The sequence below is a fragment of the Molossus molossus genome, unplaced genomic scaffold (assembly GCF_014108415.1).
Source record: "Molossus molossus isolate mMolMol1 unplaced genomic scaffold, mMolMol1.p scaffold_m16_p_20, whole genome shotgun sequence".
NCBI lineage: Eukaryota > Metazoa > Chordata > Mammalia > Chiroptera > Molossidae > Molossus > Molossus molossus.
Genome location: NW_023425356.1, coordinates 44,956,403 through 45,100,581, shown reverse-complemented (window position 1 = coordinate 45,100,581; position 144,179 = coordinate 44,956,403). Strand labels below are relative to the sequence as shown.

The following is a 144,179-nucleotide window of genomic DNA, read 5'->3' as shown; positions in this document are numbered from 1 at the left end:
CTAGCTGATTGCTCCCTGAGTTAGGAGGCTCAGCCAAAGGCCAGTGTTTTCGTTAGGCCGTATTGTTTGCCCTCTGTGACACATGTATACTTGTTTCTTTCAGTTACTGAAATATTTGAAGTAGTTTTTGCATACCTTTAGGAGTCTTGGAGACCCTTCACCCCCAATTGAGAACAATTGTTGTAGAGCTTATTGTCGAGTAGGTTGTGTAAAGCTGTTCCCAGTAAAGATGATGCTCATTGGCCTCCTCCTAGCATATATTTTCCTCTTGATTCTCTAAATTAGAGCACTGTATCTTTTTACTTACGATTATTGGTTATAGTATTAATGGATACATCCACCTTCTGTACTAATGCCCGCCTGTTGCACTCCAGACATTCCCCACTAGATTTTGGGGGATTCAAAGAGTAAACACGATGTAGTCCCTGTCTTTGAGGAGCTTATGTAGTGTAAGAGGGAGATAGTATTGCTCTCTTGAGTATAGGAGTAAGGTGATAGTCACAAGGTACACTGGGAGCGAGGAGGAATGTGAGATGACAGATGTGGTCAAGGCAACCTTAGCAGAGGACACGGGTCAGGCAACCTGGTGATTACAGAATAGGCTGTGGAATCCGGTAGTTCTGGTTTGAATCCCTGTTCTGCTCTTGGGGGAATCATATGATTTGGGGCAAGTTAAATCACTTCCCTAAACTATATCTTTCTTATCTGTAAAATGAGGATAATACCTACCTTCTAAGTTTGTAAACATTTAATAAACAAATGGAAAAGACTCAGCAGCACAGTGCCTGGTAGATGCATAATAGCTGCTCACTAAGTCAAAGCTGCTGTTGTGTTGTTACTACTGCTGTTCCAGCTGCTGCGGCTGTGACTCTTACTTTGAAGAGTGAGAAGGGTTAGCTAGATAAAGAAAGGGCAGAGAATGGGCTTTCTAGAGACCGGAAAGAGTATAATAGAAGACATGGTGGCCAAAGGCATTGTTTGAGGAATTAAATAATAGTACCCAATTTAAAGATTATATTGAGATTAAAATACATCGTACATGTAAAGCACATAAGCACTCAAAAGTAGAGTCTCTGTTTTTATTCCACTTTATCCCCTGTATAATTCCTCCCTTTTTGAAACATTTTGGTTGTTTTTGCATCTTTCAATCTATTGTTTTCGAAATTCCCTTATTTTTTTTCCTACTTCTTGATGCTTTACTTTGAGGGCATCTCTCAGAGTTTAGTTGTCTGTTCTCCCTTCTCTGATCTTTGCTCTTGGAGAACTAGGTGCTTTCTGGCTTCCTCTGTCACTGTCACACAAAGGACTTTCATATTGATCAGTTGCCCTGCCCCCTTTCCTAGGTTCCTCTTAATTGGATCTTATTGGTCTCCTAAAATTTCTACCTGACACATTCATGTGCTCTTCCCTACTTGTTTCATTTAGTCAGTGTCAGACAAAATTGAAAGGGAGCCGATCTACATTTGTCAGATTTTTACTTGGTGAAGCAGTGATATTTGAGAAAACAGTCAAGCTCACCATGTGTTACATTTCATACAGAAAAGGACATTTTAACCTAAAAGTTTAGAAAGATTATAATCTTAGAATTTAAAAAATATTATAGCAAGTTCTTCAGTATTTTTCTTTTTGCTTCAGATTAATGAGAACTTGATACGTAGTAAAACACTGCTTTGAAGTAAACCTTGTTCTGTCTTGACATTGATCTGTCCAAAATTTGACTTTGATCATATTTTTCAGTGCTTAAAATGGCTCATCACTGCCTAAGTGAAAAAAAGAAGAAAAGATCCTAATTTCTTAGGCTTTTACAGTTTGATTCTAGCTCTCTTTTCTAGTCTTCCCCCTCATCACATTTCTCTCTTATCAACTTAAAGAAAGTTGTAATAGTGGTGTTTGTAGTTTGGACTGGACTCGGGTTGAGAGCTGGCCCTGTCATTAGCTGTGTGGTCTCTAGGTGGCTGTAAGGGCCCCTGAGGGCTGCATGGGGCTGTCCTCCAGGCCTCCGTGTGGCTGCTCAGTAGCTCAGCACTTAAAGCTGCTTGGAGGTGTTCTATTGAAAACAATTTCACTGACTGTCAACATCCGAAAAGGCCATTCTGTGACCACAATGGATCAAGACAAAAACCAGTCCATGCCATCATCATGTCTGAACACAAACAAAACATGATTATTGTTCCAGTCACAAAATTTCCGGCATTCTCCTCCCCAGACTAACATCAGTGATGGTTTCTGCTTTATAAGTTCCAACTTTACCCTCCCTCTGGGGAGCCTTCCTGTAGAGATTTGTTGAGAAGCCCAGTCATAGCGTCGTCTCGGCTTTCTGACAGTACCCCAAGCCACAGTGAACCTCTGCTCTTCTGAACTCTCCCTCAAAATCTCGTAGCCAAGTCCCAAATCCTAAATAAGTCACTTCTAATACTCCCTTACTGAGTCACCCCACGGTTTCCCATGGTGTGTGTTCCTAATAAAGCCGACGTGTACAGCTGCAGGTGTGTTCCTGGTGTGGGGGTGGAGGTCATTGACAGTAACTACTTTGAGCCTTGTTTTTTTCACGTCTCTTTTGCAGATCTGTTGTGAAGATTAGATGGGACAACAGGAAGCACCCAGCAGAGTCCTTGCATTTAGTAGATACTCAACCAAAGCTTGTTTCTTGTTATAGTAAAGTAGTCCAATCAGTTGTGGTCCCTTGAATAGGGCTCCTGAGGACCTTGTTTTAACTCTTTATTACTCAAGACTCAGTCCAGATACCGTCTGTTCTGTGAAACCTTTACATCTTTTCACGCTCTCTTCTGTCTCTGACCTTCAGATATGAATTGTTTTTACCGTTACTTGACCATTAATCGTATCCTGCCTTGTGGTACCTTTGCACTTACCTTTTGTTATTGAATTCTTAATTTTTCATATACTTGTGTCTTGTTTGTTAATTAAATTGCTTTTTATGAATGAGGGCTGTATTTAAATAAGGGCCTTTGAAACCAATCAGTTCCTTGCAGCGGTTCTCAACCTGTGGGTTGTAACCCCTTTGGGGATCGAACGACCCTTTCACAGGGGTTGCCTAAGACATTACAGTAGCAAAATTACAGTTATGAAGTAGCAACAAAAGTAATTTCATGGTTGGGGGTCACCACAACATGAGGAACTGTATGAAAGGGTCACGGCATCAGGAAGGTTGAGAACCACTGCTTTATGGGGACTAATTTCTTCACATTTGTAATAGTATCTTGTACTCAGAAAATGCTTACGCATGATCAAAATGAAACAGAAGGATCAGAATGTACCATCATTTTTTACCTCTAAATATGGTGATATTGTGAAATTTGCCTAAGCCAGATGCTTAGTTCACAACTTTTTGCATCTTCTTTCCTAGATAACACGATGGTGGGTGAAGAGACTTCTCTCAGGAAACGGCTGTCAAAGTCCAGTGATGATCCTGAAGAGTCCCACGACCAGGGCAACCCTGCAAAGCAGTCCCAAGAGACCCCTAGTAATGGTGAGGCTTTTAATTCCTTTTTTTTAGGTGAATGAATGACATAGAGAACAAATTCAGTGTTCTAGAATAGGGATTGCCATCTCTTTAGCTCTCTTTATTATAAATGAATATGCCATTAGGTACTATAAAGATGCTGAAGGGAAAAATATATCGATACAGAGAATATAAAGTAACACCAATTGAATTGTCATCATAACCACCTTAAATACTACTGGTGACATGGCACATCTCATAGAGCTGAACTTTAGTGATATAAGTGGTGTTTGCAAGGTATACTTTAATGTAGGGTTTATATTACATAGAGTTTCCTGTAATGAATACATTAGAAAATAAGCTCTTCTTAATTAATTCAGTGAACATTTTTTGGGTATCTACTATATTTTAGACACCATTCATTCAGTTATTCCTTCAACCACCTATCCTACCAATAATTATTGGTGCTCTGTTAGGTGCTGAGGCTTATGGCAGTGATCAATACAGATGTGTTTGTCCTCATGGAGCTCTGAGTTAAGTGAATGAGAAACACTCCCTCTGCAATTAACATAATTAGATTATTATGAATAAGTGCTACTAATTACTCTCCTAATAGATGTAATGAGCATGAGAGTAATAACCGGATAACCAACTAGTTCAGTACGAGGCTATAAATCTTGGGAGAGATAGAGAGATTGGGAATTTTTATTGTTATACCCAAGTCTGTTTAACACAGGAATACAAGATGAGTATGACATAGTGTTTGTTGTTAAGGTCAAGGTTTATGCTTAAGATTGATAGACTTGTAAACACGTTCCAACTGATGTCATCTATTGCATCAGACTATTTTTACAATGACATTTGTATAGGTTTCATTTGAAAGGATTTGAAAGTTTGAGACTTGTTTGGTTAACAAATAGGGGTGGAACTTTGAGACAAGTAGTCTGGCATCCTGGACTTTTTTTTTTTTTTTAATTCTCACTCGAGGATATTTTTTCATTATTATTATTATTTTTTTTTGATAGAATAGAAGGGAGAAAGGGAGGGGGGAAGAGGAGAGAGAGACAGAGAGAAACATTAGTGTGAGAGCGACACATTGATTGGTTGCCTCCCGCATGACCCTGACCAGGACCCGGGTCAGGACCAGGGATTGAACTGCCACCAAGGTATATGCCCTTGACCAGAATCGAACCTACAACTCTGTGTTTGGTCCATGGGCCAACACTCTAAACTCTGAGCCAAACTGGCCAGGGTCTAATGTCCCAATTTTTAAAAAACGTTTAAATTACTCTAATTTCTATAAATTTTAGTACTGCTTATTGTTTTAGTTCATTAAGTTTTAATCATTCTAGGTTTTAGATATTAAAATTTGAATTTTTTAGCTTAAATCTTTCTTGGTTTAATATTAAGTAATACTAATCTGAAAATAGAATGTGTTTCTCTAGTTACTTAAATATTTGTCCACTTTGGGGAATAAACGGATGGGTAAAATGTGGCCTTTGAATTTTAAGGGCTTAAAGGACACCAATCCATGCGAATTAGTATGGCCCACCAACCTGGACCAGGGCCACCAACCAGGACCAGGGCCACCACATCACCTGGTGGCTTATTAGAAATGCCTCACCTCACATTTATTGAATAAAATTGTGTTTTAATAGCATTCCCAGGTGATTTATATGCAGGTTAAAGTTGGAGACACACATCGTAGTGGCAGTTTTTAAATGGGGTGTTTATTAGTCAGGGTCTTTCAGAGGAACAGAACCAATAGGATATATGTAGCTGCACGGAAGGATTTGTCATGAAGGATTGACTCAGATGGAGGCTGAGAAGTCCCATAGTCTTCCGTCTGCAACCTGGAGGCCCAGGGGAACCAGTGGTTAGTTCTAGTCTGAACCTTAATCTGAAGTCTTGAGAAGCAGGGCTGATGGTCGAAACCCCAGTCTGAAGGCCCGAGAAACCAGAGTACCATTGTCCCAGGGCAGTTCAAGCAAGAGAGCCTACGTGTGTCCTTTCTTTACCTTTCATTCTGTTCAGGCCCTCCGGCATTGGAGAGGGTGATTGTCACTCAGTCTTCTGATTCTGCTGCTTATCTCCTTGTCTGGAAACTCCCTCACAGACACTTGCAGAAATAATGTCTTAGGCTCTCTGGGCTTCCCTTAGCCCTGTTAAATCAACATGTAAAGTTAACCATCAGCCAGTGTGTGTAAGAATCACTGTAGAATGAAAAGAAACCATTCAGCACACAAAAGCATCTTCTTGGACCCCATTATAGATCTACTGAATTAGATAGAATCTCTGGGGGAGGGTCCAGGAATGTTAAGTTTGGAGAAGCTTGCTGGATAATGCTGATTGACATTGCTGGTTGTGAGCCACCGGTATCAAGAACTCTAACTCAACTAGAACTACTTTGTGATACAGCACTTTGACATAACCCCGAGGACTTTTCTTCATTAAACTCAATGTGTGTAATTCTTGAATTCTAGTAACCTATGGGTAGGGTGACTTTATGTCCTAGTTTGCTCAGGTTAGTTTTTTTGTGTGTCCAATGTAATTCTTTTTTGTTGTTGTTAATCCTCACCTGAGGATATTTTTCCATTAATTTTTTTAGATAGAGTAGAAAGGAAGCAGGCGGGGGGGGGGGACATCTATGTGAGAGAGACACATCAATTGGTTGCCTCCTACACGAACCCAGTAGGGGCTGGGAATTGAACCTGCAACCCAGGTATGTGCCCTTGACCAGGAATCAAACCTGAAATCCTTTATGGGCTGATGCTCTAACAGCTGAGCCAAACCGTCCAGGGACCAGTGTAATTCTTTGTAGTGTCTCCTTGTGTTCTTGGAAGTGCCTCAGTCCTCAGTTTGTTAGGTAAATTATATAGTTACCCAACCTTTGGGTTATTGAATTAATAGTGACCATTATAGTGATTTTACAGTATTTAGATCACATTTTGACAAAAGTATGCTTAGTGTATCCAATGCCTATTTGGTGAAACTATGGTTAACTAGCTTTCTCATGTTTTGTTTTATCTGTTTGAAATAATACCAGTTCTGAAGATAACTTTTTATCTAAATTGAAAATGTTATTATTACCTGATTTAAAAAGTAATATGTGGTAATAAAAAAAAGCTTTTATTGTGCTATGATGTATATGCAGGAAAGCTTTCAATTAATTCAAAATATACAAAAAAAGAAATAAAGGAAAGCAGAAATGATTCAAAATTCTGTCATTGAGTATATGTCCTTCCAGAGATATTTATTTTCTATAAATAAGTAATGTTTTACATAAAGAGAATATTTTACATGATGTTCAGTAGCTGGGGTCTTCAATACATTGTAGACATCATCCCATGGTCAAGTAATAGATGAATGGTTCTCAAGTATTGTATTTTATACATGGTTTATATACAATTTACTTGTACCTCTGATGAATATTGAAGTTTTGTTTTGTTTTTCCCCACTAAAAACAAATGCTAATGAATATTTTAATATATTTGTCAGATGCTTGAAAAGGAATTGTGGAGTTAAAGGATGTTATTTTAAGATATTTATTTTGATACATAGAACTGGATTGCAACATTTACCTTATAAATTTATCCTATGTGTTTTTGTTACTGTGTCTGTTTAAATTTCTTTTTCCTTTTTTATTCATTGCCTTGTTTACATTTTTAAAATCTTCTTTCTTACTATCTAACTCTTCATGACAGTGTACCTGTCATTTCTACTCTCTTTTTTCTCTTTTTGTGTGTGTGTGTTTATTGATTTTTCTGGAGAGAGGAAGGGAGAGGGAAAGAGATAGAAACATCGATGAGAGAGAAACATCGATTGGCTGCCTCCTGCATGTCCGACCACTGGGAATCGAGACCGAAATCCGGGCATGTGCCCTGACGGGGAATCGAAATGGAGACCTCTTGGTGCATGGGTTGATGCTGAACCACTGGGTCATACCAGCCAGGCATCTGCTCTCTCTTTCTGATTTACATCTCTTGTAATATGCCATGGATTGGGTTTGTTCTAGAAGTAAATGCAAATGAGGACCCTGCTTAACTTGATAGGAAAAGCTACTATGTAGAATCTTATCTAGACCCAATATTCTGCCATTTACCAGTTCTGTCTTTATCCTAAATGGAAATACGATTTGAGTAAGGATTGGTCTAAGTTCTTTTTCTCCTCGTTTTCTTTTCTCCTCTTGGTCCTCTCTTTTTCTCTTCCCTTTCCCCCATTTGGCCTTTCTCTTCTTTCTTTTTTCCATCTATTTCTTCTAATTTTTTTATTGGTATAATTTACAAACCATAAAATTCACCATTTAAAGGTGCACAATTCACTGGTTGTCAGTATGTTTACAACATTTTACAGTCACGTTGGGAAAATTTCACGAGGCGGAACCTCCTGGAGGACAGTGCCTACAGACCAGAGGAAGAGGCTGGCAACTCCAGAATTAAAGTAGGGGAAGCAGGACAGAGCAGGGTGCTGGACACCAGCAAGAAGGCGGATCTCCATTTGCTGTGTGGAAAGGGGCTGGGATCTTGATATACAGAGCCTCTAGGAATGCAGGTGGCTGTGGCCAAGTGGAAAGAGCTGTGTGTTCCAAGGCAGTCACCATTTAATGGACCTGCTTTGTAAGAACATTCCTTTCGGGTGATACAGGCTCACGCCTCTGGGCGAAATGGCGGTCACTGAGGGCAGCCTGCTTCTTAAGATGGCCGTGTTCACGCCAAGCAACAGAAACTGTGCCTAACAAATGGTCATCATTGTTCAATTACAGAACATTTTTATCATCTCCAAAAGGAACTCCGTGCCCTTTAACAGTCACTCTCCATGCTCCCCTTCTGTCTATTTCCTGTCACTTTGGATGTGCCTATTCTGGGCATTTTATATAATGGAAATCATAGAACATGGTCTTTTGTGTCTGGCTTCTTTCACATAGCATAATGTTTTCCATGTTTTAGCCTGTATCAGTTACTTCATTCTCTCTCTCTCTCTCTCTTTTTTTTATGGCCAAACAATATTCCATTTTATCGATATACTTATATTTTGTTTACTTATTAATTATCATTTAGTTGTTTGGGTTGCTTACAGTTTTTAGCTATTTGGAATAATGCTGCTGTGAGCAGTATTGTGTGTCACTTCTCTTGGGTAATATACCTGGAAATAGAGTTGTTGAATCATGGTAAATTTGTGTTTAGCTTTTTGAGGAATTACCAAACTTTTCCAAAGTCGCCACACCATTTTATATTTTCACCAGCAAGGTGTGAGTGTATATTTTCTAATTTCTTCGCATCCTCACCAGTGCTTGTTATTATCTGTCTTTTGATGATGGCCACCCCAGTAGATATGACGTGTTATTTCATTGTGGTTTTGGATTTCATTTACCTGATGTCTGTTGGTGTTGAGTGTCTCTTTATGTGCTTATTGGCCATTTGTATATCTTTGGAGAAATGTATTTTAAGTCCTTTGTCCATTTAAAAATTGTTTTTAATATTTAGTTGTAAGAACTCACCTAACGGAATTTACCATCTTAACCATATTAAGTATACAGTTCAGTAGTGTTGAGTAGATTCACATCGTTGTACAATAGATCTCCAGAACTTTTTCATTTTGCTAAACTGAAACTATGTTCATAAACAACTCATTTCCCCCTGATAACCAACTCCATTTTCTATGATTTTGACTACTTTAGATACCTTATCTAAGTGAATCATATTACCTTAGCATCATGTCTTTAAGGTTTATCTGTATTGTAGCATGTGACAAGATTTCCTTCTTGCTTAAGGCTGAATAATATGCCATTTCATGCATATGTCATATTTTCTTTACTCGTTCGTTCATTGATAGACTTTTGAGTTGCTTCCACTTTTTGGCTATTGTGAATAATGCTGCTGCTATTAACATCGGTATACAAATATCTCTTTGAGACTCTGCTTTCTTTTCTTTTGGATAAATACCCAGAAGGAAGATTGCTGGATTGTGTGGTAATTCTAGTTTTAATTTTTTGAGGAATTGGCATACTCTTTTCCATAGTGGCGGCACCATTTTACAACCCCACCAATGGGGCATAAGGGTTGCAATTTCACCACATCCTTACCAATGCTTGTTATTATTATTAGTATTTTTAAATAGCCATCCTAATGGGTTTGGGGTGATACCTCATTGTGGTTTTGATTTGCCTTTCTCTAATGATTAGTGACATTGAGCACCTTTTCATATATCTGTTGACCATTTATATATCTTCTTTGGAGAAATGTCTGTTCATGTCCTTTGGCCATTTATTTTTTTTAATCCTCACCTGAGGATATTTTTTCCATTGACTTTAGAGAGAGTGGAAGGGAGGGAGAGAGAAAAAGAGAGAGAGAGAAAGGAACATTGATTTGAGAGAGACACATCGATTGGTTGCCTCACACATGCCCCAACCAGGGTAGGAATCGAACCTGCTACCTACTTCATTGTGTAGGTCGGTGCTCTAACCACTGATCCACACTGGCCAGGGCTCCTTTGGCCATTTTTTAGTTGAGTTTATTGTTTTTTGTTGTTGAATTGTAGGAGTTCTTGAGTTGGAGCTGTATCCTGGAAATTAACATTATCAGATATATGATTTACAAATATTATCCCCATTGTATAGGTTGCTTTTTCACTCTGTTGATTGTGTCCTTTGATACATAGACTTTTTTAGGTTTGAAATGATCCCGTTTGTCTATTTTTGCATTTGTTGCCTGCACTTTTGGTGTCATATCCAGGAAACCATTTCCAAGCCAGTGTTACAGCAGTCACAAGAAACTAATACACCATCCTAACAATAGTAAATCTATCAATCCATGAACATGGGATATCTTTTGGTTTATTTAGGTCTTCTTTAATATTTTTCAATAATGTTTTATAGTTTTCAAAATGTAAGTTTTGTACTTTTTTGTTGAATTCATTCCTAAGTATTTTGTTTCTTTTGAGGCTATTGTACATGGAATTGTTTTCTTAATGTCATTTTCTCATTGTTTGTTGCTACTATATAGGAACTCATCTGGTTTTTGTGTTGATACTGCATCCTGCAATCTTGCCAAACCTTTTTATTTTTAAATACTCATCTGAGGATATGTTTCCATTGATTTCAGAGAGAGAGTGAGAGAGAAACATTGATCTGTTGCCTCTGGTATGTGCCCTGATGGGATCAAACCTGAAACCTTTTGTTGTATGGGATGATGCTCCAACCAACTGAGCTACCTGGCCAGGGCTGAACCTGTCTTTTAAGTTTAATAGTTTTTGTGTGGGTTTTGTAGTATTTTCTACATAATGATCATGCTACCTGCAAATAAGAGTTATTTGTGGGTTTTATTTAGATGTCCTTTATCAGATTGAGGAAGTTCCTTACCTTTCTCCTAATTTTCAGATTATGCTTATCCTTGGCTACTTTTTATTTTGCTGTTTTGTTCATTTGTTAGCTAATTAATTATATTATAATAATAACAACCACTAACAGGTTTATCACATGCCAGACACTGTTCTAATGTTTCACAAGTGTTAACTCAGTTAACATACTATAGTTCTATTCAAGTTCATTGTTGAGATATAGACATAAATATTTAAACATAAAGAACAACACACCTTTTGCAACAAATTTTGAAAATCCCTTGGCAAAAATATGAAAAAAACGAACATCATTGTTATTTTGTGATCTTGCCCCTTCACCTTGCATCTAATCATAAAACTAGCCAGTTCGTATAGAGCTTTTATCAACTGAATAAGTTGAGGGTACATTTTTCCCCCCTCTTAGAATCAAAGCAAAGCATGTTTGTTTTAGAAAAAGCAGATATGCAGAAGTTTAAGTGTTTGTGATTTTTTTTTCCTTGAATACATTCCTAGAAATTATTTCTAGGTCAAAGGGAATGTATATTTATAAGCTTATTTGGGTAGAGAATGCCAGACTGTCCTATGGAAACATTGCGCTCCCAGTGGTAGTATGGAAGTGCCTGTTACTTCACCTTCTTTCAGTTGTGAATGACGTGGCCTTTTGAGTACTAACCATATGGCATTCTGAGAGAAGAAGAATTCCACTGACTTGAAAAATGCTTTTTGCAATGAGAGGTAACATGATTACCAGTGGAAATAAAGTTATTGAATATTAATTAGTACTTTTTCTAGCTTTTAAGGTCAAAAGAATATCTTAGTTCATTACAGGAAGGTTAGTTAAAAGAAATGGAAGAGATTAGCTGATACTTTCTTTGACAGCTTTTTAAAACATTTAAAAAAAAATTATGCTAAAAAAATCAGCTTGAGCCCTGGCCGGTTTGGCTCAGTGGTTGGAGCATCGGCCTGCGGTACAGAGAGACCCGGGTTCGGTTCCCGCTAAGGGCGCGTACCTTGGTTGCAGTTTGTCCCCTGCCCTGGTTGGTCATGCGGGTGGCAGCTACTCAATGTGTTCCTTTCACGTCGATCTTTCTCTCTCTCCCCTTCCCATTCTGTCTGAACAAAAAAAAATGGAAAAATGTCCTCGGGTGAGGATTAAAAAATAAATAAATAAATAAAAATAAAAATATCAGCTCGAAAAAGTTTCAGATTCTAAGAGGGCCAACAAAATATTGTCAATGATTTTTTTTTCTTTTTCTGGGGTGTAATGTATTTGAGACAAATTTGTGTTTTAGGAGAATTGCTACAAAAAAAATTTGAGTACAATTTTGCGCAGGTATAGTGGATACATTCAGTTTTAAATAATGGGACATGGCCCTACCTGGTTTGGCTTAGCAGTTAGCATGTCAGACCGAGGACCAGAGGGTTGTAGGTTCGTTTTCTGTAAGGGCATGTACCTGGGTTGCAGGCCCTGGTCAGGGTATGAGTGGAAGGCAACCAATTGATGTGTCTCTCTCACGTTGATGTTTCTCTCTCTCCCTCTCTCACGTTCCCCACTCTCTAAAGCAATGGAAAAAATATCCTTGGGTGAGGATTAACATAAGTAAGTAAGTAAGTAAATAAATAAATAAATGGACAGGCATAACTTGACTATTTTGAAAGAAAAGGAGGTCTGTAATATGTTTTCCTTAAATGACATATTCTTCCTGGTTTTATCTCTATATGATGCCAAGACCTGGGGTAGAAATATTATCATAAATTATGACAATGTTCTAATGGGGAAAATATTATACAGTCCAATTTATGACAGTTTTGGGTTTTTTTAATCCTCCCTGAGGACATTTTTCCATATTTTGTTCAGACAGAGTGGGAGGGAGAGAGAGAGAGAGAAACTCGACGTGAAAGGGACACATCGAGTGGTTGCCTCCCGCACGACCAACCAGGGCCGGGGACAAACTGCAACCGAGGTACGTGCCCTTAGCGGGAACTGAACCCGGGTCTCTCTGGACCGCAGGCCGACGCTCCAACTGCTGAGCCAAACCGGCCAGGGCTGATAGTTTTTAAAGGTATAGTTGCAAGAAATATATATGGATAAATGTTTGAGGAAAGAGCTTGTATTTTTTAATTTTTTCATTTTCTGTTAAGAATATTCTAGGCCCTGGCCAGGTTGCTCACTTGGTTAGAGTATTGTTCCAATATGCCAAGGTTGTGGGTTTGATCTCTGGTCAGGGCACATACAAGAAGCAACCACTGAATGCACCAATAAGTGGAACAACAAATTGATGTTTCTCCCCCCCTCCACCGCCCTCTCTCTCACCCTCCCTAAAATCAATAAATAAAAATTTTATTTATTATTTATTTATTTATTTATTTTTTTATCCTCACCCGAGGATATTTTTCCTTTTTTTTTTTTTGTACAGATAGAGTGGGAGGGAGAGAGAGGAAGGGGGAGAGAGAGAGAGAGAAACATCGATGTGAAGGGACACATCGAGTGGCTGCCACCCACACGACCGACCAAGGCCGGGGACAAACTGCAACCGAAGTACGCGCCCTTAGCGGGAACCAAACCCGGGTCTCTCCGGACCGCAGGCCGACGCTCTAACTGCTGAGCCAAACTGGCCAGGGCAATAAATAAAAATTTTAAAAAAGAACATTCTGGAATCTAGTTTTTAATACTCTTATCAAAAGTTAAATCTTGGAATTCTAGGCTCTTAGAATAAGAATTGGTCTTAGCTTTCATTTAATTATGCACTTACGCGCAGCACATGCATCTGAGATTAAAGTCTGGTTACTGCCTTTCAGCTAACCAGTTGATCTGCTGTGTTAAGCAGTTTAAAGATGCTAAAACAAAAAACAGCCCTAACTCCTATTATAAATAGGAGTTAAGTAAATTATAGTAACTAAATGAAATAGGAGACCAACAGAGTGAGGGGTACCTTGCTTTAGAATGGAAGAAGTGTCTTCCAGAAGTAGAATTTGAGTTTGGCCTTTAAAGAAGAGAGGACTTTCAGGCCAGAGGGAGGTATGAATTTGCAAAGGCATGGAGTTTAAGATCAATAGATCATGTGTATGGTGTTTTGTTTGCTTTTAGAAAGGATTGCTAGGTGGGGAGTAGTACAGATAGATTTGTGTCTTCATGATAGGAAGACAAAATTGGAAAGGAAGTCAGAAGACTGGGCTTGAAGTTTTACCTGTGTATGTAGTCATCAACCGACTGCCTACCTACGCGGATGACTTGTACCCTGTCAGTGCTTAGATTTCCTCTTGCAAAACAGAGGGGAGCAAATGTGAACACTGTTTACATTATATAGCACTAGGTTCATGAGGTATTATTTTATCTTCTCATTGATGGTGCTGGCAGCTTTTCTGTCCCAAATCCTTAGGTAGCTTTACAGTTCTCTGCTATATAATAAGTCAACTAAGAATTATAATCTACATGAAATCTTTTTTTTTTTTTTTTTTTTTATCCTCACCCGAGGATATTTTTCCATTTTTTGCATAGATAGAGTGGGAGGGAGAGAGAGGAAGGGAGAGAGAGAGAGAAACATCGACGTGAAGGGACACATCGAGTGGCTGCCACCCGCACGACCAACCAGGGCCGGGGACAAACTGCAACCGAAGTACGTGCCCTTAGCGGGAACTGAACCCGGGTCTCTCCGGACCACAGCCCGACGCTCTAACCGCTGAGCCAAACCAGCCAGGGCTACATGAAATCTTTTAATATTTATACCAGAAATTCTCTCTTTTGATTTAAAAATAGGATCATATGATGTTGTAAAAGTTTAATGGTAATAAAGCTATTGCATATACATGGGTGGGCAAAAGTAGGTTTACAGTTATTCATATGGAAACAGACCTGTAGGTTATGATTCTTACAATAGCGTTATTAACTCTGGCGTACTCACAGTTGTAAACCTACTTTTGCCCACCCCTGTGGCAACCAACACAGTTGATACAGGTGTGTGATAAAAGAAAAATAAACCAAAATTAACTCTGCTTGAGTAATAACAGTCCTGGAGTTATTTTGATTGCAGAATAGAAATCTGTTTATAGCTTTAAAAAAGTTATAGACCAATGGTGATTGTATTTCCATTTATTGCTTTTGTAGATTACCCCTTTAAAATCTCAATATATTATCCTCATGCTAAATAATGGCTATTTCCTCTTCTACTAGACCGTGTTCAAGAAATGCAAGATACTTTGGTTTCATTAAAAAAACAAATTGCTGGGCCCTGGCCGGTTTGGCTCAGCAGTTAGAGCGTCGGCCTGTGGTCCAGAGAGACCCGGGTTCGGTTCCGGCTAAGGGCACGTACCTCGGTTGCAGTTTGTCCCCGGCCCGGCGGGTGGCAGCCACTCGATGTGTTCCTTTCACATTGATGTTTCTCTCTCTCTGTTCCCCTCTCTCCCTCCCACTCTACCTGAACAAAAAATGGAAAAATGTCCCCGGGTGAGGATTAAAAAAAACAACAAATTGCTGGGGGAAGAGAGCGGGGAGGAGGTTGCCAGTGGTAGGGTTGGGACTTGAAGAAGATGGAAAAATTTGGAACTATGTTTGTGAGGAGTGTTACAGAAATTCACCAAGAGGCAAAGACACAGATTTAATTTTTTTAAAATGTATTTTTATTTATGTTTAGATAGAGGCAGGGAAAGGGAGAAAGATAGAAACATCCGTGTGAGAGAGAACCATGGATCATCTGCCTCCTGCATGACCCCTACTGGGGATCAAGCCCACAACCTGGGCATGTGCCCTGACCGGCACCTCTCAGTCAATGGGCTGATGCTCAACCATTGAGCCACACTGGCCAGATCAAAGATTGAATTTTTTATTGCAGGCCTGGTTAAGATGGCCCATTTTCTTAATTATTTCCCTAGTACCTAGCATTTAGCAGTTGGAGGAAGCAGATAGGCAAGGTCTGGGGTTGGGATGTGGCATGGTCGGTCCGTTGTAGACTAGTAAGAAGCTAGGAAAATTCCAGGACAAGCCGAATAGGGAAACTAAGACAGTTTAACAGCAGCTTACAGGCACCTACTAAATCCTGTCTTTCCTAAACCAAGGACACTTGAGTAAATGATTTGCACTTCTCCTCCCCAACCAGAGGGTAGATAACAGAAAACCAGTTAGTGGCATTTGCCAGCCACACCCAAGGACAGACAAATTAGGAGAATAAATCTCATTTTGGTACATCAGCATAAAGCTGATGAATATTCTGTTGATCTTCCCCTAAGACCTCCTCTAAACATCCTGAAAACAAAGGACCCAGCTCTCCTTCCCAGGAGCACACCTGCACCTCCCCCACCCCTTCTCTTCCCTGACAGACATGCATCTCCTAAACTCTAAGGGACCTTATGAGGCTTGCAACCAGGGCAGCAACCCCCCTCAACCTGTCCTCGGACCCCCTTTTCTCTGATTTCCCAGTGAGCCAAAGCAGCCCATACTAGGCTGTCTTGGACGCTCTCCCTCCAGGGAGTGCCGTTCCCTTCCCCCACAGGCAGCTATCTCCTAAACTCCAAGGGGCTCCACGAGACTTGCAACCAGGGGAGCAGTGGGCAGCAGCAGCTTTATTCAGCCAGATGAACAGTAAATTCAGCCAGGACTTGGCAAACACAGCTGTGCGCATTCGTTTATGCTTGTAGCGCGTTTGGGCCTTATGGACCACAAAGCCTGACATACTTACTATCTGGCCCATTACAGAAAAAGGTGGTTGACCCCTGATTTAGAACTAAACTATGCAGTATAGTAGTCACTAAGAACTATATTGCTCAATATGATCTAGTTGATTACTTGAAATGTGGCTAGTCTGCATTGAGATAACATTGTAATTGTAAAATATCACATCGTCAAAGATTCTTTTGCATCGGTTCCTTTTTATTTTTATTTTTTTTATTATTATTATTTTTTTTAATCCTCACCCATGGATATTTTTCCATTTTTTGTACAGATAGAATGGGAGGGAGAGAGAGGAAGGGAGAGAGAGTGAGAAACATCGACGTGAAGGGACACATCGAGTGGCTGCCACCCACACGACCAACCAGGGCCGGATACAAACTGCAACCGAAGTACGTGCCCTTAGCGGGAACCGAACCCGGGTCTCTCCAGACCGCAGGCCAACGCTCTAATCGCTGAGCCAAACTGGCCAGGGCTCCTTTTATTTTTAATGTGGCTCCTAAAAAATTTAAATGATATATGTGGTTCACATTGTATTTCCATTGGAGAGCGCTGATCTAGAAAGTACTGGTAACTTAGAAAATAAACAGATAAAAGCTGTCTTTAACCAAAAGCCAATTAAATCGTGTTGTAAAGCAAAGAGAGCTTGGTACTAGGAAGAAGTATTTGACTGGGTCCAGGGTCAAATCCCAGAAAACCCAAGTTCTTATAAGTCTTCATGCCATTTCCTCTGCCTGAAATAATCTAACTCCTGTTCATAATTTTTCTGTATCATTTGAGACTCAGCTCAAATATTGACTTCCTCTGCAAAAGCTCCCTCCACCCCTGTGCTCCCACAGTTCTGTGTATTATAATTATCTTTGCGTATTTCTCCTGAGATCCTAAAGGAAGGGTTTGAAATACATGCCTAGCGCCCTGTGCATATTGGGTCCTCAGTGGTTTTTATTTAATGAATGAGTGTATAATTGAATGAATAATTGAGTTACCAATTTAATGAACTTGTTTATTTGCCTTTTCCTCCTGGATAACATTGGCTGTAGATTTGACATGGTAATATGAGTGTAGGACCATTCCAGGAAGCAGATTTGGTGAAAAGCCATGCCAGAGCAGCCCAAGTGGAAAGGGGCACGTGCAGCGTGGGCCCACTTGCTCTCATTTCACTTTTATTAACGGTATCACTCTAATAACACAGGGCAATAAATGGTCGCTTTTATTTGCCAAAAATATATGTGGTACAGTATATAATCCTTTTTTAAGGTGGTAAAGCACGTAATTTCATCAAAACTGGTTAAAATAAGAGTTTTGAGCCCTGGCCAGTTTGGCTCAGCGGTTAGAGTGTCGGCCTGCGGTCCGGAGAGACCCGGGTTCGGTTCCCGCTAAGGGCACGTACCTCGGTTGCAGTTTGTCCCCGGCCCTGGTTGGTCGTGCGGGTCGCAGCCACTCGATGTGTCCCTTCACGTCGATGTTTCTCTCTCTCTCTCCCTTCCTCTCTCTCCCTCCCACTCTATCTGTACAACAAATGGAAAAGTATCCTCGGGTGAGGATAAAAAAAAAAAAAAAAAGAGTTTTGATACTTCAGGGAGTAAAATTTAAATATTCCAGTTAAATGTAGTAGACTTGAGAAATGTTAGGTGTTGTTCATGAAGTTAAATGTTGCAAGCCTGATTTCTTGCAGATCACAGGATTAGGAAGAAACAAAATCTAGAGTAGCTTTCCTTAAGGATTTATCCTTGGGTCTACTAATTGGATATTAGTCTCAGTAAGTAAATGATTAGTTATTTGTTAGTTAGATTAATGTTTACAGTTATATCAGTAGGCCCAGGCAGATACTTCAGAATTTACATGACCATCAGTCCTGGCTTATCACTGTTTCAGGGTCAGTGTTTTAGACATTTAGAAGCCTTGAGTTGAGTTATATGGTTGGGTGTTTGTATGTAGTTCTTTAAATCTTAATGTTTTTAGGGCATTACTTTGGCTTTTATGACATTTAATTTTTAAATTTTGGGGTAGCAAGAAAGTAAAAAAGATTTTAAATAGTCTATGAAGTTAATTTTAAAGTGAAAGGAAATTAATTTTTTTTAAATGTATTTTTCTTCCACTTAACATAGCTTTCATGTCATTTTGAGTCAGGCCTTCAGAGACCCTGGTCTTAAGTGTGAACAAAAACTCTCCCTGTTGCCCTGGCCGGTTTAGCTCAGTGGTTTGAGCGTTGGCCTGCAGACCAGAGAGGCCTGGGTTTGGTTCCCGCTAGGGGCATGTACCTCGGTCACAGTTTGTCGCCGGCCCCATGGGGTCGTGTGGGTGGCGGCCAGTTGATGTGTCTCTCTCACATCGATGTTTCTCTCTCTTCTTCCCTCTCTCCTTCCTGCTCTATCTGAAGATAAATGTAAAAATGTCCTCAGGTGAGGATTAAAAAAACTCTCTCTCTTTCCCAGTCCCTGATTCATCAAAGCCAGTTATTTATGGAAAGACGGATTCCGTTAGGATAAGCTGCACAGTTAGTGGGAATGAATCTTTTACAGAGTCTCCTTCCCCACCCCGCTTCACGTGTTTGAGGACTCATCCTGTTCTCTGTGGTATTCATTTATCTGGGCAGGAGGTCTGCACCCATCTGATGTCTGATACTTATCGGTTACCCCAGTATAATAGGTAACTTGACTTTTCAGTTGAAAGGGTAAAATAAGGAAATTTACTGTCAGATTCCTTTTCTGGAAGAAGATACTGTAGTATTTGAAGATATGCTTTGAAAAATATATAAAAATGAAAGAGGTACCGTTTCAGGTTACTTAGTCTGCATTAAACTGACATGAGTTCCAATAAAACTCTGTAAACACTCAAAGACAGCTCTAAGTTGAGCAAGAAGTTGAAATAACTAAGACTATTTTAGCAAGCAAAATGAGCAGTGTAAGCAATTTAATGGGCACCAAGTTTAATAGGGTAGGCGTTAACTTTTGCATTAACACTTAATTTTTCAATTATATTAAAAATGTTGCTTAAACTAGGAATGTTTTGCCAAAGAAGAATTTAATAAATACCTCAAAAGCTAAAATCTAGCGAGGTTATTATTTGTGAAGACAAACTTATTTATGGATAAAGGCAAACTACATTCAGAATGAATACTACCCAATTTTATTAAAAGGGCAGGTATTAATTAAAACAGCTACTTGAATTATACTAGTACCATGATTCAGTATAAAAATAAGAAACTGTCTATGAATATGCAAGTAATAAATCACAATATACAGTGTATATGGGAGTCATACAGAGCAAATCCTCATAAAAACAAACATCTTAATAGCTTTAAAATCCATTTTTTAAATCATGAAAAATTCTCAAGTCAGATTAATAATTGATTAATTTATTAATACCTCAGTTAGTCAACTTAAATATTAGGAAGCTACACTACTAAAACTTTATACACGGAATGGAATCTTTAGAACAAGAGAATTATAATGAAATGAAATTTAGAATGTTTTCATCATCCCCCCCCAAAAAAATACCTGAACCCATTAGCAATCATTCCCCATTCCCCCTACTTTTACCCTCCTGCCCCATTCCCTAGACAACCACCAACCTTCTGCATGTCTCTATAGAGTTGTCTTTTCTTAATGTTTCATGTAAATGGAATCATACAATACAGGGTGGGGCAAAAGTAGGTTTGCACATTGTTCTTATGGAAAATAAGACACGAATTAAGAAATGATAATACAAGAATAAATTCTTTGTTTTGCGAACTCACAATTGTAAACCTACTCTTCCCCACCCTGCCTGTAGTCTCTTGTGGCCGACTTCTTTAACTTAGCATACTGCTTTCAAGTTTCATCCATGTATAGTGCTTCTCTCCTGTTATTACTGGATAATTTGCATTATATAGACAGACCACATTCTATTCATCTATCAACTGATGGATATTTGAGTTGTTTTCACTCTGTTATTACTTCTAATGCTGCTGTAAGCATTCATGCACAAGCTTCTGTGTGGGCACGTTTTTATTTCTCTTGTGTAAATGCCCAATAGTGGAATTTTTGAGTCATATGGTAGTTCTATTTTTGAGAACTTCCAGACTGTTTTTCAAAGCATTGCATCATTTAATCTTCCTACCAGCAATGTAGGAGTGTTTTAATTCCTCTATGTCTGGACAGTACTTGTCCCACCCCTTAAAAATTTTTATTTTTACCAAGCGGGTAACATTCTTAATAACGTTGTTGTTACAAGTATTTATGAATGCTTCTCTAATTGCATTACAGGGAAGCTATCACATCCAACTCCCTGAAATAACAGTCTTCTCTGACTTTACTCCAGCTCTATTAAGATATAATTGACACATCCTAGTGCGTAGAAGGTGATATTTCATTGTGGGTTTGATTTGTATTTTCCTGATGATCAGTAATGTTGAGCATCTTTTCATGAGGTATTGTCCATTTGTATATCTTTCTTGGAAAAATGTCGGTCCAGATACTTTGCCTATATTTAAATTGGATTATTTATCTTTATTGTTGAGTTGTAAGAGTTCTTTATATATTGTGGATATACTTTCCTGATCAGACTTGCAAATATTCCCCCCATTCTGTGGCTTCTCTTTTTATTTTCTTCATGGTGTCCTTCCTTTGCAGCAAAAAATGTTTTGTGTTTTCTTTTTGTAAATTTTGAAGTCCAGTTTATCTATTTTTTAATGTTGCTTGTGTATTTTATTAGTCACAGTTGCAGGATCCATTCAGAGAATCTAATTTCCCATGCTATCAGAATTGTATCTTATTGCATCATATGATTAATATAGTTGTAGTTACTGTGTGCACATATAGTAGTTTTGTTTATTCTACTTAGCATTTTTATTTTTTATCCTCACCCGAGGACATTTTTTTTCCATTTTTTGTTCAGATAGAGTGGGAGGGAGAGAGAGAGAGAGAGAAACATCAACGTGAAAGGGACACATCGAGTGGTCGCCACCGACACGACCCAACCAGGACAGGGGACAAACTGCAACCAAGGTACGTGCCCTTAGTGGGAACCGAACCCGGGTCTCTCTCGACCACAGGCTGACACTCTAACCGCAGAGCCAAACAGACCAGGGCTACTTAGCATTTTTATGTATAAATTTCTTTCTATTTCTATCACCCATGCTTCGTTTTCAAGAGCTGTCATGTTTTATGGTAGTACTGTAGTTTACAGTAGTTATCCTTTTTTGCTTGCTTGTTTTTCAACTTCATGATTTAAATAGTGCTGGTATCTATCAACTTAAAAGTTACATTATTTTCTCCTTAGGCCGTGTTGACATAAAAGAGTTGATAACAAAGAAGAAACAACTGGCAGCAGAGGCAGAGGTAAGTAACTCCCTCTTCCAGAAACAAAAATGTACAGTGTTGGGGTAATGAGTTTTTTTCAGTGGATTTTAAAAAAATATATTTTTATTGATTTTTAGAGAGAGAGGAAGGCACAGAGAGAGAGAGAGAGAAACATCAAAGAGAGACATACATTGATCAGCTAGCTGCCTCCTGCACACCCCCCAATGGGGATTGAGCCTGCAACCCAGGCTGTGCTTTGACTGGGAATCGAACCAGCGACCTCTTGGTCCATGGGTCAGTGCTCAGCCACTGAGCCACACCAGCCGGGCTGTTCAGTAGATTTTTAATGCTAAATTGCTTACAGAATTATTTACCTTTCTTATCATTTGACATTGTCTTGCTGTGGAACAGGAACATAAGGTCTGCCACCTTGTCATCCTACCTAAGAACCAGGTTTCCCTTTTCTCTTCTAGCCCATCTATCACTGTCATTTTTCTGACTTTTACCAGCAAAACTCGGTTTCAGTGAACCATATTACAATTGAATTTCTATATGATGGTCTGTGTAAGTACTTTGTGAAAGTAGCAAGGTGCACAGAAATCACAGGCTTCCAGTAAAAGTTCAGCCTGAATCCAGAAGCAGATTCCCTGTTACGGATTTAGAAGAAATGTCAGCTCAAAAACAGCCATGTGGAGCCATTTCAAGCCAGGCGAATGGTTCTGCAAGTCAGATTGAGCAGTGCCCTCAGGAAATTCTGGAGGAGAAAGAATAGTTTTTAAACATTTATAATCTAATACTGTGTGTGCTTGAATGTAAGTTGAGTTCAGATACAAGGCAGCCTCCCTTTTTTCTGAGAAGATTACTTCTGGAATTTATTGGCCAACATGAATATCTAAATATCCGGTGTTGTAGATAAAATGCCCTGTTTTATTTATTAATTTAGTTACATGTGCTTCCATGCGCATCTGCATTGATTTAGAATAACAGATTTAGATATTTTTATTTTTAGGCATCATATTTATATGGGGCTCTTGGACTCAATTCTAACATGGGGGCATGGGTTCCCTCCACACCCACAAGCAGTTCTCAGATGCCAGTAAGAGTGTCCCAGGAATTTAACCAAATTTGATACTGTCTACCTGGAGATAAAAATCAGATTCCACAGGCAAAGGCTCAGTCCCACATGTCTACCCTCCCTTTCAGGTGCTGGAAGCCAGTCCAGGTTACTTGTGCTTCTGAGATTGGAGGTTCCAGTGACACCCCCCCCCCCCCCCCCCCGCCACTCAGAATGCCAGTTGCAAGCTCGGGTTGTCACCTATACTTCTGACCCACTGGCTATAAATCAGAGGTTCCTTGGGTCTGATTAATTAGCCAGAATGGCTCACAGAACTCAGGAGAACCTGTTTAATCTACTAGATTACTGATTTATTACAAAGCATAAGAATCAATAGCCAGATGAAGGTCCTGAACAAAGGAGTATCTGTCCTTAGGGAGGTTGGGGCCTGGCAGGTGGCAGTACCCCAACATGTAGGGCTAACAGGTTGGCCTCTTGAGTTTTTATGGGACAGAAAGTTTTAAACCTCTAATCACATGGTTGGTTCTCCTGGCAACCCAGTTGTCACTCATCTTTATTGTACAATTTCACCCTAATCTCTAGGGTGAGAATATTGGACTAGCTGTCTCCAAGGTCCTCTTCAGAAATAACATTCTGTGTCATAATTGTGTAGCTAACATATATATATATATATATATATATATCTATATATCTATATAGATATATATATATATATTTTTTATCCTCATCCGAGGACATTTTTCCATGTTTTTTTCAGATAGACTGAGAGGAAGAGAGAGAGAGAGAGAGAGAGAGAAACTGACGTGAAAGGGACACATCGAGTGGCTGCCACCCGCATGACCCAACCAGGGCTGGGGGCAAACTGCATCCGAGGTATATGCCCTTAGCGGGAACCGAACCTGGGTCTCTCTAGACCGTAGGCCGATGCTCTAACCGCTGAGCCAAACCAGCCAGGGCTTGTGTAGCTAACTTAAACTTCAGCTTCTAATTCACTATTTCCTGTTGAGAAGGGAGTAGGTAGTCTATAGATCTTATTGGGCAGCTCTTTCAGCTCCACAGAACTAGAGTTGTTAGAGAAAATACAGTGTGCCTAGTTAAGTTTGAATTTCAGATAAACAACAAATAGTTTTTTAGTCATCATGCAATATTCGAGACAGACTAAAAAGGTTATTCGTGTTTTACCAAATTTAACTGGGTGTTTCTATATTTGTATTTGCTAAATTTGACAACCTACAAAGAACTCTGAAAATTGAGATATATACATAGTGGAGCTCATAGTAAGGAAGGCAGGGAGGAAGATTGTCAAGTGCCCAGCTCTTTTGTCTGAAGGGAAGAGGAATGAGAGAGGTTATCACATTAGTGGGTTGCAATTGGTGGGTTGAACTGACTGAGTGTCTTAAGATCACTTCTAGGTCTAAATAGTTTCATAAAACAATTTTTAAGTACTTACTTTTTTAAAAATCTGGTGCTAGTTGGTTCATAAAACATTGTGTAACCCTGAGTCATGACCTTGTGAAATCCTTAGAATTGTGTTGTAACAAGATTAAAGACCTTGGAACAGTCCAAGGGAGATTCAAATGATTAAGTCCCAACCAACTTATGTTAATGATAAATTAGCTTTGTTTTAACATTATGTTACTTCAGTTTTTTTCCTTTGGTTGCAAATAACAGAAACTTGCTTTGGCTTAGTTAAGCATTTTTGATATTTTATATTAATGTATCTCTTAGAATCCTGGGAGAAGTTGGACAGTCTTTGGAAGGGAAAACATTTTAATAGCAGGAATTCAGATATTTCTGAATTTTTCAGTTAATGAGGTTTTTCACTCACTCTTTCTAAGCTCAGAGTTTCAGATTTAAGAGAGAGGGAGAGTTGGATTTTGGCAAGAAGGGCAGGACCCATGCAGTATAGCCCTGGCCTGGCCTGGGTGCCTGTCCTCACCTTGAGGACAGTTTCCAGAGAAAAGTGAATATGTTGAGAAGAGAAAAGGAAGCATCTTTACTATCAATAGTTGTAGAATTTTTATTAATGTACACAATTTTATAGAGGAAATGTTAGGTATAAAGTGAAAATTAAACATGAAAAATGACTTACTACTTCTGTTTCTTAAAAACTACATATTTGTTGCAACATATTTCATTTGCTGCTTTTTTTTTTGGTTAATTCTCACCAGAGGATAAAAGGGAGGGAGGGAGAGAGACATCCATGTGAGAGAGACACATTGATTGGTTGCTTCCCGAATGATCCCGACCAGGGGACCTAATTGCAACCAAGGTACTATCCTTGACTGAAATTGAACCCGTGACTCTTTGGTCTGCGGGCCGACCCTCTGACCCCAGAGCCAAACCAGCCAGGGCTAAATAGCTACTTTTTCATTAGTAACAGCACTAAATGATAGAATGGGCGTAAACTGCAGTTTTTATTGTGCATTGCTTTGTTTCTGTCATCAGAGGTCAGCTCTGACGGAGTGGGGAGTGGGTGGAGCCACAGATATCTATAGAGTGGTGACTGTGTTAAATACTGTGCTGTGCATTTTTGCAGGGTTTTTTGTTTCTGTTTTGGGCTTTTTAAAAAAGTTCACACAACTGATTAGCAAGTTAGATGTTATTCATCTCAATTTTGCGCAAAAAAGTGAAATAGCTTGCCTGAGGCCACATGCAACTGGTGGAGGAACCTGAGTCTGCCTGGCTGAAAGCTCATATTTTTTTTACTACGTTATTATTAGCACTAAAGGCATCTTTTGCCTTAGTATTGTACTAGCTCAAGTATGGATTTATGTGCTACTCACATAAATTTTACTGCAGGAAAAAAAGACATGAATTAATATTAAAATAGGATCCTTTGTAGCTCAGCATACCCAGGCAGTGTTCTGCACTGTCTGAGGAATCAGCGGTTGGAGCAGAGGTTGGAGGCAGAGGTGCGGGAGGGAGATTGTGAAAGAAAGTAGGCAGGAGACTTAATGCCCTTTACCACCGTGTACTAGCCCTCACGCTGTTGAAATGTCTGTGATTCTTATTATTATCATGATGATTTTTTGCTTGCTTATTTGGTCCTCCTATCACTCTGAACTGTTCTTTGTGGCATTCGGTGCACCATTAACAATTCATGTCTTTCCTCATTGATAGCTCCTTAAGAGCAGGCTGTGTGTATCTTGTTCACCACCGGAGGTGCTGAATAATAGAAGTGCCCGTTGTTATCCAAATCTTTGTGGTCCATGAGATCACATAACGAGCTGGGATAACAAGGGATACCCTTATTTATAGGATGACTGTGAGAGAAGAAAAGGTAGGGTTCTAGGGTGTGAAGGGAAAGAAAAGGAACAGGAGGAAGGAGAAAAAAGGGGACAGTTGACAAGAAGGATGAGGGTAAGGAGATTGCTGTAGGTTTTCTTACTATATGACTGGAAGTTTCAAGTGCTTCAGAACATATGGCAAAGGCTCCTCTGTGGGCCACAAGTACATTAGGCACAGGACCTTGTGCCGTAGGAGTTGACTGCTGTATTCAACTTGAGTTGGGTGGATTAGGACCGGGTTTTAGCAGCTTTTACTGACATTCATAGACTTTATTTATTTATTCATTCATTCATTCATTCATTCATTCATTCATTCATTCCTGCTTCTGGTCTACTTAACCCAATACTTAAATTGGAAAGGAGACTAGTTTCAGAGTGCAAGGAATCCTTGCTGAAAGAAGTAGCTTGCCTTTCTTTGCCACATAACAAGATTCCAGGCTTCTTTTTTACTTTTTATCAATATCAGTGAGCTGATTGATATGAGTAAGAGGTAAAGTGTTAAGACCTTACGTGGTTTAGATCCCCTCCTGCCAACCCCCCATCTTTCCTGACCTCACTTCTTATTATGCTTTTGCTTTAGATATGAAATCCTGCTTCTTGCTATTTATGGAAGCATGCCAATGGTATTCCTGCTTTAGGGATTTTTGCATTCATGTGCTTTTCTTCCTAGTACTTAAAAAAAATAGTTTATTGATTTTTAGAGAGAGAGAAACATCAGTGTGAGAGCATAACATCCATCGGCTGCCTCCTGCGTGCCCCCTACCAGGGATTGAGCCTGCAACACTGGCATGTGCTCTGACCAGATACACACTGATTTTTTTCATATCTTCTCAAATGTCATCTAATATTTAGGCTTTTCCTGATGTCTCCATGAAAAATAACACCCTCCACCACATCCCTCTGCTTTATTTCTTTGCATATCACTCTCTGGCATACTTTCTGCCCTGTAAATTCCATAAGCAAAGGGACTAGATTTTGTTTACTGTTGTATCTCCAGTGCCCAGAACAGTACCCAGTACCCAGCAATTAGTGGAATGAATGAATTCTTCCCCTTTTAGTGTATTTCTATGTGGGACAACATTTTTTTTTTTTTTTAATCCTCACCCGAGGATATTTTTCCATTTTTTTTTGTACAGATAGAGTGGGAGGGAGAGAGAGGAAGGAGAGAGAGAGAGAAACATCAACGTGAAGGGACACATCGAGTGGCTGCCACCCGCACGACCAACCAGGGCCGGGGACAAACTGCAACCGAAGTACGTGCCCTTAGCGGGAACCGAACCCGGGTCTCTCCGGACCGCAGGCCGACGCTCTAACCGCTGAGCCAAACCGGCCAGGGCTATGTGGGACAACATTTTTGTAGCTGAAACAAAAAACCCTTTATTTGTTAATCAGTCCAATTCTACAGATTAAATGAGAAAAGAACCTTTTTTTTTTGCCATGTCATTTGGCGGGGGTTGGGAGGAGTTGTTTTGTTTTTTGTTAGGGAAACAAAATTGAAAAATTTCAAAATGAAGATGCACATGTAATTGAAAAGGAGTAAGCAAAGTGAACAAAAATAAAGTACTATTAGGAACCTTAATATGAAAAAATAATTTTATAAAAACTATTTTTTCTACTAGGGAACATACTTCTGTATTTTGTCCTTAAAACCGGCCTACATCATTCACATTTCCTGTTTGGCTTATATTTTCTCATCTGTCTGCTTTTTATCACTTAAAATTAAGTTCTATTACTTCTTCAAGGTTTCAGCTCAACTCCCAGCTTAAAAAGACATTTTCAATCATCTCATCCTGGTTTCTTTGTTTGCTACACTAGTATATGTTCTTTGAGTCTTCATTGATGGTTATATTGCTCTGGTCACACTCTTCTCTGTGTTGTTTATCTGTGGATGTCTTGTGTCTTCCATCTCCATCAGCTAGCTTGTGCAAGGTGGGACCTCAGTGTATTCTTACTGCTCAGGCTTCCAAAGGCATTCGGAACACCTGCATAGCTAGTTCCATTAGGTACATTGATATTTTGTTACTTTACTTTTAAAGGACGTGGTCAGATTCTTATTTTAGGTTTAGCCTAAATAATTTAGTTAAAGGAAGAACTTTTTTTTTCTCACTGAAGAATTAGTAACACTTTGTTTTCTCTTATATAGATGAGTCTTACCAATTTAAAAATTTTGACATTTGTCACTTGAGCATCCACGATAGGTGGCCTATTATAATGTGAAGAAATCTTTTCTTGCTTTATACTTTTCAAAAACTGGATGTTAAAAATAGTCTGGGACCAAAATATATAACAATTTTATGTTATGAAAATATGTGTTAAGGTTAGACAAATATATAGCTATGGAGTTAGAAATAAATATTATATAAATATTGGTAATGTGCAGAAATGACATGATCTAAAATATGAACAGTGGGTACTTGGGTGAAGGGGTTGCTTGAGAAGAAAGGGGACTTAAAATTATATAATACTGATTTTTATTTTTTGTTATAAGACATAAATTATCCTGTTATTTTTTTAGTAGCCATTTCTGAAACCTACAGGTCAGCTATAAAAATCATTTTTCTATTTTTACTTCTGTGAACTCACTTAAAATGGATTTCTTTGATCCAGCTCTGTTGAAGAGAACCCTTTAGAGAAATATTAATAACCTGTAAGCATGTGTTCTAATGTTTTTCTTTACTTGTCTTAAAATTCTAGGAATTGAAGCCATATTTTATGAAGGAAGTTGGCACTCACTTCGACGATTTTGTGACCAATCTCATTGAAAGATCGGTATCGTTGGACAGTGGTGGGAGTGCTCTCACGTCCTTTTCTGTTCTTGGAGGAGAGAAGAACCACAGAGCTAAGTAAGTATGAGTATTAGTTTCTTTTAATCAGACATCTAGTCTAGTACAGCTCAGCGGTCAGAATGTGGACTGCAGTAAAAACGCCTGGATTCACACCCTGGCACCAGTTTCCATTAGCTGTGTGTCCCTCTGGGCGTATTGTGTAGCCACTGGAAGGGTGGGTTTCTTCATTTTAATATGTGGATTATAACGCATATGCATACTTCATTTAAGACTGTGCTGACCCTTGAGTGCTTTTCATTTAAACCAAACACCGTATGAGGTAGGTACTATAACTGTCTGCCTAGTACAGAGTAGGAAATTGAAGCACAGAGCAGTTAAATGTTGCCCAGTATCACACAGCGGGGATTTGAACCCAGAGCCCATGCTCTTCACCATTATACTGCCTCTCTGTTGTACTCGCTACAATACTTATTATAAAGTACAGTGCATTGGTATCTCTTTGTGATAATTTGTCATTCTGTGCTTTCCTTGCTTTTATGCCTCTGTGGTCTCTGTCAGTCCCTCCTGTTCTGGAGGACACTTTTATTTTTTTATTTTTTTATCCTCACCCAAGGACATTTTCCCATTTTTTGTACAGATAGAGTGGGAGGGAGAGAGAGGAAGAGAGAGAGAGAGAGAGAGAGAAACATCGATGTGAAAGGGACACATCGAGTGGCTGCCACCCACCCACACGACCATCCAGGGCCGGGGACCAACTGCAACCGGGGTACATGCCCTTAGCGGGAACCGAACCCGGGTCTCTCCGGACCGCAGGCCGACGCTCTAACCGCTGAGCCAAACCAGCCAGGGCTGGAGGACATTTTTAACCAGGAATATCAGTGGAAGTGCTGACAGTACTGCAGAAAGCCCTAAAGAAGATGATCATGATACATCTTAACAGATTCTAGTAACTGGATTTGAGTAACCTTTAAGATCAGGAGGCTGTCAGGAATTGTCGGAAGTCCTTTGACATTAAGGAGGGTATCATACATATCATTTTCAAGAATAAACCGGTAATAGTATATGAATTGGAGTAAGTGTGGCTGGGGGCCTATGACCTTAGGGATGGATGTTCAGGAGAAGGAAGAGTGGTTGTCTGTGTGATGTCAGGAACTAATGCTGCCTTTGTTAGTTGTGCCTGACACCTCTTCCTCCCTAACCAGATAGGCTTGTACCTGCCTCGTAGCATCACTCAGGAGTAAATGAGACAACACGCATTCAGTCCTAATCACAGTACCCTGGATCCCTGTGAGAAGGCGGTTAATTAATTTTACCTGCTGTAGTTGGTAATAGTCTTCCTCTTATTCTTAGGTATAAATTTTTTATAATGCTTGAAGTACTTATATTTTGTTTTAATTTTTGCTCTTCCTAGAGATCTGAGAGCACCTCCAGAACATGGAAAGATTTTTGTTGTAAGGCGATCTCTCTTAGAGTGAGTATTTTTAGTGCTTTTGTTTATTATTAGTTTGAATTTAAAAAAAAAAAAAAACCCAACATATTCTGATTGTTGAAATCGCTGCTTAATCTATGAATGTTTAATGAATTTATTCTGTATTCATATAAATCATGTGTTTTGATGATGCTTTTTGTACATTTGCTGTCTCTTGCTTCTTGCTTATCTCCCGACTTTGTGTCTGGTTTTCAGAGGAGGTGCTAGAAATCAGAATGGCTCTCTGTCCTTTGATAAATTCCCTGAAGTTGTGCAGCAGAGAACTGGTTACCCAAAGAGCTAGAACAAACTTTTCTGCTTTGGTAAACCACTTCAAGAGAGTTTTGGTGTTGCTGCCTTTTTGATATATAATGTTTTAATCTCTTCTTTGGCTGGCCAGCTTAATAATGTGATACTGTTCTCAGATTTACTTATTTTAAAAACCTGATTATGTGGATTTTATGGGGGAAAAAACACACATCAGGCAAATGTAAATTAATTGTGATGACATCATTTGGGAACTGAAAATTAAAGGTGCCCTTTGAGTATGTATTTATTTTTCTTTTGTAATGTTCTCTGAGTAGATCATTCATTCATTCATTCGAATACTGCTGTAATTTAATCTGCATTAGTATAGGTCATCTGAAATAGTTGGGCTGATGAATCTTGTGATTATTGTGTTTTTCTTTTAAAAATGCATAATATGCTTATCAAAATTTACTTTCTGTGAGCCAAATTGGTCTGTATTACTTAATTTTGATGAGAAGGCCAAAGTTTTCTGAGCATCTGATATAGATTGTCACTCCAGTGTCATGCCACACTGTTGTTTGAAGAGATTTATCTTTTAAAATCTGATTCTGGGGGAAATGCAGGCTTTCCACATAAAAGGGAAAATAAAACATAATTTGAACATTATGATTAAGATTTTAATGATAGTATTCTACTATATGAAAAATAAAAAATATACTTTAAAAACTTCTTAAATCAAGGAAATAAAACACATATTTTATGGCTTAGGTGGGTTTTTAAAATTTTTTTATTTTTAGATCCTTCCCCGAGGATATTTTTTTATTTATCTTCAGATAGAGTGGGAGGGAGGGAGGGGGAGAGAGAGAAACATCAATGTGAGAGAGGTATGTTGATTGGCTGCCTCCTGCTGCATGACCTCAACGAGGGCCAAGGATCAAACGATGTGCGTGCCCTTGACTGGGAATTGAACTGGGACCTCTCAGTCCATGGGACGATGCTCAATCCACTGAGCCACACCGGCTGGGCAGCGTACATCTTCCCATAAAGAAAGCTGAAACACTTGTTTTAATCAAATATAAAAAGTTCGGCCCTGGCCGGTTTGGCTCAGTGGTTAGAGCATCGGCCTGCGGTCCGGAGAGACCCGGGTTCGGTTCCCGCTAAGGGCATGTACCTCGGTTGCAGTTTGTCCCCGGCCCTGGTTGGTCGTGTGGGTGGCAGCCACTCGATGTGTCCCTTTCACATCGATGTTTCTCTCTCTCTCTCTCTCCCTCCTGCTCTATCTGAACAAAGAATGAAAAAGTGTCCTCGGGTGAGGATAAAAAAATATATATATATATAAAAAGTCCGCATTTAGAAAAAGTCATCCAGAAAGTAACTGCTGTGTTTTAAAAGTAGCCCAGTCTTAATTAAATAAAAAGATCAAAGAGGATAGAAAATAAAAACATTTGTAAATGGTTAAGTTTATAAACTTACAGGGTAGTATTTGGTTATCAACATTATAGAATTACAATCTTAACATCTTAGGAATAGATAGTACTTGATATGTATATATTAAGAGTAGGGAGTGGAATGCAATAATAGGATTAAAGTTTTTAGCATTTGAAATAGTTTCTGTGTTCCCTGTTTTCATTGAATGGCTTTTTGTGTACCTTAGTTAGAAAACAGTCGTTTCTGGTAAGTTTACAAGAATGTACACCATTTGTTAGCAACATTTGATATCCACGCTCTTTTCTAGGAAGCAGGATCATTTTATAGGAAAGAGCCTTGTCCTAAGCTCTTCCATTACGTTTTACCTTGGTCATGTCATTTACTGTCTCTACTTCAAGTTTAATGTTTTGTGATTACTGTTTGAGATGTTTTTGGAGGGTGGATTGTGAATCTTCTAGACTACTTTAAAGTCTTTGTGGTGTTTTAAAATCAAACACTTTATAGATTAATCATTTTGTTTGTTTGAACTACATTTACAGTGAGCTGTTCGAGGTGGACCACATTAGAACAATATATCACATGTTTATTGCTCTCCTCATTCTCTTTATCCTCAGCACGCTTGTGGTAGATTACATTGACGAAGGAAGGTAAGCCCAGAAAAAGGATGGTTGGTTAGTTGGCTCATGGGTGTAGAGAGTTTTCACTATATTTAAATTTTGCTTCAGAAAAGTCCAAAGTAGCTGATTTGAGGTTGAGATTTCTCTCAATAAGTACAACTAAGAAGAAGATTAGAAATTTCATTACTTTTATTTTTTTAAATGGTCTATTTGAATAGACTGTAATTGGTAGTTTCTAGGTAATTTCCTAAATGGGAGAATTTTGTGTATATGATTTATCCATTTTTCTACTATGGTATACATTTCAGATTGGTACTAAAAATAAGTAGCTTATTGGAATTTAACATTTGAAAAATGTGATATTTCTTTATTTTTATTTTTATTTATTTTTATTTTTTTTTATCCTCATCCGAGGACATTTTTCCAATTTTTGTACAGATAGAGTGGAAGGGAGAGAGAGAGAGAAACATCGACGTGAAAGGGACACATCGAGTGGCTGCCACCCGCATGACCAACCAGGGCCGGGGACAAACTGCAACCGAAGTACACGCCCTTAGCGGGAACTGAACCTGGGTCTCTCTGGACCGCAGGCCGACGCTCTAACCGCTGAGCCAAACCGGCCAGGGCTGATATTTCTTTTTAATATAAAAATCAAATTGTAACTTTAAAAATGACAGTGTAGTGCGCTGGCCAGTGTGGCGCAGTGGATAGAGCGTCAGCCTGTGCTCACTAAAGGGTTGCTCACGGGCCTAATCCCCGGCCTTGGTCAGGGCACAGTGTGAGAGGCAGCCAACTGATGTATGTCTCTCACATCAGTCTCTCTCCCTCTCTCCGTCTCTTGTCCTCTCTCCCTCCCTTCCACTCTCTCTAAAAATCAATGGAAAACGTATCTTTGGGTGAGGATTAACCAAAAAAAATAAATAAAATGACAGTCTAATCATACTTAGAATTGTATACTTTATTACAAAATTAAATTTTGAGATGTTAAAATATATTAACAGATTTTTTAATTATACCTATTCCCTTCTGAAAAATCATCTTTTATACATAGCAGTGATTGCTATTTGAATACTCTAAATACTAACTTTTCCATAGAATATTTTAGAGTTTAAAATGTATTAATGTGCCCTGGCCAGTTTGGCTCAGCGGTTAGAGCCTCGGCCCGCTGACCAGAGAGACCTGGGTTCTGTTCCCGCTCAGGGCACATACCTTGGTTGTTGTTTGTCCCTGCCCGGTTGGGGTTGTGTGGGTGGCGACCACTTAATGTGTCTCTCTCACATCGATGTTTCTCTCTCTCTCTTCCTCCCTCTCTGCCTCCTGCTCTATCTGAAGATGAATGCAAAAATGTCCTCGGGTGAGGATTAAAAAAAAAAGAAAGAAAAAATTATTGTGAAAATCTAACCTTTGAAAAGTTCAAAGTCTTATTATTTTAAGTTATCTTAAGTATTTTATATTGAAAGACTGTGTTATCTTAGGGCTTTTAGAAGGTTTGTTGTTGAAATATATTGTGAAGCAGAGTCTTAGAAGCAGTTCTCTGTCTAGCACAACTAGAATAACTTCAGTGTATTAATGTTGTTGTGTTGCCTAAAGTTGAGAGTTTGGGGCCTGAAAGTTTTGAGTTCTGTGAATCAATGCCTACTTTTAAAAATGTGCCTTTGTGTCTTTTCTCCATGCTTTTTCTCCCTAGGCTGGTGCTTGAGTTCAATCTCATAAGTTATGCTTTTGGCCAACTTCCTGTTGTTATGTGGACATGGTGGGCCATGTTTCTGAGTACACTTTCAGTTCCCTATTTCCTCTTTCAACATTGGGCCAGAGGCTACAGCAAAAGTTCTCATCCAGTGATCCATTCTGTCTTCCATGGCTTGCTTTTCATGGTCTTCCAGATTGGCATTCTGGGTTTTGGACCACTGTATGTTGTGTTAACATATATGCTGCCACCAGCTTCCCGGAGCATTGTTATATTTGAACAGGTAAGGTTTTGAGTATTGCCAGTTCAATGCTGTGCTTAGTTAAAATAATAATAACAATATTGCCATTATTAAACAACATAATATTGATGTTCTGTTATTTTTAGTTGGATAAATTTTTATAACTTCCTTTATGCTATTACCTAAAATTAAAGTGTTAAACTAGATCATCTTATCTCATAAAATTTGCTTAGCTTCAATGTTCTCTGATTCTTAATACTTGAAATAAATCATATTGGGCTGTTCTGGATGAGTTCAAATTTTTATTTTTTTAATCCTCATCCAAGAACATTTTTCCATTTATCTTCAGATAGAGTGGGATGGAGAGAGGGGGGGGGGGGAGAGAGAGGAACATGGATGTAAGAGAGACACATCAATCGGTTGCCTCCTGCATGACCCTACCAGGGCCAAGGACTGAACCACAACTGAGGTACGTGCTCTTGACCGGAATCAAACCCACGACTCTTTGGTCCATGGGCCGATGCTCTAACTGTTGAGCCAAACTGTCAGGACTGAGTTTAAATTTTGTTCTTGAACGCTTTTTATAGTAGTCATCTATATTATAAAATATTTTTGTAATTAAAATCCTCACTTTTGAAATTTCAAGATTCATTGTTTTGTCATATAACTGTTCCATTCTAAAGAACGGATTTATTTTGTTAATATACCCTTTAGATTTTCTTATATTGGCTGTTTATAATGCTCTGTTTAACTAATGGAAAAGAGGACCAGGTCAGGAAACTTTCTTTGTATAGGCTTTTGATTTCTTTCTTTCTTTTTCTTTTTTTTTGTTAATCCTCACCTGAGGATATTTTTGTTGTTGTTGCTTTTTAGAGAGAGTAGAAGTGGGGGGGACTGTGAGAGGGACACATTGATTGGTTGCCTCCTGCAGGCTCCCCAACCAGGACCAGGAATTGAACCTGCCAACTGCAGAGCCACACTGGCCAGGGCTTTTAATTTCTTAATTTATAATGTATCATTGATAATGCTGTTAGGTGCAAAATAATGTGTCCTTCTTTAGGGGTTGTTTTTCCATTTGGTTTATTCCATAAAAGTGAACTTGAGTTGGTATATGCAAAATTAAAACATTCTTTGTGTGACTATAATCTAGTATTGTTCTGGGGTTGCTTGAATGAGACAAAACAATGATATAAAATTCATCTTTTTCTCCCTTTCCCTTCCTTTTTTAGATTCGTTTGATAATGAAGGCCCATTCGTTTGTCAGAGAAAATGTGCCTCGGGTTCTAAATTCAGCTAAGCAGAAATCAGGTATGTAATTCTATTAAGTCAAAGGATTATTCATAGGGTATTTTAGCCTTTGGTGTTTACTGGGATGGCATATTACATTATGTTTGATTTTAAATATATAGGCTCTACATTGATTTGGAAGAATAACTCACTATTTTTTTATTGTTTATGTTTTGCCTTGGTACCTACAAAAAACATTGATCACTAGATTCTTGTAACTTTGTGTAATTTTTGTAGAATGTTAATAGACCCATTACACCCATGTGTGTTTATTTCCCTCTGAATTGGTGCTTAAAACTCTAGAAGTTTCTCTAAGTCACAGGAATAACTTAGTGTAGAGGGATTGGTTTATTAAATCAGAATAGGAAGTCATCATTTGGGGAGGTCAGGAAGAAACAACATAAGCTGAGGAGAGGTCATTTTATTCTCCCCTATCCTGTGTTTCCTTACTCTCTGAGTTTTGTTGAGAGCTCCTGACCTAGCAGAGTTTTCCTTTTCTAGGCACTGTCCCAGTCCCCACAGTCAACCAGTACTTGTACTTCTTGTTCGCACCTACCCTCATCTACCGGGACAGCTATCCCAGGTACTGGACTGTGAAGTGCAGGTGCGGTGAGCTGAGCGAGTGTGCGTGAGCGAGCTGAGAAGGCGGCCGGGCCAGTTCGCAGGGGCCACAGAGCACGTAGAATGAGCTCATCTTCTCCACGGCCTGGGGAGCCCCGGGTGGTGATTCCAGCTGTCTGGTTCTGATCATAGTAATTCTTGGCTTAATCTACTTTATTTAGAAAATGTGTTTTGTTGCTTCCTTTCTAGGACTCCCACTGTAAGGTGGGGTTATGTTGCTATGCAGTTTGCACAGGTAAGTTTTTATATTTCCTAAGGTTTGGTGATTGGTGGGAGACGGGATTTGAATTTCTTGTAATAATTTAATCTATTTAAAGTGTTGGTAAATTCAGTCTATTGGGAGATTTAGACCTCTTTCTGATGTTTTGAATTATTTGTAGTACAGTGAATCGTGTTTGTTTTGACAACATCAAAAGTAATTTTCTTCAGTAATATAATTTATTTAATTCCATTTGATTACTTCAGTCAGCATCTGCCTTAATTTCCCCCTCCCCTCCTGTTTTTATATTTTTGGAGAGACACACACACACACACACACACACACACTCATAATCTGACACTCCCCCTCAATCCTTCTCAACCCCTGATCAGAATCAAATCTCAGAAGATCCCATTTTAAATTCTTGTTTCAATCAAATACCCATTTATGAAATAATTTTTTTTGTTATGGGTTCATGTAGCAGGAAAATCAGGTTCCATGAGTCTGATCATTTATAAATGCCGTTTGCTAAAGGTTGGGAAAAGGTATGGTAGAAACTAGGCCTGAGTATATCTGAAGTGTACAGTTTGGCAGTCTTTTTTTTTTTTTTTTTTAATATTTTCTTTATTGATTTTAGAGAGAGATATAGAAACATCGATGAGGGAGCACATCGATTGTCCGCCTCCTGCATGCCCCCCACTGGGGACCGGGCCCACAACCTGGGCATGTGCCCTGACTGGGAATTGAACTGGCGACCTCTCGGTGCATGGGTCGACACTCAACCAGTGAGCCACACCAGCTGGGCCAGTTTGGCAATCTTATATACTCGTGTTAAGTGGAACATATATGTCAACATTAGAGGTCACATATGTATCTTCTTTTGAAGGAAAAGCACCATCTTTCCTTGTCATGCCATCATTCTTATGACTGTATCTTTGTTGTGTTCCAGGTGTTTGGTTGCCTGTTTTATATGAACTACGCCTTTGAAAGGCTCTGTGTCCCCTTGTTTCGGAATATCAAGCAGGAGCCCTTTAGTGCTCGTGTTCTGGTCCTGTGTGTATTTAACTCCATCTTGCCAGGTAACATGGGTACTGGTTAATTTGGCCACTCATAAAGTTGCAAGGGAAGGAGGAAGCTATTGAACCTTTGATTTACCTGGTTTTCACTATAAACTCATCTACATTTTTGTACCTCTTTCCATCTGTCTCCTAAATGAAGTATATTTTAGTGTCAGGCCAATTTTTCCCTTGGTCTTCTGGCTTTTACTGAAGTTTTACTTTCTCTTACTGGATAATGCATATTTATGCTCTATTTCCCCATAATCTTGCTCCTAATCCAAGCAGTCCACTGAAATAGCCTTATTAAAACCACTGGTAATTTCCTGAGTCTAAATCCGGTGGCTGCTTCAGCCCTTACTCTGATCTGCATGAAGCATTGGCTGTTGTTGACCACGTTTTGAAATCTCCTTGTCGCTCTTTCTTATTCTCCCGTCTTTTTGGCCATACCCCCGGCTCCTCACTTGCTTCATTCCCCATATTATTTCCTGGAGATATGACTGCCTACTATATTTTAGGTGCTAACCACATAGCAGTGAACAGACATACTCTTGACTCCCTGGAAGCTTGCAGTTTAATTATATGTACAGTTTTCTTTACTTACTTTCTTTTCTCTACCCATTAGATGTTGGTAATATTTTCCATGATCTCCTTGTGTGTTCTTCTCTCTCTCACTCGGACTTCTAATAACCCTTCCCATTGCTCCAAGATTTACTCCAGTAAACTCTTATCTGTCCCTCTAAGAGGGTATGTGTTACATACTTGGGTGTCTTCCTCACTAGGCTGCAAATTCCTTGAGGTCAAGGATTGTATCTTATAGCCACTCGGCCAGTCACAGTCTCTCCCATATTGTCTAATCCATAGCAGATACTCTGTAAATATTTTTTGAATAAATGAGTGCTTCACATTACAGTGTAATATATTCTACATAAGGAGGATACACAAAATGCTGATGAACTTTGTATCACATTGGAGATGACGTTGAACTTTGGGTATTGAAAATAGACAGGGGTTTGCTTGGCAGAGAATTGGTGGAAAGGTGCTTGCAGGTAGTGGGATGGGTCCCAGGGCAGAGGCTTACTCTAGGGTGGCGAGTCCAGTTTCAGATGATGTTTGCAACACTGGGAGTGGAGTTGGAGATAAGTTAACTTTATCACTATTGACATTTGGGGCTGGATAATTCTTTGTTTTGGGTGGCTGTCTTGTGTCTTATAGGATATTTAGCAACATTCTGGCCTCTAACAACTAGATACCAGTAGCACAACCACCAACCCTTCTCTGTACCGCAGGCCGACGCTCTAACCGCTGAGCCAAACTGGCCAGGGCACAACCACCAACCCTTGAGTTGCGACAACTAAAAATGTCTTCAGAATTGTCAAATGTCCCTGGTGGGCAACAGGGGGGACAGGTAGCTCCCCTAGTTTTTTTTTTTTTCTTTTTTTTAATCCCCACCCGAGGACATTTTTCCATTTTTTGTTCAGATAGAGTGGGAGGGAGAGAGAGGAAGAGAGAGAGAGAGAAACATCGACATGAAAGGGACACATCGAGTGGTTGCTACCTGCACGACCAGCCAGGGTCGGGGACAAACTGCAACCGAGGTACGGGAACCGAACCCGGGTTTCTCTGGACCTCGGGCCTACACTCTTAACCGCTGAGCCAAACCGACCAGGGCCTCCCCTAGTTTTAAACAGCTGGTTTAGAGGAATGCATAAGGGCCAGATTTTAAAGTGCCATGGGTATCAGGTTAAGCCATACATCTAGGAATTTCTATTAAAAACAGACTGGGTCATTTGTCATCTGAAAAACCCATTTGGAAGGAAGTTAGTGCTTTAGAAAATTAATTAACTTTCAACAACACTATCATCTCTGGAATGAGTAAGCTGGAAGAATAATTTTTATTTTACAGAATAATTTTAGCTAAGCAGGTGATGACATAATTAACTGCTTGGTATGTGAGCTGTTTGGTAAGACTCAATGTTGTTAATGTTATTTTTAGGTGTGCTGGGGCTGTTGCTTACCTTTTTTGCCTTTTTGCACTGTTGGCTCAATGCCTTTGCCGAGATGTTACGCTTTGGTGACAGAATGTTTTATAAGGTAATATATACTTGGACTCATTTTTCTTTTCACATTTTATTATGTCCTCATTGTCAGGTGTTTGAGCATTGTTGGCTACTATATTTTTAACATGAACATTGTGAAATAATTTTCCCCCACAAGTTTTACCAATATTAAGTCCGAAATTCTGATACCAGTATAATTAGTAAAGCCTTATCTTCTGCCTCCAATACCCGTCCCCTTCATATAGCATGTGGTTTCTGCTGTATCCTATATTGGTGATTACAGAAGGAAAGCATGTGTCCAGAGGACTTTATGAGTCTTTGCTGACTGGTCTTTCATTTGAAATTGGCTGTCTGGTGCTGTAGGAGTAATTTCAGCAAATTATTCAATTTAAGGTTGTTGAAGGAAGGAAATAACTTTTTCCCCTTTTATTTTTGAAAGGCATTAATTCTGCTTAAAATAGTATCCAATACTTCCAAAGTTGGAATTAAGTTCTAGACTAGAGCCAGGGCTAGAGTTTTGTTTGTTTGTTTTGGTTTTGGTAGCTGTCCAGGCCTACCACTGTTTTCTCAAAAGAAATAGTGAATGGAGGTTGTGAATTTTACATGTCTGATTTCACTGGTCTGATCTTAAAGTAGGGAGCAAGATATACGTAAGGAGCACCAGATTTTGGAGGTAGCTACCAATTCACTCCCTGTACAACTTAAGTTCTTCTGTTTGATACCAGCAAACAGTTCTTCAGCGTTGGCATGCTACCTATGTCTGTGTGCCTTAGAATTCTGTGTTTCAGCAAGGCAGTGGCCATCTACGGATTGCTATTTAGAGGAACACTAGATTGGATGACTCTGTATTTTCTATGTCTTCCACCATAACTTGTTTTTTTTTAATGAGACAAAATGAACCTAAGGAATGAATCACATATAGAACTGGAATTAATGCCCTATTGAATATTAATAACCAAAATGCCTTTGAAGAGTTTTCTGACATCAGTATATGGACTAACAATTTATCATAACATACTCTGGGTATTATGCGTGTATGTTCTTTGGGCATATTGAGGGGTTTTTGCTTCAGCTCTGTGTATATACATATATGCGTGTGTGGTGTGTGCATAGTTTCACAGCTTTGTTTTTGCCCTCAGGATTGGTGGAACTCCACATCCTACTCCAACTATTACAGGACCTGGAATGTGGTGGTCCATGACTGGCTGTACTACTATGCTTACAAGGACTTTCTCTGGGTAAGCAGCAAGATGTAGTTGATGTTGTTCGGGAAGTGGAGATTCTTTTCGAGAAAGTGTTAATATTGTACAGCTGTCTTCAATTCTCTTATGAGCCATTTATGTCTAAGAAACTTCTGCCTTGAATAATAGGACTGCTTAGAGACCAGTATGGACAGTTACTGGGTCTAATACCGTGCTTTTGCTCTGGGTTTGATTTTTCATAATTACAAAGTAAGAATGCATTCAGAGAAATTGAAATGATCCACTAATGTGATAATTTTTTATGAATCTCACTGCTAACAAGTGATTTTCTCTAGCTTTTTCTTCATTTGCTTTTTTTTGTCTCTCTGTTCAAAGTGGAGAAACACCTTTGTTCGGATTTATATCCCTCCAATTGCTTATGTAGGTGTTTGAGACATTCTTCAGAGCAGAATGTATTTAGACTAATGAATTGTAATCTTTTTTTTTTTTTTTTTTATCCTCACTCGAGGACACTCTTTTGGTATTTTTGTTCAGATAGAGTGGGAGGGAGAGAGAGAGAGAAACATCGATGTGAAAGGAACACATCGAGTGGTTGCTACCCGCACAACCGACCAGGGCCGGGGACAAACTGCAACCAAGGTACGTGCCCTTAGCGGGAACCGAACCCGGGTCTCTCAGGACCGCAGGCCGACGCTCTAACCGCTGAGCCAAACCGGCCAGGGCTTGAATTGTAATCTTGAATCTCATGGTTGATTAACACTGGTATTTCTGGATTACTGGCTAACTGATCACGTTGTGGTTCAGATCGCATTGTATGGGAATGTTCATCCATTTATATGTGTAGTTTCATTTACAGATAAGGCAAGTCTCTTCTTTATTAATCTTAATTTTGTAACCTGTAAAAATGGAGAGGATGCCTGCTCTGTCTACCGTACTGTGTTACTTTAAAGGTTGAGACTTGGTTAATATCTAAAAACTATGTTTTGTCAATCAGAGTGACTTAAAGTATTAGTTATTTTTGTTTTAATAAATATGCGCAGCTCTTTCTTTCAACATTAATTGTTTTTAAAATGCCTCCATTTAGTAAAATAAGGACTTTTAAGCATAGATTTTTTTTTGTAATTATAATACATTTGGATTAATCCAAGGAGTAGATTGGAAAGTCACATATACATAGAATTAAATAGGTGCCATTAGCATGTGATAATTATAAGTCTTATGTAGTTCGCACGTAATTACTTCTAAAAGACTACTTTCTAATATTTCCCTTCTACCCTAGTTTTTCACTAAGAGATTCAGGTCTGCGGCCATGCTGGCCGTGTTTGCTGTGTCTGCTGTCGTGCACGAGTACATCTTGGCTGTCACCTTGAACTTCTTCTACCCCGTGCTCTTTATTCTCTTCATGTTCTTTGGAAGTAAGTATCTTGGCATGCCATGAGGGCTGAGTGATGCCAGAAGAGAAATTTAGAAAATAAAGTATAAAATCAATGTAGGAAACTAGACAGTAAGCAGTCATACCATCTCAAGGCAGTATTTGCTTATCAGATGGTAAGAACATTGATTTTGAGTAATTATACACAACTCTGTTTCAAGATGTTTATACTTTGAAGTAGAGAAATGAACCAAATAACCTCTTGGAGACTATTAGTAGCTTTGATTTGGTAGGTCACAAAAACTATAAAAATCAGCTTTCCCATTCTTCAGTTCTGTCATTGTTCACCCGCTGGAAAAAAACTGACCCTTTTCTGGGTGGGAGGACAAGTTAGAATATGAATGGTCCCATTAAATATTACTTATTAATAAATTTCAACACTGAAGCTTCATTTCTATTTATAGGATCAGTGGCCAGAGTGAAACACATATACACACAGTTGATGCTCATTGTGATAATTTGATGATTACAGCAGATATCTGAGGCTGCTTATAGATTGTTTTGATATATATATTTGTTTCTTTCTTACTTTAGTGGCTTTCAACTTCATTGTCAATGATAGTCGGAAAAGGCCAATTTGGAACGTCATGATGTGGACTTCCCTTTTTGCGGGCCAGGGAGTCATTGTGTGCTTTTATTGTCAAGAGTGGTATGCACGTCAGCACTGTCCTCTGAAAAATGTGAGTCATCAGTCAGGCTAGAGTGGAAAAGTGACATATTTGTCTTCAGTTGTGAGGGCAATATTAAAGGGAAGGAGAGTATTGGAGATCATGATGAATTAATGTTAAGGGGAGAGACACATTAGCTTATTATCTGATCTCACTGCACTGTCCTTGAAATTGTTTTTTGCTTTGAACTCTCCTACTTCTTCGTTCTCTTCTTTTGTAAATTTTCTTTTCTTTTATTGCTTTTTCTTTAGCTCCTTTTAATTTTGTGTCCTAAAAATGTAGGTGTATTCCTCCCACACACCCCTAAACACATGTATTTTTTTTACCTCTTCTTTTCCAAAATATTAACTCTTTTGTAACAGTGTTCAGCTACACTCACATGCCTAGGATCCCATTTCCCTTGATTCTTTCATTGTTGTTTTATTTTCCGTGATTATGTAAGTCTCATTCTTAGAGCTTTATCAGCTTTTAGCTGCATGTGGACAACTCTGAAACATTTAGAGGGTGCCTTCTTTATATATCTGTTTGGGCATATTTCTCATAGGCACCTATAACTGAAGATGCCAACAATCAAATTAATCAGTTTCTCTGCCAAAGCTTCCACTATGTGCACTGTTTTCGTTATACTGCCCTAACACTCCTTCCGTATTTCCTACTGATCCCCTGTGTGAATTGAACTAACTGCTCTGGACTACTAAACGTAGGGGTGTGCTAAAATAAAATGCAAGATACATAAAGAAGTAGTACCTATTTGAAATTTGGTCAGAAGTGCAATTGTGTAGGGACTTTAAAATTTAAAAGTTTCATGTAAAGCCTGTAAATCAAATAAATCTGTGCTATAGATAAGAATAATTAACATTTTTTGAATTATTGAACTGCTTATAATTTAAAAGTTACTGAAATGCTGGGAGGCATTTTAGAGGTGTACAGTATATAACATTAACACCCTCCAACCCCTCCCCCCCATACACATAGTACACGCAAGTAAACTACATTTCTTTTTTTCCCCCTTGAAGCCCACATTTCTGGATTATATCCAGCCACGTTCCTGGACTTGCCATTACGTGTTTTAGAAGCCTGGACTTTGTTTCCTTCCTGGACACTGAAGATTGGGTGTTTTGCCGGATTTGGGGCCAGCATCTGTTCCAGCTGTTACTGATGAAGTTACCTGTGTTATTTGGACCACTCAGACTTGACAGATGATTCAGTCCATTCCTAGGTCATCGGAGCTGAGCCTTTGGAAGTTTACTGGAATTATATACACTCAAGCAGTGTTTTGTTTTTGTTTGTTTTTTTTTTTGCAGAGAAGGGAGACATAGCTAATGTTATGACAGATTTTTGCTGGGTCATATTGGCTTAAGCCTCAGAAATATCGCTGTTGTTTTTTGACTATCTAATTAGAGACTAAACATCATGTTTTCTTGGCCACCGAATTAGCCAAAACACTTATGAAGAAATCATTTGAATACCTCTTACTTAGATATATTTTTCAGGCACACTGTTGGAATGTATGCTAATTAACCATGCAGTTGGGAAAGAAGAAAATATGGAATGTTTTGCTATTTCCAGTAGAGAGAAAATTTGCTATTTCCAAAAGAGAGAAAATACCTGTTTTCCAAAGATCATCTTATTATACATTCTAATTTGTGTTGTTGTTGTTGTTTTCTTCGGCCTGTATTGTTTTGGAAAAAGTTTGGTTCTATCCAAGTTTTATCTTGTTTTCACTATACAGTGTAGGTCATGGTTTCTGTGAAGCAAAATTGTATCTTTCACCTTGAATTTTTTTTTTCTTTGCCCTCACTCGACATTTTTCCACTTTTTGTTCAGATAGAGTGGGAGGGAGAGAGGGAGAAAGAGAGAGAGAGAACCATCGATCAAGAGAGACACATCGACTGGTTGCCACCCGCACGACCCAACCAGGGCCAGGGACAAACTGCAACCGAGGTACGCGCCCCTAGCGGGAACCAAACCCGGGTCTCTCTGGACCGCAGGCTGACACTCTAACCGCTGAGCCAAACCGGCCAGGGCTCACCTTAAAGTCTTAAGTTTGCATTCATAATATTATATATTGAGAAGAACAGAAGTAGGAAGGGAAAGAGAAAAGGCACAGGACAAAGAAAAATATTTCCTCTTATAGCTTTCAAAGTGTTTTTTAAAAAACTTGCAGTTGTCAATCAATCGTACTTAAATTATTTTATCATGAAACTTATGTGGAAAATAATTTTAATAAACTTTAAGGTCATAATTTCTTTTAAGTTATTTAGAAGTATCCTTTAGTATAGTTATTTTGTTGTCTAGTAAATAATGACTTGAATTATTTTTCAGACTAGTAAGTATGTAACAGAAGTATTAATCACCTCCATTAATATTATTAAAGTGATTATTAAAGATCCAGAAGCTGGCTTCTGTATTTGCACAATTATACTTTTAATGGTAGTATACTTTAGGTGAAACAAATTACTATGTGATCATTTTTAAGAAAATGTACTCTATTATATGATTATGTGATGTTTCCATGTTATAAGATGCCCATTGGTAATACAGTATAGTGTGGAGGAATTATTTTGTTTGTATATATGAGGTGTGATAATGTTTGTAAAGATTGAGCATTGGGAGGAATATCTGAGACCATGCAGGTAGTTTAATTTTCCACCCGAAGAAGTAAGACTTATGAATTATTCAAAAGATGATTGGTATGTGGAGCAGCCAACTTGAGAGGTCCTCTTGGTATTCTAACAGGCCTACTGTTGTCCAACAAGTTTTGGGAAATCTTTTCCAAGTTGTTTTAAAGACAGTTTGAGTCTCACAAGAAGGAAAGTAGAGTTTCTTAATAGTCACAATTTAATTTGTGCCACAAATGCCCAGAATAGTACCTATTTTATTCCCTATACCTTTGATCCAGATGAATTTAGGTAGTTTTTAAGCATCAAATCCAACTTCAACAGACAAAACTACACCTCAAAGGACTATCTTCAAAAAGGTTCCACATGTTCCTACGCAGTAATTATCTGCACAGTAGTAATGGAACCATAGCCTCCAAACAGGACTGCTTTAATATAGCTTCTAATTTTTGATGTTTTTATTAAAAAGAAAAATGAGTCAATCACTGCAGTTTATAACTACATTTTAAATATAATGAGGAAGCTGAGAAAAGATTGGTGTAAGACTTGGTTATGAATAAGCAAATCCACCTAAGTTTAGCTCTGTATTTCTGTTAAGTACTGTAAAGAAACTCTCACTGAGAGGACTTTGTTGCTCTCGACTGATTCTGAATGCTCTATTTGTTGGACTGATCAAAGCAATTTTAAAAAGGAAAACATCTTAAAGATGAAGTCTCATCTTTGTTTATTGATTTTTTTCCTGTCCAAGATTTTTATGTGACAAGTAATCTGTGTATAATTTTAGAGTCTTTAGAATGATAAGACCGTCTGTCCTAAGAAATTTTCAGAAACATTCAAAGGAATAGCCACTTTCTGTGAAAGAAACTCATTTGATAGCCATGGTATTATTGCTAGCTGCTTTTAGCAAAAGTCTTTAAACAAATCAATTAAAATGAAAGTTCTTACTAATGCGTTACAGAAGATTTATTGACCCCCACCCCCTTGCTAAAGTTATTTTCAGTTACTGGATGATGCTTTTTTCCTTCGAAAAGTAATGAGTTTAAAATTACTTTCCTGTAAGAAATATTAATGATAATAACTATTATTTTGGGTGTGTTATTCCAAGAGAACAAGTAAGATCTTTAACTTTGCCATAAATTTTTTAGATGCTCATGTTCTCAATCCTGGATAGTAAAGAAAACGGATTATTTTTTGGTTTTTCGGTGGATTAATCTGCATTTGCCTAGGGTTAGAATTTAATTAGAAAATTGTGACTGCTTTTAACCTGAGGGTAACTGCAACAGTTGGAAGCAAAAGGAGTGGAGAAATGTTTTTTCCTTTTTTAATCATTGCAAGGTAAAAGTAGATGGATGACATTGGCAGGTACAAGTACAGTGCATAAGTGTTCTATATTTGCACAGTTTATGTTGTAGAAGTAATTCATTTAGTATAGGCAATTCTCATTGTAATATCAAAATTTATACTTGCCTGGAAAATTGAATTCGGAAGTCTTACAGGTGTGCTTAAAAGCTGGTCATGTGGGCTGTGTAGCCTAAAAAGATTCAACTTATGAATTGTTGAAGTCTTTTATGCAAAAGAGATAATCTTTGTTTTGTGTGGTAATAAATAATTTGAATAAAGTTCATTGTTTTGTGTGGGGAAAAATAATGGAGGTAAACTTATATAACTATAGTAACCAGGTGGCCTAAACCATTAAAAAGGAAATTGTTACACTCCAGCGCAGCATCTAAAAAAGATAAAATACAGCTGCTCTGGTTGAGATAGAGATGGGGGTGCTGGAACCTTTGTGTTTGTACACCCACTTTTCCTACCCACAGATTGAAAGCCAGTGGTGCAGGGAGAAAAGGGCATGCACAGATTTTTTATTAGGATAACCCCTACCAACTAGCAGTGTGACCTTGGGCAAAGTTGCTTGATTTATCAGAGCCACAGTTTTCCTCATCTGTAAAATGGGGTAATAACTACCTCAGAGGGTTACTGCAAAGTACTAGCCCTGGCAGAAATAGGGCCTCGTTATTTTCTTACTCTCCATAAATTCTAAGCCTAAATCGAGAATGTTTCAAAAGCTGCTCATGTCCAGAAATGCTGTGAATTGGCATTGCACCCTGACTGATGCAATAGGCTCTCCATAATGGAATTGACAGAAATTTAATGAGATTGTATGTTTCCCTCTCCAAATGACTTTCACATGTATCTGTTTAGCATTAGGGGAGGGTGACGAGCTTCTATAAAGAAATGCATTTTTGCCTGGTCGGTTTGGCTCAGTGGAGTGAGCATCATCCCATGGACTGAGCGGTCCCGGGTCGATTCCGGGTCAGAGCACATCCTAGGATTGTGGGCTCAATCCCCAGTGGGGGTGTGCAGGAGGCATTCGATTGATGTTTCTCTCTGACATGGATGTTTCTGTCTTTCTCCCTTCCCCTCTCTTTAATAAATCAATAAAACCATATAAAAAAATAAATGCATTTCTGCTTTACCTACGTGTGTAAGTCGTGTGTTTATTTTTTTATCTTTATTGTTGAATGTATTACAGATGTTCCTCATTTTTACCCATTGACCCCTCATCCCCACTTCCGCCCCCCTCCTGCCTTTTCCCACACTGTTGTCTGTGTCCATTGGTTATGCATATAAATTCTTTGGTTCAACCCCCTTCTCTTTGAGGTTTGTCAGTCTAGCAACCAATTTGTTCTTCTTAATCCCTTCACCTTTTTCACCCATTCTCCTAATCCCCCTCCCATCTGGCAACCAACAAAATATTCTCTGTATCTATGAGAATGTTTCTATTCTGCCTGTTCATTTTGTTTGTAGATTCCATTGTCAATAGATATGTATTCATTGCCATTTTGTTTGTTCATATATTTTATCTTTTTCTTCAAAAAAACCCCGAAACATTTCATATAATAACAGTTTGGTGGTGATGAACTCTAACTTTTACTTGTCTGGGAAACTCTTTATATGGCCATCGATTCTAAAGGACAGCTTTGCAGGATAGAGTAATCTTGGTTGTAGGTTCTTGCTTCTCATCACTCTGAATATTTCTTGCCACTTCCTTCTGGCCTGCAAAGTTTCTTTTGAGAAATCAGCTGAGAGCCTTATGGGAACTCCCTTGTAGGTAACTGCTTTTCTCTTGCTGCTTTTAAGATTCTTTGTCTTGAACCTTTTGCATTTTGATGATGATGTGTCTTGGTGTGGGCCTCTTGGGGTTCATCTTGTTTGGGACTCTCTGTACTTCCTGGACTTGTATGTCTGTTTCCTTCACCAAGTTAGGGAAGTTTTCTGCCGTTATTGTTTCAAATAGGTTTCGATTTCTTGTTCTCTCTCTTCTTCTGTCCACCCCCAAGATGTGAATGTTGGCACGCTTGAAGTTGTCCCAGAGGCTCCTTACACTATCCTCATTTATTTTGGATTCGTTTTTCTTTTTGCTATTCTGATTGGGTGTTTTTTGTTTCTTTATATTCCAAATCGATGGTTTGCTTCTTGGATTTACGTACTCTATTATTGAATCTGTGTAAATTATTCTTTATTTCAGTTAGTGCCTCCTTCATTTCTGAATGTGCATCCTTCATTTCTGACTGGTCCTTTTTTATGCTCTTGAGGCCCTCACTAAGTTCCCTGAGGTTGTCACTAAGTTCATTGAGCATCCTTATAAGCAGTATTTTGAACTCAGCATCTGTTAGGTTGCTTTTCTCCATTTTGCTTAGTTCTTTTCCTGGAGTTTTGTTCTGTTCTTTCATTTGGGACCTGTTTCTTTGTCTCCTCATTTTGGCTGCCTCCCTGTGTTTGTTTCTATGTATTACTTAACGAGCGGTATGGGGCTAGCTGAGACCAGATGCTGCTTGTTTGAAAGAATTTAGGAAAAACCTGAAGCAGGATTCAAGACAGGCCAATCCTATGGTTAAGCAAGTGGCAACAGCTTGGGTGGGCCTGAAAGTTGGGTGGGGCGGGTCCTCAGGGAGTCACCAGGGCGGGGCTACCAGTGTGAGCCAGGTTGCTGGAGTCCCAGATATGGCGGCTGTCTGCTGCCCCAGGGAAGGGCGCACCAAAGGAACAAAGGCCTCTGACAGCACGTCTGTCCCAGAGAAAGCCCCATCTCCAGCCCTCGCTCCAATGCCAAACAGCTCAGTTCTTCCCTGTATGTCGCTGGCGCCCCTCGAGCTGCCTCCCCTCCAAGCTCAGAGGGAGAGAGTCCGATAAGTCCGTGCGCGGGCCCTTTAAGAGGAGCTGCCTGGGCCTCCCTGAGCCTCAGTTCCTGCTGGTTTTTCCAACCAGAAGTGATGGGGCTTCTCTTCCTGGCACTGGAACCCTGAGCAGAGCACCTGGTGTGGGACAGGGATCCCTCAGTCCTCAGGGAGGACCTTCCCAGCCAAGGTGTCCTCCTGATCTTTATCCACCACACGTGGGTGTGGGACCAGCCCGTCCCCTCCTCCCCTCCTACCAGTCTCGGTGTGGCTGCTGCTTTAATTCCGTAGTTGTAGGACTGCCATTCAGCTCGGTGTCAGGCGGTTCTGAATGATGGTTGTTCTGTAGTTTAGTTGTAACTATGATGTGGTTGTGGGAGGACGGATACCGTGTTTACCTATCCGCCATCTTGACCGGAAGTCCCTAAGTCGTGTGGTTAGAACCAGTATGAATACTTTTTTTTATATCCTTACCCGAGGACATTTTCCCACTTTTGTTCAGATAGAGTGGGAGAGAGAGAGAGAAACATCAATGTGAAAGGGACACATGGAGTGGCTGCCTCCTGCAGGACACCAACCAGGGCCGGGGACGATCACAACCAAGGTATGTGCCCTTGACCGAATGCGAACCCACGACTCATTGGTCCGGGGCCGACCCTCTGATCACTGAGCCAAACCGGCCAGGGCCAGCCAGTATGTATACTTTCTACTTAAGTTTTAGAATTAATGGAGAGGAAGGAAACTAATGAGCCCTAATTTCTGCCTGTGCTTATAGTCTTTGAGACAGATTATTTTTAATGGAATTTCTTAATGGAAGATAGCTTATACTTAAGTGACTTGCTTACTAATTTTGTGTAAAATTTCATGTAGCTTATGTAGTTTATATAATAGTTTATATGTATATATCATGTATATATATTTACTATCAAAAAACTGTCTTGGACATTGTTTCACGAATCTTATCTCTAGGCTTTATGTTTATGGCTCAGGAATTGAAGGAACTGGGACATAAATGTTTTGAGGAATGTTATTACTAAAGCTTATATAAGTTATTTGTGAAATATTTCTAACATCACTAAAGTTTCTATGAGGGAATAGTGTTGGAACGCAGTTTATACAGGAGATAAAATACGGCTACTCTGGCTAAAATGGAACGGAGCCCTTGCTTGGTTTGCCCATCCCTTCCCCACTGAAATGTATTGCCCAGTTTGGAAATCAATAGTGATAGAACTGATTGGCTAGTAGGAAAGCTGTGCAGTCTATATAATCTACTAAATTCTTTTTTTGTTGTTTTTAATCCTCACCTGAGGACATTTTTGCATTTACCTTCAGATAGAGCAGGAGGGAGAGAGAGAGGAATAGGGAGAAAGAAACATGGATTTGAGAGAGACACATACACATGGACTGGCTGCCACGCACACAACCCCAACTGGGGCCGGGGACAGACTACAACCAAGGTACTTGCCCTTAGCCGGAACTGAACCCTGGACTCTCTGGTCTGCTCTAACCACGGAGCCAAACCAGCCAAGGCTAATCTACTAAATTCTTAATAAAGTTTTCATTTTTTTCCTGTAAAGTATAAAGACTTTTAAATAGCTACTTCGGATTTGAGAAAAAGAAAGGGTTAATTTTAGAAGTGATAAAGTCTTTGAAAACTCTAAGACTGCCTGTCCTCCTTTTTCCTGAATGCGTTCTTCCTTATTTCTACCTTATCGCGTTGACATTTCTGCGGTCAGTATGCCCTTGAGGCTAACAGATACTTCACCAGGCTTTGTGATGTCCTCCTGTTTGTTTTAATGAAGTGGTAGGCGGACTTTCCCTTTGTTTTAAATGACTGAAACATGAGGCAGTTCTGGCACCTAGTTATTTAGGGATACATTGTGAATTCCCACGTGTAAAGGGCGTTCTTGGGTGGGGAGAGTTCACACCTAGCTGAGGCTCTGCGTTTGTGCAGTGAGGCAGCTTGTCTTCTGTGTCTGTGCCTTTCCAGCTGGTCTAATAAACCCATTGTTTTCTGAGAAAGCAGAAGGGTCTTAGAAATCTGAAGTTGTCTTAAAGTTTTTTTCTAGAATTAAAGATGTCTTTTCTAATTAATTCTTGTTTTCTCCTTTCCTGAATTCCATTGTCCTCTTCCCCTCTAAGCCTTTGTGTGTCTAATCACTGGGCCCCTCACTTTGTATAGTATGCACTGCATTCACATTAACTTAAAATTTGTTAAGCTTTAAAAAAAGTATGCATATATGCAGTAGACCCAGAGACACAGAAGTAGGGTACAGACTGACATACCTCAGAAGAGCGGGGGTGGGGGGGGAGATAAACCACAGAACTTACATGCACAGTATGTGTAACTATGGATATAAACAACAATGCTGGGGACGGTCGGGGGCAGATCGGGAGGAAGAGGTTGGTGGGGGGAAAAGGAGAAACAAACATCTGTAAAAAAAATAAATAAATTTAAAAAAATTAAAACTAAAAAGTATACATACACAAAAAGACAAAGTACTTTCTAGGTGAAGAATGTGGTAAATAAGTATATTTGGGGGAAAAACCTAGTCTGTTTTAAAAGTAACTTCAAGTGTATTCAGTGTTAACTCTATAATAACTATATATTTCATGTTCATAAATGCTTTTCACCCAGTATCAGGGAGCTTTAAATGCTGAATATAGCCACGGAGAAGGCAAGTAACAGAACTTTCTTGTCCAGAATAATGGAGAGCCGTGTTACATATTACAAAGAAGTAATGGGACCTACTGTGACTTGCACCAAGAAAAGCAGTGACACTGACTCTTGAGCCTGTTTATGTTGCTTGATTCCTTTTTTTGCTGGTCTTTTAAAACTTGTGAATGGGTATTTCTAAAAATGCACTTCCCACCCTCCCCTGATGGATAGAAAAGGACTTAGGAGCCTAATAGAGTGTGAAGATGTGTGGCCAGGAAGTGTGCCTTTTCAGACATGGCTTGGGGAGACCGATTCTGAAGCAAGATAAATTGCTTCCCACAAGAATCTTATAATAGGAACCTATTATGAGTAGGATTTGACATTGCAGCATTCTGTTGCATATACTGTCATCCCTCCGTATCTGAGGGGGATTGGTTCTAGAATCCCCCATGGACACCCAAGTCTGCGGTTGCTCTAGACCCTTATATAAAATGGCATATTTGCATATCACTTAACATCCTCCTGTAAATTTAAATAATCTCTAGATTGCTTATAATTCCTAATATATAATGTAAGTGCTGTGTGAATGGTTATACTGTCTTGTTTAGGGAATAATGACAAGGAAGAAAGGCTATACATGTGCAGGAGATGCAAACATCATAGGCTTAAATTAACTACATAGTACACGTCAGCAACAATCTAAATTTTTTTCAAGTATTTCCCATCTGCATTTGGTTGAACCTGTGGATATGGAGGGCACACTGTATAGTAGTAAAAGCCAAGAGAGTACTTTCTAGTTAACCTCCATGGGGTGGTTTTACCCATCTGCCTTTGCAGAGGAGTAGGAAGGGGAAGTCCCTTCGGAAATCAGATATGCCCCTCCTTGATTAATTTACTAAAGTTCAGGGTCCTGTCCTTTTAGGCTTAGCTTGCATTTGGACCCAAATTAAATAGCTTCATGGATCTGACTAATAAAGTAGGAGAAAACCAGTTGGTAAATATACCACAAGACATCACACATGGAGTGAAATACTCAGGTTGGCCTGGTCACTGACTCTGCTCTCTATAGAAGCCCAACTTACTGTATGGTGAGAGATGAATTTATTCTAAGCTGCATCAACACCATGTGCCAGGTACTGTGCTATGTACTGAGATACACTTGTGAATAAGACAAAAAGCATATTACTGCCCTGGTGGATAGCTCAGTTGGTTTTAGCGTTGTCCCAATATGCTAAGGTTGCGGGTTTGATCCCTGGTCAGGGCACATACAAGAATCAACCAATGAATGCATGAATGAATGGAACAACAAAAATCAATGCGCCTCTCGCTCCCTCTGTTCCCCTTTCCCTAAAATAAATAAATAAAAAGTATATTACTTCCTCTAGGCACACCCATGTGGAATCAGAAGGAGGGTACTTAGATTAATTGAAAACTGACTTACTACTAAGATAGTCGGTGGCATCATTTCAATTTTAGTGGCATGTTTGTGTGGAAGCAATACTAGAAGCTACCCTGCCCCTGGGAAGTGTTTGGCTGAGCAGGGCCTAGATTTTTCAGTGTCTCTTTTTAAACATATCTGATTAATACCTTCATTTTTTAGTTACATTAAACAATTGTGGCCTACTTTCCACTCAGACTCCTTCAGGGAGCTTTGCAGGCCGTGATTTAAGTGCCCACAAATGTGTGTGTAAACCCTGCCCACACACTTGGAAAGTGAGTTGGTAAAAAGGAGATTGTTGTGAAAGCACACCCACTATTCCTTGTGTTTTCTCCAGTTCCGGGCATGTTTGATGATCACACTGACTCTCTTCTGAGAAAATGTTCTGTTCACCAGAAACCCTGGAGGATCCTACTGCTGAATTGGTGTTAAGCTGCCACAGAAGTCAGCCAACACCAACAAGCAATTTACAACGTTGTAAATGACCCCATTTGCAACTATGACTGTCACTTTTACTATGTCTTGATGTTTCTATTTAGGAAAAGTATTACCTGCTTACCTTGCATTTTTATCTTACTCCATTTTAGGGTTCTCTTGGTAAAATTCAAAATTACTAGAGGAATTTCCCAAGTAGCAATTGTATTCTTCATTAGCAATAGGTTTAGTGTAATGTTCTTATGTCCTCATCTGTTGTGCTTTCTACTTTATATACTTGTGCAACTTTAACCCAGACCTTTGCTCAGGACACAGCATGTATAATCACACCATTGCACAGAATAGAAAATGAGAAGTAACCTTTGATGTCTTTTACTTCTCACCAATCACTTCCCAAATCCTATAGACATTACTATGTATCTCTTTAATCTGTTTAGTTATCTCCATCTCTTCTATCAATACCCTACTTGGATTTTTAAAAACTAGGTTAAGATTATGCAAGATGAGTTACTTTGTTCTCCCAGTACCTAAATAAATGCTTGATAAACCATGGATAAATTGATGTTGGAATATTGGGACCTCTGTAGTTGGTATCTTGATTATGCTCCAAACTATAATGTATCACACCACTAGTGAGGAGTGAGGCAAATGCACTTTGGGAGAAAATTACCTTCCACCTGCTAGTGCATTGCATCATGGATCTTGATGGTTGCTCGGCCTTAAAGGTGAACTATATGTGTGCTATATGTGTATTTTAATTATTGGGAAATCGAGAGAAAAGGTGATGGGAGACAGGGCTAAAGGCTAAAATGCTCAAACATCCAAGGTATTGGGTTTAAAAGGTCTTAGAGATGGTTTTCATTTTCAACATTTTGCTTGTATTTTGCTATTACCCCCCCTGGAAACCAGAATTTTGTCTATCAACACAGAAGCAACAGAACTGTCTAGCTGATTTTCAAACATCGCCTATTGAAAGTGTTTGCGCCAGGCACTGTGCTTGGTACTAAGGAATATGACGATTGAACAAGGTACGTTTTCCTTCCTCCTGAAATTTATTTTCTAGACCAGAGGCTTCTAGACGCTGGGATTCCAACGGCGTTATTTGACATTAAGCCTCCATCTTAATACAAAGTGATGCCCGTGGCGGTAACGGGCAGGGACTCGACTCCATGGTGCAAATAAGTTTATCACCTTCTTTCCAGAGAACAGGTTTTTAAACAAGATCCAACGACTTTACTTCGGTTGGCTCCGCCTGAAATGCAATCTTTTTCTCTGTCTCCACCCGAGAAAATGTCCCGACCAAGGAAGGAAAGGCTTTCGTGTGCTCTGGAGGGCGGCGCTTAGCGTCCCAGGAACCCTTGATGGAGGTGTCCAGGACGGCACACCCTCCACAATAAAGCCTCAACCGATGGCAACTGAGGTTTTTTTTTTGAATGAATTATTTATTTATTTTTTTGTTACAGATATTTTACCTTTTTACCCCATTGGCACCCCCACCCCACCCCTCCACCCTGTCCCCGGCTTAGTTGTCCATGTCCGTTGGTCATGCATACATGCATATAAGTTCTGTGGTTTATCTCTTCCCACCCCCCACCCCCCATCCCCTCTTCTGAGGGATGTCAGTCTGTGCCCCACTTCCATGTGTCTGGGTCTACTGTATTCCTCAGACTGTTATGTTCATTATATTCCGTATATAAGTGAGATCATGTGGTATTTGTCTTTTTCTGCTTGGCTTCTTTCACTTAGGATAATACTTTCCAGGTCCCTCCATGTCGTCTCAAAGGATAAGAGATCTTTCTTTCTTACCGCTGCATAGTACTCCATTGTGTACATGTACCACTGCTTTTTTATCCATTCGTCTACTGGTGGACACTTGGGCTATTTCCAGATCTTAGCTATTGTAAATAGTGCTGCTATGAACATGGGGGTACATATATTCTTCCTGATTGGTGTTTCAGGCTTCTTAGGGTATATTCCCAGCAGTGGGATCACTGGGTCAAATGGAAGTTCAATTTTTAATTTTTTGAGGTAGCACCATATTGTTTTCCACAGCGGCTGGACCAGTCTGCATTCCCACCAGCAGTGTCCTAGAGTCTCCTTTCCTCCACCCTCGCCAACACTTGTTGTTTGATGATTGTTGATGGTGGCCATTCTGACAGGTGTGAGGTGATACCTAGCAACTGAGTTTTTAATTGCCCATTTTATCTGGAATTTGGGTTTTACAAAAATATGCAAAGCAGTGAAAAAGTAGGGTAGATAAGTGTTTAAGGATGCTTGCTCGCACCGGGGGCGCCTTCCACCGAGAGCCCGAAGCCGAGCGCGGAAGGGGAGCGCGTGGGCGGCCACCGCCAGCGCCAGCGCCTGCGCACTGTCGCCGGGTGGAAGCCCCGAGCTCAAGGCACTTTCAGGCTCTGTAAGAACGGCCCGATTAAACATTTTTTTTCCTTCTCTATTTCTTCTGAACCTGTGCTGCCATTTAAAACACGTCGAGTCCCCGAGAGACGGTTGGGATTCTTAGCTATCTCCCGCCTCCGCAGGCACCGCCAAAGGCAGCCCCCATGGAGAGCGGCTAAGGCTCAGGTCCTTGGTTGCTATGACGACACGAAGGCGTAGCGAGACATGGCGGGGCGCAAGATGACTGGCAGGGAACATAATTACGAGTACGGCTGGCAATTGTCCGTTTCCCATCACCGCTGAGGCAGAGGCGGTGCGAACGATGCCTGACCTGAGTCTGGGGAGCTGGCGTGTGAGGCGCTGCCGGTGGGGGAGACCGGAGACCGAGCCGACGCGGGTGCCGGCCGTCGCGGGCCCAGCGTGTCCTTCCCTGCCTGGGCGCAGACCCTGACCCACCCACAGGCTGCTTAGTAGTGTCAGGTGACCCGAGGGGCAGCAGATATCTCCCCAGAGAAGGAAAATCCGTGCTAGATGAGTTGTCAACTCTGATATTTAGCATAAGCTTATCATAACAGCTTGCTCTCTCTCTCTCTTTTTTTTTTGCCAGCAGGTCAGTGTGGCAGCTCTGCCCAACATGCGTCTAGGTTAGCTATCTGGAAAGATATTTCAAGTTACTAAAAAGAGTGATTGGAGGCACTGTTTATTATGGCTCACCCAAAAACGTCCTCCACGTCGCTTGAGAGCAAAAAAATGAAAACCTTTGCATCCAAGGAAGAGACAGGTAAGGTTGTTCAAGGGTTCCGCAGACGTAAATAATCATGGCCATTGACAGAAATCATGGTATGTGCACCACCGTTTTTCCTTAATCTGAGATTTCAGGATACCTTCATTATCTTCGTTTTTCCATTATGCTTGTTGCAATAAAATCCAGTCATTTTATAGTATTTTTTGGCATGATGCCCCTAGCAGGAACTGAACCTGGGACTCTCTGGTCCGCAGGCCTACACTCCAACTGCTGAGCCAAACCGGCCAGGGCCCTTTTAGAGTATTTTTGAGTTAGACTCCTGTTTCACTCCTCCTCCTAAGGACTACTGTGTCATTTTTTTTCAAAGGATGATGATATATTGTTTTAAATTCATTCCATTTTAAATACTAATAGTTGTATAAAACGTTACTTCTTTTTGGTACCTAGTAAGGAACCAGTTTGTATCAGGCTTTCATAATTATTATTTATTTATTTTTTCCTCACCTGAAGAGAGTTTTGCATTTATCTTCAGAAAGAGCAGGAGGGAGAGAGGGGAGAAGAGAGAGAGAAACATTGATGTGAGAGAGACACATTGACTGGTTGCCACCCACATGACCCCAAGGGTGGGGGGGGGGGGGCTGGGGACAAACTGCAACCGAGGTACATGCCCCTAGCTGGAACCGAACCTGGGACTCTCTGGTCTGCAGGCCGACGCTCTAACCGCTGAGCAAAATGAAAGTAATTCCTTATTTAAGATTTTCATTTATATACAGATCAGATAAATGCATATCTGAATTAGAATAAGAATCTGCTAGACTCATTCCGACTCCCATTATATGGAAGTTTCTTTCAACTCACCATCATCTTGTTTGTAGGGGAAACTGTGCTAATGGCCCATTTAAACTTTGTTTTTCTTTTTCTATTTCATCAGGTACTCAGATTCCACCCCAAACTTTCAAGAGATAGAGATTTGGTAATGTGAACTTTAGAGGTTTTAATGGGGATCAAAGCAGGATACCTCCTTATGGAAATTAACATATGGAAAATAACATACTAACTGAGGGGCAGAGGCTAGTGGAGAGTCCTTTAAGAGTGACAACTGACTTCATAGGATTAGCCCTAACTTTATAACTCCTGCCTTAGTTTAACTGAGTAGAACACTTTTTGTATTGTTATTACTCTACCAATTTGCTCAGGTTATTCCGCTCTCTTCCAAAAATCCCAATTCTACTTTTATTTTTAAACCCAATGCAGATCCCTTCCACTCTATATAAATGCCCAATTTAATGCAATTATTCTCACCTTTGAACTTATATAGAAGAGACTATACTACATAATTTGACATTTTTGAGAACAGGAGGTTTTTTTGTCATTTTCACATCAAAGGAAAAATAGGCATTCCCGCCATCTTAAGGCTATTCCAGTTAATTGAGTAAGCGAAGTGAATTTTTCAACTTTGAGTTGGAATAGTGGAAGTTCATCTTTGAGCGTGAGTTTTTGAACCTGTGTCTGATGGAAGTGTAAGTATGTCAGGCAATATGAGTTTCTTTTTCTTGATCAGATAATGTTCAGTGTTTTAAATATTCTTATTCTTAGCAACCAGAGCAGTGTTTCCTCTGTTAGAAACATATAAATGGGATTGATGAGGCAGCCTGGGAATCTCCAACTAACTCCAAAAAACAATAGTGAGTTTTTCTTTCCCTTTATTTTCTTAGGACTTCCTGAACTGAGGGAGACAAAAAATCGGGTGGATCGTTCAAAACCCCTTCCTACTTCCCTTCAGAATGAGTTCATCCCTGAGGAAGTTCTTCTTTCTCTGACCTATGCAGCCAATGCTGGTTCTTGTCCTGAAAACTTATTGCCTCCTAAGAAAATTAAAACCCCAAAGGTGTGTATATGCATATATAAATTACTTTGGAACACTTATCTTTTTGGTATCTGTTTCATTAAGTATTTATTGAGCATATGTTATATATTCCAGATTGTCTTAAAAAGTATTTTTAAATTAATTTCCTATATTGAAAACGAAAGTCTTTTGCATGACTGTTTCCAAGGAAATACTTGAGTATTTCCATTAACTTGATTTTATATAATTTACCTAAATGATCACTACTACTCCACTTTGCCTTCATATTGTCTTTCATATTGAATTGTTCTAGTTTCAGTCTTTCTCTATAGTATTGAATAAGAATTTTGCGCTTTTTTTTTGTAGAATAAACAAATGCCCTTAATGTAAATACTCAAAAGAATTTAGAATAGATTTTATTTGACTAGTGCGCCCTCTACTGGGTATTCATGTTTTCTTTTCTTACCAGGGTACCCTTCCCCGCCCTGCTGATCATGTCTGGCATCACCCTATTCGAAGGAATAAATTCAAATATCTGATTGACCATCCTGTTTCCCTAACAGGAGCTGGAAGGTAAAGAAGGAAGATAGTAGGGGTAGATTTAGATGAATACCCATTTTTCATTTTGTATGGTTTCCTTGGGACAGAATTGGAAAAATCGGAATAAAAAAGTTTAAAGCTAGCAGTACCTTTGATGAGTCACAATACAATCTGAAGAGGGACCACATTATTATGAGTAGGATTGCAACAGGTGCTAGCTGTACTTACTTTAAGTTTGTTTAAGTTTTCTTTTTGCATGCCTTTCTGATTTCTTTTTTCTTTTTTCCCCCTCACCCAAGGACATTTTTGCATTTATCTTCAGAGAGAGTAGGAGGGAGAAAGGGGGGAAGAGAGAGAGAAGCATTGATGTGAGAGAGACACATTGACTGGTTGGCACCCACATGACTCCAACTGGGGCCGGGGACAAACTGCAACCGAGATACGTGTCCTTAGTGGGAACCAAACCCAGGACTCTCTGGTCTGCAGGCCGATGCTCTAACCACTGAGCCAAACTGTCCAGGGCTTCATGCCTTTCTGTTTTGTTTTTTGTTTTTTGTTTTTTTTTATCCTCACCCGAGGACATTTTTCAATATTTTGTTCAGATAGAGTGAGAGGGAGAGAGAGAGAAACATCGACATGAAAGCGACACATCGAGTGGTTGTCACCCACACGACCCAACCAGGGCTGGGGACAAACTAACTGCAACCAAGGTACATGCCCTTAGCGGGGACCGAACCCGGGTCTCTCCGGACCGCAGGCCGACGCTCTAACCGCTGAGCCAAACCGGCCAGGGCTGCATGCCTTTCTGTACTTGTCCCCTTACTTTCCTATTCCTTGTGCCCTAGTAAAAGGGACAAGATCATACAGGTAGAATTATGCCTCTAGTGCTGCTTGTATTTGTACATCTGAGAAATGTCAGCTAACGTAGCTTCAAGATGTGGAAAACCTTGAAAAGCAAGTGCTTAATTCTTGGTTTTACTCAAAGTGAACCCTTAATCTTTACACTGTTTCAGATCAAATCCATAAATACTATTTGCTATTTTTGTATCATTCCTAAAAATATTCTAAATGTTAACATTTTCCTCTGAAAGATTGTGATCTGCTCATTTTTTGTGTATGGTCCATTTGTCAACTCTGTATGCTCCTTACTAAAGTATCACTTCATCTAAAAGAAAAATGTTTACTGGAATTGGGTAGGTTATTTATCTTTCTGAGTTCTGTTTTCTCATTTATAAAAGGGAATAATAGACTTACTCTATTTTGTGTACCTCCCAGGAATATAGAACAAACAAATGAAATAATGAATGGAAGAGCACTTGTAAAATTACACAGTGCTATTTAAATATAAAGTGTTATTACTCAGCTATTATCAGTTCTAGAAAAAGTGGCAGAAACTTGGGCCATTTGACTTTTGTGTCCTGGGGCCTACATGTCATAAAGTATCTATATTTTATGCCGTCAGATCATGGCTATAATTATGAATAGTAATAAGTAGTTATGAGATGTTTGAAGTACTTTGAAAAATAATTAGCTACATCTGAATGTAGCAATTAACTGACATTAAAACTTTAATGTCAAATAACTTCTGACTTGGATTTTTTAAAATGCAAACATCTGTTTTGTAGTAGGCGGGATAATGGCTTCCCCCAGTTGTTCTCACTGTAATCCTTGGAACCTTACATGGCAAAAGGGACTTGGCGATGTGATTAGGGTTAAGGACCTTGAGATGGAGAGATTATTCTGGATAATCAGGATGGGCCCAAACGACTTGCCTGAATCTTTAAAAGTGGAAAAGGAAGGCAGTTGAATGGGTTGGAGAAATGAGACAGAAAAAGGAGGACAGATTCTAAATGTGAGAGGGATTCAGCCTTCTATTGTTGGCTTTGAAAATGGAGGAAGCCATTGGCTGCTGGGAGCTGGGGATGGCTTTCAGCTGACAACCATCAAGGAAACAGGGATCTCAAACCTAGAACCACAAGAAACTGAATTCTGTTAACAAACCAAATGACCAAAAAACCCTATATCTTCTTGTAGAGCATCTAGAAAGGGACATAGCCCTGTCAGCACCTTGATTGCATCCCAGCGAGGCCTGTGTTGGACTATTGACCTACAGAATTATAAGATAATGAATTGGTGTTGATTAAGCTGCTCAACTTGCGGTAATTTGTTTTGGCACCAGTAGAAAATTAATACATGTATGCACAATTAATAGTATTCATAATGAGCAAGGTGAGCTGCTTTGGGTAGAGTGAGGCTTCGTGAGTGGATGAGGAGAAAAGAGGGAGAAGTGTGATTTTAACTTACTGGCCACAAGCCATTCCACTATAGTGTAGAGCACGGTAGGAGGGGAAAATTGCTTGCAGGGCAGGGTAGGAATTTTCGAGAAGGAGACATTCATTTGTGCAGGGTGTCAGGAGAGAAGCCACCTATGGAAACCTCCCGTTTTCTGTCTTTAGTCCGCTTGGGCAGAGGCACGCGCCCCCTCCCCCCGCCCTCCCTTCCGAGAGATGGGCGGGAGAGTGGTACTGCGCATGCGGCTGCGCTCTCTCCTAAGTCCGCCTTTTCCGGCAGCTCTTGTCGGCGTGGTGGCGCTGAGAAGATGGCTGCGTCTGAGCCGAAGATGCCTCCTGAGAAACTGGGCCGCAGAAAGTACAGGGCAGCCCTGAAGAAGGAGAAACGCACGAAACGTCGGCAGGAACTTGCCCGATTGAGAGACTCAGGACTCTCACAGAAGGAGGACGAGGAAGAAGAGGAAGCTTTTAGTGAACAAGAGACACTGTTGGAGATAGAAAGGCAAAAATTACACGAGGAGTGGTTGCTGCGGGAGCGGAAGGCACAAGAAGAATTTAGAATAAAGAATGAAAAGGAAGAGATAGCTAGAAAAAGGCAGGAAGAACAGGAGAGAAAGTTAAAGGAAGAATGGGAAGAACAGCAGAGAAAAGAGAAAGAAGAGGAGGAGCAGAAGCTACAGCAGAAAAGAGAGAGAGAGGAGGCTGTGCAGAAGATGCTAGAACACGCTGAAAATGAGTTGGAAAATAGTGCCACATGGCAAAACCCAGAACCACCCACGGACTTAAGAATAATGGAGAAAGATCGAGTCAATTGTCCATTCTACAGTAAAACAGGAGCGTGTAGATTTGGAGATAGGTGTTCACGTAAACACAATTTCCCCACATCGAGTCCCACCCTTCTTATTAGAAGCATGTTCACAACGTTTGGAATGGAGCAGTGCAGAAGGGATGACTATGACCCCGATGCCAGCCTGGAGTACAGTGAAGAGGAGACCTACCAGCAGTTCCTGGACTTCTACGAGGACGTGCTCCCCGAGTTCAAGAAGGTGGGGAAGGTGATCCAGTTCAAGGTGAGCTGCAACTTGGAACCTCATCTGAGGGGCAATGTGTACGTTCAGTACCAATCGGAAGAAGAATGTCAAGCAGCCCTTTCTCTGTTTAACGGCCGATGGTATGCAGGACGACAGCTTCAGTGTGAGTTCTGCCCAGTGACCAGATGGAAAATGGCAGTTTGTGGTTTATTTGAAATACAGCAGTGCCCAAGAGGAAAACATTGCAACTTTCTTCACGTGTTCAGAAATCCCAACAATGAATTTTGGGAAGCCAACAGGGATATCTACCTGTCTCCAGGTCGGTTTGGCTCTTCCTTTGGTAAGGACTCAGAGAGGAGAGAGAGGATGGGCCACCATGACAAGTACTATGGCAGGCCCAGGCGGAGAAGAAGCCCCAGTCTGGCCCATTCCTACAAAAAGAATGGGGAAGCTGAGAGGAAAAAGACAAGTAGCCACAGGGGTAAGACATCTCACGGACACACAACAGAAAGTCGTGAAAGGCACAGTTCACGAAATAGAGAAAGAAAAAGGGACTGCAGCCCAGGCTGGGGCATCCGGAGCGGGAGCAGAAGCCCCAGCCAGAGCTCCTCTAGGTCCAGGAGTCATGGTGGGAGGAGGTCAAGTACTAGAGACAGAACTATTTATAGTCCCTAATCCAGATAAACAGATTTTGTTTTGGTTTTAAAAATAGTAATAATAAGAGGTAACTTGTACAGCAACCTTAAATATTCGGAGCAGAGCAGTAAAATATGAAACAACCAAGCACATAGCCTCTGAGTAATATTTTCAACAACTCTTTAAGTTAGAATTCAGTGTAGGAAATAAGACACTCTAGATTTTTAAAGCAAGAAATTGAGTATTTAAAAATTTGTTGGAAGGGGTAAAGGAGCAGGTGTGAAGCAATAGAGCAGGATGGAATTAAAAACTCTTGGAGGGTACTGCCTCCAAAGCTACCACAAGAGTTCTAGAGTCAAAAAGTAGAGACAACCTAACTGTTCATTCATTGATGAAAGGATAAACAACATGTATATTTAAACAATGGAATATTATTCAGCCATGCAAAGGAATAAAAAACAGATATATGCTATAACATTGATGAACTTTGAAAACATGCTAAGTGACAGAAGCCATTCACAAAAGGACACGTATGTTTCTGTTTATATGAAATGTCCAGAATGGACAAATTCATAGAGACAGAATGGGTGGGGAGGGGAGACAGAAGGAATTACTGCTGAGGAGTAAAGTGTTTCTTTTTGGGGTGATGAAAATGTGGAATTAGGTACTTGTGATAGTTATACAGCTTTACAACTTTGTGAATATGCTAAACACTTATAAATTGTGAATATACTAAACACTTGTAAATTGTACTCTTTGAAAGGGTGAATTTTATGGCATGTGAATTATATTACAATTTTAAAAATACCCCCTTAGTTATGTTCCAAGGATCAGGAAACTGAAATCAAGAAGCTGTCACTGCTGCTGCTGCTGTTACTGCACTGCCTTCCTGATCTTGGCAGCAGGAGTATGGATTGTGAAATGTTGCTTCAGGAAAACCACTTTTCCATAATGTTGCTGGCAGAGGCAGTTGAAATATGGCAGGAAAATGGCTTCTGCGTCACTTCTACTCCCCAAATCTTGCAAAAGTGCATCCATTTATGGAATTGTGTTCCATTTATGGAATTGTAGAATCCTATCTACAAGGTTGTCTGTCTGGGAAAGCACTTTCTAACCTCCCCAATACAAAGAGGGTGTCCAGTACACATCAGAGCCTACCGTATGTCCAGCCCCTGTACTAAGTCTCAGAAACATAACCAGACAGTCCTCAAGAAATGTCTAGCTTCATAAGTCATAACCTGAATTATGAAGATCATGTCATGTTATATATATTCTGTTTAAGAAAGCCACAAAGTTTTAAATACATCTTAGAAAGACTTAGTGTTGCTTACAAAGCAAAGATATTGATTAGGAAAATTCGATATCTCTGAAATACCCCATTCCCTGATAACTTCAGATAAAACACATGCTTATTTATGCACACAACAACCAGATGATTTGGAGAAAAGTTTGAAGTATGAATGCAATTTTATAATTTGGGGACTAGAGAAAGGGATGAAAAATTTCTTAAAATTTAATAAAATTTATTTCTTATGGCCAAAATTCAAAGTTTTTTGTTTGTTTTTTAAAAAAATAAAAAATAAATTTTCTGGAAGAGTGTAAACAGGTGATTTATCACAAGAATTTAAAAGAAGTAGCCCAGCCGGTGTGGCTCAGTAGTTGAGCATTGACCCATGCACCAAGAGGTTGCTGGTTTGATTCCTGGTCAGGACACATGCCCACGTGTGGGCCAAGTCCCCATTGGGGGCATGTAGGTGGTGGCCAGTCGATGTTCTCTCTTATTGATGTTTCTCTCTCTCCCTCTCCCTTCTTCTCTCTCTAAAAAATAAATTTAAAAAATAAATAAAACATCTCTGTTTTAATGAAAAAGTATATTCTAGCAAATTAAACGTTTTTTCTAAAAATACCCAATAATTCAATAATAGAAATATAAAAGGCTCCTAAACTTACTCTTTGAGAAAATTTGAATGACAATAACCAAACCATTTTCTTTGGAAGGATTTTGTGTGTTTATGTGTGTGTATAAAGCATTCATTGCTTTAGCTAATGAAGTTATATTGGTCAACTTACCTAGTTGTAATTGGTGTGATAGTAACTGATGTCCCATCATCCTGAGAGCAGCTTCAAAAAAATTTTTATTGGGATATCTGACACATGAAAATTGTGTGTATTTAAGGTGTACAACTTGATGTTTTGATAAATGTATATATTGTGACATCATCACCACAAGCTAAATAACATCCATTACTCCATATACTTGCCATTTGTGTGTGTGTGTGTGTGTGAGAAGAAGATTAAAATCTATTCTCTTAGTAAATTTCAAGGATGCAATACAATTTTGTTAACTGTCATCACCATGCTATACATTAGATCTCCAGAACACATACATCTTGGGTAACTGATACTTCATACCTTTTGATCAACATCTCATTTCTCCCCCTGTCCCTTCTCTCTCTCTTCACATAAGAGGTCCTGTAGTATTTGTTTTTCTTTGGCTTATTTCATTTGGCATAATATTTTCTAGGTTTATTCATGTCACAAATGGCAGGATTTCCTTGTTTTTTAAGGCTGAATCACATTCTGTTGTAGATATATATTCCACATTTTCTTTATCCATTCATTTGTCAATGGATATTTAGGTTATTTCTGTGTCTTTGCTATTGTGAATCATGCTGCAATGAACATGGGAGTGCAAATATCTTTTTGAGACCCAGATTTCATTTCCTTTGGATATATAGTACACCCAGAAGTGGGGTTGCTGGTATGTGGTAGTTCTATTTTTTATTCTTTTGGGGAACCAACATTGTATTTCATAATGGCTATACCAATTAAAATTGGGGGGAGAGGTAAAGTAATCTGAAAAGTATGTGCAGTGAGTGACGTGATTATAACCCCTGTAGGGAGATAAATCTAGTAGAGGCATGGAAAATATACCAGAGAGACTTGATAATCCACATAAAAAATAATGACAATTTGGGCTAGTGGCAAAAGACAAGCAGACCAACCACTGGAATGATTTGAGGGTGGCTGTAAAATTAATGTGTTAGAGCTAGGTGGATATCGAGGGCTAAGTATGGGAAGGAATCAATGATGGATGCTGAGATTTTGATGAGCGGTGATGCTGACAGAATTAGTGAATATAGGAGGATGAAAAATTAGAATGGAGGGGAGATATCAGCTATGTCTGGAGGTAACAAATGTGGTAAGGTAAAATTTGATGACATTGCCAAGGGAGAAAGTATAGTGAAAGAAACAGGGATGAGGACAGAATGTTGTGGAGCATTCCCATTTAGTAGCAAGAAGGTCACAGAGAAGTCCAAAGAGTAATAGATAAGATGAAAGAAACTGGGGAGTCCAGCAACACAGGATAGAGGAGAATGTTTTTTTTTAAAAAGGTGACCAACCCTGGAAAAAAATCCAGGGAAATAGTGGAAGATAAAAACTCATAACTTAGCAGTGGAAAGTCATCATCAACTTTCTGGAGAAGTTTCAGAAGAAAGATGGAGATGAAAATCAGATTTTGGGGAAATTTCAGTAAGTTTGATGTTTAACAAAGTGAGAGATGATTGATCGATTGATCTATCATGGTAACATGACAGTGCATAGCAAGGAAATTTTATAGAAAGGTGAAAGACTTGAGTTATAGACCAAAGGGAATGTTCCAATAGAGGGGGAGATACACAGAGGTTATGATTGATGAAATGGAATCGCCGAGGATGTGGGCAAAGATGAAATTAAGGACATAAGTGGAGGAAATAACCCCAAGGAAGAGATTGAAGGAAAGGAAAGAACTTGTGATGTGAATGAGAAGTTTAAGGTGGAGGAGGGAAGAATATGGGGGGGAGGGAGGACAATCATGTCTAGTGCCTCAGCCTTAGTAAAGTATGAGGTGAGACCAGTTTTGTGCCCCTTTCTACCCACGAGAAGGATATGTGTGAACCTTACCCACTCTTATCCAGTTACCAGACAAAATTGATTTTGTAAATATACTTTTCTTACTTTTTAGGGATATTTCTTTTCTGTACGATGTCACATATGTTAAAGGAGAGACTAGGGAGGGTGTACTTTGTCCCCCACATTCGGACCATTCATTACAGTCACATGATGGTGTCATTGTGCCTCATAAGGTAAATAAAGAATTTGATAATTTCATCTTCCTCTCTTTACTTTAAAAAAAACAAACAAACCATGTTTTCCCAAAATATAAAGCAATGTTGTGCTATATAACAACAACCTGCATTGCTTATCAGTTTTCATAGCACTTTTAATTATTTCTAGAAAAGGGTATTTAGTGAGAAAAGATAAAAAATATCTTATTTTAAGCCATTTCCAAACTATAATTATCTACTTTAATCTAGAAAATATAGGAGAATAGATTTGTTTTTGCTTATTTGTTTTTAGAAATCCACAGTTTATTGTATAATTCTTATTTTGGGGATATTGCTAGGGTGAATTTTAAATTGTTATTGAATGTTAAAGGGTCAGTGGATTTCTGAATAGTATATGGGACACTTGTAACTAATACTAAAACCAAGGTTATGTAATTAACATTTTTAAAAATGTATGCTCTGCTAAAATTTTTTTACTACTTGTTATGTCCCATATTACTAATATTGTTATTTTTCTAATCAAAATCTCTTAATAAATCCCATCCCTTTGGGACAGGAATTAGGATTTGTGCAATTCATTTTTTTCATCCTCTGATGTTTTCATTTTTGTCATTCTTTTTAAGCCAAAGAAACTAACAGATACTTTGATTCCTGAAGAATTTCATATTGTGTCAAATAAAGGAGTTTCAGGTTTGGAGTGCTATGATGAGTGAGTACTATGGTATATACTGAATATCTGACAATTTAGACTGTTTCTTCCTTCCCAGACATAGAGGATCCTGAAAAAAAATTCACTCATGTTCTTAGGCAATATCTACACTAAAACAAGGAAACATTTGGCCTACCATCCTAATACAATTTAAGAAAAAAAATCATTTAAAGAAACTGATGAAAAAATCTTGAAAGAGTTTGGGATTTTACTGATGAAATTGTTCTCTGTCTTTTCCTATTATTTAATTTTGACTTTAAAAACATGGATCTTTGTTCTGAATGCTTGTCTATGCCTCTTTAAGAATGGTTTTGAGCAATGACTGTGGAGACAAAAGGAAAGTAGCCTTCTAAGCTGGATTCTCATAATGTGCAATTCTAGGGCTTCGTTCCACATTGCAGACTACTCATCTCCAGTTTTTCTCTTTATGGGATTGAAAATGGGATCTTCTTTTTATTATTTGAAACAACACTTGACTGTTTCACAGTTTACAAAACTAGAACTTTGGACTAAGGTTTTATAATAAAATATCCAGAAGCTGCCACTCTTTTTACTTTATCCAGTACGTATGTTATATGGCATTTCCTTGTGATGGTGGGTTTCTGAACAATATTTTCCCAAAGAACTAAATAGAATTGCTTTTTCAGGTAAGTGTTAATTTTTATATAATTTCAAAATTATAAAAGAGTTACAAAAATAAGATAAGGAACTCCCTGTACCCTCTATCCTGACTCACTGAGTGCTTCATTTGCTTTAATACACACACACACACACACACACACACACACACACACCCCAATTATTCAAGAGCAAGTTGAAGACATCATGACCCTTTACTAACAAATACTTTAGTTTATGTTTCCTAGCAACCCAATAGTTATAGATCTTTTTGGACTTTTTTTAGCTCCATCATTTCTTCTATATTTATTAGTTCACATTTTACCATATGGACCCATGGATTTCTTTTTGTTTCCAATGGGTTATAATTCTTTATTATGATTATTTATTTATTTATTTATTTTTATCCTCACCCGAGGACATTTTTTTTTATATTTTGTTCAGATAGAGTGGGAGGGAGAGAGAGAGAGAAACACCGAAGTGAAAGGGACACATCGAGTGGTTGCCACCCACACGACCCAACCAGGGCCGGGGACAAACTGCAACCGAGGTACATGCCCTTAGCGGGAACCGAACCCAGGTCTCTCCGGACCGCAGGCCAACGCTCTAACCGCTGAGCCAAACCGGCCAGGGCTGATTATTTATTTTGATGTTAAAAAATCTTGTGTTCTTTAGGCATATCCCCATACTTCTTTGAATTTTCTCTTTATTTTCTAGCTCAATAAGATTTCTAGGTTCATCTTGTATTTCCTAACTCCAGCTCTGGAATGAGCTCTGAGTCACTTCTCCAAAGAGTATTGATTCCTTCTAGTGGAGAATGATACTTAGAAAGCAAGATCTGGGTACTAGGTGAGCTCATTGCTCCTGGGATAGCGTTGCTTCTAGTCTTTCTCACACACTCATTTTTGAAACTGAGTGTTTATATTCCCTGGAGATTTTTCACTGATCTCAAATCTGAAAATGGATTTTATTAATCAACTGTTTTTCAGTAGGGGGTAGAACCAAATGAAATGCTTATTAAGTAGGGGAAGACAAAAGATATATAAATAATAATGAATTTAAAGTAGTACTATGTCATTCTCATTATGATTCTCATTTAGCTCTAAACAAGCACTTCCAGAGGACGATAAGGCTGGCAGTCAGGAAAACTGGATTCTAGTTTCATCTCTGCTTCTTATTAATTCTATAACCATTTTAGTCACTTAACTTTGTTGACTTCAATGTTCTTAGAAAAGCCTTTTACCTTTGAAAAGGCTATTTTTATTTTTATTTTTTTATCCTCAACCGAGGACATTTTTCCTTTTTTTTGTTCAGATAGAGTGGGAGGGGGAGAGAGAGATACATTGACGTGAAAGGGACACATCGAGTGGCTGCCACCTGCATGACCAACCAGGGCCGGGGACAAACTGCAACTGAGGCACACGCCCCCAGTGGGAACCGAACCCGGGTCTCTCTGGACCGCAGGCCAACGCTCTACTTGCTGAGCCAAACTGGCCAGGGCGAAAAGGCTATTTTTATTTTATTTATTTATTTATTTATTTATTTATTTTTTTATCCTCACCCGAGGACATTTTTTTCCATTTTTTGTTCAGGTAGAGTGGGAGGGAGAGAGAGGAATATATAGAGAGAAACATCGACGTGAAAGGAACACATCGAGTGGCTGCCTCCCGCACGACCGACCAGGGCCGGAGACAAACTGCAACCGAGGCACATGCTCTTAGCGGGAACCGAACCCGGGTCTCTCCGGACCGCAGGCAGATGCTCTAACCGCTGAGCCAAACCGGCCAGGGCCGAAAAGGCTATTTTTAAATGAATCAAGGAAATTTTCATATTGTGACCTATTAAGGAATGTGATTAAGGATCCTTTACTAAAAAAGTTCCAAATACGATAAATATCATTACACCTGTATCTGCAGATGTCTGAGACTATTTCAGTATGATATTGTGGGCAAAGTGGTGGACCTTTCTGATTATCTTCAAGCTTCTTCGTTCCTTAAGCTCTTAAGTTGATCATGTTGAGATATGTGATAAACGGGCCAGATAATTGTCTTAGAGTAACATTACTTGCCTTATTTATTGCAGCAAATATACTACTCTCCTCAAAGATAATGAAAACAGGCTATTGCTCTTCCCATCCATGTAAGTACAATTATTTTTTAAAGTGTTTCTTAGAAAGAATAACTATATACATTTATATCACTTTTTCTTGATACTTTATACATAACAAATATTAAAATGAGCCCTGGCCGGTTTGGCTCAGCGGTTAGAGTGTCGGCCTGTGGTCCAGAGAGACCCGGGTTCGGTTCCGGCTAAGGGCACATACCTCGGTTGCAGTTTGTCCCCGGCCCTGGTTGGGTCGTGAGGGTGGCAACCACTCAATATGTCCCTTTCACATTGATGATTCTCTCTCTCTCTCCCCCACTCTATCTGAACAAAATATATATACAAAAAAAAATTAAAATGACAGCAGAAACTCAAGAAAATAATTGCCCACAGTTCTATCATCCAATCAGTGTTTTCATTTGTCCAAATGCATATTTATTTTTTACATGTGTATAATATATAAGTACTATAAAATGCCCTTTTAAACAATTTTAAAATTATTTTTATTGTTTTTTAAATTTTGTTTTATTGTGGGAAGAACACAGTATGAGATCTACTCTCTTAACAAATTTTTAAGTGTGCAGTGCAGTGTTAGCTATAGGTATACAATGTTGTACAGCACATCCGTAGAACTTACTCACCTTGCATAACTGAAATTTGATGCCTGTTAATTAGCAATTTTCCATTTCCCTCTTCTGCCAGCCCCTGAAAACCACAATTCCACTCTATAATTCTATGCATTTGACTATTTTAGATGCCTCATGTAAATGGAATCACGCAGTATTGTCCTTCTGAAACTGGCTTACTTCACTTAGCGTGATATCCTCCGGCTTCATCCGTGTTGCTGTATGTGGCAGAAATTCCTTCTTTTTTAAGGCTGAATAATTTCTACTGTCTGTATATACCACATTTTCTCTATTCATTTATTCATCAATGGACATCTATGTTGTTTCCACATATTGTGACTAGTGCTGCAATGAATATGGAGGTGCTAATAATCTCTTTGAGATCCTGATTTCATTTCTTTTGGATGAGTATTCAGAGGGTAGGATTGCTGGATCATATATAAAATACTTTTATGTGCTACATTAACCATTAGTATTTCTCTATTTGCTGCAGTCTTTTTTGTTTTTTCCTCTTCTTTGTCCTTTTCTTCTCTTACATTGTGAAGTAACCAACAGTAATAGCCTGATGCTTATCTCTCCACATTTTTCCTATGTTCTTACAATCGTACACAATAGGTGAATAGAATTTTGGGGGGAGGGAGCATTATTTTCTTTTATGAAAGAAATCATACTATTTGCACTTTTTCTTTTTTTAAAAAACTGTATCCTAATATCCCTGTAGATCAATACTTACAAGTCTAATGCTTTAAGATACCATTTATGTTCCATAGTATATTCATTTTCTTTATACATATTCTTTTGTGATTTGAAGATGACCTATTGTAACACTGATTACTAAGACTGCCACCTTAATCTTTTAGGAAACCCAATAAAAGAGTAGAAGTGATCCAGCTGAATGATGTGATGGATGCGATGCTAGAGAGGGCTGGTGTGGAAAATCAGGAATACACAGGGCCCACCCAGGTAACTGTAAAGATCAGTGTGACCTAGTTAGTGATTACGGGCATACACTCTGGATGAAAGAATGCCTGGACTTTAATCCTGGCCCTGCCATTTATTAGCTGGTGACCCTGGGTAAGTCATTTAATGTATTTGTGCCTCAGTTTTCTCATCTGAAAATTAGAGATGTTAATAATATTTACCTCATAGGGTTGTTGCAGGAGATCAAATTACATAGTGAATGTAAAAGGCTGAGAACAGAACTTGGCATGTGGTAAACACTGTATAATTGTTAGCATTGTGCAGTTGATCCTTGAACAACATGGTTTTGAACTATGCAGTCCACTTATATGTGGGTTTTTTTCAGTAAATATATGTCTCTTATGATTTTCTTAATAACATTTTCTTTTATGTAGCTTACTTTATTGTAAGAATACAATATATGGTACATATAACATACAAAATATGTGTTAATTGATTGTTTATATTATTGGCAAGGCTTCTGGTCAACAGTAGACTATTAGTAGTTAAAATTTGGGGGAGTCAAAAGTTGCACATGGATATTTTTCATTGTGCGGGGGTTGGCACTCCTAACCCCTGAGTTGTTCCAGTGTCAACTGTATTATTATTACTATATTTCATTGAATATTAGGCACTATAGATTATAAGACCTTTATTATTTTATGTACCAATAAGAAAACACTGACAGTTAAGTTGTGCTTCTCTTCCACTTGTAATTTTTATTTTGTGCTTAATGAAAGGGCTCTTTCTGTCTTACATAGATATATTTTTTTTAATGATGACTATTTCTTTTTTGTTTTGTAAATTTTTATTTTTATAGAATTTGAAACATATACCTAAGGCACTCCTGTGTAACCTTTACCCAGATTCACCAACTGTTTACATTGTGCCCTATTTGCTTTATCATTCTCACTCCCTTTCTGCATATATCTATCAGTATAGTTTTTTTCTGAACCATTTTAGAGTAAGCTGGAGACATTGTGCCTTTTTACCACCAAACACATCTCAGGGTATATTTCCTATAGATGAGGACATTCTCTTACATATCCATAATACAGTTTCAAAATCAGGAAATTTAACATTGATATGATAGTCCAAATTCAAATTTATCAATTGTACCTGTTACGGCTTTTATAGCTATTTTATCCTCTCTTTCAGGATCCCAGGATCACACAGTGCTTTTATTTGTCAGTTTTCTTTAGACAGCTGTAATCTGAAACAGTTCTTTGTGTTTCTTGACCTTGCTGTTTGGGAGAGCACAGTCCCATTATTCTGTAGAATGTTTTTTAGTTTTGTTTTATCTGATGTGTAGTCATGATTAGATCCAGGTTTTGTATTTTGGCAGGAATAACATATTTGGCATCAAATTAACATGTGATACTGTGACCTTCTCAGTACAGCATATAAGGAGGTACAATGATTAGACACAGATTTTAAAAAGAAGAGATCACTTTTGTATATATATATTTATAACAGAAAATGTAACTGAAATAAATTAATCAAGGTGTTTCTACACATCCAGGGTGATTAACTCCTAAAATGGTTTTTACTGACAAAACCATAATAAATGCTAATTAACTTATCTTTTGCCAGATGCACAAACTGCTACATATACTGAAGAAGGAACAGACCATTTACAATACAGTGTTCCATGAACTTATTCGACAAGTCAGTGTAGACTGTGCAGATAGAGGAGAACTACTGTCCAAAATCAGGTGAGAACTGTTGTTGGAGTATTCAGTTTCCTTTTGAATTTTATATCAGAATTCTGTTTTTATCTTTGCTTCTGCGAAAATTGCAAAAGTACACTTCTCTGTCCTCTTGCTAATAAGGAACCTAATTGTATTTTTGTTATATTTCCTGTAATAAAAATGTAATAGTTGAGAACTTCCTTAAGGTGATTTCTGTTGAGATGTTTGATATTGTATTCTTTTATGATTGGGAGTGAACTGCTGTTTGAAATAGTGGGAAAAGTATAGATTCTGAAGACAGACTGGTCTGGTTTCAAATTCTCATCTGTGTATGACTTAGGTAAAAGTCTGAGCCTTATTTTTCTCATCTGTAAGTGAAGATACCAGCTACTGTGAAAATTTTCATTTGTTTATTTGGTCATTAATCAGTCAATAATATTTATTGAATATACTCAAGCACTAAGATGCTTCATAGGATTGTGGTGAGGTTTAAATGAGAGCACAGAATTAGGTGCTCAATACATATATTTGTTATAGATGATAATGATAAATACTGTTATTACTATAATTCTTCTTATGACATTGGCACTAAGAGAAATGGGAGAATTAGAATACTGGGTTCAGTTACATATCTGCAGTTTACTTTCCATAGAACCACAGGCATAGTATAAAATCTCTCTGAATATCTGTTTCTCCTGAATGAGCATTAATAATATAAATTTGCCCTATTTGTCCACTATCTGATTTATGGAAGCTAAGCTGCCCTGTCTGACAGTGCTGAGAAACTAGGAGCAAAGCCATTAATAAGAAACTGGTCAAGATTAGACATTAAGGACTAAGTTCTTGGAACACCGTCAAGAGCTAGAGAATGCTGCCCTGGCTTGTTTGGCTCAGTGATTAGAGCATCAGCCCAAGGACCAAAGAGTCACAGGTTTGATTTCGGTCAAAGGCACATCCTTCGGTTATGGTTCGGTCCTGGCCCCAGTCGGGGTCGTGCGGGAGGCAACCAGTTGATGTGTCTCTCTTGGATCGATGTTTCTCTCTCTCTCTCTCCCCTCCCACTCTATCGGAAGATAAGTGGAAAAATATCCTCGAGTCAGGATTAAAAAAATGAGCTAGAGAATGCCAAATTAGAATGAGGATAGGGACAACTAAAGTCTGAGTTGTCGATCTAAGAACAAGGCCAGGAGGGATAGATGAGGAATCATGGCAAAGGAACTAGATGACCTACAGTGTATCCAAACCTTCCCCTTATGAGGAGTAGGTGTAATGGAGAGTCTTCTAGGTATTTTTAGGAGTTAGCTTCTAGGGAACAAAATAGGGTGGAGTCCTATCCCAGGAAGTCTAAACAGAGAGACAGGCAGGTGAGTCAAAGCCAAAATCCTTTCAGAAACTAATTCCAAACTTCCAGGGATAGGATCAGAGTAGGTCTTCAAAACCAAGGATATAGAATAGGGTAAAGTTGGAGTGAGAATAGGCAATGAGGTTTCAGGGTGATTTCTGCAAACATTGACGTGTTGTGGAATGGTGAAACACTCAGTACGGCCAGGATAATCTAATGGCCAGCATTTTATTGTGGTAGGAGCTCTTTCGAAGGTCTAGGGGCAAACTTCAATGCGAAAGTCTTCTGTTGTCCTGAGCCTGGTATCTTACAGAGTCCTCCCTTTCACTTTAAGTGTTTAAATAAAGGATAAATAATTTTTTCTGTCTGTGGGTGAGAGATCAAACTAACTGACCATTCCAACTCGAACATATAATTCTGGAGTCTCAGGGTTAGGATATAATACCTCGATCACTTTTAATATAAATGAACACTGCTCAGTTACAGTATTTATAATTTGTCATCTGTGATCATTTCTAAATATTTTGTTTGTTTTTTATCCTCACTCGAGGACACTTTTTCACTTGTTGTTCAGATAGAGTGGGAGGGAGAGGGAGCGAGGGAAGGAAGGAGAGGGAGGGGGAGAGAGAGAGAGAGAGAGAGAGAGAGAAACATTTGTTTTTTATCCTCACCCGAGGACACTTTTTCACTTGTTCAGATAGAGTGGGAGGGAGAGGGAGGGAGGGAGGGAGGGAAGGAGAGGGAGAGAGAGAGAGAGAGAAAGGAACACATCAAGTGGCTGCCACCCGCACAACCCAACCAGGGCTGGGGACAAACTGCAACTGAGGTATGTGCCCTTAGGAGGAACCAAACCCGGGTCTCTTTGGACAGCAGGCCAATGCTCTAACCTTTGAAAACTGGCCAGGGCGGTCTTTGCTTATTTTAAACAGTGGGTACATTTTGCTTAGTTTGAGAAAAGTGGTTTTATTTTTATTTATTTATTTATTTTTAATTCCTCACCTGAGGATATTTTTCTACTTATTATCAGACAGAGTGGGAGGAAGGGAGGGGGAGAGAGAGATAGAGAGAAACATTGAGGTGATAGAGCCACATTGACTGGTTGCCTCCCGCATGACCTGACCAGGGCTAGGGATGAACCACAACCGAGGGTGTGCCCTTGCCAGGAATAGAATCCACGACTCATTGGTCCTCGGGCCGACACTCTAACCACTGAGCAAACCGGTCAGGGCAAGAAAAGTGGTTTTATTCATGAATTCAACTATTATAAAACTTCCACTATATTCAAGTCACTTTGTTAGATATTATACTATGTAAGACATATTTCCTATCCTCATAGAGTTTATAATTTAGAAGAAGGAACAAAAGTCCTTATTTTGTTTTATATCTCACATATTATATTCCAAGTAATTATGACTATGGTTAAAATTCTTCACAATTCATTCATTTGCATGAGCATAGTAGGAATATATAGTCCGGATCCCTTTCCTTTTTTATCTTTGTGTCCATTATTTTTTTTCTCTAACATTACTTTCTCTCTCAAATATATTTGTTCCTTTTTCCTTTTCTTCTGCATGATGTCTTCTTTTCCTTCTTTCTCATGCAGAGAGCGGTATGTACAAATGCTTGACCAGATTGCCCGGCAGATGATTGACTTCTACAAAGATTTGGTAACTCAGCGAGTGATGGACCAGCGCATTTTACAAGAATTGTACAATTTTAAGACTGTTATTGAGGAACTAACCAGGTAAAAACTGTGATTATCATAAACACAAAACAAAAGTCAAAGCCATGTCTCTAAAGCCATGTTCTCTTTTCATGTTTAGCAAGAGAAGGGAAAAAACTGGATATAGATATAGATGTAGATATAGTTATAGAGACATAGGTTATACAGATGAACACAAAACTAGGGCTCCGTGTATATTTAATAGGGAAAAAGATCTGGTTCTTCCTTCTAAGATAGAGATGTTTATCTTAATCAGGTTTACAGAGCAAGTGCCTTCATTATGGATGTTAAGGTTCGAATGACAAGAGAATAAGCATTATATAGCAATCAAGGCTAGTGATCACCTAAACTCATAGCAAGATAATTAGTGGCAAGAATGAAAGGGTAGGACAGGCATGTCAGAGGGTAGGATAGGGCAGCCTGGAAGCCTTGCCTGTCAGCATCTGCCTTCACTCTGCACTGCAGGATCCCCCTCATCTTCTTTCTGCCTCTTCCAGCCAGCCTGACTCCATTGCCAAACCTGGCAAGATTCCATCCATAGGTACACTAGGTCTATTGATTTGGTTTGTAAGGTGGAAAAACTAGGAAGAGATGTATACATGATAACTGAGAAGATTCCCAAGTATAAATCTGATTTTTCTGCATAGAAACTTTTGGGAAATCTTCAACTATGTTTATAAAATTCCTTTGCTTTATTTCAGGGAGCTGTGTTTGGTTCGGGCACATGACATGAAATTAACAAAGGAAGCAGAGAAGGCCCACAGGGATTTGGCAGAAGCTCTTTTAGATGCTGAAAAGAATGCCAAGTAAGTTATCACATGTTAGCCATTATGTCATATTTGCTTCACACTTTATTTCGAAATTTTATAGAAACATTAGAAATATTTTTTTTATTACAACAGTGTAAAGTGCATCACATATATTAACTCCTCTGGGAACTGTTGTAATGCACATCTTGTAAATGTCTAACGTCTACTTGGGTGAGAGTTTTCCAAGAGTGTATACCTAGAAGTGAAATTATTGCATCATATAATATGTATAACCACCCTGGCCAGTTTGGCTCAGCGGTTAGAGTGTCGGCCTGTGGTCCAGAGAGACCTGGGTTCAGTTTCTGCTAAGGGCGTGTACCTCGGTTGCAGTTTGTCCCCGGCCCTGGTTGGTTGTGCGGGTGGCAGCCACTCGATGTGTCCCTTTCACGTCGATGTTTCTCTCTCTCTCTCTCTCTTCCTCTCTCTCCCTCCCACTCTGTCTGAACAAAAAAATGGAAAAATGTCCTCAGGAGAGGATTAAAAAAAAAAGTATAACCTTGTCTTGCTAGTTGTTGCCAAATATTCCACAGAGTAGTTGTACTGGTATATATCCTCTCATCAGTATATATATGTAAGAGTTCCCTTTTGCCCATATCTTATTAATTAGATGGGTATGAAAAGATATCTGGTTTTTGTTTGCATTTTCCTAATTAGTAGTATGAGTCTAGTTTTTTGGGAGGGGATTTTAGTGAATCTACTATAGTCTTAATGTTTTATTCTGTTTTGGGGGTTAGCACATTTTTTTCTGTAAAGGGTCAAATAGTGAAATATGGTTTCCGATACAACTACTCAGTCAACTCTGCCTTTGTAATACATGCCATTGTAATGCAAAAGCAGCTAAGGACAATACCAAAACATGGCTGTGTTCCAATAAATCTGTATTTGAATTTATAATACTTTCATGTGTCAGTGAAATATTCTTCTTCTATTGTTAAAAATATAAAAAGTGAAATTAAATATGTGAAAAATTGAAAATATAAAATTCTTAGCTCATGTACTATACAAGAAACAAGTAGTGGGTTAGATTTAATCCACAGGCCATATAGATTGCTGACCTCTATTTTATTTCATTTTCTTTCAGAATTCTGCTTACTAGAATCTATTGGGTATATATCAAAAGATATGTCTGATTGCATTTTTAATTGATTTAAAATATTATCATAGAAGCAGTATATGTACCTTATAAGAACATTGGAAAATACAAACAAAAATGAATAAAAAATATTATAGTCACATCACCCGTAGATTATTGCTGTAAATATATTAGTGTATATTCTTATGGATATTTTTTCTATGTACATGTGAATACATGCATTTTTTAAACCAAAATATTTATAAACTATTATATAGCCTATTTTTTAAATCAACAATCTCTACCTATTTCAGTAAATTTTTACTTTGTAAATTACCCAGGTCATATTGAAATTTTAGTAATTATTTCCAAAATGTATTTTGCATTTGCTTGTCCAAACTTGTATTCAATCTAGGGGCATACACTCATCTTGTTTTATGTCCTTTTTAATCCAGCATAATCCTCTGATTTTTAAAAAAATTTGTTGAAGAGTGATTATATGTTTCAAATGTCAAGAAAAATACAAATACCCTGGCCGGTTTGCTCAGTGCTTAGAGCATCAGCCTTTGGATCAGAGTCACGGGTTCAATTCCGGTCAAGGGCACGTGCCTCAGTTGCAGTTTGGTCCCTGGCCTTGGTTGGGGTTGTGCAGGAGGCAACCAGTCAATGTGTCTCTCACATCAATGTTTCTCTCTCTCTCTCTTCTTTCCACTCTATCTGAAGATAAAAATGGAAAAATATCCTTGGGTGAGGATTAGAAAAAGAAAAAAGAAAAATACAAATGTATATAAAATCTGAATTCAAAAATAGATTCTTAGTTTTATTCTAATTTATTTTTTAATTGAATGAGAGGGGGGGTACCTTGATCATTTTTTGCCTACTGAATGTACTACTATTTTGTATAGCTGATTCACCCTGCTTATCTTAGTAGATAACTGTACTAAACGTTGTCTTCTATCCTCATACATATCTCTGATACTATATCTCCATCCTCTTTCTGAGCTGATGACCTTGCTTTATCAAAAGAAGCAACCAGGTGGGTACTGGAAATACTGGGGAACACTTTGTAAAGTACATGATTGTCTAACCACTACGCTGTACACCTGAAACTAATACAAGATAATGCCGAATGTAAACTGTAATTGAAAATATTTTTTAAAAAGTAAAAGGCAGAAGCAAACAGAAGTTGACTCAAGCTCTCAACCCTACATCTACCCACCTGCCTGCTTCTGGGCTCACATATTCTACCTTTCCTTCTCTTAACTGGATGAACTGTCTCCTCCTTTCTAAGGCCAGCCTCGCTATTTGTCTACTAGTATATTCCCTCTTACCTACCTGAGATATTTTCAGCAATTATTCCCTGATTCTCTTGTATCATTAATTTTTCCCTCTCTACCTAATTAGTTTCATCAGATACAAATATGCTATAATTACTCCCATCTTAAAAACAACCAAAAAGAAAAACAAGCAAATAAACTCCCAAGTCTCTTAGGACCACATATTCCCTTCTAGCTATTGAACCTACTCTAATCAGGTTTCCTTCCCACCACTCCACCAAAATGCATTTGTCAGAGTCACCAGTACTTTCATATTGTTAAGTTCAAAGATCAGTTCTCCTTTAACTTGACTTAACCAGCAGCATTAGTCATAATTGACCAGCTGCTCTTACTGGAAACAATGTCTTTTAGTATATTATATTCTCCTCCTACTTTTCTGTCAGCTCCTTCCTACTCATATCCCTTATACATTTCTTTTCATCTCGCTGGTTTCTAAACGTTGGAGTGCTCATTCCTTGGATCTTTTCTCTCTGTACTCACTTCTTAAGTGAATCCATTCGGATTCCTGGATTTCAATGCCTTCATCTGTATACTCTCAACTCACAAATTTATATCTCCAGCTTTAACCTTCTCCACAGATTTGTGTCTTCAGCTTCAAACTTCTCCCTGAATTCTAGACTTGTATATTCAACAGCCTTAACATGTCTATTTAGATGCCTAACATTCCTAAACTGAATTCTTGTTCTTCCCCCAAATCTACTCCTCTAATACTCTTTTCGAATTTCAACTTCATTCTTCATGATTAGAAACCTTTGATAATACTTTTTGCTGATAATTTATTACTTTATTGATAATTTGGAAAATATAGAAACACATAAATAAGGAAATAAAGAGCATTCACAATTCGTTCTCTTAGAGTTAATTACTATTAATATTTTGATATATATTTTCTATGTACTTTTGATAAACATGAGATCAAATTGTACAATTTTATCATTTGGGTTTTCTCATAACACAAAAAAATGTTCCATGTACCAAAATATTAAGAGCATGATCTTTAGTTAGCTGGAGAGTATTTTCATCATAGAGCTACATCATAATTTTGTTTGGCCAATCCCTCATTGTTGGACTGTGAGTTTGTTTCTGATTTTTTTTCTTTGCTGTTTGCTCTTTTACAAATCGAGGTCTAACTTTCAGACAGTGAAGTGCACAGATCTTAAGGGTACAACTTATGAATTTTTATATTTGTATTCACCTGTGTGACACGTAGGGTGATTACTTTTTCCTCAGGTAATTGAACAAATAGAAGCCTCCAAATAGAAGGAGGCTTCAGGAACTGATGCCGGTGGTTCCTTACTTTCAGCAAAATTGAAAAAATTCTGTTTTGCTGACTTTGAATTCTTTTTTTTTTTTTTATCCTCACCCGAGGACATTCTTGCAATTTTTGTACAGATAGAGTGGGAGGGAGAGAGAGAGAGAGAAACATTGACGTGAAAGGGACACATCGAGTGGCTGCCACCCACATGACCGACCAGGGCCGGGGACAGACTGCAACCGAAGTACGTGCCCTTAGCGGGAACCGAACCCGGGACTCTCCAGACCGCAGGCCAACGCTCTAACCGCTGAGCCAAACCGGCCAGGGCAGACTTTGAATTCTTATAGCAAAGTTAATATTCCATAGAAGGATGCATTTAAAAAGGTTTGTCAAATGCTTCTATTCATTTTACTACTTCTGTGTTTATATTTAATCTCAGAAAGGCTTTTAATTCTGAGAAACTTCCATGTAAGTTAGAAGGAAAAGGTGCGTTCTGGTAAACATGAAGAAAAAATAATTAAGAAAAAGATAATTATACTTAAGCTTTTGGTTAGTAGGTAGGTAATTTCTTTAAATCTTATATAATTATATATAATTTGAAAATATAGTTGCTCACAACAATTGGGCTTTGTGCCTCTAGTAAAGAATCCTAATTCTATGAGAAATAAAAGCTTAACAATAACACTGCTGTATTATTATTATTTTTTTTTTCAAAGACATGAAACTTTATTGCAGTCACTTAATACTTGGTGTTAACATTATTTCCCAACAGAAAAGAAAAGAGTATCTGGACTGTCTCCAGGTTGCCCCCACAGAAAAACCACAATCTATGGTTATCAGAAACTAGTTGGTAAATTAAAATATTGTAGCAACTTTTCAAAATCTTCGTTTTCATGATTCTCTTAAGAGCATCATCTCCATGTCAAAGGATTCACTCTGAGGCTGATGAAACCTGGTTGAATGACCTCATCGTCTTCTGAAGAACCTTGGGTTCCAGCAGAAGGAGGGCAGATTGGACTGGAACTCTGTGGGGACACCCAGGATATGGAGGGCACTCAGAATTTTTGCTGAGTTGCAGTCACACGGGCCGGTGGCCATCTTGCTCCTTCCCGGAGCTCTGGGGAGAAGCAGCAGCCCCTCCCTCGGAGATCTATATTATTGCTACTTGTATTCTGAAGTTTTCATTAGTTATAGTGTTATACTATTGGAATACTGTATTGGGAAAATTCTAGTAAATGAATATGATGAAAAGTATTTAGAGCAGAGAACAATATATTGAACTTTTTACTTTAAGACTTTGTAAGATTTGTGAATTTTTTTTCAATTTCTACTGTATATTGCTGTTAATATGTCCAGCAATTATACCATAATTACCTTATGATGAGTTTGAAAGGAACAACTTGCCTTTATTAAAAACAAACTTCTTTTTAAAAAACGTTTGTCCAATATAGCTGTTTCTTAATTTTTCTTTTAGAATTATAGAAGAATACCATGACTTATATACACTACAGAGAGGAAGGATGGAGAATGATATTAAACAATTAATGGCAGAAAAAGATATCTGGAGCTCAGCCACATATGATTTGGCTCTAAAGGTTGGTTCATCTAGAGTCATAACTCAGACTCTTTTTTGTCTGGATAAAGTTTCACTTTACAAATTTCAGTTAGACAAAAAGTAAAAAAATGAAGATGCATATTTAATTGATGAATAATGTAGATATTATGGACCTTAGAAACGGAAAGGTACATTTTTTTGTTTCTTTTTCTACTAGCAATAAACTAGGAAATGTAGTTCTTATTTTTTCACATAATGTAACAGTACTAGGATCACCAGGTATCTCACTTTGGTTCTATTACTTTGGTACCCAAGCTGACAACTGAATTGAAATATGGCAGCCAGTCTTGGCCAGTGTGGCTCAGTTCGTTGGTGGTGTCCCGTGCACCGAGAGGTTGCTTGTTTGATTTGCTTCCCAGTTGACATACATGTCTGGGTTTCAGGCTTTGTCCCAGGTATGGTTGTGCAGGAGGCAGCCAATTGATGTTTTTCTTTCACGTCGATGTTTCTCTTTCTCTGTTCCTCTACCTTCCTCTCTCTCTAAAAATTTATTTAAAAAAAGAAAAGAAATATGGCAGCTTGGGAACCATTATAGTAATGCTTTAGAGAAATAGCAAAGTCCCACAATATTCTATTTTTCTAAAGTGTTTGTTGTTTGGTTGCCTAGTCTCACATCTAGGACTTGAAATATAAATAGCAAATTATGATCCAAAACAGATTTACATTTTTGTCCAATTTTCCTCTGGAATGATCAGACCTCATCCAGGACACACTGTTCTATCCTGATCCAGAATTCTATTTATTTATTTATTTAAATATTTTTTTCTTTATTGATTTTAAAGAGAGGAAGGGAGCGGGAGAGAGAGTTAGAAACATTGATGAGAGAGAACATCGATTGGCCACCTCCTGCATGTCCCCACTGGAGATTGGGCCCACAACCTGGGCATGTGCCCTGACCGGGAATTGAACAGGCGACCTCTTAGTGCATAGGTTGATGCTTACTTAACCAGTGAGCCACACTGGCTGGGCCTGATCCAGAATTTTAAAAGGGACATCATCACGTCCAGAGGAAATAATCATGATATATATATATATATATATAAACAAATATGGTAGCTAGGCATGTTCAGTAGGAGAAATAAGACCAATGAATTCCCTTGCTCTAGAAATATTTAAATAGTAGAGAACCCTGCCAGAGGGTTCTGTAAAAGAATACTTTGATTTGATGGGTCTTTGTGTTAGATCACCCTTAAATTCCTTTCCAACAGGAAATGACTGCCAGCATGTCAACCCCCTGAAAATAAGGAATTTATTTTTTTGTTTATAACTATAAGCACAGTGTCTAGAGCAGTCATTCACTGAATGACTATATAATTTATTTAGTATATCACTGGTTCTCAAAGTGTGGTCCAAGGACCTGCTGGAGGTCTATGAGACTTTTTCATGAGGTTAAAACTAGTTTTACCATAATACTAAGATGTTATTTGCCTTTTTAACTCTCCTTCTCACATGAGTATACAGTGAATTTTTTTTTGAAGCTACATGGTATGGGATATTGCAATAGATTGAATGCAGAAGCATATATGAGAATTCAGCTCTGTTCTGTTAAAGAGACTTGTAAAAATGTAAAACCATGGTGCTCTTTTCACTAATTTTTTTTTCATAAAAATAATATTTATGTTGCCCTGGCCGGTTTGGCTCAGTGGTTAGAGTGTCGGCCTGCGGTCCTAAGAGACCCGGGTTCAGTTCCCGCTAAGGGCATGTACCTCGGTTGCAGTTTGTCCCCGGCCCTGGTTGGTTGTGCAGGTGGCAGCCACTCGATGTGTTCCTTTCACATCGATGTTTCTCTCTCTCTCTCTCTGTTCCTCTCTCTCCCTCCCACTCTACCTGAACAAAAAATGGAAAAATGTCCTCGGGTGAGGATAAAAAAATTTTAAAAAATGGTACTATAGAATAATATTTATGTTAACATATATTTATTATAATGGTATATTTAAGTCAATTAACAAGTATAGATTTTGAAATAATTTCAGTTTTAATTTCCAATAGAGTAAATATCAGTAGATATAATCATATACAGAAAAGCTCTTTAAAGTTCTCAATAATTATTAAGAGTGTAAAGGGTTTTTGATATCAAATTGTGAGAGAACCTCTGCTATATACTATACTCCAATTTGGTTGCAGTTTAGTAGTTTTAGATAACATGAATTTGTGATTCAAACTAGTTCATGATTTATATAAGAAATTATGATTGAGATAATGATTGATGTGAAATTGGTTTGAGTTTAATAAATTTCAGTGGTTTGTTAATGATACAGCTTTTTAATTTTAGTCCTTTTTTTAAAATAGGTAATTGAAAGAAATAGAGTCATATTGGCTAAGAGACTTTACCTCAATGAAAAAGGCTGGAGCAGATATGCTAAGCATTTCATCATACTGCTGTCAAACAGGGTAAACCTCATTTCCCTTAAATTATGGAAAAGAGACTCCAGCTGTTAAGGGTTGAGACAATAAGAAGGCTTTGCTAAATTTATAGATTAAAATTTAAATATAGTTTTGTATTTGTGCTTTATTATGGGAGGGATGAAAAATCTAAGGAAAGGTGAATAAAGGCTCTTCTTTATATTTGTTTCCTATCCTAATTAAAGAAAGTTAAGCAATTTAAATTAATAAAACTGTAAATGTTATTTATAGTTACTCTATATATTAATACACACATATATTAATTTAAAAAAAATTAATCTCAACTAGATTAAATAGCATTCCCTGAGGTTACACAGCCAATTAAATGTCTAAGATTCACATTTGGTTCTGTTTGGCTTTGAAATCTCTGTTCTTTCCAATGTATTGCACTACTTCCCATGAAAGTTTTATGGGGGAAATTGGGCTGTTGTCGAAAAGGAAATATATCTTGTCTCTAATACTTTGTGCCATGGAAAATCTACCACCAAAGGGACTCTATAGTAGTGTCACTGAAAATATTTTAAAAGAGGAATATATATAGACACACACACACACACACACACACATTTTAGAGAGAGAAAGGAAGGGGGAGAGAGAGGGAGAGACATCAATGTGAGAAACATCCATCAGCTGCCTCCTGCACACCCCCTACTGGGGATCAAGCCCGCAACCCAGGCATGTACCCTGACCAGGAATCGAACCAGGACCTCTCAGTCCATGGGATGACACTCAGTCCACTGAGCCACACTGGCTAGGCGAGGAATATATTTTTAATTTTTAATCTATTTTCTTTAAAAAAATTTTTTTCTTTATTTTAGAGAGAGAGAGAAACATCGATGAGAGAGAACATTTATTGGCTGCCTCCTGCATGCCCCCCCTGGGGATTTGGCCCACAATCTGGGAATCAAACCCAAGACCACACCGGCTGAGCTAATTTTTTATCTATTTTCTATGGATGACTCTAGTATTACAATATGAATGATGGCCTGGTGTGTGCTAATAACTATTTGTTATATGAATCAATGAATAAGTGGTTTGATTCCAAACATTTTATCTAGGACACTTCAGACCTTGCGATGTTACAGAAGTTGACACATAAATGGACAGACTTAGTGAGTAAATTTAGACATGAAGTGGAAGGAAATGAAGAGTCTACAAGGAAGAAATTGCAAATTGTTAAGGATGGCCTTATGAAATGGCAGCAGTTCTTCAGAGATAATAAGTGAGCCTCTAAGAATCTTGTTTTTCTGATTATATTAACATTGATTTTGGTAAGGTAACAAGCAACCCCTACAAGGGCACAATCCTTTTAGGAACTTGAATGGTCTTACGGTTTCTAGTGCTAATCATCTTGGTAGTCCATCCTGATTCCTCTGTCTGTCTGCTGCTACTTCTGTTTAAAGTCCAACTCTTTCTTTTGTTTCTTTCCTCTTTACTATTAGCGAACTTGAATACTGTATGGCTCTATCTGCAAATTCTGTAGCATAGTGCATGTGCAGAGAAATGGAATCAGTGGATGGCAGTTTTAAGGAAGAGGCTGCCTATCACGTAGCAAAGTCTAGGCTGGATAACCAAATCATAGCCAAAGTTAGTGGGAATCTATACTTTGAATGCAGGCTAGACTCAACACATTTTGGTACCATTTCCGTTTAAAATTGAGAACAGTGGTTTCAGTTTTTCACATCACAGAGGGAGAGGGGGAGGGGGAGGGGGAGGAGGGAGGGGGAGGGAGAGGAGCATCGATGTGATAGACACATTGACTGGTTACCTCCCACACAACCCTGACCAGGGCTGAGGACCGAACTGCAACCAAGGTATGTGACCTTGATGGGAATAGAACCTGTGACTCTTTGGTCTGCAGGCTGATGCTCTAACCCTCTGAGCCAAAACCGGCCAGGGCTGATTTTATTTCTTTATATCTTGTTCTGAGACCCTGCTCTTTGTCTTTTTCCTTCTTTCAATAGAAAATGTGTATCCCCTGATAAAGGAAATATATTTGAATCAGTTCTTCCAGACTTCAAGCTGTGGCTAAAGGTAAGACTTTCTAATAAATAGCATGATAATCAAAATACTTGCCACTCCTCACCTCCAATCGAGTCACATCTCAATCTTTAACAATGCTTTACTAACCCTGGCAAGTTTGGCTCAGTGGTTAGAATATTGGCCCTTGGACCAAAGGGTCGTGGGTTTGATCCCCAGCCCAGTTGGGGTCATGTGGGAGGCAACCAATTGATATGTCTCTCTCAAATTGATGTTTCTCTCTCTCTCTCATTCTCTTTCCCTTCCCTCTCTAAAAATCAATGGAAAAAATATCCTCAGGTGAGGATTAACAACAAAACAACAATAACAAAAATAATGCTTTACTAAATTTTATGAAAGACAAGGAAAAAAGCAAGACTACAGGGGCTTTAAAATATGCTTAAATATTTTATTTTCAGTTCTATTTTAGATTTTTGGGTCAAATAAAGTTAGGCTGTAAGAAAAAAAATGGGAAAAGATACTTGGGTAGTCAGGAGGGTAGTTCTGATTCTTTCCTCTAATTATCAGATGTAGTAACATTTGTGCTTCTCCAGGATTTTGTCTTAAGAACAAATTGGACTTTTAAAATTAATAATATCTTTTTTTAAATCCTGGTAAAATTTACATAATATAAAATTTATCATTTTAATCACTTTAAGTGTATAGTTCAGTGACAGTAAGTACATTTACACTGTTAAGCAACCATCACCACCATCCATCACCAAAACTTTTTTATCTTCCCAAACTCAAACTCTACTCATTAAACACTAACTCCCCCATTTCCTCCTTCCCTGGTCCTGGCAATCACCACTCTACTTTCAGTCTCTCTGAATTTGACTATTCTAGGCACCTCACATAAGTGGAAACATTTAGATTAGGACTGACTACCTTTTTTCAGCGTGATGTTTTTAAGGTTTGTTCATGTTGTAACGTGTCAAATTTCCTTCCTTTTCAAGGCTGAATAATATTCCATTGTTTGTATATACCACATTTTGTTTATTGAAAACATCTTTTTAAGTGTTTGAGGTATGAAAATAGGTTTTATTAATCAAATTACTATCATGTTACAGTAGTTTGACAGAGGAAAATATGTAAGATACTGACAGTCCTCCAAAGTGAATATCAAACTTATGACCTGATGAAATCTCATCCAGATCCCAGGAAGCTATTTTCTTTTCTTTTGGAATGACTTGGGCAGAATATTCTCAGAATTGAAGATGTTTGTTGCCATATACAAATATAGCTAGTTTAGTGACTTGTTGATTTTTTTACTGTTTATCTGGCAATTATAACATTGCTTAGATAAAATCGAAAGAAATGATGCTTCTTCATTTACTAGGAATAATAATAACTCTCATTCATTAAACACTCTGTTAGGCTAACAGTGCTTTCCATACTTACTTTACTCTTCATGGCAGTCACATGATGCAGGTTTTATAATCCCCTTCTCACAGATGTGGAAAGTGAAGCTTAGAAGTGTTCAGTAAGTTGCCTAAGTTACCTATAAATGGTAAATGGTTGAATCAGAATTTAAGTCCATGTCTCTCCAACTCCAAAAATCCTACCCTTAATGCTCTGCAACATAGCTTCCTTGTAATGGTCACTCCTACTGAAACGTGGGTGATTTGATTCCATTATCTGAGTCACAGATAATGGCAAACTTTACATAGAAATTGTACTTTATTTTTTTCTACAAATATTTATTGATATGCTGAACTTGGGGTTAGACAGACCAATAAAACATGAATAAAAAACAACTATTACATTTTGGAAACTTCCCCAGTCTAGTAGGGATCATGTAAACAGATTATATCCTTACCAAACAATGGCCCCCGAATAATATAGTAATTAAACATGTTCAGCTCTCTGGGACTTAATTGCTGGTCATGAATTTTTACCCATGTAGGATTTAAGATAATTATTTTCATCCTGATAAGCCATGGATTATTTTATAGGGTAGCAAATTAATTTAAATTCACTTAAATTTGAAAATAAAATGTATGTCATAGGAGTAAATGGTATAAACAAATAATAATAGGATATTTAACTCCAAAATAATTGAAATAAAGATCTGGGTTGACTTTGATGAAATCATTAATGGATAATTTGCTAATTTCTTTACCTCACCTTCACTCTCTAGACACTGAATGAAGATAGAGACAAGTTTACTGGGGATTTTCTAGTGGCAAAATATGATTCTCTCAAGATCATTAAATATTTGCAAGAAAACTGGTCAGATATTGGGCTTGGGATATTTCGTCGCCATAAAAGTATGGACGGGGAGATACCACCAGAACAGCAGCAGATGGAGGAAATTATAAAAAGCATAGGAAGACTTTACAAAGAATTTGAATTAAGAATAAATGGGGATAATGGTAAGAAAAAAACTGATAATTAGATTGCTTGACATAAAAGATTTTAATAGTATTTTCAATACAATTAATATTTAAAATCAAGATAATACATGAATATAGTTTTAGAAATGAAGCAAAATAAACCATTGAGCATCACTTTATTGAGATATAATTCGTACAATACATTTCAGCTGTTTAAAATGTACAATTTGATACAATCCCCAGAAGAGTGGGGGAGGAGAGAGAAACCACAGAACTTTTATGCATGTATGCATGAACAATGGACATGGACAACAAAGCTGGGGACAGGGCGGGGAGGGAGGTGGAAGGGGGTATCATTTGGGGGGAGGGACATCTGTAACAAAAATAAATTAATTAATTTAAAAAATTTACTTAAGTATTTAATGAAAACCACAGACTATGCTAAACCTGGGAACACATGGAAAATTTGATACAGGCTGTCCTGTAACATTGGGTAGAGAAGGTAAAAAAAAAAAAAAAAGAGAGGCAACTATGATTAGGGCAGTGAACCACTAGATTAGAAGGTACAGAGTGAAGGACTTTCACAACAGTGGCAGCCTGTAAAGACCTGTTCCGAGTACAGACTGAACAAATTGTTGCTTCATTATATAAAGTGCATGCCTGTGCTCGAAGGACAAAAAAAAAATAAAAAATAAAATGTACAATTTGATGATTTTTAGTATGTATTCACAGATGTGTCCAACCATCACTACAATCAGTTTTAGATAATTGGGTGATATCTGGTTCTGGTTCTGGTTCTCCTGTAGTTCTTTTTTTTTTTTTTTCAATTAAAGTTGACATATGGTCTTATCTTAGTTCAGGCATACTAGGTCTTTTTAAAAATTTTATTATATTTTTTTCCATCACCATTTATCACCCCCCATACCCTTTTTCACCCACTCCCACCCCAGTCACCACACTGTTTTCCATGACTATAGTTCTCTCCACCCCTCAACCCCCTTTTTTTTCGCTTAGGTCTTTTTTTATTATCTGTAATTTGTCTTGGTTTTGAGTCAATTCTTTTCATATTCCTGGCTGTTTCATATTGATATTGGACATTGTGTGTGATACATTCTAGAAATAATTTAAGACTCTGGATAATGCTATATTTCAAAAGAGTGATTTTAGTTGCTAATTAGTTATTATTATTTTAATCATTATTAAAATGATTTTAGATTATTTCGAGTAGAGGCAAATCATTTTAACCCACACAGGGACTGAGCTGAGATGAAGTGTGGCTCCAGGTGTTACAGGGCTGGTCTGTTCTGTTTCACCGTTACTTCTAAGGGATTCAGGTGTCCCCAGTTAAAGCCTGGTGCATTTTCCAGGGCCTGTACTCATTAGCAGATTTTGAATTTCAATTTTATTTCCCCAGTGAGGTGACCAAATATCCCAGTTTGCCATGAGATACTGAAAATTCACTCTTCCGAAACCCATGAGAGACATTCAAATCCATCAAAGCATCTTTAGTTGCCATGTCATTTGTTACTTAAGAATCAATCCTTCTTAGTAAAGAGTTCCAGGCAATTCGGCTGCATTGACTACCACTGTTGTTCAACCTCAAACTACTCTAGATGGGAAAACACAATCCTAATTATCTGTAGTAGCACTAATATAGTTAGAGATAAAATGGCAATACTTCTCCATGAGAATGTGCATATAGTGGGCAGTCAAAAATGAGTTAGTAAATGGATTAAAAGAATGAGGAGTCGCCCTGGCCGGTTTGGCTCAATGGTTAGAGCGTTGGCCTGCGGTCCAGAGAGACCCGGGTTTGGTTCACGCTAAGGGCATGTACTTCGGTTGCAGTTTGTCCCTGGCCCTGGTTGGTCGTGCGGGTGGAGGCCACTCTATGTGTCCTTTTCACATCGATGTTTCTCTCTCTCTCTTCCTCTCTCTCCCTCCCACTCTATCTGATTAAAAAATGGAAAAATGTCCTCAGGTGAGGATTAAAAAAAAAAAAAAAAAAATGAATGAGGAGTCAAAATGATAAGTGATAGTGAAATTAACAGATCACTTTGAATACTCCTAAGAGATAAAAGTTTAGTAATGAAGGAAGTACAAATATTTTCATCAAGAATAAGAAAAAGTTTGCTTTTAAGTTATTTTTTTTTTTTTATATTTCTCTGAGATGGGAGCATTTTTATTTCTTATTTTGCAAATGAGATAAGAGGTTATTTTGCCATGATCTCACAGTGAATCATTCAAAGATTAGGATCCATATTTGATCCTGGTTTAGACTAAAACTATAAACTTCATAGAAACCTGAACAATGACTTAAAAAATATCTCAAGAACAATATTCTCTTTTCTCTTATTAACTATCCTATAATCATGAAGAACCTGTTTATCATCATTTTCTTCTTAACAGAAAGACAATGAATTAATGCCTTTTACAGAAAACTGTAGTTCATAGTTTCTGGGTTTAATGTATTTGGTTCTCAGCTGAGAAGACAAGATACTTAGAGTATAAGTTTTCATCACAGAGATAGTCCATCAATCAGAAAAACACCAATTTTACAGTGTTTATTCAACTAAACATTTAGGAACTACTTTTTACAAGATTTTTACTAAGCAATCTGTAGGATAATAAAAAGATGAAAAAAGATATGCCCCTGCCCATTAGTATTTTATAGTTTATTATTGAAATAGTAGACTTACAAATACTTCTGGCAATTAATGCTTTTCTCACTTTTCTAGGTAGCGCTAAAATTATTACAAGTGTGATTAGTTCTCTTGACTTCTGTTGTTTCAAGATGGAAAACCAAGAGTTTCCTGAAATGCTTCTTAAAGAACAGGAGGAACTTAATGAAAAAACCAGTGAAATGATATCTCAGTTGGATGCATTGTTAAACATTATTGGTACTGTTCCACAGTACTTAGACACAGATTCTGGCTCGTAAGTTCCCATAGGTCTCTGCTGGGCAGAAGGGAATCCCCACTTCTTAACTGCATTTTCCCAGTACCTCGCCTCAGCAACAGGTAGATGGGGTCATATGAGAAACCTTGAAGTCCTGTGCCTTCCAGGAAAAAAGCCATTTGGCTGGGAGCAGGAAAGTGAGGGCGTCCTGTGTTCGTGACTGCAGCAGTCCGCGGCGGATTTTCTGCCTCATTGAGCTGGGAGGAAAGAGTGGGGGTAGTCTTAGTTCAGACACCATGGACTCTGACCTTTCTTACTGAATCTTCACAGACTGTCTTGAATAGATGTTGCTTCAGTTGCTATTTGTTCTTAGGACCATTTCCAGAGGCTTTTGAGTTTTTGTGTTTGTTTTTTTTTAAAGAATTCTCCCCAGTTTCACTGAGGGATGGGTCAGCTTTGCTCTTTACACTGTCATGCCGGAAGCTGATCTCTTGAGAGAATTTGAAAGTTCATTCTTCTTAGCTTTATGGTCTCACTGGTCGAGAAGGGAATATAAAGGGTGAGAGTGTGATTTTTTCAGTGGAGAGCTAACACTGAAGGTAAAATCTTTATTGTCCAAAAGGCATCATGCTGGTTGCTATTGGTGTTAGGAAGCCATGCTGGCAAGTTAGCCAATATACCAGATAATTCAAGGCTTTCATTCACCTTTCCCTGAGTTCTCAAACAGTTGTCAACACTAAGTTTATTAGGCCCACCCAAATAAAACCCTTTCTTTTAACTAACAGTTACTTTTATATTCTAAGTAAGTCACTTATCTTTATTTTACTTAATTTTTCCTTCAGGGTACTTGAAGCACAGATATTTAACATGATTCAAAAATGGCATCAGAATATAGGCAATGAGATTAATAACAGTAACACTGAACTTCAGCGCCATGTACGTACTTACAGGGATTTGTGAGGTTAATTTTGCCTTGGCTGGGAGTTTTCAAGGAAAAATCAGGTCATGACTATACATTTAAAGCAGGAGGTTGGGAGGGCAAAATGGGAACTTACATAATTACTCAAATGATTTTTAATGGATTTTTAAATGCACTATGTTTCTGCCTCTAGAATGAAGTTTTAGAGATGATAGGAATTATTGAGTTCTAATTATTAGCATTACTTTTTACTTTGTATACTGAATATTTTTCCCTTAATAAGGATGTGGCCATATTAAGGATTTATGTTAGTGCCCCTGCCTGGCTGAAAGGATGACAGAAACATATTACTAGGAGGAAAGACAAGATGCCACAGTACTATTGGTCTATATTTATTAGAACAAATAGAATTTTTCTGTAATTCTGAAGAACTGAGCCTGTGGACTTCTTTTTTATTTTCATCCTCACCTGAGGACATTTTTCCATTTTTTATTCAGCTAGAGTGGGAAGGAGAGAGAGAGAGAGAGAGAGAGAGAGAGAGAGAGAGAGAGATTGACACGAAAGGGACACATCGAGTGGCTGCTTCCCGCAGGGCCCAACCAGGGCCAGGGACAAACCACACCCAATGTACGTGCCCTTAGCGGGAACCGAACCCGGGTCTCTCTGGACCGCAGGCCGACGCTCTAACCGCTGAGCCAAACTGGCCAGGGCTGAGCCTGTGGACTTCTTAGCTAGCATGACATGAAATCATTTTTAGAGGATTTCTTAGTTTATTACATTTACTCCCACCTCCTGGTCTTAATTATAATCTAAATTAATTAAATTAATCTTAATTAAATCTAATTAATCTTAAATCTAAATTAAATTATAATCTAAATCATAATCTAAATTTGAAAGGCAGAGTTCATCAGTTATATGGGAATACAACTTATTAAACATTATATTATATCACAGTCTGTCAGCACATTATATATATATATATATAACAAGAGTTGAGGAGCAATATGTTAAGACTGGAATATGGACCTGGGTCGGGAGAAATTTCTGTGATTTGGAAGACAATCTAAATTAATTTTAAAAGGGGAGCAGAATGCCTGGCATATACATAGTGGGACTCAATAATTTTTGAATGAAATAGGATGAACATTTCGTATGTGCAATTATAACAGAAAAATGTGCAAAGTACTACAGAAACATAGGAAAAGGAGCAGATTAAAAGCCAGTGGAAGTTAAAAAATCTTCTCCGATTAGATCATATTGAAGCATAGAAGAATACCTAGGAACTCACCAGATAGAGAAGGAGGCTGAGCATTTCAAGGGCATGGTGTGCTTGGCATTTGCATTTTATTTCTGGCACCCAACCTCAGGAAACACCCTAATACAGAAGTTCCCAAACGTTCTCCATTCACAGTACCCTTTGTGCCCTAGTATTTTCATACTCCTCAGCCAAAGAAATACCACCCAGTTCAGTTTATTAAGTAGGTAGGTTCAAACAACTTACTGAGTATTTATGTTCTAACAACGTAGTAACTGGAAAATTTAAAAAATGTTAAAATAGCTAAAACAAGGAGGCCATTGGACTAAGGCAGCTCCACTGCCTTTGGAAACCTATGTAAACAAACCAAAGCTAGAGTCAGTGCACTGGCATCTAAGAAAACAAAACTCAACAACAGCTGATCATAAGCAGTCAGCTAGATTTTCTCTAATATGGAAAAATGAAACTCAAGAACAATGATCATAACAGCCAAATAATTTGCCCAGATAAGGCAAACATTTAAATAATTATAGGCAATTAAATAATTGCTTTGCTTCAGCGTCTTCTCTATAAAATCTCTGCCCTACCTCCTGCCCACAGAGCGCCCCTAACCACTTTCCAGTTTTGGCATTGCCCGATTGTTGTTTGCTGAAATAAAGTTTGTAAAATTTAATGTCTCAATCACTGTAGAGCCTTGGGATGCCTTGGTGTATAATTTGGGAACTGCAGCTTTACTACCCTTGACCAAGCCAAAGAAGAGATTAATATAGTATAGTGAGCAAAAAAATATAAGGTTATACCAGCTGAGTAGTCATGATTTACTTTCATTAAGAATGATAGTGTTGCCCGACGGGTGTGGCTCAGTGGTCTCCAGTTCGATTCCCAGTCAGGGCACATGCCCAGGTTATGGGCCAAATGTCCAGTTGGGGGCATGCGGGAGGCAGCCAGTCCGTGTTCTCTCTCATCGATGTTTCTGTTTTCTCCCTCTCCCTCTCCCTTCCTCTCTCAAATAAATAAAGAAAAAAAAATATTTACAGAAAAAAAAATTTAAGGAAAAAAAAAAAAGGCCCAGCCAGTGTGGCTCAGTGGCTGAGCATCGACCCATGCACCAAGAGGTCACCAGTTTGATTCCCAATCAGGGCACATGCCCAGGTTGTGGGCCCAATCCCCAGAGGTGGCCAATCGATGTTCTCTCTCATCTATGTTTCTATCTCTCGCTCCCCTTCCTCTCTCTCTAAAATCAATAAAGAAAAAAAAAAAAAGAATGATAGTGTTTAAAATTAACACAGATATGATAATTTCTATTTTTAAATTTGGCATGGTTTTTACTGTTTGATTTATTTAAAATGAGCCATTTGTATTAAAATATTTTTTAACAGATGGATGAATTGCATATATCTATGATCAAGTGGATGGTGTATTTGCTGATATTAATGGTACCTGACTTTACTGACAAAGACACTCTCCCAAAGTTGGAGGAGGCAAGTGCTGAAAAACGGGATCTAGGAGTTGCAAAGTTAGAGCTGGACGCAACTGCACTGGCAAGAAAGTTGTCCCGATACTCCAGTTATTTGAACAGGTAAAACTTTTCTTTATTCTTGCCCCTTTGAAGATAAATGTGACATAAAGCAGAGAAGGACATTGAAGTAGCAGCAATAAGGAATTGTTTTAAAACCTTGAAAGATGCACTAGTTCAGTTTTTAAACTAGCTTCAACACTACCCAGTTGGAATATGAGATTTTGGTGTTTTCCTAATGGCTTTAGAATTCTTTTGAAAACTGTTAGCACGGGCAGGATGAGAGGTATATACAGATGTGGAAGTGACAACTAGTAAAGTAATAAAAAGACCCACTTAACTTGCATCAGTAAGAGATGTGTACTTTTGCCCAGGCTAGGGGCATTTATGAAGAAGCTTATAGTTTCCTGTGTAATTTCATGCAAAGCTGAATGTATATTTTTATATATTTCAATACACACCAACCAAAACATCTCATTTAAAAATTTTTAATTTAATGTAATTTTTTCAGTCATCATTTATTCCATGTCCTCTTCCACCCATCCCTCTCCACCCCCACAAACACCACACTGCTGTTTATGTCCATGAGTTCTCTCTCTCTTTTTTGCTCAACTCCTCCACCCTACCCCACCCCAGAGCTGTCTGCCTGCTCTCTATCTATGAGTCTGTCTCTATTTTGCTTGGTGATTCAGTTTGTTCATTAAATTTCACATATGTTTGAAATCATATGGTACTTGTCTTTCTCTGATTGGCTTATTTCACTTAGCATAATGTTCTCTAGGTCCATCCATGCTGTTGCAAAGAGTAACATTTTCTTCCTTTTTACGGCAGAGTAGTATTCCATTGTGTAAATGTCAAAACATATCTTTTAAAAATAACAAAAATACAGAAATTCTTATATTTGGAAAGCTAGAGAATCCTACCAAATAAAGATGAGGTCTGAAAAATTGTAAAATATTAACTAGTAAGCATACTGTTGCTATGATTACTTCAAATTTGGGAAGGAGCTTTTTAAATCTAGTCAATTCCCCACTTCATTCCCATTCAATGTTACCAATGATCAAGAGTGAGAGGAATGGCCCTGGCCAGTTTGGCTCAGCGGTTAGAGCGTCAGCCTGCGGTCCGGAGAGACCCGGGTTCGGTTCCCGCTAAGGGCACGTGCTTCGGTTGCAGTTTGTCCCCGGCCCTGGTTGGTCGTGCGGGTGGCAGCCACTCGATGTGTCCCTTTCACATCGATGTTTCCCTCTCTCTCCTTCCCACTCTATCTGTACAAAAAATGGAAAAATATCCTTGGGAGAGGATAAAAAAAAAAAAAAAAAGTGAGAGGAATGGAAGGAAGAGGACAAGGGTGAGACACTGAGAAAGAGGCAAATTATGCTCTTTGGTGGTTCAGTAGCTTAATTATTATGGTAAACTTCCACTGTATTTGGACTTAAAACATCTAGGAGAAGAACCAACAATAATAGGTCATGGATCATGCTGTGTGTTTTGTTTTGTTTTCCAGTTGTTGCAAAGGGATGCTAACAGCTATGGCTCTGAATATGGGCAGCAACTTACAAAAAAATCCTGCTAAGGAACTTTATGATTTGAATAAGATGAAGGTAATAACTCTGTCTTGCCCTTACTTTTGTTTTGAGCAGACATTTTAGGTTTAATTTACAACATACTACACATATTTAATTTGAACAATTTGATAATTTCTAAAATGTGTATATACTTGTAACATAATTACTATAATAAGAAAAGAGGAAAATGGTGGTGGGCAGGACTGGAGCGAGGGTGAGTGTGTGAGAGAGTGAGCGAGTGTGAGAGAGCGTGTGAGTGAACCTGAGTGTGGACGACCAACCTTGAGCAGTTTCTCTTTCTGTGAGTTCATTATTGGTATCTAAGAATGCTGTTGACTTCTTGATGTTAATTTTGTATCCTGCTACTTTGCCAATTTCATTTATTAGCTCTAGTAGATTTTTCATGGAGTCTTTAGAGTTTTCTATGTACAATATCATGTCATCTGCAGGTAACGACAGTTTCACATCCTCCTTTCCAATTTGGATCTCTTTAATTTTTTTTTTTTTTTTTATCCTCACCCGAGGACATTTTTCCATTTTTTGTTCAGGTAGAGTGGGAGGGAGAGAGAGGAAGAGAGAGAGAGGGAAACATCGACGTGAAGGGACACATCGAGTGGCTGCCACCCGCACGACCAACCAGGGCCGGGGACAAACTGCAACCGAGGTACATGCCCTTAGCGGGAACCGAACCCGGGTCTCTCCGGACCGCAGGCCGACGCTCTAACCGCTGAGCCAAACCGGCCAGGGCTGGATCTCTTTAATTTTTTCTTCATGTCTGATTGCTGTGGCTAAGACTTCCAGTACTATGTTAAATAAGAGTGGCGAAAGTGGGCATTCCTGTCTTGTTCCCGTTCTTAAGGGAAATGCTTTTAGTTTTTGCCAATTGAGTGTGATGTTGGCTGTAGGTTTTTCACATATGACCCTTATTATGTCGAGATATGATCCCTTTATTCCCTTATTGCTGAGTGTTTTTTATCAGAAATGGGTGCTGGATTTTGTCGAATGTTTTCAGCATCTATTGATATGATCATATGGTTTTTGTCTTTCATGTTGTTTATGTGGTGTATCACATTTATTGATTTGCAAATATTGTGCCACCTTGCATCCCTGGGATGAATCCCACTTGGTCATGGTGAATAATTTTTTCGATGTATTGCTGGATCCAATTTGCCAATATTTTGTTAAGGATTTTGGCATCTGTGTTCATCAAGGATATTAGCCCGTAGTTTTCTTTCTTTGTAGTGTCTTTATCTGGTTTTGGAATTAGAATTATGCTGACCTCATAAAATGAGTTTGGAAGTCTTCCGTCTTCTTGAATTTTTTGTAATGGTTTGAGGAGAATGGGTGTTAGACCTTCTTTGAATGTTTGGTAAAATTCCTGTTAAGCTGTCTAGGCCTGGGCTTGTGTTTGCTGGGAGTTTCTTGATTACATCTTCAATATCCTTATTGGTCTGTTCAAGTTTTCTATTTCTTCCTTGTTGGCTTTTGGGAGACTGTGTTTCTAGAAATTTGTCCATTTTGCCCAAATTGTCCAATTTGTTGGCATATACTTGCTCATAGTATTTTTTAATGACATTTTGTATTTCTGTGGTGTCAGTTGTTACTTCTCCTCTTTCATTTCTGATGTTTATTTGGATCCTCTCTTTTTGTTTCTTGATGAGTCTGGTTAAGGGTCCATCAATCTTGTTTATCTTTTCAAAACACCAGCTCTTGGCTTCATTGATCTCTTGAATTGTTTTTTAGTCTCTATGTTGTTTATTTCTGCTCTGATCTTTACTATTTCTTTCCTTCTACTTGTTCTTGATTTTTCTTTTTGTTTACTTTCTAGTTCTTTAAGTTGTAGGGTTGGAAAGTCAATTAGAAATTTTTCTAGTTTCTTGAGGTAGGCCTGTAGTGCTGTGAACTTCCCTCCCAGGATTGCTTTCGCTGCATCTCATAGATTTTGTGTTGTTGTGTGTTCATTTTCATTGGTTTCCAGGATTTTTAAAATTTCTTCCTTGATCTTTTTGGTAACCCATTCATTGTTTAATAACATGCTATTTAGCCTCTATATGTTTGAATATTTTTGCGTGTTTTTGTTGTAACTAATTTCTAGTGTCATGCCATTGTGATCTGAGAAGATGCTTGATATTGATATGATTTCAATCTTTTTGAACTTGTAGAGACTTAGTTTGTGTCCTAATATATGGTCTATCTTTGAGAATGTCCCATGTGCACTTGAGAAGAATGTGAGTTCTGTAGTTTTGGGGTATAAGTCTCTGTAGATATGTATTAACTCCATTTGACCTAGTGCATCTTTTAGAGTCTCTGTTTCCTTGTTAATTTTTTGTTTAGAGGAACTATTTAGTGAGGTCAATGGGTTATTGAAGTCCCTTGCTGTGATTGTATTGCTGTTGATTTCTCCTTTGAAGTCCTCCAGAAGTTTATTTTTCTTTTTTATCCTCACCCGAGGACATTTTTGCATTTATCTTCAAATAGAATGGGAGGGCGAGAAGGAGGAAGAGAGAGAGAGAGAGAAACATCGATGCGAAAGACACACAGAGACTGGTTGCCACCCACAGTTGCCACCCAACCGGGGCTGGGGACAAACTGCAACCGATGTACGTGCCCTTATTGGGAACCAAACCCGGGTCTCTCTGGTCTGCGGGCCAGTGCTCTAACCGGTGAGCCAAACCAGCCAGGGCCAGAAGTTTTTAAATGTATTTTGGGCCCTGGCCAGTTTGGCTCAGCGGTTAGAGCGTCATCCTGCGAGTCCAGAGAGTCCTGGGTTCAGTTCCCGCTAGGGGAAAGTACCAAATAAATAAATAAATAAATAAATAAATAAATAAATAAAATGTATTTTGATACTCCTATGTTGGGTACATATATGTTTACCAAGGTTATATCCTCCTGTTGGATAGATCCTTTCAATATTATGTAGTGGTCTTCTTTGTTTCTAGTTATTCATTTTGAAGTCTATTTTATCGGATATAAGTATTGCTACCCCAGCTTTTTTTTCCTTTCCGTTTGCTTGGAAAAATTTTTTCCATCCCTTCACTTTCAACCTATGTAAGTCTTTTGTTGTGAGGTGAGTCTCTTGTAAACAACATATATATGAGTCATGCTTTCTTTTTTTTTTTTTATCCTCACCCGAGGACATTTTTCCATTTTTTGTTCAGGTAGAGTGGGAAGGAGAGAGAGGAACAGAGAGAGAGAGAGAAACGTCGATGTGAAAGGAACACATCGAGTGGCTGCCACCCGCACGACTGACCAGGGCCGGGGACAAACCGCAACCGAGGTACATGCCCTTAGCGGGAACCGAACCCGAGTCTCTCAGGACCGCAGGCCGGCGCTCTAACCGCTGAGCCAAACCGGCCAGGGTGAGTCATGCTTTCTTATCCATTCAGCTACTCTGTGTCTTTGATTGGAGTGTTTAATCCATTCATGTTTTAAGGTTATTCATATGTACTTATTTATTGCCAATTTTGTTCATTATGGTTATGTTTCTCTATTTCTTCTACTTATTTATAGCAGTCCTTTGAACATTTCTTAGAGTGGTGGATTAGCCTTTTTTGGTCAGGGAAGCTCTTCATTTCACATTCTATATTGAATGATAGCCTTCCTGGATAGAGTAATCTTGGATTCAGATCCTTGTTTTTCATTACCTAGATTACTTCATGCCATTACCTTCTGGCCTGTAGTGTTTCTGCTGAGAAGTCAGCTGATAGCCTTATGGGGATTCCTTTGTAGTTAACCTGTTGCTTATCTCTTGTTGCCTTTAGCATTCTTTCTTTGTCTTTAATTTTTGGCATTTTAATTATTATATGTCTTGCTGTGGGCCTCTTTGAGTTCTTCTTACTTCAGGCTCTCTGTGCTCTTTGAACTTGTATGCCTTTTTTTCCACCAAGCTAGGGAAGTTTTCTGTCACTATTTTTTTCCAATATATTCTTTAACCCTTGCTCATTTTCTTCTTTTTTCTAGAACTTCTATGATGTGGATGTTGTTATGTGTCATGTTGAGCCACAGTTCTCTTAGGCTGTCTTCCTGTTTTTTAATTGTTTTTTCTTTTTGGTTCTCTGACTAGGTGATTTTTTTCTACCCTGTCTTCTGATTCACTGATCTGGGCTTTGGTTTTCTCTACTCTGCTGGTTATTCCTTCCAATGTGTTCTTTATTTCTGCTACATCATTCTTCATTTCTAATTGGTTGATTTTCAGTGTCTCTATATCTTTACTCATGCTGTTGAACTTCTTCATGATGATTATTCTGAACTCTCCCTCTGATATCTTGCTTAATTCCATGTCATTTTTTTCTTCTCCTGGAGAATTATCTTGTTCTTTCATTTGGGATTTGTTTCTTTGTTTCATCATTTTGGCTGTCTCAGTGGGTTTTGGAGCCTGCCAAATTTTCCCTGTGGATGTTGGTGTTTCACTGGTTGTGGCTCCCTCTACTGGTTTTGGATGAGTGTGGGAGGACCCATGATAAACACCACTGTCAAGTCTTATTTTCCTGGGTGGATTTATAAGCCAAGGTAAGGTTCTATTATCTTCTAGCTTTTTGCCTGTAGGCTATTCATCTCAGTTACTTGATCAGCCTCAATTTGTAGTCCTCAGCTGAATGAAAAATCCCTCAGGTGTAAGAGGATTTCCAGCAGGTGGGGTACTTGCTTGCTATCAGACTTGATGTTAATGAGCCTCAGTTTGCATTTCTCTGGCCTGGCCTGGTGGTGTTGAATTCCTGTAGGAGGGGCTCTGGGAAGGAGCTCTTTGAGTAATATAGCTACTGTCCTGTGAGGGAGTGATTCAGCACAAAACTCCCGGTGTCCTCCCCTCTAGCTATCTTTTGAGCCAGGAGCCCTAGACTCTCTCCACACAATCTCAGTCCAGTCCACCCTCCCTCTGTTGGAGCCCAAGGTGAGTGGCTGTAGCTGATTTGGTGCTTTTTAAAAACCCCGCTTTCTCAGCGGGAAGTGCACACAGCTAATACAGCCCTCACCTGCTGTCCGTGGGCTCCCAGCCTCCCCTCCCATGCCTCCAAGTTCCTTCCAGGCTCGATTTGGTGTCCTCTTTCTGTCCCTGGTTGTGCGGGTTCTCTCCAGCTGCTTTTCTGTTGGTTTTTCCCAATGCTTTGTCTTTATTTTAGTTGTAATTCCAGTTTGGTCCTGGGAGATGGTCTGTGTAGCTTCTATTCACTCTGCCACCATTTTCCCTCATTTGTTTTTAATAGATGAAAACTATTAAGAGTTTACTCAAGAAGTCAAAGCTAATTAGGTGAATTTAGGACTAGAACCCAGTAATTTTGTATCCCTTTTTGGATCCTCTTTCTGATATGCAATAAGACATCATCCTAACCCTTTGAATGCAGAATCTAAACTTATAAGTGACATTAACAAAACTGTGGTGAACTAACTTTTCCTCTTTAGACTTCCGTTTTCTAATCTATAACATAAGGGTTTGGATTTTACTTCTAAACTCTTTTGGCTCTGACATTTCATAATAATTCCAGAATTAAAGTAAGTCTAGCCCTGGCTGGTTTGGCTCAGCAGTTGGAGCGTTGGCCTACAGAGAGTCCCGGGTTCAGTTCCCGCTAGGCCCTAGTGGCTAGGGGCACGTACCAAAAAAAAAAAAAAGTCTAATAAAGAGAAAAATATGACATACTATTGCTTTTTGTAGTTGATATTAGGGACCTAGAGTGGGTCATTATTTCACCACACAGTACAGTTTTTTTATGGTTAAAGTGACCAAATCTCCTTCCCTAGTTTACTAGTTCCCTCTGTTTTTACTCACTAATAAGGTATCTTTTTTTTTTTAAGTGTTTTTTTTCCTTTGATTTTTTTTTTTTTTTTTTTTTTAGAGCAAGAGGAAGGGAGAGGGAGAGAGAGATAGAAACGTTGATGAACGAGAACATCAATTGGCCATCTCCTGCATGCACCCCTGGGGATTTGGTCCACAATCTGGGCATGTGCCCTGACCAGGAATCAAACCAGAGACCGTTTGGTGCATAGGTAGATGCTCAACCACTGAGCCACACCAGCTGGGCCTAATAAGGAATCTTTTATTTTATTATTTTTTTTATTTTTATTTTTTTATCCTCACCTGAGGACATTTTTTTTTTCATTTTTTGTTCAGAGAGAGTGAGAGGGAGGGAGGGAGGGAGGGAGGGAGAGAGAGAGAGAGAGAGAAATATCCATGTGAAAGGGACACATCGAGTGGTTGCAGACAGAGAGAGAGAGAGAGAGAGAGAGAAACATCCATGTGAAAGGGACACATCGAGTGGTTGCCACCCGCATGACCCAACCAGGGCTGGGGACAAACTGCAACCAAGGTACGTGCCCTTAGTGGGAACTGAACCCGGGTCTCTCTGGACCGCAGGCCAACGCTCTAACCACTGAGCCAAACCGGCCAGGGTAGGAATCTTTTATTTATTTATTTATTTATTTTTATTTATTTTTTATCCTCACCCGAGGACATTTTTCCATTTTTTGTACAGATAGAGTGGGAGGGAGAGCGAGGAAGAGACAGAGAGAGAGAAACATCGATGTGAAAGGGACACATCGAGTGGCTGCCACCGTACGACCAACCAGGGCCGGGGACAAACTGCAACCGAAGTACGTGCCCTTAGCGGGAACCGAACCCGGGTCTCTCCGGACCGCAGGCCGATGCTCTAACCGCTGAGTCAAACCGGCCAGGGCAGGAATCTTTTAAATAAAACATTGAAGCTAGATCTTAGCAGTGAGGCAATATTGGTAAAGTAAATATAGTTTTAATATTCACTTTGGTGGGTGAGACCCTCTATAGACCTTTCTGTACCTCAATAGATAAGGGGTGAGCCCTTTTTAAAAAACAGTACTTCAAATCTTTATTCATTCACTTTATTTGGGTCAGGGTGATATTTTTGAAGTGGTTAAGAGCCCAGGCCACCTGGATTAGAATCCTACTATCATGTTTAACTATATATATGACCTTAAGCAAGATATTCAATTGTTTGATCCCTTAGTTTCCTCATCTAAAGCAATGAGGATAATAATAGAATATATCTCAGTTCCCATCACAAGAAAATAAATTTTGTAACTATGATGATAAATGTTAACTGGATTTATTGTGGTGATCATTTGATAATATATATACATCTTGGTTAGTTATGTTGTACATGAAACTAGTGTAGTGTTATTTCAATTATACCTTAAAAAAAGTACATGTATCATATTGAGGATCAAATGAGTTAATATATGTACAATACTTAGAACAGAGTCTGGCTTATAATTAAGCGCCATGTTAAGTGTTTACTATTTTTATTGTTCATGTTAAGCAATTACAGTTGACCTGGTCAGTTGCATATTTGTTGGGACAGACCATTTGCCCATAGTAAATCCAACAGTGTTTCTACATCTGATTTTATGACACTTCACCACTCCTTGTCCCATTATAATGATACTGATAAGCAATGATAGGATTTTAGGTCTATATTCATATACAGATCTGTGAACTGAAGCGATATAATGTTCATTGATAGAGTTATATTTAGAGGAATTGTATTTAGCAGCTCCTCAATAGGAGTGAATGAATAAAAGAGTTAGTGTACTCTGATTTCTTCTGCTTAGTAATGATCTTCTTCTCTCTTCTCAGAGAGAATGTTATGAGTGGATCACCACATGCTCTCACCTCCTTTCTAGGATCAAAGGCAGAAAAACAAAGTTATTGACATATGAAGAAGAGGAAGACCTACTTGAAGAAGAGGTATTTGTCATGTGCTAGCACGTGTCGTTATTCAGGTCTTCCTGTATTTTAATTGATAAGGGGTCAGCAGCTTTGTCCAATCAATGTTCTGAATCCTCATTCTCTTACTCTTTCTTATCAGAAGAGAATTTCAGCTCTGACCAGAGCATTGGCAGCTCTTCTCTCTTCTCAGGGAGAGGGTCATCTACCCAAACAGCTCTCCTCACTTTCTTGGTGAATGATTTTGTCTCCCACTTCATAAAGGATGGCTTTCAGCGGGTAGCAGCCTGCCACTTCCTGAGGCATGTCCTCAGGCTTACCTGCTTCTGCACATACCCTTCCTCCTCCCCTGCAGCCTAGTCTTCCCGTCAGTGTTATTTCTTCTTTTAAGCACTTCATTCCGTGTTCACTGTCCTCTCCCTTTTGTATCTCATTGCCTTCAGGATAAAGTCCAGTCTTCCTGGCATGACATACCATGATTGTGCCCTTGTCTATCTGCCCCTAAGGTTCTGTCCTGTTGAACTACAGTACCACTGCCATCAGAGCCGATTGTGTACATCTATTTTTCTTTTTTCTTTTTTTTTTTTGCAGTGTAGAAACGAAGCTTTATTATTATTTTTTCTATTTGCTAGAGTTGTTTTTTATTTTTTTATCTTTATTGTTGAATGTATTACAGATGTTCCTCATTTCCCCCCCCCATTGACCCCCTCCTCCCCACTCCTGCCCTGCTCCTGCTTTTTCCCACAGTATTGTCTGTGTCCATTGGTTGTGCATATAAGTTCTTTGGTTTATTTCCTCCCACCCCCAAACCCCTTCTCTTTGATGTTTGTCAGTCTAGCAACCAATTTGTTCTTCTTAATCCCTTCACATTTTTCACCCATTCCCCCCAACTCCCCTCCCATCTGGCAACCAACAAAATGTTCTCTGTATCTATGAGATTGTTTCTGTTCTGCCTGTTCATTTTGTTTGTAGATTCCATTGTCGATAGATATGTATTCATTGCCATTTTGTTTGTTCATATATTTTATCTTTTTCTTCAAAAAGACCCTTCAACATTTCATATAATAATGGTTTGGTGGTGATGAACTCCTTTAGATTTTTCTTGTCTGGGAAAGTCTTTATATGGCCATCGATTCTAAATGACAGCTTTGCAGGATAGAGTAATCTTGGTTGTAGATTCTTGCTTTTCATCACTCTGAATATTTCTTGCCACTCCCCTCTGGCCTGCAAAGTTTCTTTTGAGAAATCAGCTGACAGTCTTATGGGAACTCCCTTGTAGGTAACTAACTGCTTTTCTCTTGCTGCTTTTAAGATTCTCTCTTTGTCTTTAACCTTTTGCATTTTGATGATGATGTGTCTTGGTGTGGGCCTTTTGGGGTTCATCTTGTATGGGACTCTCTGTGCTTCCTGGACTTGTATGTCTGTTTCCTTCACCAAGTTAGGGAAGTTTTCTGCCATAATTGTTTCAAACAGGTTTTCAATTTCTTGTTCTTGCTCTTCTTCTTCTGGCACCCTCAAGATGCGAATGTTGGCACGCTTGAAGTTGTCCCAGAGGCTCCTTATACTATCCTTATTTTTTTGGATTCTTTTTTCTTTCTGCTGTTCTGATTGGGTGTTTTTTGCTTCCTTGTATTCCAAATCGATGGTTTGCTCCTTGGCTTTACCTTCTCGGCTTTACCTTCTCGACTATTGAATCTGTGTAAATTATTCTTTATTTCAGTTAGTGCCTCCTTCATTTCTAACTGGTCCTTTTTTATGCTCTTGAGGCCCTCACTAAGTTCATTGAGCATCCTTATAAACAGTATTTTGAACTCAGCATCTGTTAGGTTGCTTATCTCCATTTCCCTTAGTTCTTTACCTGGGGTTTTGTTCTGTTCTTTCATTTGGGACCTGTTTTTTTGTCTCCTCATTACGGCTGCCTCCCTGTGTTTGTTTTTGTGTATTACTTAACGAGAGGTATGGGGCTAGCTGAGACCAGATGCTGCTTGTTTGAAAGAATTTAGGAAAACCTAAAGCAGGATCCAAGACAGGCCAATTAATTCTATGGTAAAGCAACTGGCAACAGCTTGGGTGGGCCTGAAAGTTGGGTGGGGCAGGGTCACCAGGGCGGGGCTACCAGTGTGAGCCAGGTTACTGGAGTCCCAGATATGGCGGCTGTCTACCACCGCAGGGAAGGGCTCACTAAGGGAGCAAAGGCCTCTGACAGCACCTCTGTCCCGGAGAAAGCCCCCTCTCCAGCCCTCGCTCCAGTGCCAAACAGCTCAGTCCTTCCCTGTGTGTCTCTGGCGCCCCTCGAGCTGCCTCCCCTCCAAGCTTAGAGGGAGAGAGTTCGATAAGTCCATGCGCGGGCCCTTTAAGGAGCTGCCTGGGGCTCCAGCCGCCTCAGCCTCCCTGAGCCTCAGTTCCCACTGGTTTTTCCAGCGGAAGTGATGGGGATTCTCTTCCTGGCACTGGGACCCTGAGTGGTGCGTCTGGTGTGGGCCGGGGACCCCTCAGTCCTCAGGGAGGACCTTCCCAGCCGAGTTGTCCTCCTGATTTTTATCCGCCACACGTGGGTGTGGGACCGGCCCGTCCCCTCCGCCCTCCTACCAGTCTCTGTGTGGCTGCTGCTTCAATTCCGTAGTTGTAGGACTTCATTCAGCTTGATTTCAGGCTGTTTTGAATGATAGTTGTTCTGTAGTTTAGTTGTAACTTTGATGTGGTTGTGGGAGGACGCGATACTGCAGTTACCTACCCGCCATCTTGAGCGGAAGTCCCCCATCTATTTTTCTTTTACTCACTCTTCAAGAAGAAACTCAGACATTACCAACCCCCTCTTTTACCCCCAACTGCTACTTGATCAAGATTAGTTATTTCTAGTATTTGACTATATGTATCCATAGCATTTCCTTGTCCACTAAATTGTAAGCTTCTTACGGGCAGAGATCATTCTTTTTTTTTTTTAATCCTTAACCGAGGATATTTTTCTATTTATCATCAGATAGAGTGGGAGGGAGGGAGGGTGAGAGAGATAGAGAGAGAGAAAGATCGATGTGAGAGGGACACATTGACTGGTTGCCTCCTGCACGACCCCAATCAGGGCCAGGACGAACTGCAACCAAGGTATGTGCTCTTGACTGGAATCGAACCTGCAACTCTTTGGTCCGTGGACCAATGCTCTAACCGCTGAGCCAAACCGGCCAGGGCACGGCAGAGACCATTCGTATTAACTTTTGTATCCTTAGTACTATCCTTATTACACAGGCTCAGTTGCAGGATTAGTGTCCTTTAAATATTTTTGAATGAATAATTGCTAATATAGCATTAAAATATTTACATACACTAAGTTATAATTATAATATTGTTTTATCTCACAGGACATTATAAAAAAATTAATTGAGCCTAAAATAAGCTTGTCTTTTAATGAGGATGAAGAAGAAAGTATGGAGGATAAGAAATTTGAGAAGGAACAGGAAGAGGAGGAAGAAGTAAGATTATTTAGTACCATTTAAAAAAGAATTTATACATGTATTGTTGAAAATAAAAACAGAACTCTTCAAGTTCAGGAAATGCCTTTCCTCATATATATTTAACCATTACTGAAGATGTATCTCTTAGTTTTCTGAGAAAGAAGTATCATTTTTCCTTTCTAAATCCAGCCATTTCCATTAGCTTCATTCACACCTATACTTCTACTGACTACATAATCAACCTCACCCTTATGCTGTTTCTTTATCCCTTCATTGCCAAGTTCTTTAAATAGTAGTGTAAACTCTGTGTTTCCACTTCTTCGGCTCCCATTCTGAGTTGCCCTTCCCCCCTCCTCCCAGCCCCATCTCCACATCTCTCTTTTCCTTAGCCTGTCTCTACCCCTGTTGGGATGTTAGTAGTAATAACCTTTCCTGGGCACTTGTAATAATAACAAAAATACAATGATAATTACCGACAACTGAGTGCCTACCATGAGCTGTATGCTAAATACATGTTATCTCTTATCTACACAACATGATTTCAAGGTAAATATTACCACCCCCATTTTACAGATAAGGAAGGTTGACTGTCTTACCCAAAATCATATGACTAGAAGTAGCACAACCAACATTCAAAACCAGATAAGTCTAGCAGAAGAGCCCTTGTTATTTCCTAGAATGAATATTGTCTTTGACTTTCAGAACTCATCATGATCACCTAACACTCTTTATACTGTCTTAGTTTACTTCCCTGATGTTTCTTCTCTGTGAATAGTTTAAATGTTGGCATGACTCCAGGCTCTGACCTAGATCCTCTATTCACTGTACGCAGGACAACAGAATAAGAATATTGTGCAACACCCAGGCCTCTTTGGACCAGCATGTTCCATATTATTTGTCACGAAATTCTGTCATACCCTATAAATCTATAATGTATCACCTCCTTTTCTCCTTCTGTGGCCTTAGATCAGGAGATTTCCTTTCTATTTTACAAACTCCTAGTTTTACAAACTCCTAGATCATCTTCTTTGTAGAAACTTCCCTGAGTGTCTAGGCAGAATGGAGGGCCCCTTTCTGGGTACACACAGCTTTGGAACATGCCTCTATGCTAACAGTAATCACGTATACCGTCGTTATCTTATTGACTATCTCTTCTACTGTCCTGTAAGTTCCTGAGGTCTAGAAGAAATCTGCTTTGTCTTCCTCACATTTATCTCCCTTGTCTGTCCCTTCTTCCCCGTCCACACTAAGTTATCACACAGTGTTTGCTGTAAGTCTTCAAAAATGCCTGTAATTTTATTAAAGCAGATGGAAAATGAAAGCTTCAGACATAGCACCAGGCAACTTGCCAGGCCACTGTGTCACACACCAGCTCAGTGACAGGTCTTTGGTATTTCTGTACCCTAGAAACCTTCCACATCTACAGAGAAGGAAAAACGCATTCGATTCATTGAAGAAGATGAAAATGTTTACTCCAGAACTCCATCTGGAGCAGACACATTATCTTCCTGGGTATGTATTTGAAACTCAACTAGGAAATTCAAAACTGGAGAGAAAAGCTAGGAAACTTGACATTATGTAAAAGTGGTATAGATGTAACATAACTTTTCTCTCCTCCAAAAGGACCAGAGGGCCCTGGCCAGTTTGGCTCAGCAGTTAGAGCGTCGGCCTGCGGTCCTGAGAGACCCGGGTTCGGTTCCCGCTGAGGGCGCGTGCCTCGGCTGCAGTTTGTCCCCGGCCCTGGTCGGTTGTGCGGGTGGCGGCCACTCGATGTGTCCCTTTCACATCGATGTTTCTCTCTCTCTCTCTGTTCCTCTCTCTCCCTCCCACTCTACCTGAACAAAAAAAAAAAAAAAAAAAAAAAAAAATGGAAAAATGTCCTCGGGTGAGGATAAAAAAAAAACAAAAAAAAAAACAAACAAACAAAAAAAAAAACAAAAGGACCAGGGGCTTCTAAATAATATATTTTCCATGTTTTCTTTTTCTCCCTGCATCATCGCTGGAAAACTCTCATTCCAGCACAACAAACAGTTCTTAGTCTCTTCTGTAAACCTTATTTTAAAATTGGCATCTCATCCTTTTCCTTAATTTAACAATACTTTTTATATTTGACCAATTTTTAAATATATTTATTCAGTAGATTCTATTGAAAACTGTGATAAGCACATACCTCCAGCCATAAGAATTACTGGGAAATTGGAAATCTTTAGACAGTGGCTATAGAAACTCAGCAGAAAAACGTTTAAAATTCTTTCACGGAAAGTTCTAGGACCATAGTAGAGGTGTTTTACCCCCATATTTTTACTGCCTTGATATTTATGAAGTTCCCTATCAAAATAATAGATCTTAATTGGATTTTGTAATGGTTTGTGCTTAGTGAAGTAAATTATTAAAATAAATATAATTCCCTTGATATTTAATTTATTATAGAAACATTTACCTTTTTATTTATTTTTAAGCCTTTCTTCCTTTCCTGTTTCTGTTGATACTGTTTTTCCTGCTTCTTCTTTACAACTCTAATTAAATCTGTGTCAACTTGCAGCATGAATAAGTTGGAAGCTGGTGTGCTATTTGGCCACAGGCAACCCCTAGTTGTTAAGGGTAGGCTTGATTACCTGCTATATAAGTATAGATAGTAGGAAAGATGTTCTGGAAGGCTTGGTCCAGAGCATCCTGAAGAAGTCAGTTATCGACTGTTGAAGACTTCCAGTTTATTCTTGTGCATATTTCCTTTGTCAGAGAGAATCAGCTAATCAAGGTACATTGGCCCCAAAGTATCTTGAAGCGATGGCTGTAATTGAACACATGCAGGATAAGTTAATGTAAGTATGAGGTGCCACAATGGTAAGAAAACGAAGATGCTGGCCAGGAGGTTTGGCTGAGAAATCCACACTTCTTGACTGACCTTTGGTTCTCCTCCTTCCTTCATCCTCACTAGTGGAATGGGTATCTCCAAATCCTCTGCTAGAGTCAGTGAACCACATGCTGTAGTAGGAACATCTGTCCTCACCCACAGTAGAGATGGAGGAAGTCAAAGTATGTGTGTATACCTGAGGGGATGGGGTGTTGAAAGTGATGTATTCAGCATGTTTCTAAGACATGAACTAGAGAAATACTGTGTGCAAGAAAGAATGTTACAGAACCCAAAGAGTAGGAGAAGCAGTAGAGTTAAGATGGCTGAGAATGCCAAGACAGAAGCGGAGCCACTTAGACACGTGCTGTGGTAGGTGGTAAGCAGCACATCTCAAGCTGGTTTTCTTGATTGTAAAATCTGTTTTCAAAGGTGTTGTTGGGACAAAAGGGAATGAAAAAAATAAAAGACTGTGTGTTTCTGGGCACTTATGCTCAGGGTGTTGTTTTTTTTTTAAGGAAGGTACTATTGGATTTAGTTTGTTGGAGCACACCAATGAAGACAAGGCAAAATTAACTTCTACAAAAGGGTTCCTTGGCTATTGGTGGAGAATTCCAAATACCCCAAAGTCACATTTCACTGAGAAATGATAAATATGTTCTTAAATTACAGCATAACTGCAACTCTGACATTACCATCCAGAGCGGCTCCCAGGCCCCTAATTCTTGGCTAATGCTGCTGCTTCCCTTATTTGTACTTTTCATCATTAGATACATTCATCTAATCTACTGCCTTTTTTAGACAATGAGTTTTTATATATGAACGATACTTTTTTGAACCTTTCCATTTTGTTGTCTTTCTCTGGACTTTGTCCATATCAGAGAGATTGGAAACAGAGCCAGACTAGCAGAGGAGAAGTTTGATGATGTAAATGAGAGACTTCATTATAGTCTTATAAGAAATAAAGAACTGGAGAAGGAACTGGAGGAAGTCTTGATGAAGTCTAGGGAGAAGGAGACTGAAGAAGGAGAAGGAGAAGAACAGGAAGGAGAAAGAGAAGAAAAAAAAGAGGAGGAGGAAGAAGAAATGAATTCAGTAGAAAATTCCTCAAAACCTCCAAAGAAAGGTGAGACTTGCTTTCTAATTAGTTTTATTTAGGCTGTATTTATGGAAGAAAACTGGATTGGGTCACAGATATCTTAGAAAAATATCAATAAATTTAGTGTTGCTCTTCTAGTTCATACTTCTCATAGGATTGCACATACATTTAACTATCTTATTCAGACAACTAAAAAATAAAAAATAAAAGAGCCCTGGCCGGTTTGGCTCAGTGGTTGGAGCATCGGCCTGCGGTCCAGAGAGACCCGGGTTCAGTTCCCACTAAGGGCACGTACCTCGGTTGCAGTTTGTCCCCGGCCCTGGTTGGGTCGTGTGGATGGCAACCACTCGATGTGTCCCTTCACGTCGATATTTTGCGCTCTCTCTCTCCCTCCCACCCTATCTGAACAAAATATAGAAAAATGTCCTCGGGTGAGGATAAAAAAAAAGGAAAAGAAAAAAGAAAATCAAAGGTCTAACAGTTGTAGACTAGTAAACTAACTTGAGATGCAGTTGTGACTTATAAAACTGGAAAAGATTGTTTAAAACCAAAGGCTACAGTGCTGGTCAGATGGGGCAAAGTAGTTAGTTTCACAGGAAACTTATGGGTGGACAGACAGATATAATCTTTTCCAAAAATAACTTGAGAGTATGTGTGGATATACCTTAAAAGCAGGTATATACTTTGACCTAATAATTTCACCTTTGAGAATCTAAGGAGAAAATTCTAAATACAGAAGAAAAAAAAAATCAATGCACAAAGAAGTTCAGTGTATCATTATATATAATAGGAAAAAATAGAAACAATCTCTCCAATCATGGGAGAAAGATTAAACAAGTTATGCTACATTAATATACCTGATTATTATACAACTATTAAAATGGTGTTTACGAGGAGTTCATAATGACATGGGAAATTTTTGTGTTTACATATTAAATACAAGAATTAAGATATGATACTATTTTTTAAAGCTATAAAAAAGACCAGAAATAAATATGCCCAAATATTGACAGACATTGTCTCTGGTTGATGGAATTTTATGGGGAATTTTGTCTCTTTTTGTTTGTTTGTTTGTTTGTTTATTAATTTTTAGAGAGAGAGGAAAGGAGAGAGAGAGAGAGAGATAGGAACATCGATGAGAGAGAACATCAATTGGCCACCTCCTGCATGCCCCTCACTGGGGATCAGGCCCACAACCTGGGCATGTGCCCTGACTGGGAATCAAACACTCAACCACTGAGCCACACCAGCTGGGTTGTCTTTATTTTCTTGTACTTGTTGGATTTTCTGTGATGAAAGGGGGGACATCTGTAATACTTTCAACAATAAAGATTTAAAAAATAAAAATAAATAAATAAAAATTAAACGAAATATTCTAAATAAGTCGATGCCAAAAAATTTCTAAAAATAAATAAAAAGTTTTAGTAATTATCGATAGAGGATAACTATGGACAGTTAGTCCCCAGTCTGCAAACAATAGCCTACACAAACACATAAAAGGGGGGCCTTTTCTGCCTTCATGGCATCTCTCAGAATCATTGCCAGGGGTTCAGAAGTGTAGGAGGGGAAGCCCTGCAGAGTTTAGAGGAATTGGCTCCTATGCAAGACAGTCCCCATGCCATGCAGGTGACCAGAACATTTTCTCTGGAAAATCCTAAGTTAGACATTCCCATGAGTTAGCCGGCAGCTCCTTTTATTTTTATTTTTTTTATCCTCACCTGAGGACATTTTTCCATTTTTTATTCAGATAGAGTGGGAGGGAGAGAGAGGAAGAGAGAGAGAGAGAAACATCGACGTGAAAGGGACACATCGAGTGGCTGCCACCTGCTCAACCCAACCAGGGTCGGGGAGAAACTGCAACTGAGGTACGTGCCCTTAGCAGAAACCGAACCCGGGTCTCTCCGGATTGCAGGCCGATGCTCTAACCGCTGAGCCAAACTGGCCAGGGCCGGCAGCTCCTTTTAAAAATACAGATAGCTCTGGAGCACTGTGACGCCCATATGGCACATACAGTATCATATCTGTCTGAGTTGGTGCAGGGAGATCACTCTTCTGAGAACTGTGCAGTGAAGGAATGGAAGATTATATACAGTAAAGGAAGGAGCCTTCTGACTGCCCAGTGAAAAGAAGATCTGGGTCCTGGTCCATTTGCCTCAGTGGTTAGAGCATCAGCCCAATGGACCAAAAAGTCACAGGTTCGATTCCAGTCAAGGTCATGTACCTCAGTTGGGTTTGGTCCCTGGCCCTGGTCAGGATTGTGCGGGAGGCAACCAGTCAATGTGTCTCTCTCACATCGATATTTTTCTCTCTTTCCCCCCTTCCACTCTATCTGAAGATAGATGGAATAGAATATTTTTGGGTGAGGATTTAAAAAAAATGAAAAGAAATGAAGATCTGGACAGAGTAAGGAGAGCTTTTTATTTTTGTTTTGGTCAATATTTTTAATAATTAGCAAATCATTGTGCTCTGAGCTGTGAATGAAGAAAGGAATCAAGAGGGGCATTTACACAGATGAATCTGATCTCAGTGAGGCCCATGATTAGGAGTGGGGAGACATACTTAAAAGCAAGACAAGGGTGCGAACAAGGTGACCAAGTGTGGTTGGAGGTAGCAGCAGCCAGTCAGAAGGTTGGTGTCATAGAGCAGGCAGGGATTGCAGGCTTCATGGCAGAGGGCCTCCTGCACCCAGCTCAAGGGTGGGGCTAGTGTAGGGTCTGTGTGCAGGATCCTGGAGAGAGGGACCAGGAGACAGAACAGGGTGCAAGGATGTGTCTGACCGGATTCTGGATACCAGCTCTGAGTTAAAAAAAATTTTTTTAACCAAGCTTGAATATGTACAAGATAGAATGAGGAAATGTTCTTCCTCTTTCTCTTCTCTCCTTGACCACAAGGTCCCCTTTTCCAGGACCCAGAATTCAGGCTGACTACGCTTAAAACTTTGGGAAAATGCATTCTGAATCCCAATAACAAATGTAGGGTCAAATTGTGGGCACAGAATCTGTTTGTAGCTTAGCAGTTAGGCAGAACAGAATTTTAAAAATGTTTTGTAAAGTAAAACATCTTTAGTAAAAACAAGATAGTGTTACAATGTTCTAATTGTTTTTGTGTTTCAGGATCACAGCGCAGGGAGAGTATTATCAACAGCAAACCCAGAACCCGGGCTAAATCCAATAATAAGATCAAACCCAAGCAGCATCCCTAGGGTGCTAGACGTCCCTGTGGCTCCCCTACCAGGACACACTGCAGGTATCTCTGTGCTGTTGAGCTGACAGTGTGGCTCTATCAGAGGTACTCCTTTTGCAGCAGCCATTAGAAAAGCCATAGCATACAACCCAAGACACTTCCTTTAAAAGTCACAGTGATGGCTGTAGGGGATCAGTACATCAGCTTACTTGCCAAATTAAAAATAGCTTGTGCAAAAGTTTTCCAGCCTCTTCATTTGATTTCCTAACAGAGTTCTGTGAAAAGTATCTGTTTCTGTCAAGAAAATAATGCTTTTTGAAGACTGCATTATGTGGAGAAGAATGACAAATCAGAAGCATTATTTTTTCATTTAAAAGAGAGAATCCTGATATTACTCTTAGGTTTCTGCAGCATTTTCAAATTTCTTACAATTTCAGGCATTTTTACAGTTTAGCTGATCTTCACAATCGTACAAAGTACATGGGGGACATACTGTTATCCTCATTTCTCTGAAGATGAAACTGAGGCCCCAAATGATTATAAGGCTCCCCAAGGACACCGAGCTGATCAGTGTCAGAGCCCCCGCTTGCTGGACCCATGTCTAGATTGTTTGACAATGGCCATGAGCCATCAGTGCTCAAGTAGTTTCCTTCACAGGGGCCCCTTTGCTGAAGATTTGCCCAGAATCTTCGTTTGTTGCTTTTATTGCTCATTTGTCTGCTCTGTCCATGATCTTGGGTCCTTCTAGGCACCAGAGGTGGACTAATCTGCAGAAGTAAGCTGCACATGACAAATGCACATTCTGGGCAGTCACTTAGCGAGAGTTCTTTCCTATCTCTGCTCCTGGGCCAGTGGGATTTGCTCCTCTCTCTCTGGCTCCAAACACCTGTGGTGAGAGTTCTGTACCTGCGGCTCCACATATTTGGTGTTGGCTTTGGATTTATCTCCTGAAATTTTAGACCTATTCCTTAAGCCTCAGACACCCCCACCTCCAACTCCAGAGCCCCTATTTAAGTCAAACCCCTCTCCAGGCTTGCCCCTGACCATCATCAAAGTGTGTGGGGGATGGGTTTAAAAAATGCTGAGCCTACTCATGATTTAGCTCTGAAGGAAGAAAACAAAAATTTTCAGACATTTGGCTGTGTTCACGGTCAAATGAAAGCCAAAGCTGAGACTCACATACAGTTACCACCTGCTGGGCATACCCAGCCGTACCCTTTTGTTTTCCTAAGATCTTGGGTGATTCTAGCAAATTTGGGGGCTTTTAGGTGGGATTTAAGAATACTATTTTAGCCCTGGCCAGTTTGGCTCAGTGGTTAGAGCATCGGCCTGCGGTCTGGAGAGACCCGGGTTTGGTTCCCGCTAAGGGCATGTACCTCGGTTGCAGTTTGTCCCCGGCCCTGGTTGGTCGTGCGGATGGCAGCCACTCGATGTGCCTCTTTCACGTCGATGTTTCTCTCTCTCTCTCTCTCTCTTCCTCTCTCTCCCTCCCACTCTATCTGTGCAAAAAAAAAAAAAAAAAAGGAAAAATGTCCTCGGGTAAGGATAAAAAAAAAAAAAAAGAATACTACTTTAGCCCTGGCCAGTTTGGCTCAGCGGTTAGAGCGTCGGCCTGCGGTCCAGAGAGACCAGGATTCGGTTCCCGCTAAGGGCACGTACTTCGGTTGCAGTTTGTCCCCGGCCCTGGTTGGTCGTGCGGGTGGCAGCCACTCGATGTGTCCCTTCACATCGATGTTTCTCTCTCTCTCCCTCCCACTCTATCTGTACAAAAAATGGAAAAATATCCTCGAGTGAGGATAAAAAAAAAAAAAAAAGAATACTATTTTTTTTTTTTTTAGAATACTTCTTTGTGAACTTAAGGGACCTTAGGAAGTTTGTGAGCAAGCCCCTCATCCACCAGGCCTGGCTCTTCCCCACCCACCCAGGCCTACACCATGCATGTGGGCACCATGTGATTCTCTCCCAAGAGATCTGGGCCTTCACTGTGTCCTACAGACTTGACCGCGGTCAGGCACTTGTCAGGTCCTTTCTGGCACGTATTGCCTGGGCTTTCCTTTTGCTCTTAGCCTTCCCTAGCTGGAGATCAGTGCCTCAGATATTACCTGGGTAACCTACATTTTGCATTTTACTTTCAAAGGCTGCTGGAAATTCTATTGGCAGGCAGACCCCAAAGCTCTAAAGCACCGTCTGCCCATTTCTGGAATTCCAAGTAAGTGTGTTACCCGCCCGCAAGTATTTTCCCACAGGAAGCAGAGAAGCAAATGCACTGACATACAGGCCAAAATTCTAGAGGACATCAGAACCCTCAGTCCCAATAGACTCTGCCAAAAAACGTTGCAGGGACCAGTGCAGTGCAGTGAGAGGGGCATGCTGAGTCATCCAGACGTAGCCCCTCCAAGGACATGGATGCAGAAGCACTGGCAGAACGGCCTGCTGGGCCTCCCAGGTACTGGGGAGTCCAAACAGCAGAGCTTGGCACCATCAATTCAAGATCGATAACCACTCGGAAGGCAGTACCTGGGTCTCATGAGAAGACTTCTGCTCCTGGGACCCTGCAGACAGTGCACCTAGTTAGTCTCTGAAGAATACGCTTTGACTATTCACTATACCCTTTCACCCAGAACACAGCTTCATAGCAATATTTATCCCCATTGGTTCCCTGCCATTAAGCCCTCCCACCCCAACAGCTGGTTAATACCTGAAGATACCACAGACCACTCAAGCAGACCCAGAAGATGCCCTTTGGCAAGCTAATGAGAAATGTAAACGTTGACTAGGCATCAGAGTAGACCAACCAGTGGGAGATACCATAGGCACTCCCCAGCTATATAGGTAAAATCTGCCTTTGATGAAAAGAAACATGCTACAAGGAATTTGTAAAGGTCCGTAAAACCCTTGTTACCCTGACATTCACTTCTCGCTGTTCTGTTCCTGGCTCTGGTCATACCTGAACCAGCATGATCCTACCTGTTTTCATTAATCATTTCAGTATCGGCCAACCCTTAATAACTGTCTATATGGGGTGAAAAGTGACCAACAACTCTTGAAGCCATCTGAACTTCAACACAGTGGTAATGAAAATGTCTTCCTGCTTCTGAAATGCTCTAATTGCCACTGGCCCTTTAAATGTGCCAGACCATCTGTGACCGTGCCCTGGCTGGTGCACAAGAGTGAACTACAAATCCTAATAGATTAGACATTCTAGGGAATCACCCAGGAGTTCCCCTGCCTCTCATTCATCTGCCTCATCGGTGTTTGCGTTCCTCTCTGGCACCATACTCCTGGCTCGAGCAGATTCCCTTATCTGCCTTTGGCTTACTTGGACTTGACTGCCTTTTAGATTCCGCACTTTGTATTTAGAACTTTGCCTGCCCCTCTGGCTTCAGAATCTCCCACTGCCTCAGAGACTAGTCTATCCATGGTTTTCAGCACCGCCATTCCCCACAACCAAGTCTGGTCCTTGGGAACAGGGACTGGGGAGATTTTTTTTTTTATCCTCACCCGAGGATATTTTTCCATTTTTTTTGTACAGATAGAGTGGGAGGGAGAGAGAGGAAGGGAGAGAGAGTGAGAAACATCGACGTGAAGGGACACATCGAGTGGCTGCCACCCGCACGACCAACCAGGGCCGGGGACAAACTGCAACCGAAGTACGTGCCCTTAGCGGGAACCGAACCCGGGTTTCTCCGGACCGCAGGCCGACGCTCTAACCGCTGGGCCAAACTGGCTAGGGCGGGAGACTTTCTCTTAACAGATGGAAGCATTTTTCAGGACTGGATGAAATAGCCTTTTGAAACAAAATTGGAAATTATCATCTCAATATATGGTAACCTTACAAGCAGGTGGCTATATTAATAAGCAAATTTAGTATGGTTGTATGGATATGTAGGTTTTGAAATCATCTGATAGTCTTGCATAATCTTGGGAAGGAAGAGTCATTGCTTGGCTCAAGTCAAAGGGCATAGCAAGGTTGGGCTAGAGCATGTGGTTATGCCAGCTGTGGATGGAGGTGAGGAGCTGGCCTGGAGACATGACACAGATGACCCTGAGAGGTTGGCATCATGATGCTACATTAAACTGCTAGGGAGTTTTTATTCCTTTTTTAGAGGGTAGGAGGGATGGCAGGGGGAAGGAGTATTGAAGTGATTGAGAGATAGCACCTTTCGTTTGGGGCCTTGTTTCTGTTATTTAAACATAGTAAGAAAACAGTCTGTCTTTGACAGACAAAATGCTACAAAAATTTCTAAGTCCACTGTTAGGAGCTCAGAATACATTTCTCTTTGAAATAATGTTCAGCAGGGTTTTAGGGGATAACATTCATAAACAAAACTTTATGGGTGTTTTTTTGTTTAGAATTTTTCTTCTTTATTGATTTTAGAGAGGAAAGGAGAGAAACATTGATGAGAGAGAACATTGATTGGCCGCCTCCTGCATGCTCTCCACTGGGGATTAGGCCCACAACCTGGGCATGTGCCCTGACCGGGAATCGAACCGGCGACCTCTTGGTGCATGGGTCAACACTCAACCACTGAGCCACACTGGCTGGGCTTTATGGGTGTTTTTATGCAGAATATTTAAAGTTCCCATGGGGAGTAGCAGGAAGACATTCCCAATAATAACATCAGATAACATGAACAGTAAAGAGGCACTTTGAAGGAGAGAAATCACCAACTAGTGAGCACTGGGGGTAGCTACCAGCATTTCTTTCTGTTACAGCAACATGGATATTCCCATTTTACTAACATAATGATTTTTAGTCATATTTTTGTAATGTTAGTAATATTTTATAATGTTATTTTTTTTTAAAGTTTCTAAGAGGATTTGCTATATATCTCAGTATTATTTACTTGGCTAATTCTTTTCTGTAGCATATGTTTCTAATTGTATAAGGCAAGTTAATGGAAAATAAGACCAATATATTATAGAAATGTATTCATACTGGGGAATATCTCTATAAGAAAAGAATACTTCAGGGTATATATAGATGACATAATGTTATTACTGTTAGAAAAATAAGCAAGAAGGTCACTTCTATACTGAAAATATATTAGCCCCATATTTATAGTGATGCTTCCTCAGATTTTAAGCAACATGTATCATTTGAATGTTTTTGTCCTTTTATTCCTCTACTTTAAAAAGGAAGTCTCCATAAAAAGAATTCCTTTTAAATTCTTTATATGCAGCCCAAGTAGATCTCTTTTACTTTCATTGACTCGGGATCACTTAGGTGTCACTGTGGTGCAGGTATCAGGATTAGGTGTGAGGACTATGGGGTGGAGTATACAAGGCTGTGTGGTTGGGGGAAATGACTAAGATGTACTTTGAGAAGCTCATAGTACAGTGGGAGCAGCAAAGACCTTGCCAAAGGGGCCGGAGGGCATCCCGTGAAAAGGACATTTGAACCACATCTTCAGGAGTCTAAGTTTAGCCATATATAGACTCAAAATTCTTTCCAAAGCAGAATGTTGGCTAAAGCTCTTTCCCATAATTACTCTGACTAGACGATATACTTAAACTTATTCTATGGCTTCTCGGTCATTACATGATGTCACTGTCTTCTCGTGCAGGTTGCTGCATTGCGACTTCGTGTATTCCAGGGGCATTCTCTCTGGCAACCGAAGCAAGGGCAGGAGTGAGAACACGCAGCGATGTGCTGTGACATGGCAGCCCCCACCTAGTCGTGTTATCCTTCGCTCCTCTTATAGCATGGGGGAATCTTTCTTTTTAGGATTCAGTGGTTCAACAGGTTTGGAAGGATTTGGGAGGGGGATGCTTCCTTGAGTTCTGTTGCTGGGAGAAGATAGGAGACTTAGCATGTCAAATGGCAAAGGCAGAACCACGGTGGAAGGTTTCTCTGTGGACAAGGACTGAAGAGTGTGGAGGTATCGAAGCTGAACAGCAGCTGGGGTGCCTGACAGAATCTCAGCGGCCATCCTCAGGGACTCGGAGGTGGCCTTCTCCCCTTCTGCAGCGATCATCTAGAGAACAGATGTGAGGAAAAGCAGAGTTTTCTTCTTCATTCCTTGAAAGTTTTAATCACTATTCACCAAGCACTGAACATCTATTATGTGGCAAGTACTGTTAAGCATAGAACAGATGGTCTTCGTTTTCAAGGAGCTTGCTCTAGGGGAGATTACTAATTGTGATTCAGTGCCAAATTTAAGGGCCCTGGCAAGTACAGTGAAGTGTTTGGGGGGTTATTAATTACGTCTAGTGGGCCTTGAAAAATTAGTAGGATTTTGCCATATAGAGAATAGGTTGGCCAATGTTCCAGGCAAAAACAGAGAATCCTGAAAGGATGACTCCCACTTCCAGGAAATTAATGGGTAAGCCTTTCAGAAGGAAAAGCACCAGTCTCACCACCTAAATGCCACCTTAAAATGGGCAAAGAGGAACAGACACACGTGTCTACCCAGAGGATCATCTTCCTCCCCTTCTCCCTCCACTTCCCCTCAGTTATCAACCTTCTTTGTGGTTAAGGTTTTTCCCACCTACTTTCTGTGCTTTAAAAGAAATCTGCCACCCTTCAGTCCTCACTCTCCTCTTCCCAAACCCCATCCCACCCGCACAAGTCAGAAGCTGCTGGCAGCCACATTTTGCTTCTCCCTGGCATGTCTGAGCAGAGGTTATAGGTTGCACAACCTTCTCTTGGCTCTGGTGTTGAGGAACCTGGGCCCTGATCATGGTTGTCCCTCCAGAGCTTGCACAGAGCTAGGGAGACAGGTCTGGGTGTCATTAACCGACAGGTGACAGGTGACTGATATTACCCAGGAAGGATGCCAGTGTAAGAGAAGAAGGATGAAGTGTGGTGAGATGCCTTTAGGGGGAGAGAGAGCGAAAGCAAGACAGTGCGGAGGAGATGGTCACTGCTAGCAATGGCCTCAGAGAGTATGGAACAAGGAAAGAGATGTTGCATCAGTTAGGAGCTTTAAGCAAGCGATTTTAGTAGATTTGGTTGGAGTGGGGCACAAGCCAGATTCCTGGAAGAATGAATGGAAGGTGAGGACATGAGCGAGCAAAGGGAGAATGCTCTGCATGAGCAGGCCTTTTGGATTCTCTGGTGCTCCTCAAGCAGCAGCCTCGGCGGGCGGGTGGCCTGCTCAGGGCTGGCTCACCCGAACTCGGGCCTGTCTCTGCGCTTCGGCTTCCACAGCCAGGGAGTGCTGGAGCCCGGCCGGCAGCCTCACGTCCTTACTGAAAGAGAAAGACGTGGCCAGCAGTCAGCTTTCATAGTCTGGCCTCCTTCCCTCCTGCTGCTTCAGGGTGCACAGAGCCCCTGATTGGCAGGCAGAGTGCCGTCCCTAGACCTTTGGGCAGACGGTCAGCAGCGTCTCGAGGGTCAGTGCCTCAAATGCAGATCTGCATTATTACTGATGATGCGGTAGAGCTATGGTTTTCTCTTTCCATGTAGATCAAATTTTCTCTTGATGGATTATGTTGATTTTTCCCCACTTAGTTTAATCTAAATCCCAGCTATTAAATTTGAACAATGAAAAAAAGCCTTGAAGAACCACACTATTAATAATAAGGGAAATCATCTAAGTTTATACAACATAATTGACTTTGAAAAGGGTAAACTGACCAAATAAGAACAATACTTAATGTATTGCGTAAAAGATACAAAATTCTATTTTTACCCTGAATGCAACCATAAAAAATACATAGACAAAAAACGGTCGGGCCGTTCCTCAGAAAGTTACATATAAGGTTACTGTATGATCCAGTAATTCCATGCCTAGGTCTCTACCCCAGAGAACTGAAAAGATGTTCACATAAAATCTTGCACATGAATGTTTATTGCAGCATTATTCATAGTAGCCCCAAAGTGGATCATCAGTCAATGAGTAGATAAACAAAATGAAAAGGAATGATGTACTGATTCATGCCACAGCATGGATGAACCTTGAAAACATGCTGAATGAAAGAAGCCAGACACCAAGGCCACATATTGTATAATTGCATTCATATGCAATGGCCAGAATAGGCAAGTCCAGGGAGAGTGGTCATCAGGGCCTGGGGGTGAAGGAAAAATAAGGAGTTTCTGCTAATGGATGCAGGCTTTCTTTTTTGGGGTGATGAAAATGTTCTAGAATTAGCCCCGGCTGGTTTGGCTTAGCATCAGCCCGCAGACCAAAGGGTCTCGGGTTAGATTCCCAGTCAAGGGCATGTACTTGGGTTGCAGGTTCGATCCCTGGCCCTGGCTGGGGTTGTGTGGGAGGCAACCAACTGATGTGTCTCTCTCACATGGATGTTTCTCTCTCTCCCTCCCTCCCTCCTGCCCTACCTTCTACTCTCTCTAAAAATCAATGGGAAAATATCCTCAGGTGAGGATTAACAACAAAAATGAAAATGTTCTAGAATCTGATGGTAGTGATGGTTGTATCACTTTGTGAATATACCAAAAACCATTGAATTGAACTTTAAAATGGTTTAAAAGGTGAATTTTGTTATGTGATTTTATATCAAAACTTTTTTAATCTATGCAGAGAAAATATCAAAGTAATTTGCCGAAATGTCACAGTGATTGTGCTATGTTTATGAGATAATAGGTATTTTTTCTCTTTTCTCCTCTAGATTTATACTAATATGGTTTACTCATGCAATGAAATTAACGTATCAAATAAAAAATTTAAATAAAACCAAAATATTTCCATTTATCATATTGTTCTTCCCAGTTCATTTCCTACCCACATTTCTGTCCTCTCCACTTTGATTCCCCAAGTACAGGTCACTGAATCCAAGGCGACCTGTGGAGGGAAGAGGTGAGACGTCAGTGACGACCTCCCGGTGGTTCTCATAGTGTCCTTACAAGGGGGAAGAGAGGGCAATGCGATGATGGAAGCAGAGAGTGGAGTGAAGTACCTGGAAGATGAGGAAACCGTGAGCTAAGAAATGGAGGTGGCCGCTAGAAGCTGGAAAAGGCAAGGAAACAGTTATCTTCTCAGAACCTCCATTGGGAACCAGCCCTGCTGACACCTTGACTTTGGCCCAGTGAGACTGACTTTGTACTTCTGGCCTTCAAAACTGTTAAAGGTTAAATTGATGTTGTTTTTTTATCCTCACCTGAGGACACTTTTTTTGCATTTATCTTTCAGATAGAGCAGGAGGGAGGGAGAGAAACACTGACGTGAGAGAGATACACCGAGAAGTCGCCACCCACACGACCTCAACTGGGGCCAGGGACAAACTGCAACCGAGGTACATGTCCTTAGCGGGAACCGAACCCAGGTCTCTCTGGACCACGGGCTGACGCTCTAACCGCTGGACTCATATTCTTTTCCTTTTAAATTATTTCTGGTGATTTGTTAGTGACTAGATAACTAGTAAGCATAGTGCACTGAGAACCCCAAGAAGACTGAGTAAGCGGGGTGGTGAGAGGAAGGGGTGTTGGAAAAGATACTGTAGAGGAGGTGGCATCTTGAAGAACAATAGGATTTTGTGGAGAAAAGGGACGTATTCCACGCAGAGGAAGCAGCCTAAGAGGAGGCTTGGCAGCTGGAGAAGTGCCAAGTAGGCTGGAATATTAGAAAGACTGGGGAAGGACAGCAAGAGGTGAGGCTACAACAGCTGGGTCATTTCTTCACTCAACAAAAACCATCAAGCTGCTATGTGATCGTCCTGTGCCAGGTACTGAGGACAAAGATGACTAAAAGATGACCCCTGCCATTATGGAGTTCATAACCTGGAAGACAAATGCATAAATACATAAATCATAATTCAGTGTAACAAGACAAGCTTGAATGTCAAGAGTCTGGACTTGATCCTTTAACCTTTAGTAGGGGAAGGATGAACAGGAAGAGAGGATGAAGGGGGCAGAGGGGGCATACTTGGGTGGTTTTTAAATTCCAGGGCAGCAGCTCCCCTGGGAGCCATTTGTTATAACTTTTCCTCTTTTTAGCTCTCTTATTTCCTGACTTCCCTTTATTTACAACCAGAATGCTAATCACTGTTTCATCAGTAACAAGTGGGACAACCCCATACATCTGGAAACTTCATTTTCTCAGATTAGTGTCTGCTCAGGCCCCATCAAAAGGATCATTATCAATGCCTTTGATCCTTGGATCCTTCTGTTGGAGGTCTCCCTTTCAGCTAGTTATGATTCATAAGCCCCTAACCCAACTCTGTACCCCGTGGCCTCAAGACAGGCTCTGTCCCTGGTGGTGACTGCCACTCGACCGATCAAGTTCCTGGAATCCTGCCTTGCTCTGGCCTCTCTCCTCAATGCCTTTGCCACCCTTCCTCAGTAGCTGAAGCGCCCACTCCGCCCAGGGGCGAGGTTGCTGAGCTGGCTGCCGAGGGTTAGCCAAGGCTGCTGCTGAGGCAGTTCGGGCTCTCCCTTCCCTTCCCGAGTTCCAGACCCGTTCAACTGGACAGCTGGGAAACCGATCATGTGAGGGTCGGTGACACCTTTTTATCTGAAAGTCTGATTTGAACTTATCATTATTTAACTTTGTTTCCCCATCTAGACCGTGAGCTCCCAGGAACCATTCCTCATCAGCTTTGCGTGCCACCAACGCCTCCTGTCCAGCCACCCCACCCGCCAGCTCCCGCCCCCACCTCTGTGTGCTATGGGGCCTTTCACGACACGCCTAAGCTGCTGGAGTAGGGGTGAGAGCAAAGACGATGGCAGTAACTGACTAATCTGCACCAGACTGGTGGCTACAATTGGCCCGGGGTCAATGTGGCACCCTTTTCTGAGCTCTCAGCCCCTCAGGGGCACCTTCAGCAGTGAACGCCTGGCCCGTGGAAGAGTCAGTAAATGACCAGTGGAAAAAATGAATAAAAGATAAAGAGATATTTCAACATGTTCAATGTTAAATTTATCAAAGTACCTTTGCATCTTGGGCGATGCTTTTCCTGTCTAGAAGAATTTCAGTGAGGGATCGATGTGCTAGCAGACGCTTCATGGTGTTTTGCACGAGGGACTGAAGAGCTTTGGACACACGGGCAAGACTGCTTAGGAGAAGAGACGCATTTTCTATTCGGTAGTAGCAGATGGCATCGATCTCCATTATAAACATGTCTTTGGTCACAACCTAGGCAGAAGACAAAAGTGTGGCTGACAGGCCTGATCCTTAGGCTTGTTTCCCATGCGGGGTTAGAGGAACTGGAATTGTGTTCAAGGGGAAATTTCTCAGAGTAAGATTTTAGCAAGAAAAAAGAGAAAAAGAGTAATTGGCCTCTTTATTCAAAATAGATGTTTTTTAAGATTATGGGTGTTTTTTTTTATTAACTACACTAAAGAACTCACAATTTAAAGGAGTCCTGTTGTAAATCCTTTTGTAAAAAAATCAGGAAGAATTTTTTTATATTTAAAAAATCAGTTGTTTACCAGGTGTTTTTAAACTGATACCAAAAAAAAAATGTGCTGAGAAGAATGATCTGGGAAACAAGCACCCCGAGTGCATGTTGGGGCCTTCTGGGTGCACACTAGGGGGCAGGCTGGTGGTTTCCAGCATTTCCACGGTTAGACACTTTCACAGGCACATATTATAAGGATTTAGCTGCAAGGATGTTATTCACAGTATTGCTTACTGTAATAAGAAATTGGAAACAACTTAATATCAACAATAGGAAGTGTAAATTGTGGTACGTACATCCATACAACACAATGCCTTGTGTCCATTTATTTATTTTATTTTACTTTTTTTTTCTATCCTCACCCGAAGACATTTCTCCATTTTTTGTTCAGATAGAGTGGGAGGGAGAGAGAGAGAGAAACATCGATATGAAAGGGACACATCGAGTGGTTGCCACCTGCACAACCCAACCAGGGCCGGGGACAAACTGCAACCGAGGCACGCGCCCCCAGTGGGAACTGAACCCGGGTCTCTCTGGACCGCAGGCCGATGCTCTAACTGCTGAGCCAAACCGGCCAGGGCGCCTTGTGTCCATTTAAAAGAAAAGGGTAGAAACATGGCTAATATATGAAAAGATAATCACAAAAATTGTTGGGTAAAAAAGTCATGCTACAAAATAGAATGTAATCTTCCATAGTAGGTATATACCACATTTTGTTTATCTATTCAGCCACTGATGGACATTTGGGTTGCTTTCACCTTTTGGCTGTTGTGAATAATGTTGCTATGAACATAGGTATATGAATACCTCTTCAAAGTTTTTATTTCTGTTCCTTGGGGTATATACCCAGAAGTGGAATTGCTGGACCAAATGGTCATTCTAGTTTTGAATTTTGAGGAACTGCTGTACTGTTTTCTATAGCAGATGCACCATTTTACATACCCATTGACAGTATACAAGGGTTGCAATCCCTGCACTTGTTATTTTCCAGCCTTTTTTCCTTCTCTTTGGTAGCCATCCTAATAGGTGTGAGGTGGTGTTTCATTGTGGTTTTGATTTGCATTTCTGTAATGATTAGTGATGTTGAACATCTGCTCATGTGTTTATTGACAATTTGTATATTTCCTTTGCAGACATGTTATTCAAGTCTATTTGCCAGGTCTCTCCAGAGAAAGAGAATCATTTGTGTGTGTGTATGTAGAAAGAGAAAGAGATTTTGAGGAATTGGCTTACACAACTGTAGAGGCTGACAAGTCCAAAACCTTCAGGGTAGGTCAACAGGAGACCCAAAAAAGAACTGATGTTGCAGCTCGAGTTTAAGAGCAGCCTGTTGGCAGAATTCGACTCTCCTCAAAGGGAGGTCAATCTTTCTCTGAAAGCCTCCAATCGATTGGAGAGGCCCAGCCACCTTATGGAGCATAAGCTGCTTTCCTCAAAGTCTACTGATTTAAATATTAATCTCATCTAAAAATACTTTCACAGCAACATCCAGATGTCTCTGACCAAATATCTGGGTATCATAGCTTAGCCAAGTTGAATCATAAAATTAACTATCATAGCTCGGCTGGTGGTGGCTCACTGATTGAGCATCAATCCATGTACCAAGAGGTCACCGGTTCGATTCCTGGTCAGGGCACATGCCCAGGTTGTGGGCCCGATCCCTAGTGGGGGCATGCAGGAGGCGGCCAACTGATGTTTTCTCTCATCGATGTTTCTATGTCTCTCTCTAAAATCAGTAAAGAAAAATTTAAAAAACAATTAATCATCACAAGTCCTTTTCCTATTTTTAATTTTTTTCTTTCTTTCTTGAGTTGTAAGATTTTTTTCTTTAAAAAAAATTTTTTTTCTTTATTGATTTGAGAGAGAGAGGAAGGGAGAGGGAGAGAGAGAGAGAAACATCGATGAGAGAGAACATCGATTGGCTGCCTCCTGCATGCCCCACCACTGGGGATTTGGTCCACATCCTGGGCACATGCTTTGACCAAGAATCAAACTGGTGACCTGTTGGTGCATGGGTAGATGCTCAACCACTGAGCCACACCAGCTGGGGGAGTTGTAAGGTTTCTTTATATATTCTGGATAGTAACCCTTTATCAGGCATGTTATTTTCAAATATTTTCTTCCATTCCATAGGTTGCCTGTTCATTCTGTTGACTGTGTCCTTTGATGTACAGGAGTTTTGCATTTTGATGTAGTCCATATCTCTATTTCCCTTTTCTACTTTTTTTTTTTATCCTCACCTGAGGACATTTCTGCATTTATCCTCAGATAGAGCAGGATGGGGAGAGGGAGGAAGAGAGAGAGAGAAACATCGATGTGAGAGAGACACATTGACTGGTTGCCACCCACAGGACCCCAACCCGGGCCAGGGACAAACTGCAACCTAGGCACATGCCCTAAGCGGGAACCTAACCCGGGTCTCTGGTCTGCGGGCCAACGCTCTAACCACTGAACCAAACTGGCCAGGGCTTCCTTTTCTACTTTTGATCTTAAGTAGTCATTTTGCCTTGGACCAGAATTGGTAGCTCAGCCATACAAAATATATAGAGAAAGTAAAACCCATCATTGGCTTACCTCATGAAAGGGTATCTCCAAGGTTTGGAGACGAAGGTCCACCTTGTGGTAGGTATCCAGGCAGGGCAAAAAGAAGAAAAGGCCTAGACGAGGGGGAGGTGGAAGTGACCAGTGAATGGCTAGCATGAAGACGGTTTGGGGTTCACTTTATTGGGGTCAGGTTGCACATTGCATTGCTTTTCTTAACCTGAAACTATACACTGCTACCCCTATAGTGTGTTTGTTGTTGCTAAGGTTACCATCTAATTTGTTGTTTAATCTGGGACACGTTTGAGGGTGACAAAAGAGCACTGTTACAACTTACTGCAGAACACTAGGCACAAACAGGGATTAGCCCCAGCAAAAAAGGCTGTATGCTCACCTTGGTGCTGACAGCTCCACATTTTGGGTTGCACATGTGTCTCCTTCACTTGATTTGAACTCCCTGGCAGGAGTGCCTTAGGCCCTATTGTTAGCTTTAGTGCCTGACTTAGGACCTTTCAGGTGCTCATAAAATTATTTTTGAATCCATGCATGTACCAAGGTGACAAACTTTAGAGCCAGCAACTTCCATGTGGTATTTCCTAAAAGGTAAGCCTCAGAGGTCATCAGAATAGTGATATCATGATACCAGCCTTCTGGTTGGTTAGTCAGTCCTCATCCACCCAATATGATGTACAGGGTCAATGTGCAATAAATATTTTCAGATTAATTTATTGAGATTTTTTTTAGATCCCACTGGGCAATGTGGGTTTCTTTACAGTCAAAGCTTTGTTAGAAGCAACAGCACCTCACAGAGCCCGGGATCTCTCTGAGGAACAGCCCAGCGACTAATCCTTTCTAGCCCCAATCGAAAAGCACATAAAAAACTAGAACCAGGACAAGACAGTCCCTGTCCTAGAACTACAGGGTCTAGCTCTACTTTTGTATAGACCCAAATATTGATCATTAGTCTTCAAATTCTGATGTCTTCTAGTCTGGTCTCTATTCTCTACCTATTTCTGTAGAGCTGGCTTGAAAGTTGAACCCTTTCCAATACATGGACCATGGGATTTGCTCCTTCTCATGCCTTCCTGGCTTGCTTGGATCTCCAAACCCCAATTACTAGACTTTTCAGACTGGCATTTAGCTCTCTGCACCCATCCTCTCTCTTGGTTATTGTGACCTGGTAGTAATGCTCTCTGAAGAATGTCTTATAACTCATGTACAAGTAACAGATTGGAAAATGAAGATATGAGTCAAGTTACTTCATGTAATCCGAGGTCCATATTACAAGTATGCATGGATTGAAGAAATGAGCAAGTCTACAGGGGGTTAAAAGAGTATTTCTTACCAGGGCCTTTGGCTCTTCCAGGAAGGAGATGCCCCAGTCGGAACAGAATTACTCTCTCGTACTCCTGGACAATCTAAAAGGAAATGTAACACTTTTGAATCACTCCAAGAAAGAAAAAGAGAATCTTCAAAAAGCCTTCACATGAGAATAATCCTGGCCTCTCTGAGGCCAGTGTACCCTGATACCAAAACAAGCCAGAGACATCACAATAATCCTAGGTATCCAGGAATCTTTTGTTTTGAGAACCAAAAACTTAATATCTAGGCTTCCAAATCTGCATTTAGTAAGTGTGGAATTTCAGAAACCAATGAAAAAGTATACTGGGCATGTTAATTTTTGAGCCTGTGAATAGAATTTTGATTTAAAGAGTCATGATTATCTAAAAATTTTTGCTTCCACTAATGTCCAACATTACCTAAATCAAAGAAACTGCAGCATATTTGCCAAAGTATATTCAATCTTGTATTTTTCTGTGCCTGCTGCATTACTAGCTTTTATATGTATCAATTATTAGTTATTTAGCAGAAGGAGGGAATATATTTTAATACCACTTCTTATATTTTCTTTCAAACTACAAGAAATACCTGAAAATAATACCCTCATCTTCTACCTTAGGACAATGGAAATAGAAGAGCAAAGCAAACCTATAGAGCAGCGGTTCTCAACCTGTGGGTCGCGACCCCTCTGCGGGTCAAACGACCCTTTCACAGGGGTCGCCTAAGACATAACAGTGGCAAAATTACAGTTATGAAGTAGCAATGAAAATAATTTTATGGTCAGGGTCACCACAATGTGAGGAACTGTATTAAACGGTCGCGGCATTAGGAAGGTTGAGAACCACTGCTATAAAGCAAGAAGCAGCAAGATAATAAAGATTAGAGTGAAAATAAATGCAATAGAAAATAGAAACCAATAGAGAAAATCAACAGCACCAAAAGTTGGTTCTTGTAAAGATCAACAAAACTGACAAATATCTAGCTAGACTGACCAAGGTAAAAGAGAGAAGACCCAAATTGCTCAAACCAGGAATCAAAGAGGAATGATGCAGGGATATCACTGCTGTCCTTCAGGAAATAAAAATGTATCATAAGAGAAAAAACGGAACTATATGCCAACAAATTAGATAACTTAGATGAAATGGACAAACTACCAAAGCTGACTTGAGAAGAAAAAGAAAAACTGAAAAGAACTAGAAGTAAAAGATAAAATTAGTTGTTTAAAATTTTCCCACAAAGAAAAATCCAGGATTAGATGGCTTCACTGGTGAATTCTGCCAAACATTTAAAGAAAGAGTAATATCAGTTAGTGACAAACTCTCAAAAAAAAAAAAAAAAATAGAAGAGGAGAAAATCTTCCCAACTCATTGTCTGAGGCCAGTGTACCCTGATACCAAAACAAGCCAGAGACATCACAACAAAAGAAAACTACAGACCAATATCTCTTATAAATATAGATACAAAAATCCTCAACAAACTTCAAACAACCCAGCAGTAACATATTAAAAAATTATACTCCATAAACAAGTGGGACTTATCCTAGGAACACATAGTTGGTTTAACATCCAAAATTCAGTTAATGTAACACACCGTATTAATAGAATAAAGGAATATAAATAGAATATCACATGATCATCTCAACAGATGCAGAAAAGGCATTTGACAAAAGCCAACACCCTTTCATGAAGAAGAGGAGGGAGGAAGAGGAGGAGGAGGAGGAGGAGGAGGAGGAGGAGGAGCCATCAGCAATGGCCCCAGCAGCATCCACAGTGCTCCTGCCAAGGGTATGCTCTTGCCTGTGGCAGTGCTCCAGACAATGACTCAGAATGGCAGAGGTACCAGGGCCTGGCCATCTGCCCATCGTGGGAATCCTCTATGAAGCCGACTTTGCCCTGGAGTTCCCTTTCAGGCTGGCCAAGGCTTTCTTAGAGCTACACCACAGTCTGAGGCTATTTCTGTCCGACCCTTCCTCTTCTCATGGCAAAGGTGGCAGACCTGCACTGTTGTCTGAAGGCTCGCGCTGCCTGCTCTTGTTCTCCCTCCCTTTACTATTCCACAGTAAGTCCCTGCACTTCCAATTCTGTCTTGGCATGTGCTTCCCAAACTAACACAGGTCTTCATTTACTTCAGGGATAGGCAAGCGTCACCACCTGTGGACCAGAGATAATTGTCATTCACGATCTATGGAAGCTGCCTGAGAAGTTTCCTGGAAATGTCAAAAGTGGACATCATGCCCTGGCCGGTTTGGCTCAGCGGTTAGAGCGTTGGCCTGCGGTCTGGAGAGACCCGGGTTCAGTTCCCGCTAAGGGCACGTACCTTGGTTGCAGTTTGTCCCCGGCCCTGGTTGGGTCGTGTGGGTGGCGACCACTCGATGTGTCCCTTTCACATTGATGTTTCTCTCTCTCTCTCTCTCTTTCCCCCTCCCACTCTATCTGAACAAAATATCGAAAATTGTCCTCGGGTGAGGATAAAAAAAAAAAAAAAAAAAGTGGACATCATGACCACTTTGTTATAGAGCGCGGATGACCCAGGTGTAGCCCTTGTTCTCGTGGGGCTCTCAGCCTAATGGGAGAGACCGGGTGTCAACAAATACTGTACACGTGGCAAGCGCTGGAATGGATGTGAAAGCAGAGTGACAGGAGAGCACGAGGAAGGGAATGACAGTCTTGGGGAGTCAAGGAAGGCTCTCCAGTTACATCTGAGCAATGTTTTCGAGAAGTGCCGTCCTGCAGGGTGAGTGGGGAGGGCATTCCATGCAGAACAGACAGCCTGTTTCCAAACACGGAAGTACGAGTGGACTGGTGGTTAGTGAGAGGCTCCAGGAAATTACTCATTGGGTCCTCATGGGATCTCACCTTTATGCAGAACCAGACAGAAAAAGGGAAGGTCACGATGATGAGGAGCAGGGATGTGAGGACAAGAAGCCACTCACAGGCCCCTAAACCAGAAGACTTGGTACCTTAAAAAAAAAAAAAAAAGAATATTGAAACTTCACCATCTTCACTGACTGGCACATGTTGGTCCAGTCCTTGGTATTAGGGTCAGACCAGTTTGTAGACTTTGGTGGGAATATTAGAGTAAGCTGGGTATCAGAGAGGTCCGTCCACAGGGCTAGGGGGTTATCTGTGTGAAGGGCTATGTGGGCTATGGAAGGCAGGCCTCTGAAAAGTCAGGAATGTATTTCCCAAACATTTGACCAGGCAATGTTTTCTCCAAGAAAATTCATGTTCTATAAAATTTATTTTTCATGTAATCTACTTTGGGAAATGCTGCTCCATCAACATCATGTTAGTTTTTGTTTTTTTTTAAAAACAATATTCTTCCTTAAGGGCAATAACAGTGTAATTGTCATGTTTAATTCATTGATAAAAATATTTCACTTGCCCTGGTCAGTTTTGCTCAGTGGTTAGTTTCGGCCCGTGAACCAATGAGTCGCAGGGTCGATTCCGGTCAAAAGCACATTGTTTCAGTTGTGGTTCATCCCCGGCCCTGGTTGGGGTCATGCAGGAGGCAACCAGTTCATGTGTCTCTCTCACATTGATATTTCTCTTGCTCTCTCTCTCTTCCTCCTACTCTATCTGAACAAAAATGGAAAAATATCCTTGGGTGAGGATTAAAAAAAAATATATATATATATTTTCACTTGTGTATATATATATATATATTTTTCACTTGTGTGTATATATATATATTTTTTTCACTTGCCAGTAGTAACCATGGCAAGTAAAAACAAATAAATGCACACACAGACAAAATTACCTTTTATAAATGGAGAAAGGCCTCAAAATCCCAGTAGTTGGGGATGTGAAGAGAAAACTAATATCTATACCCAAAACCTAATTCAAAGCTTTGCTCACAAAAGTCTCTTGGAATGGGTTCCTTAAATATCTACTATGTTTGATTTAAGAGACTAGTGAACCCTTAAATGTTAAAGCAGGAAGACTTTAGATATGACAGAGTCCGAGAATCCCCAGCATTTTGGTAAAGGGAAGCTCCTTTTTGTTTCTGCCAAATTTTAAGTAGCTTGGCTGGGGGCATGTGGTGCTGTGAGGCAGAGTGGGTGCTGCTGCCTCCTGTTCCCCTTCCTCCTGGGAGCCACAGAAACCTTCAAGACAAGGGCTCAGCAAGGCGCCTCATCCTCATTGAGCCTGCTCGTCTACTGCCTAGTGCCCCGGGCTCTGGTCACCTGATAGCTGGAGAGACAGAGTGAAACCCACACAGGTGAAGCTACTTGCTCAAGGCCATGGATGGCTGGTTGGTGGCAGTGCTGGAACCATGACCAGAAATCAGGGACAGCACCATGCAAGGAGGGGATTTTCCATCCGACTGTCTTGGTCTAGAATTCTGGCTTCTCCACTTCCTAGCTGTAGGTCTTAGGCAAGTTACTTAATTTCTCATTTTTCCTCATCTGTGATCCAGGAATGATAATACTCAGTAAAACACCTACGTTTCCTTTCTTGCCTCCCCCCCCCACCCCCGATGTGACGGTCTGAAGTATATAAATCTCAGTATTACTGTAGCATTGAACCCAATAACCATTTAATGGCTGAACGTTTCTGACTAATGACAGGGCATCAAATGGGCAAAACAGCATTAACATGGTCCATAGAACATGGTTCTGACTGCACAGATCTTTCTCAAAGCACAGTTTTCCATACTTTAGCATATACTGCATTGCCAGTAACCAGCAAATGTTAAAATTGCATAGCCAGTAGAAAGCAATACAATGCAACTATTCCTTATTTAATTTCCTTTAAGCTTCATCCTACACTTAAGGTGTAATAATTGTTTTTATTTCATTCATTATAAAAAGAATTGGAAGCAGATAACTTTGTTCCTAAGGGTTGCATCACCTGGAGAAGCCAGAGACACCTTTCCCTGTGATTCCCTCCTTTAGCCTAACTTTGTTCTCTTTCAGCTTGCAGAGATCCTGTTTTAACTGAGTGTGTTCCTTGCTCCAGGCTTTGTGCACAGTGCTTTGGCTGCCCCACCCCTTATCCTCACAAGTACCCTCTGAGCCAGGTACTGGTGCAATCCTAGGTTCATAGATGGTTAAGGCCCTGCCTAAGGTGAGCAAGTGGCTGAGCTGAGACTTGAACTCAGGTCTGGCTCTGCTGCCTCTACTTGTAGAAAAATAATCATCCCAAAGAAACTTGAACATGCTTTTAGGTAGGACTGAAGGGTGGGTGTGAGGAGGGAAGAATATGCTGCATAGTTGCCGGGATCCACAAGTTCATGCATGTCTTCACTAAAATTAGGTGCCCATGTACTCTTCCATGGCCACAAAACCAGTTGCATGGTTTCTTTGCAGTATGGCTTGGTCCCCAACCTGGACCACACTCCCTCCCACCTCCCACCTCCCATCCTTGGCTGGCCCCTCAGACCAGCGGTATTTAGTTGATCTTATTTGTACTTCTAATGCATTTGGCAGCTACCACGGGGGTGGGGTGGGGGTGGGGGCTCTAGCAGGCTCTGGTCTCGGTGGTTCTGGGCGCGGTGACTCATTCCATTTTATCTGACATACCTTGGGTACCACTTGGAGAGGCCACCCTTCCTCCCGGGTCCCCAACCTGCTTAATCGCTGTACCTTCTTCGGGCCGCTCACAATCCAGCAGCGCCAGCACTTCGGTGCCCTCCTCGCCGGGGCCCCGGACCTCATCCACGTCCACCACGGTGGCCGCGGGCGCGCAGGGCTCCCCGGGGCTCCTTGTCCGTCCGAGGTCCCGGCGCTCGCGCCCAGCATCCCGGCGCCCGCGCCCTCCACCGCCCTTCTCGGCCTTCGCCCTCTTCTCCTTGTGGGGGGACCCGCCGCCTCCCCCGCGGGCCTCTCTGGAGGAGCTCCGAGCCCTTCTCTCCATCCTCAGAGCGGCAGGGCCCGGGAGCGCGGTGCCCGGGAGTCGCCTGCGGTGAGTCTCTGGGAACCCTAATGACCGGGGCAGGGCGGGGGCGGGACCCCGGCAGTCGTAGGGCGGGGACTTCGCCCCTGGTGACGAGGGACAGCTGCTTCTCAGAGGAGCTGTGGACAGGGCCCGCCAACCCGAGGAGGGTGTTACCTCCAACAGCGAGTTCGTGTGCAGGCGGTGTGCAGGTCACGGTGTGGAAAACGTTCCCTCTAGACGATGGACCGGCGCAGGTGGCTGTGGCGGCTCTCTGGCATTGCTTTCGTGGCCCTCGGGTCCTGCTACAGGGCTTGAGCAACAGAAAAGCCATCCAACTAGGATAACGTTAAGGTAAAGTTAGAAATAACCCCCAGGTCTGCCCTTACCCCCTACAAGGGTGCCTCCCCCTCCCCCTACATATCCTGGCCCTACTCTTTCTGCTTATGCTTTAACTGGTAATGAATGGTGTTAGCACCACTCCTGGGAGGATTTAGAGGAGAAAGGAAAACTTTCAGATCTCTATTATTATTTTTACTAGGGCTTGAGCCTGTTGATGATGTGATACTTCTCGAAGAGTCATAGGAGGGGAGGGATCTTTCTGTTTTTAGGGACCGGACATTTTTTTCCTTGATGAAGCCCTGTTCCCATGCTTCCTTGCTGAATTCAGGCAGGAGTTGTGCTTTTCCAAGCTTCACTGTGGATGCTTCATCTTGCAGCAAACCTCCAGAGCTGCCTGGCTGTCTGCGGGAACCTTTAACAACGACTAGATTTCTCTTCCATTTTCTGTTCATAATTTGTTTCTCACGGAATGCGAGGTTGGTCTAGGTAACCCTACAAACTCAAGATTTAGGATTCCACCCAAATAGCTCAGATCACATGATGGCAGAAATAATGCTCACTTATTTTTCTTTTTCGATATTTGCATTCACACAGCAGTAGCTTTATCCCTCTCTCAAAAATCTTATTAAAGAATGAGGACCCAGTGGGTCTGAAAAAACCATTCCCCTACTTTCTTCCCTATATTCCAAGTTAGGCCACTGGGAATAAAGGGATTAAAAGATTGGTGATAAAGTAAGGTAAATACTGCAGACGTGGTCTTACTCTCTAAACCTTGTTGCATGGTTACCTAAGGAGGACAAAGGTTTCCTCTCATCTGCCTGCCTCCATGGACAGTCCCTGCCTAGAGCAGCACAACGGGAACACTTTGAAGCCGCATTTGGCCCAAGGAGGGAAAAGTATCATGACTATTTACTATTCACTCGAATTAATAGCTGCTATTAAACATAGCTAGTTTACCACCCTGTAAGATTTCCCTGTTTGGGAAAGTATGAAGCTGCTTTTTTCTCAGCCTTTGACTGTTACAAATTAATTTGACCTAGAGTCCTAAACTTTTAAATGAAAATTTCACCTCATCTTTTACTTCAAGAATTGGCAGGATAGCTGGAAAAATGATGTTCTCAAAACTGTACCGTGTCTCCCAACAAGACAGAGGAAAAACTGATGAGAAAAGGCCCTGCGTGGTGTTGGCTCCTATGTCGGGTGCTTGTTCTCAGTCTCTTTTGTTGCAGGACCATTGACAAGGTACGAAATCATGACTTCATTGTGTATATCCATACATAACACAATCAATACGAGTACCTACCTATGACACAAGCCTGTTGGGGTTCTGACCATGATGCCATGGTGCAGAGGTCAACGCAGCATCTGTGGGGGTGGGGGGTGCTGAGGCAGCAACCTGAGTCTCCCGCTGGCTGGCCTCGCCCACTCTCATGATGTTGCTGTTTTCTTTCAGATTCCTTTTTAATTGATGTTGGTCATCCCTTTGTTGAAAATATTATATGTACACATTTTTAAATGCTTAATACTTTACTCCTTGTTTGGACTTGTTAAGAGACTGATGTCTGTGGGAATGGGGTTACTGGAAGAGGGGAGAAACAATTGGTTGACTTTTGAGTCTGTTTCCAAGATAAAAAGTCATGAAAGATTTCAAGGCTTTTTAAATGATTACACGTATTTCACTTGGTGTTTTGAAATGTTTTATCCATTTGGATAAACAAAGGAGTGAATATTGATTTATATGAATTATTTAATGGGAAGGCTGACATTCATTGTCACTAGATAAAATTGCAAATCGTGTCTTAGAAGTGTAAGAAACTATGGGGACTGAAGTTTTTAAAAAATACTATTGATTTTTTAGAGAGGGGAAGGTAGAGGGAGAGAGAGAGAAATATCGGTAAGAGAAGCATCAACATCAATTGACTGCCTCCTGTACACTCCCCATTGGGGATTGGGCCTACAACCTGGGCACATGCCCTGACCCGGAATCAAACCAGAACCTCTCATTCCATGCGGTGATGCTCAATCCGGGTACTTGGCCCTTTTTTTTTTTTTGCAATTTTTATTAATTTATTTTTGTTACAGATGTTTCTCCTTTCCCCACCCCAAACACCCCTCCCTCCCGCCCCAGCATTGTTGTCTATGTCCATTGGTTATGCATACATGCATATAAGTTCTTTGGTTTATCTCATCCATCCCTCCCACCCCGCTCCTCTGAGGTTTGTCAGTCTGAACCGTACTCCTTTCTATGTCTCTGGGTCTATTTTGTTCATCAGCTTATTTTGTTCATTATATTCCACAAATAAGTGAGGTCATTTGGTATTTGTCTTTCTCTGATTGCATTTGCCCATTTTTAATTGGATTGTTTGTTTTTATGGTGTTGAGTTGTGTAAGTTTTTAAATAAATTTTGGATAGTAACTCCTTATCAGATGCTTTTATTGGCAAATATGTTCTCCCACTCAATGGGTTGTCTTTTCATTTTTTTTTTTTTATCCTCACCTGAGGACATTTTTTGCATTTATCTTCAGATAGAGCAAGAGGGAGAGAGGGAGGAAGAAAGAGAGAGAAACATCAATGTGAGAAAGACACATCAAGTGGTAGCCACCCACACGACCCCAACCAGGGCCGGGGACAAACTGCAACCGAGGTACATGGCCTTAGCGGGAACCGAATCCGGGACTATCTGGTCCACTGGCGGTCTAACCGCTGAGCCAGGCCGGCCAGGGCAGTTAGTTGCCTTTTCATTTTGTTAACAGTTTCCTTTGCTGTGCAAAAACTTTTTTTTAAAATCCTCACCAGAGAATATTTTTCTATTTATCATCAGATAGAGTGGGAGGGAGAGAGAGAGGGCGAGAGAGAAATATTGATGTGAGATAGACACACTGACTAGTTGCCTCCTGCATGACCTGACCAGGGCCAGGGAATAACCACAACCGAGGTACGTGCCTTTGACTGAAATCGAACCCGTGACTCATTGATCCATGGGCCGACGCTCCAATCACTGAGCCAAACTAGCCAGGGCAAAAAAACTTTTTAATTTGATGTAATCCCATTTGTTTTTTTCTTTTGTTTCCCTTGCCCAAGAAGATATATCAGAAAAATATATTGCTACGAGAAATATCCAAGATTTTACTGCCTATGTTTTCTTCTAGGATTTTTATGGTTTTAAGTCTAATATTTTAAGTCCTAATCCAATGAGTTTATTCTTGTGTATGGTGTAAGAAGGTAGTCTAGTTTCATTTTTTTGCATGTATCTGTCCAATTTTCCAAATACCGTTTATTGAATACACTATCTTTGCCCCACTGTATATTTTTGCCTCTTTTGTTAAATATTGACCATAAAGGCGTGGTTTTATTTCTGGCCCCCCAGCTTTGTTTTTTTTAATTCTCACCCGAGAACATTTTTCCATTTTTGTTGTTGTTGTTGTTCAGATAGTGGTGGAGAGAGAGGGAGAGAAAGAGAAAGAGAGAGAGAAACATTGATGTGAAAGGAACACATCGAGTGGTTGCCACCCATACAACCCAACCAGGGCCAGGGAAAAACTGCAACCGAGGTACGCGCCCTTAGTGGGAACTGAACCTGGGTCTCTCTGGACCATAGGCTGATGTTCTAACCACTGAGCCAAACCGGCCAAGGCTGGCCCCCAGCTTCTTGAGTGCATCAGTGAGAGTTGAGAGGCTCTTACCTTGCTACCCGCAGGCCTGTGGGCAGGCCAGCTAACCTCACTTGGTTGCCTTCTGAAATGTCTGGGTGGAAATTACTTTGGGCTGGCAGCTTCCAGAAGCACCCTTCCCCCAACTCTCAAACTGCCCCTGTGGGCTGAGAAAATTGGTATTAGACTGAATGTCTGTAATCTATTCTTGGCATGTGCGGTGGGAAACTGCTCTAGAGCGGTGGTTCTTCCCTTAGCACACAGCAGAGTCACCTGGAGGGCTTTCTAAAACACATTGCTGCATGCCACCATCCCTCTCACCGACATCCCCCTTTCTGATTCAGCCAGTCTGGGGAGGGGCCTGAGAACTGGCATTTCTAACAAGTTTCCTGGTTATACTGCTGCTCTGGAACATGTTGAGAAACTAATGTAATAGATGTTAGACAAAAGTGTTTTTTCCATACTCCATTTAAAGCAGCCCCTTCTTACTCTCTCACTCTGGTTTATTTTTCTTAAGAGTACTTACCCTTACATGATATTGTGTATTACATATTTATCTGCTTTTTTTTTTGCTCACTGATGTCATTGCATCTTCTAGAACAGTGCCTAGAGCTGAAAGATGTTTGTTGCTTGAATGAACATGCCTTTTGGAAGGCATCAGCCAAAGCTGAAACCATGCGAGTGAAAAAGGGCACTCAGGGAAAAGGAAAGAGTACAGAGGAGAAGGGCAAGGACAGACCCTGGGGAACATGAACATTTAATGGAATAACAGTAATAAGAAATAGAGCAGAAAGCTAGGAGCCCACACCAGTGCAGAAGTGTCATCAAAATCCACAGAGGACAGGTTTTCAGAAAGGGAGGGGACACCAGCAGCCCCGGCACATGTGGCGGGGTGGTCAGAGCATCCGCCTGAGCACCAAAGGGTTGCAGGTTCGATTTTCTGTCAAGGGCATTTACCTGGTCAGGGCATGTGTGGGAGGTAACCAATTGATGTTTTTCTCTCTCTTCCTCCCTTCAATGCTCTCTAAAAATCAATAGAAAAAAACATCCTCTGGTGAGGATTAACAACAACAAGTAAACAGCAGAAATCATCTAAGATGAAAAGATTAAAAAGTCCTTAAGATTTGTCAATTAGAACATTTGTCATTGATTTTGGGATTTTGGTAAAAGTAACTTAAGATGACCAGAGTAACAGGCTCACTGGTTTGGACTGAGTATTAAATGGTGGGTGAAAATGTGGGGAAAAAATGAGTGGACTGTTTATTCAAGGATTCAGCCATGAAGGAATGGCTAGAGGGAGATGTAGGTCCAAAGAGTTTGTTTCTCTGTCTCTTTCCCTCTGTGTGTGTTTGTGTTCTGTAAGGTAAAAAGGATTAGAGCATGGTTTTATGTGATAGGAAAGGAGTCTCTAAAGAGATGTTGAACATACAGGACTGTAATAGGAACCAAAAGTCAAGATCATGGTCCTCCAGGAGTTGGGGGACAGACTCAAGAGTAGGGTGGATGGGTAGAACGGATGGCCCCTCCCCCTCCGAGACCAGGAGGGAAGAGAGAGGGGAGCTAGTTGAGAGGCGTGGTCTGGAAGTTGAGTGGTTTCATATAGTCTCCATTTTCTCTGGGAATTGGAGCAGAGTCATTTTTTGGAATTGAGGCAGGAGTGGGTAAGAAATGTAAAAGGGAAGGCAAAGGCTTGGCGTAATTGCCGTGGGAAACTGAACCATGTCATCAAATGGCCCCCAATGGGCATAATGTTAAAAAAAACTTCAGGCCCTGGCCGGTTTGGCTCAGCTGTTAGATCATTGGCCTGCAGTCCGGAGAGACCTGGGTTTGGTTCCCTCTGGGGGCGTGTACCTCGGTTGCAGTTTGTCCCCGGCCCTGGTTGGGTCCTGCGGGTGGCAACCACTCGATGTGTCCCTTTCATGTCGATTTTTCTCTCCCTCTCTCCCTCCCACTCTGTCCTCCAGTGAGGATAAAAAAACAAACAAACTTTGGGAGGCTGGAATGCTGGGTATTGGTTCTATCATGAGTTTCTAACTCACCCATCCCTAAATACGTTT

General features: G+C 40.0%; 4 protein-coding genes across 8 annotated transcripts in view; 3 read left to right on the top strand and 1 right to left on the bottom strand.

Moving 5' to 3' along the window:
• The window catches only part of SOAT1 (sterol O-acyltransferase 1), a 55,596-nt gene extending 10,628 nt beyond the window's left edge, over nt 1–44,968 (top strand). The window contains exons 2-16 of one of the 3 annotated variants that reach the window (XM_036273509.1): nt 3,365–3,487; nt 21,720–21,778; nt 28,799–28,947; nt 30,302–30,361; nt 32,650–32,682; nt 34,340–34,622; nt 35,810–35,888; nt 36,369–36,450; nt 36,678–36,723; nt 37,637–37,766; nt 39,739–39,836; nt 40,942–41,040; nt 42,284–42,419; nt 42,971–43,116; nt 44,121–44,968. In XM_036273509.1, coding sequence (XP_036129402.1) covers nt 3,373–3,487; nt 21,720–21,778; nt 28,799–28,947; nt 30,302–30,361; nt 32,650–32,682; nt 34,340–34,622; nt 35,810–35,888; nt 36,369–36,450; nt 36,678–36,723; nt 37,637–37,766; nt 39,739–39,836; nt 40,942–41,040; nt 42,284–42,419; nt 42,971–43,116; nt 44,121–44,177 — 1,572 coding nt within the window. In that variant the 5' untranslated portion in view covers nt 3,365–3,372 and the 3' untranslated portion in view covers nt 44,178–44,968. Of the gene's footprint in view, nt 1–3,364; nt 3,488–21,719; nt 21,779–28,798; nt 28,948–30,301; nt 30,362–32,574; nt 32,683–34,339; nt 34,623–35,809; nt 35,889–36,368; nt 36,451–36,677; nt 36,724–37,636; nt 37,767–39,738; nt 39,837–40,941; nt 41,041–42,283; nt 42,420–42,970; nt 43,117–44,120 lie in introns of all 3 variants that reach the window. The other 2 variants (XM_036273507.1, XM_036273508.1) reach the window with 2 other exon arrangements.
• A 12,073-nt stretch (nt 44,969–57,041) lies between these two features.
• AXDND1 (axonemal dynein light chain domain containing 1) lies at nt 57,042–117,227 on the top strand. 2 transcript variants are annotated; one of them, XM_036273480.1, is made up of 26 exons: nt 57,042–57,095; nt 57,440–57,610; nt 59,290–59,462; nt 59,890–59,993; nt 67,925–68,045; nt 68,651–68,736; nt 71,437–71,493; nt 72,944–73,046; nt 74,637–74,758; nt 77,680–77,820; nt 78,501–78,605; nt 83,747–83,867; nt 86,177–86,278; nt 87,349–87,512; nt 88,255–88,324; nt 90,450–90,684; nt 93,381–93,579; nt 94,383–94,476; nt 97,094–97,293; nt 98,735–98,831; nt 106,399–106,509; nt 109,845–109,955; nt 111,345–111,449; nt 112,677–112,759; nt 113,670–113,914; nt 117,001–117,227. In XM_036273480.1, the coding sequence occupies exons 2-26, from the start codon at nt 57,535–57,537 to the stop codon at nt 117,087–117,089; spliced, it is 3,114 nt and encodes a 1,037-aa protein (XP_036129373.1). In that variant the 5' UTR covers nt 57,042–57,095; nt 57,440–57,534; the 3' UTR covers nt 117,090–117,227. The 2 variants fall into 2 exon arrangements, with proteins under 2 accessions (XP_036129373.1, XP_036129374.1); XM_036273481.1 differs by lacking the exons at nt 90,450–90,684; nt 93,381–93,579; nt 94,383–94,476 and having other exon boundaries at nt 117,001–117,223.
• Nucleotides 62,560–63,966, top strand: LOC118637609 (U2 small nuclear ribonucleoprotein auxiliary factor 35 kDa subunit-related protein 2-like). Its single transcript, XM_036273172.1, is given in 1 exon segment — nt 62,560–63,966. A coding segment is annotated over 1 exon segment (1,407 nt).
• Nucleotides 117,228–122,769: 5,542 nt separating the features above from the next.
• On the bottom strand, nt 122,770–138,111 carry NPHS2 (NPHS2 stomatin family member, podocin). 2 transcript variants are annotated; one of them, XM_036273624.1, is made up of 8 exons: nt 137,841–138,111; nt 135,109–135,212; nt 132,258–132,330; nt 130,946–131,028; nt 127,903–128,106; nt 125,762–125,817; nt 124,186–124,264; nt 122,770–123,048 (listed from the first exon to the last, which is right to left on the bottom strand). In XM_036273624.1, exons 1-8 carry the CDS (start codon nt 138,109–138,111, stop codon nt 122,770–122,772), a joined length of 1,149 nt encoding a protein of 382 aa, XP_036129517.1. The 2 variants fall into 2 exon arrangements, with proteins under 2 accessions (XP_036129517.1, XP_036129518.1); XM_036273625.1 differs by lacking the exon at nt 127,903–128,106.
• Between the last annotated feature and the right edge of the window lie 6,068 nt (nt 138,112–144,179).

Bases quoted from the DNA above. Each gene is read 5' to 3' on its own strand.
- AXDND1 (XM_036273480.1), top strand. From the start codon at position 57,535: ATGGCTCACCCAAAAACGTCCTCCACGTCGCTTGAGAGCAAAAAAATG. The intron at 97,294-98,734 runs GTAAAACTTTTC...TTTGTTTTCCAG, and splicing joins TACTCCAGTTATTTGAACAG to TTGTTGCAAAGGGATGCTAA. The intron at 112,760-113,669 runs GTAAGTATGAGG...TGTCCATATCAG, and splicing joins CACATGCAGGATAAGTTAAT to AGAGATTGGAAACAGAGCCA.
- NPHS2 (XM_036273624.1), bottom strand. From the start codon at position 138,111: ATGGAGAGAAGGGCTCGGAGCTCCTCCAGAGAGGCCCGCGGGGGAGGC. The intron at 132,331-135,108 runs GTGAGATCCCAT...ATTTCCTTTTAG, and splicing joins CTGTCTGGTTCTGCATAAAG to ATTGTCCAGGAGTACGAGAG. The intron at 123,049-124,185 runs GTGAGCCAGCCC...TCTGTTCTCTAG, and splicing joins AGAGACAGGCCCGAGTTCGG to ATGATCGCTGCAGAAGGGGA.